A 108,939-nucleotide genomic window follows, 5' to 3' on the forward strand; every position below is an offset into this window, starting at 1 on the left:
CTTGACCTGATAAACAATTTTACCCCATGTCAGATTTGCTCTAAATGCTTTGGTTTCAGAGTTATAAGCCAAAATCTACATTTCACCCCTATGTTCTATTTTTAGCCATGGCGGCCATCTTGCTTGGTTGGCCGGGTCACCGGACACAATTTTTAAACTAGATACCCCAAATGATGATTGTGGCCAAGTTTGGTTTAATTTGGCACAGTAGTTTCAGAGGAAAAAATTTTTGTAAAAGATGACTAAGATTTACGAAAAATGGGTAAAAATTGACTATAAAGGGCAATAACTCCTAAAGGGATCAACAGACCATTTTGGTCTTGTTGACTTATTTGTAGATCTTACTTTGCTGAACATTTTTGCTGTATACAGTTTATCTCTATCTATAATAATATTCAAGATAATAACCAAAAAACAACAAAATTTCCTTAAATTACCAATTCAGGGGCAGCAACCTATCAACGGGTTGTCCAATTCATCTCAAAATTTTAGAGCAGATAGATCTTGACCTGATTAACAATTTTACCCGATGTCAGATTTGCTCTAAATGCTTTGGTTTTTGAGTGATAAGCCAAAAACTGCATTTAACACCTATGTTCTATTTTTAGCCATGGCGGCCATTTTGGTTGGTTGGTCGGGTCACCGGACACAATTTTTAAACTAGATACCCCAATGATGATTGTGGCCAAGTTTGGTTTAATTTGGCCCAGTAGTTTCAGAGGAGAAGATTTTTGTAAAAGATGACTAAGATTTACGAAAAATGGTTAAAAATTGACTATAAAGGGCAATAACTCCTAAAGGGGTCAACAGACCATTTTAGTCCTGTTGACTTATTTGTAGATCTTATTTTACTGAACATTTTTGCTGTTTACAGTTTATCTCTATCTATAATGAACTTGGCCCAGTAGTTTCAGTGGAAAATGTTAGTTAAAATTTACAAATTTTATGAAAATTGTTAAAAATTGACTGTAAAGGACAATAACTCCTTAGGGGTCAATTGACCATTTCCGTCATGTTGACTTATTTGTAAATCTTACTTTGCTTAACATTATTGATTTTACAGTTTATCTCTATCTATAATAATATTCAAGATAATAACCAAAAACAGCAAAATTTCCTTAAAATTACCAATTCAGGGGCAGCAACCTATCAACGGGGTGTCCGATTCATCTCAAAATTTTAGAACAGATAGATCTTGACCTGATTAACAATTTTACCCGATGTCAGATTTGCTCTAAATGCTTTGGTTTTTTGAGTTGTAAGTCAAAAACTGCATTTTACCCCTATGTTCTAGTTTTAGCCATGGCGGCCATCTTGGTTGGTTGGCCGGGTCACCGGACAAAATTTTTAAACTAAATACCCAAATAATGATTTTGACCATGTTTGGTTAGCAGTTTCAGAGGAGAAGATTTTTGTAAAAGTTAACGACGACAGACGACGGACGACGACGGACGACGACGGACGCCGGACGCCAAGTGATGAGAAAAGCTCACTTGGCCCTTCGGACCAGGTGAGCTAAAAAGGGGAGGGTCGAGATCCGAAAATCAACTACTTAATTTTATTTTACTCATATGTGCGTGTCATTTGAAATTTTAGGTCATAACTATCTTAAAGTTTTATGTTATATAGATGATAATTGTTAATCAATGGTAGTTCTTAATTGGTTGGTTTCTGTTTAATTTATCAACAGCTCATTTTTGTCAACAGGCTTGCTCAGTTTGATGGGATGAAATAATGACAAACAAACAAATATTAAGAATTGAAAACTGTCATTTATTATTAAAATGACGAAGAAGCAACACACTAAAACATGTATAATTAAATCAATAAATCATATTTATAAACAACATATAAGGTTATAATAACAAAACCTTATTGACCCATCCCATCAAAGATGGGGTTACATTCGCATATAAACACTGACATATTGTTTAACCAAATAAAACATGAATACTCATTACCCATTATTAAACAAAATTAAAATATTTAAATTTAAATTGGTTAAAAAATAATGAAAAATCGGAATTAGCTATCCAGGGAGGGATGGTGGGTATAATTTTTAGATTTCAAAATTTTCCTGACACTTCTAACTGCAACTGAAGCGCCTTCTGAGATCATATAACATGATCAGGGGAAGGAATAACTTGGTAAAATAAGACATAAGACATAAGACATTTTATTTCACTAAAGCCCCCACATGGGGTATGTTAGTACAACATTTTTTAACAAACTATAAAAGTATGAACATATTTACATTAAAATATGGTTAACAAAGGTGCAATAATAGTATATATAATTAATACAGATATTTGACAGGAAGTACAAAATATAGTAACATTGGTATTTGCGTTTCTCCCGAAAAAGGACAAAGAGTTATGCCGCTTTCCATAGTACCGCCTAGTTTGCCAAAAAATCATTTTTAATATAAAAATTAGTTTGCCAAAAAATCATTTTTAATATAAAAATTAGCATATAGGTAATGGACGATTTAGAGATTGACAAATTATACAGAGATTTTCCTTTTGTTCGGAGACTATTCGTTGTCCTGTGGATGTCCCTTGGTAATTTGTGTCCTTCGATTGCCGTTTTATTCACATATACAATCGTGTATACTCAACCTGGATACTCAACCTATCCTTTTATTCATATGGCAATTTATTCAAGGAGAAAAATGCGAATAGGCTATTTGATAGTTAATACAGATATTTAGTTATCAAAAATATCCCATTTTTTGTTGCTTTTTTTTATCATCTCTCCTTGGTGCAGGGGAGGCAACATATTTGTTTGTTTTTATAGCCTTGATTAAGACTGTAACGCAATGTTGGCTGCTATCATCATACTTTTGACATTTTTACCGATTATGTTGTTTGTTTTGTTCACACATCGTTGTCAATATAATGGAATTCAATGCGACTGTCATACAAGTGAGGTTTTGCTAGCTTTAAAAAATAGGTTTAATCCACCCTTTTCTACAATACTAAATCAAGAATTATAAAATTGAGAATGAAATGCGGAATGTGTCGAAGAGACAACAACCCGACCATAGAGCAGACAACAGCAGAATGTCACCAACAGATCTTCAATGCAGCGAGAAATTCCCGCACCCGGAAGCGTCCTTCAGCTGGCCCCTAAACAAATATTTATACTAGTTCATTAATATTTAACAATGTTTATTTTAAGATGATACCCTTATCAATTCGCATACTGGTTGTTTCGTTTCAATCATAAGAACGTCCGTGTTACAGTATTTACGGCTAACTACCACCACATTGTTAGCTTCTTTGTCAGCTGGTACAAACAGAAACCTCTTTGCGAGAAATAGAAGTGTTCCTTATTCCAGAAATGGGAGTTTATACAGCAGTTTTTTTACAAAGACAAGTATCTGTGCAAAGAATGCAGAATGTAGATAAGTTGGCTCATTAGAATCTACCATCAGCTAAAAGATTTTCAACTGTGTGGTTTGGTAACACTCGCTCATATACTTAATTACTACTTAGTAATACCTTAACTGTGACATATATGTCAAAATGTAAAAGAATTATTGATGAACAAAAAACACTTTAGAATACCAAATTAATCATCGAATTATTCAGAAACACTGTTAAATTACAAAACATGTTTTATAGATTTTCTTCACAATAATTCATCATTGATTCCTGTAAACACGGAATATAACAATCAATTAATAAGTAATATGATATTCACAAAGATATACAAAATGTTTCTTCTTGACAAAAACTAATGCGACAAAACATCAGGCTTAAAATCACGTAACAAAATATGAATTTTTAAAACCAATATCCGAATATATTTAGATGTCAATTATGGTACTAAACGACAGTAGCACAAAAGTTGAGCCAAGGTTAAGTGACTCAGTTTGAGAAATATATCAAAGGTACATTTTTCGCAAGTCCACAGTTGTCATAAAAAAGACCTAACCTAATAAATTGAGGGTGAGTATTATGAAATGGTCACCCACTGAGTGTGATTCATTAGAGCTTCACATATGACCACAACAACAACCACCGGATATGTCATTTCTGACCAATAAAAATATAACAATTCAATTTTGTTTCATATAAAGAACAGTGTGTGATTTCTGACAAGAATAAATATAACAACAACTGTGTGATTGTGTGTAATTCTTGGCAGATACAAATGTAATAACAACTATTGGATGTTTGATCCCTGACAAGTAAACAAATGACAACAAACACCGAAATTGACGATTCCTAACAAGTACAAATATAATAACAACCAATAAGTGATTCTCGACAAATAAAAATCAAATAACAACCACTGAGTGATTCTCGACAAGTACAAATAAAATAACAACCCCTGAGTGATTCCCGACAAGTATAAATAAAATAAAAACCACTGAGTGATTCCCGACAAATACAAATCAAATAACAACCACTGAGTGATTCCTGACAAGTACAAATTTTATAACAACCACTGACGATTCCCGACAAGTATAAATATAATAACGAGTCGCACGTTAGACACGGGCCAGCCACTGTGGGTCTCTTGACCATCGAGGCCAGCAACAGCTTCTGATAAGTCCCGACAAGTACAAATATAATAACAACCACTCAGTGATTTCCGACAAGTACAAATAAAATAACAACCACTGAGTGATTCCCGACAAGTACAAATAAAATAACAACCACTGAGTGATTCTCGACAAGTGCTAATATAATAACAATCACTGAGTGATTCCCGACAATTACAAACAAAATAACAACCACTGAGTGATTCCCGACAAGTGCTAATAAAATAACAACCCCTGAGTGATTCCTGACAAATAAACATATAATAACAACCACTGAGGGATTTCCGACAAGTACAAATTAAATAACAACCACTGAATGATTCCTGACAAGCACACATATAATAACAACCACTGAGTGATTCCTGACAAGTAAACATATAATAACAGCCATTGAGTGATTCCCGACAAGTACAAATAAAATAACAACCACTGAGTGATTCTCGACAAGTACTAATATAATAACAATCACTGAGTGATTCCCGACAATTACAAACAAAATAACGACAAGTGCTAATAAAATAACAACCCCTGAGTGATTCCTGACAAATAAACATATAATAACAACCACTGAGGGATTTCCGACAAGTACAAATTAAATAACAACCACTGAATGATTCCTGACAAGCACACATATAATAACAACCACTGAGTGATTCCTGACAAGTAAACATATAATAACAGCCATTGAGTGATTCCCGACAAGTACAAATAAAATAGCAACCACTGAGTGATTCCCGACAAGTACAAATAAAATAACAACCACTGATTGATTCCTGACAAGTACAAATAAGATAACAGCCACTGAGTGATTTCCGACAAGTACAAATAAAATAACAACCACTGATTGATTCCCGACAAGTACAAATAAAATAACAACCACTAAGTGATTCCTGACAAGTAAACATATAATAACAACCACTGAGTGATTCTCGACAAGTACTTATATAATAACAACCACTGAGTGATTGTCGACAAGTACTTATATAATAACAACCACTGAGTGATTCTCGACAAGTACTTATATAATAACAACCACTGAGTGATTCCTGACAAGTAAACATATAATCATAACCACTGAGTGATTCCCGACAAGTACAAATAAAATTACAACCACTGAGTGATTCCTGACAAGTAAACATAAAATAATAACCACTGAGTGATTCCTGACAAGTAAACATATAATAACAACCACTGAGTGATTCTCGACAAGTACTTATATAATAACAACCACTGAGTGATTCCTGACAAGTAAACATATAATAATAACCACTGAGTAATTCCCGACAAATACAAATAAAATAACAACTGAGTGATTTCTGACAAGTAAACATATAACAACCCCTGAGTGATTCCCGACAAGCACAAATAAAATAACAACCACTGAGTGATTCCTGACAAGTAAACATAAAATAACAACCACTGAGTGATTCTTGACAAGTACTTATATAAAAACAACCACGGAGTAATTCCTGACAAGTTCTAATATAAAAACAGTGATTGCTTGCAATTCCTGAAAAGAACTCTAATAAATAAAAGGTACATTGAACACCCATTGGTGGCTTTCGGTTGTTGTCTGCTCTTTGGTCGGGTTGTTGTCTCTTTGACACATTTACCATTTCCATATTCAATTTTACAAATAAAATAACAGTGACTTTGTGTAACATGAAGAGAGTTTTGTTTCCCTGACCGGTACAAAAATAACAATCGAGACAATTCCAGACTGTCAGGAGTACCCAAGTAACCATTGCATGTGTCCTTCATGAGAGCTACTACAGGTTAACAACTTAGAAATAAAATTTGACACATTTATTGCACCAGGTCTAAGCTAACATCTTTCTCAGTTCTATACACAAAAGCAAGTCAGACTTTCTAGTGGTTTTGCCACAGCCATGTTTCATACTATTGCATGAAATAGGTACCTGTCGGTTTTGCTGTAAGAATATCGAGAAAGAAGTAGACATTAATTCCTGACAATAAACTCATCATAGTTACAATGATTGAAATTTTGTATTTGGGCCAGACGCATGTGTCCTTTACAAAAGACTCAGCAGTGATGCTCAAATCAAAAACAGGTAAAAAGGCAACTAAAGTTTGATGTTGAAGAGCATTGAGGACCAAAAATTCCTGAAAGTTTTGCCAAATACCCTAAGATAATCTATTCCTGAGGTAGAAAAGTATCTCAAAAATGCAGAGTTTTGTAAACAGTTCATTTATAATTATGACAAAATCAATGTTAATCTAAAGATTAAAGTTACTTTTATTGGTCTGATAAAGTAAAGGAATGATTGTTTAGATAATCTGTGTTTAATGATGATCTTGGCTAAATCAGTAGAGGTTTTATTGGTATGCGCAATCACAATATGTTATGGGAATCCTCAGCAGAAAAAGCAGCAATCATTGTCAATTAATATCCAACACACCTCGTCACAAGAAGAGTACTGTTACTGTACAAACTCACAGCCTCAAAGGTGATAGGCTGGTTTTGACTGTACCTGTTAATAAAATCATAGGAATGAGAGAAAAAAAAAATGACCTTTTAAATTAAAAGAAATCCTAAAAGTTTGAAAGAACAATAAAATTGGCTGATTGCAATTACTTACAGAATAATATAAGGTAACACAAGATAACATAAATAAATCTAATAATATTTCTATCATCTTTACACAATTCATGCTTCTTCAACAAATATATTATAACAATCAATAACTTGTAACAAATTATAACAAGAGTGCACACGCTGAAATGTCTCGCCTTCTATACTAATCATTGATATTATGTTGATAGTCCTAAGTATAAAGCTAAGCTTTATTACAACTGTCACATAAACTTAACATTAATCAAGATAACTAAACAGAGACCAATGAACCTTGAAAATGAGGTCAAGGTCAGATGAACCATGCCAGGCAGACATGTACAGCTAACAATGCTTCTATACAACATATATAGTTGACACATTACTTATAGTTTAAGAAAAATAGACCAAAACACAAAAACTTAACACTGTGCAATGAACCGTGAAAATGAGGTCATGGTCAAATAAAACCTGCGCGACTGAAATAAAGATCATAAAATATTTCCATACACCAAATATAGTTGACCTATGGCATATAGTATTAGATAAAAAATCCAAAACTCAAAAACTTAACTTTGACCACTGAACCATGAAAATGAGGTCAAGGTCACATGAAATCTGCCCGCTAGACATGTACACTTTACAATCATTCCATACAACAAATATAGTAGACCTATTGCATATACTGTGGATTCATTATTATTCGTTGGATACCAATTTTCGTGGATTTCGTGGGCACAGTCAAGCCACGAAATTAAATATTCAACGAATGATACTTTTTCTATAGGTTTGTATGCAGACTTCAGCAAAACCACGAAATTAAATATCCATGAATATGCAAGTTTTTCTTAATCCACGAAAATTGGTACCCATGAAAATAAATGAATCCACAGTAGTATGAGAAAAACAGACCAAAACACAAAAAATTAACTATAACCACTGAACCATGAAAATGAGGTCAAGGTCAGATGACACCTGCCAGTTGGACATGTACACCTTACAGTCCTTCCATACACCGAATATACTAGCCCTTTTGCTTATAGTATCCAAGATATGGACTTGACAACCAAAACTTAACCTTGTTCACTGATCCATGAAATGAGGTCGAGGTCAAGTGAAAACTGTCTGACAGACACGAGGACCTTGCAAGGTACGCACATATCAAATATAGTTATCCTATTACTTATAATAAGAGAGAATTCAACATTACAAAAAATTTGAACTTTTTTTTCAAGTGGTCTCTGAACCATGAAAATGAGGTCAAGGACATTGTACATGTGACTGACGGAAACTTTGTAACATGAAGCATCTATATACAAAGTATGATGCATCCAGGTCTTCCACCTTCTAAAATATAAACCTTTTAAGAAGTGAGCTAACGCCGCCGCCGTAGCCGCCGGATCACTATCCCTATGTCGAGCTTTCTGCAACAAAAGTTGCAGGCTCGACAATAAAATCATTGTATTCATTAAGTAATTGGTCCATTTTGTTTTAAACATCAGAATATGTGACCGAGTATTATGTTTATTTTTTTTCCCTCTTTAATACATTATATTCAGAGTAAAACATTTGAATTCAAAGAAGCGTTATTGCCTCTAATTAAATCAATCCTTAACTAAATTACTTCAATAAGTACTGTCCTGATAGAAAATCCTAAATTATCCACAGAAATGAAGTATAATGGCTTGTACCTTTCCTACGATGAAATGTATGAATAATTATATATCCTCACAATAAACTGTCTGCATACTTTTATATGTATAAATAAAAAGAGGAGTGGAATATATGTCAATTAGACAGCAACCCATTGACACAAAAATCCAAAACATCTAGAACTCAACATTGACAAGAAGATGTGGGAACTATCCACCACAGACCATATTGTACAGATGTTTTGGATTTATGTGTCATTTGGTTGCTGTCTCATTACTTATTATACTCAACATTGACAAGAACACATAGTGCTGGGTGCCTAATCTCCCCCAGAGACCATATAAGATAGACATTGGCACAGTACAATTGATTATCAAACATACCAGACACATATAAAAATCACTTACAAAATACATTGTACACACTTAAAGATCAGTTATACAATACACATTCCTGATTACATATTCAACACATGTTTAATGAACACAAATAAAACACACATTCAAAGATGTTCAATCTATGACTCAGAGTATCAAACTATTTTCTTGTCTTTGTTATCTTCTAATTTTAATTCCAAATTTAAGCCATCTTCTATAACAAAACTGAAAAGAAAGAAAATATTTCGTTAATAATTACAAATACTTGTTAACAGAGATTTGAATGAATTCTGTAATTGTACTTTTGTTGTTCATTTGTAAACACTTTTTCACCAATGTGCAGAGTAAATGTAAATAATATAACCTTTTTACTCAAACTTGCTCAAAAACCATATAGCATCAAACATCAAAAGATTTTTTTGGTTAAATTGCATGGTGTAACACTATTTTTGTGATGCTTCTGAAAAATACTCACCTGTACCAGAGGTAACATACAGGTATAGTGCCTGCATGCCACATTGAATGAGCATCAAAAATCCACAATAATGGAGGAAAATCCAGCAGCTCTAATAAAATAAGGAATGTCAGACCAAACATAGCTAGCATACATTTTTGTACATAACGTTTTTTGATTCCTTCTCTGTAAGCATAAAACATCCATCCAATAAAGTTTAGTGCACCTGTATTCAAAGAGAAATATTGAATTAAATGAAGAAAATAAATGTAAATTCTCTGTTCAATCTTTTTAAGTGAGATTTTTGCAGACAAATACCACTTACTGATGGACATCAACAAGTTCCACTTCAGCAATGTGTCAGGGACTTATGTGTTTTAATCTTCTGTGTAATGTGATGTAAGCTGTTTTATTTTTCAACGTCTCTGTGTTCCTCATCATAATTTCATTTCAAACTTTAGCTCTAACAATCAGTCTAGTTTTAGAATTAGAGAAATTTCAAATACCAATGATTTATGAATTAATGAAGTCTAAGAGTTACACAAGAGATGTTAATCACTGTTGTTATATCATTAGACACTAGAACAAATCCATGAAATCACGGACATTTAGAGCTTGGTTGAAAGTATTAAACTGCTGTAGGATGAATTTTTGTAGGGTTTTTCAGGAGCTTTGACCCCCACCCCCCTTTTTTCGAAAAAAAAATGTTTTGCTTAAATAGGGAATCAATGATGCATGACTGGAGTGGGACCCCTCTAAGGCAGTCAGTCACCCTTATGAAAATTTCTGGATCTGTCACTGTTATGTCTGGAGAATTTCCAAAAAGGTATTAAAAGTCATTGGTACTTGGAGACAGGACAATATTTCTAAGCCTCTCTCTTTTTTCCACAGTCAGTTATTTTGTTTTGTTTTCTGTTGAATTCCATTATTTTCGCGTGTCTGTATACTTTGAACATAGGTATATTATAACTAAAGTGTATTTGCTATAAACTATCAATTCCAAGTTTTTTCTCCATGGAGATCACTATTATAATAGTGATCTCCATGGAGAAAAAACTTGGAATCTAATAGTGATCTCCATGGAGAAAAAACTTGGAATCGATAGTTTATAGCAAATACACTTTAGTTATAATATACCTATGTTCATAGCATAAATTCGAGGCTATCTTTGATTACATTAAAGCTTTAATATTGGCCTCAACAGAGAAGTGTAGAACAATTTTCCATAAAGACTATGCAGATTGCACCCTCATAACTGATAAGTTATACAAAGGACAAGAAATTTGGAAGTGGCACAACATAATAAAAATATTCAAACTGATTTATACTTACCAAAAATGATATTTACTTGCATGTTATAACCATAATCAAAATGTACAAAGGCAAGGTAGTAAATATGGTAAGTGTATAAGGCAATAACTAATGCTGCAAAAATGAGAGGACGGCGCACAGGACTGGTTCCATATAATCTGAAATATATCAAAATAAAACTCAAGTAGGCAGGCGCACTTGACTTATAATATATATATTAACTGACAAAAGATCAATCCTCTGATATAAAAAATACAATATCCAAACCTTTGTTGGATGAGTGGATATCTTTCGAACTGAATCAGACAATAAATGTCAAGAAATTCAGTTTAATAATCATTTTTTTCAAATATCCTGAAATGAAAGCTACATTTCAAGTTTCACTTCAGTCAATTGAACTTTTTTTTGAATGTAAGAAAAAAACTTCATTCATAATAGAGCCACAGAGTCCCTTATCAAAGTTACCAAAATGTTTAAAATATTAAAATAGGCAAAAGGGGAATAACTCTGAATAAAATTCAATTGACAGACATCATTCCATCTATAAGAATCTGACATCTTCAAAAAAATAGGAAGAATTATACAGATCTGGATTATAAAATGGTCAGACTAAGCTCAGAGTCAGAATAATGTGTTCAGGTACGTCATATTTCTACTTTTTTTGTGAACTTGCAGGTTAAAAAATCAGAATAAAATTTAAAACTTGATATGACATAACCCTAAAAAAAATCATAAATCTGAAAATACTAATCAAACTTTGACCTGAGATGAATGCAGCCTTATTGTTATTAAATCATAGATGCTATAGTATAATTTCATTATTTATCACCATAAAAAATTAAGTATTTCTTGTGAGATTATATAAAAGGTTGTTTCATGTAGTTATCTTTCTTTATAATTTTCTGCAGATAATGGATGTTATTTTAATGCTAACAGTACTCACCTACATAATACAGCATAACAGTTACTTAGTACCACAGAAAACGCACAGAAATAATCCATTTTCTAAAATAAATAAAAAAGAATTCATTTTATATTAATCTTCACCTCATATGCAATAATACATAATTTAACCTAGTTACTTACTAACTTACATAAAGTCACATCCATAACAATATCCCAAGTGCAGAAAAAAGGAAATTATACTAGCAGTACGTGAAAGTCCTCAAAAAGAGAATTAAAAAAAATTGTGAATGGAAATGGGGAATGTGTCAAAGAGACAACAACCCAATCGAAGAGCAGACAACAGCCAAAGGCCACAAATGGGTCTATAAAAAATACCAGTGTTCTTAGATATTATCCATTTAGATATATCTTTACAGATACATGCTTATAATAAAAAGTATGTTAAATTATCGGATTTGTCTTTGGAGGCAATCAATATAAAAGGAACTAAATTGATTTTGTTTAGAGATAAGATATAAAAATGTGGTCTTCTTCTTCTTCTGATATACAGTTACAGCTTCATTGATTGAAGATTACAAACTGTTGCATGTGCGGAGTATATGATTAAAAATATGAACAAAAATCTATCTTTAAATTTGTATAATACTTGGTGATATTAACATGAAAGAAAACAACAAGTGATTTTAAAAAAATATGTACATTGTTATTTATAGAATTAAATTATGTTGTGGAGAACAGTTGTTGTCAACTGATCTCTATAGGTTTCAATGGTTTGACATGCTACCACAACTTGTGGTAACAAGTTCCATTGGATGATTGTTTGCAGAAAGAATGACCATTTGTAGCTGTCTTTAGAGGTGGATATTTGCCTAAATGTTTGGGTATGTAATTTTCTTGTTCTAGTATCTGATGGTATGAGGACTAGTGATGGGATTGCAATGAGTCCATGGATGACCTTGTAGAACATGATAAGTCTGGTTTTGAGGCGGCGCTCAGTGAGTGAGGGCCATTGTAGTTCATTTAACATGGATGTAACACTACTGGTGTTGTGGTAATTGTTACATACATATCGGGCCGCACGCCTCTGTACCATTTCAAGCTTATTTTTATATTCTGCTGTGTGTGGATCCCACAAACTACAGGCATATTCAAGTTTTGGTCTCACTATTGATTGGTAAGCACGGGATTTGATACTGGTGTTAGAAATTTTTAAGTTTCGCCTCAGAAAGCCAAGAGATTTATTTGCATTTGATATGATGTTGTCGTAGTGATTGTTCCATTTTAAGTTAGACTGTAGGGTTACGCCGAGATATTTTGCAGATGTTACTGGTTCTAAAATATGGTTATGTAGGATGTAATCGTGTTTAAATGGTTTCTTTTTTTGTGTGATGATTAAGATTGTGCATTTTCCTGGATGGAAGGCCATGAGCCAATCAGCCTCCCATTTAGCTGCTGCATTAAGATATTTTTGTAAATTTGTGCAGTCTTGTTGACATGTAATTTCTCGGTATATAATACTATCATCAGCGAAGCATCAGCGAAGAGTCGTAATTTGCTGTGTTCGAGGTATTCTGGAAAATCGTTAATGTAAATTAAAAAGAGTATAGGCCAAGAACGGTTCCTTGGGGGACCCCTGATGTTACTGGTGCTGTATTTGATGTTATTCCGTCTATTACCACTGTTTGCGTACGGTCTGATAAGAAAGCCTGAATCCATTTTAGAGTGTTCCCTTGAATGCCATAGTATTTTAGTTTGTAGAGTAGACGTTTGTTGGGAACCTTATCGAAGGCCTTGGCAAAATCCATAATAATGAGGTTTGTTTGTATATTTTTGCTGTTGTTGTTATGAAGTTCTTGTATAAATTGAATTAGTTGTGATTCACATGATCTCGATTTTCGGAAACCATGTTGGAGGTCGTAGAGTATGTTATTTGCCTCTAAATAGTTCATAATGTTACTTGTCACAATATGTTCCATCAATTTACAACAAATACAAGTGAGTGAAATTGGTCTATAATTTTCAGCCTTGTATCGTTCGCCCTTTTTAAATGCTGGTGCAACAATTGCATGTTTCCAGTCTTTTGGTGTTATTCCCGATTCCAGAGATTTGGTAAATATGGTGGTAAGGATAGGTGCTATTTGTGCTTTTAGTTCTTTTAATACACGTCCGCTGATGTTATCTGGACCACTTGCTTTGTGTGGATTTAGTTTATGTAACAATTTTTCGACACCTGGTGTAGTGATGTTTATTTCTGGCATTTTTGTGTATGGGCTTGGACCCTTATCAGGAATATTAGATGGTGGTTCATTAGTAAATACTGACTGAAATTGTTGGTTAAGAATGGTAAAGCTCATACCTCTGTAAAATCTGTATCTTTTGTATGAAAAACTGTAGACCAAAACCAAGCATTTAATGCTACCTGAAATAGACCAAAAAAACTGTTAATCGAAACCAAGCATTAAATTCTTCCTGAAAAAGACTTTAATCTTATTTATAGTAATCAGCTTAATCATTGATAATGTTAATTCTTATGATCATGATGATAACCCCTTAAATTAATATAAAAATTATTGTTCTCTAAATAAAATTATGTAAGAGCTTTTCCATTTAAATGGACCAAATGTTGAAAGGAAAGAACTTCAATTGCCTTTATAAACAATTACATGTATATGAATAACCCTGTCACATTCTGTATGTTCCAGTTCCAAGTCAGGAGTCCATATTTTCATTGGTTATTGGTAGTTGCTATTAATATTTGTTTATACAATGGCATAAAGTTGCAGCATAGCTACATCCTTTGGTTTCTTGTGAATAAATTCTTTTAAATACAAATTATGAGCTCTTATCCATATGGCCATATGGCTAATAAGACAATTTAACTTAACACACACAAATAATAAAACTACAATTATTACTGATTGTTATTTTACTTACTAAGGCATATAGATGCCAGATATAGTATATAGGTTGATTGTTATTTTATTTACTAAGGCATATAGATGCCAGATATAATATAAAGGATGATTGTTATTTTACTTACTAAGGCATATAGATGCCAGATATAATATAAAGGATGATTGTTATTTTACTTACTAAGGCATATAGATGCCAGATATAATATAAAGGAACTTGTGGAGATACTTGTTTTCTGTAGGATAGGATTCTCAGGTGGGCTAGTCCATTCAGTACAGAGAACAACACCGATGCTGGCTCCTGTATCCCAAACAGTCGGACAAATGGCCACTAAAACAGAATTAGAACAAAAATTATAGCAGTTCATGCATTAGTGTCTATATACCAGACAGTATAAAGAACAGATCATACAAAACTGTGTAGGTTGACCAACAGGCATCAGATATAATAACTCACAATAATATAGGGTTTAATAACCATCATGTACCCTTTTCCCTTCACATTATGTTTTATTTCTTAAAATACTGATCTACTAAAACATATAAGACCCATTGGTGGCTTTTGGCTGTATTTGCTCTTTGGTCGGGTTGTTGTCTCTTTGACACATTCCCCATTTCCATTTTCAATCTTTATGACCATTCTGATAATCATTTTGTTAATTGCTAGTCAATATACAGGAAAATTTTTCCTTCCAGTAAATAGTTCATACATGGTGTTTTTTAAAACTATTAACTTGTAAATAGTCTTTTTCAGACCATTTAAGTGTTTGTCTCAGTCTAAACCATGCAAAATATGAAATATGGTCCAGAAGCAGTATCAGAGAAATTTCATGTTTGATATGTTCCAATAATCTACACATCAAGAGGATATAAAAAAAACAATTTTTTTTTCATTTGTGTTCGTTCTATTTTTAGAAACAACTAATTTGCATAAAATGCACCTCGAGTCAATAAAAGATATCAATTCACCATAAATACATGCCTCTGTATGATAATCTTTTTACACTGAATACAGTGTTTAAACTTAAATAACGAAATATATCATTATAAAGGGGTTTATAATGAATGTTATTGATGCAACAGAAGTCCCCTCATGAAAAGTATTTTTTCCACACTATATATATAATTCCCGTGAAAATCCAGTGTTATTGAAAAGACAAAATTTGCCATTTTTCAATAAAGAGTACTGTGAAGCGAGGATATTTTTTTGGTTGAAATTTTATCACATCTTTGACAGTTCGCCCACTGAAATATAATATAAAAAAATTACCGTTGGCAAATACTTTTTTCATATCAAATGATTCATTTAAAAAAGTGTGATTTTTCAAAAATTCAAATTTTCATGGATATCAAAATTTTTCATAATTACTCTTGTTAGTTTTATTTTTTACTTTCTTTTGCTTTAGTTGTTATTTTTAAATATCATTTACTCAAGAAACAAAATTATTTTATAGTAGGAAACCTTAATTTGCTATTTGTTAAGCATTTTTACCGTTTTTTTGGATGGAGTTATCTGCCCTTTTCCTTTAAATCTCCTGTGTGGAGGTCCATAAATTTAGGAGGGAATTACAGTCTGCCAGAAGACATCTATGGTTACATGGTAAACATCTCATTTTTTCAAATTTAACCTGGTAAATCACTGTTTAATGCCAAATTATTCATGACTGTCACAATGCAAAGAAGATTTAAAACTGATTTTTAAGAATTATGACAGCAATCCAAGCAAGAGTGTGTGATTTTCACAAATTTTCAACTGTAACATGCAACAATTTGGACCCTTATGTACATATTTTTGAGTGTCAAAGAAGTACAGAAAGACATTTGATTGGACTTAAGTCCTCTGAAACAATTCCAGGGAAACCGTTTGAGAAGCTTGAATGTCCCGAATCTTTGTTGATTTTGTTCCGAAGTGGTATTTTTACACTTGACAAATTATCTTTGAACCTCAACATCTGTGAATCACATCGGGCAGAACTAGGTTTAAACTGGAGAAGAGGAAAAGTGCAATGTACATATCCAGATCACAATGATGGTAGTAAAGCCAAAGCAGACCGTGGTGCCAACCCAACTGTCTGTAAAGAGTTGTGGTTGAAGACCAGACAGATATTGCCAATTGGATCAGGTATGACTCTAGATTTCAACCATATAAACTACTAATGTAAATTGAAGAATTCTAATCAATCTTTGTAGCCTTACCCTCAAATATGTCAATAAGATCTCTGTTTAATTTTTGTAGCATAGAAAAGGCTACATTTTTTTTTTATTAATGTGTAAATAAAACACTATTTCAATCCTGCCTCCCCCTTTTTTTATTCATGGAACAAACACTGCAGTCTTCCTGTTTGTCAAAAAGAGTGTAAAAAGATTACATGATTATAGAAAGCTACATTGTTTGGTTATTTAATTTAGAATTTGCCATCAATGTCAAATCACCAAATGCAATTTCAACCACAGATGTACATTTTGTACATTAGAGAAATGTACATTAATATTGTACCAACATACATGTACATGAATATTGTACATGTATTTGTTAACCAGAATGTGTGTCCTGACTAAGTGACTCCATAAGACGTACCCCAATGTGCTATTAAATTTTAATGTTCTGTGAACCATGTCAGAAGTACACGATTTATGTAGGGTCAAATTTATCAGAATAAAAAATGTAAATTGTGTACTACATTTCATTTGTGGAACACTGTGTATTTAGCTTTAAATGGTCCTGCATTTTGTATATGTACAAATGTACCCCAGAAGCAAAGAAACATTGAAAGCAAAAGCTACCTATTATAATCACTGTACAGAATAAAACAACTTCATAATTAGGTCCCTATTATTATTTGCAGTACAGTTTACATAAATTTCTATGTGTAAAATATATCTATTTCTAAATTCAATGCTCTTCAAGTTTGAATGTGATACCCCTATGTTGGAACTACAAAAAACTCAAATAAATAGTTAAAAGATTAACATGATAAATGTGTTCTTATCATTCAAGTTTGAACTCATCACATGCTTTGTTGATCAGGTACATGTAGCAAACTACATACATGTATATCTGATTCTGACATTTTGAAGAGAGAGAAAGCCAATTAAGAATCATAATCATCTCTTTAATAGTTATAGGCTTACTATAGTATTAGGAATGAATATCACCAAATTTAACTTGTCAGCAAATGTAGATACTATACCAAAAACCCACCTCTTTGTAGGTACATTGTACCTACATGTACAACAATTATGTATCAAATGATATTTATATACATACTAAACTTCAAACTACATTGTATCATCTATGTAAAACAATATTATATGTACATGTACTAAAGGAAAAATGTTAAGTTAAAGACCCAATAACATGAATAAGGGAAGGTCTGACACAAAAGCCAATCATAATAATGCCCCTCTTACATTGTAACACAGAGTCACAGACAGACACATTTTTATTAAAATATTAAAAAAAAAATGAATGGTTTTTATTTACATATATATCTGTCTGACTACAGCTATAAAGACTAGTACTTTTTCCAGACTATTTGGAAATAGAAATATATCTTTAAAATTGATATTGATATTCATGCATGTATATGTACATATGTATGTTTAAGGTAGACTCAATAAGTATATATTGTTCTTGCTTATTCTATCTTTTATGTATTCCAAAAAAATTACAGGAAACTGTTTTGTGTAAGTTGTGGGGGAGAAGGTCAGTTGAATCATGGGGACATTTTTTGTACATCATGTACATGTACATGTGTTCTTGTTCATTTATGGTTTCATTTAATCTTTGCAGAAATTTGTAAACAGTGTTCAACAAAACACAAGAAGACTGTGTCTAGCCATTTAGAAGTCAATTTCAAGGATGAATTAGGTAAAACTTATTTCGTCAGTTAATTAGTTATATCTACCCAAAAGACCAGAGCTTTAAATGCAGTAAAAATACACCAAAAAAATTAAGATTGATTTTGTAAAATTATAAATTCATTGAAAAGGGAGATTCATGTGAACTGCAGTTTTTAGATTTCTATTACAAACAATGAACCATTTTTACTTGTATCAATTTGGGAAATTGATCCTTGGTTTTAAGAAAATTTTGACATTTTGTTGAATATGATTGATGTACTTGTATATATACAATTTGTAAGAATAACTTATTGAACTGTATATGACCATTACACTGATTACAGAACTACTAGATACAGGTTTATATATAAAAAAGATGTGGTATGAGTGCCAATGAAACAACTCTTCACAAGAGACCAAATGACACAAATTAACAACTGTAGGTCACTGTGGGGCCTTCAACAATGAGCAAAGCCCATACAGCTTAGTGAGCTATAAAAGGCCCTTAAATGACAATTCTAACGAGTTTACTAAATAGTTAGATTTCTATTTAGGTTTTAAAATTACTGGTAGGAAGACTATCTTATCTATTGCTCCATTAAATCTAGTTTTCTTTGTTTCAGTTCATTTGCAGAAGATCCTGCAGATATTGAATGGTGATGATGGACAGTTTTATGAGCTGAATAGAGAAGACTTAGGTAAAAACATTCTGTCCTATGTTTGTGGGTAAAAAAAAATTTGTTTACTATTTTACCAAAAGAATCAATATTGTACAATGGCACTAAGTCAATACAAAATTAGCAAAATTTGAGGCATCACACAAACTGTATAGTTTTTATCACTTTTAAACATGTTTTAAAAATATTGGTTATACAGATGCCTTATGTTATCCATTTGTAATATGTTTATTGTCCTTTCTTCATGGTTCAGCAATGCAATTACTGAATCAAAACCTATAGTTTTCTTAGGATTGTCATAGACAGGACATTTTATGGTTAACTATGTTTGTTTTTCTATCTCTCAACACTTTGTATGATAAATAAAACTTGATTAAAACCAATTATGATGTAATTTTACCATAAAATTGGATTTGAAAGAAGACATTTTTTTTTATAATTTTCTATTTATCTATTCCAATTCTAGTTATGAGACTTTCATTGTCAGATTTAAGTCCCAAATTTCACATGTTGTATAATATCCTGAATTATAAAAACAAATTTCTGTTGTTTATCCTTGCCAGAGAATAAGAATAAGAGCTTTGACTATGATATACATTGTAAATAAGAGGCATTATTAAATGTCATGCTCATGCAACCTGTATGTACATGTATCATGTGTACACTATGCTGAGATCAAGTTACTACAAACACTATATAATACAAACTTTTGTATAATGGAATTAAATAAATTTGGATACATATTTATTATATATTTGCACAAGAATTGGGATTTAAGTGTTAATCTTTTATTTCTCGATCCTTTTTTTTAGGGAAAGACAGTTGTTCAGATGATGTAATGGATACAGAAAGCAGTTAACCATTTTCATGTTACACTGGAGGTAATAAGTAAATAGAATAAGTAATATAACCTCCATAAATAAACATGATAAATGCAGGCAGTAAATAGTATCAATGACATTTCTAAATGTACTATTTCATCTCATTAGTGTAAATCAAAAAGAATATGTCCATAGTACATGGATGCCTGATTCCCACTATCATTATCTATATTCAATGGATCATAAAATTGGGTTAAAAATCTAATTTTTCAATTTAACTAGAAAGAGCATATCATAGGGCACATGTGTACTAAGTTTCAAGTTGATTGGTCTTCAACTTTATCAAAAACTATCTTGACCAAAAAATTTAACCTGAAACTCATTTGTGTCCAATGACCCTACCCTTGAACCAAGATGTCTACCATGGCTGCAAATAGTATATTGGGTAAGAAAATTTGGCAGCTTTTGGTTATTATCTTGAATTATATATAGAGGTAAACTGTAAACAGCAATAATGTACAGCTAAATAAGATCTAAAAATAAGTCACCATGAACAAAATGGTCATTCAGACTTATTAAGGAGTTATTACCCTTTATAGTCAATTTGTCATACTGAAAAACAAAATGCCACAATCATCTGTTTCAGACATCTTTTATTCGACAAGATCAAGAAATCCTTTTATTTTTCAATCTGAAGTTAGTACAAATGCCAAGGTTGACAACACTAGTTTTCATACATAACACATAAAAAAAAAGACTTATGACTAAGATCTGAGAGTATGTTTGTCTTTTAAGGCCCTTACCATAACAGAGGGGGCATAATATTTAACCCTTGTCTGTATGTCTCAAAATTGCCTTTTGTTCTGTATCATTTGTTTGACTCAATCAAATGGTATGAAATTTATACACAATGTTCATTACCACAAAACAAAAATCAAGTTCAAGGTTGAACTTTTAATACCGATGTAGAGTATGCTTTTTCATACGACCGCAAAATTTGAAAAAAATTTCGTCGTATATTGCTATCACGTTGGCGTCGTCGTCGTCGTAGTCCGAATACTTTTAGTTTTCGCACTCTAACTTAAGTAAAATTGAATAGAAATATATGAAATTTTAACACAAGGTTTATGACCACAAAAGGAAGGCTGGGATTGATTTTGGGAGTTTTGATCCCCACATTTTAGGAATTAGGGGCCAAAAAGGGCCCAAATAAGCATGTCTTGTTTTTCGCACTATAACTTTAGTTTAAGTAAATAGAAATCTATGAAATTTTGACACAAGGTTAATAACCTCAAAAGGAAGGTTGGGATTGATTTTGGGAGTTTTGGTCCTAACAGTTGAGGAATTAGGGGCCAAAAAGGGGTTCAAATAAGCATTTTTCTTGGTTTTCGCACCATAACTTTAGTAAAAGTAAATAGAAATTTATGAAATTTAGACACAAGGTTTATGACCTCAAAAGAAAGGTTGGTATTGATTCTGGGAGGTTTGGTCCCAACAACAGTTTTGGAATAAGGGGCCCAAAGGGTCCAAAATTAAACTTTGTTTGATTTCATAAATAATTGTATAATTGGGGTTCTTTGATATGCCAAGTCTAACTGTGTACTTAGATTCTTAATTTTTGGTCCCGTTTTCAAATTGGTCTACATTAAGGTCCAAAAGGTCCAAAATTAAACTTAGCTTAATTTTGACAAAAATTAAAAATTTGGGGTTCTTTGATATGCTGAATCTAAAACTGTACTTAGATTTTTTATTATTGGCCCAGTTTTGAAGTTGGTCCAATGCTAAATACCACTAAACACAGAATAGTTTTGAATGTTGTTGGCGTCACTTTTACTGTTCTGAGTTACATGAGTTATGCCCCTTTACAAGTGGAAAAGTTGCAAAAATTATTTTTAAAATTAAACTTTGTTGAAGTTGAATTTTTAGGTTCTTTGATATGCTAATTCCAACCAGGTATTTTTTATGAACCTTACTTTCATATTGGTTCAAATAAAGGTTCAAAATGTTCAAAATTCAACAAAAGTGAATTCTTTGGTTTGTTAAATATGCTGAATCGAAAAAATACTGCTAATATGAGATGGTAAAGTAATGATTTTTGCGGGCTTAAATTTACATTGATTTTTCCACTGGTTTTCCCTTTATGATAAATATTTTACTTTCAATGACAGTGAGGAATAAAATATCGGTATTAAGGGCAAACTCGTAAAAACTGTATGAATTAAAGCCCAATGAAGTTTTTCCATTTTAATGGGACAATTTATACAGCCATTCTTTTGGATTGGAACCCTAGGTGAAGGCAAATATTTGCCGTTCCAGTAAATAAACGCACTATTATATTGATGTGAAAGAACAGAGCAAAAAGAACTAGTCCCAAGTCAGGAGCCTGTAATTCAGTGGTTGTCGTTTGTTTATGTGTTACATATTTGTTTTTCGTTCATTTTTTACATAAATGAAGCCGTTGATTTTCTCGTTTGAATTGTTTTACATTGTCTTATTGGGGCCTTTTATAGCTGACTATGCGGTATGGGCTTTGCTCAATGTTGAAGGCCGTACAGTGACCTATAGTTGTTAATGTTTGTGTCATTTTGGTCTTTTGTAGATAGTTGTCTTATTGGCAATCATACCATATCTTCTTTTATATAGTGATATGGTTAAAATATTTATGATAACATACTAACTTTTTTAAATAGATAGGTTTGAATAAATTTAAATGATAATTTTACCTAAATGTCAAAGACCTGATGTAAGAAATGAATAAGGTCTTCACTGAAATTTTATGTTATAGGTACTTCACAAGAAACATGCAGCCAGGATTGGTTAGAGGCACAGAGAACACCCAGGGAAAAACTTAATAAGGCAATGGAGATATTAAGCAGTACATTTCAACCATTACAAAGTCAACTTCAAAAGCCTTGGAACTCGATAAGTAATAGTATGCGGTCCTATTACTCAAAGAAAACCTTTGAATGTGTAGAAATTGTGTTGAGCATCATAGCTCCTAATCAAGAGTGTTTTCTTCTTGAAAGTATGTACAAGAAGTTCTCCAAGACTCAAGAAATGTGTGAAATTGATCAAACCACAAAAACAATTATCAATGCATACAACAATGTTACAGACAGTAGAACTCAAACTCAAATCTTGTCTTTAATTGTTAATAGCTTCACCAAGGCTGAGCTACAGAAACTGATTCCTGGTATATCTCTATTTAAGATAGATAGTGCACGTAAACATGCACTTGTTACGGGTCCTGGACATATTATTAATAAGCCAAAAGTTTATAGAATGAAGCTGACAAAGCCAAAACTCACTCACTTCATTGAATTTATAATGAATCCATTGTATTCAAGTGTTGTTGGATTTGGCCAAACCGTTCTGAAGTTGTCATCAAATGAAAAAATACCTATTCCGAAAGTTATCAGGAACTTGATACATGCAAGAATCATTTCAATATACCAAAGTTTCTGCAAAGAATATGATTTTGAAACCTTTAGCAGAGCATCTTTATACAGGATTCTTAAAGTATGTCATGCTTCGAAACAAAGAGCATTGCAAGGTTTGGACAATATAACAGCAGCTGGTATGAACTCCATTGACATGCTATCAAAACTTGTTCAAAAACTGGAAACTTTTGGAATGAGCCAACCAGAATCTAAGTCTTTGACTGACATTATACAGTTGATTAACCAGTTCCTAAAGTATGAGTATAAAAGTCATTTGAACAGACTTGATGGCTGTACAGATCATTGCACAACAATGTTTTTCTGACACTGTACACAGACAAATACCCCCAAAATGGGTCTTAAATGCAGTTTAATCTTATCAAAATAGATGTAAGGTGTGTTTATTATTAATGTTCTGAATCACAAATCTGACAAGCTTTCATTTAAACCATTACAACTGAAATTTCCATTAGAAATAAAAAAGTTAGCATGGGTGTACTGAAAATTCGACATTTTTTGAAAACGACCCATATATATATATATATATGAAAATAAGGAGATGTGATCATCATGATCATGGTGATATGATTGCCAATGAGACAAACTATCCATTAAAGTTCAAATGCAGAAAATGTAAGGTAAGCAGTTACGAGGCAACTGTACAGTCTTCAACAATGAGAAAAATGTATATCTTATGGTTGGCGATAAGAGGCCCTGACATGATGATATTTGAGAATTTTCTTTAAAAATACAACACTAAGAGAAAAATTGAAACTTGTGTTTGTGTAAAGATACTGATGTCTTTTAATTTAGACATGTTGGATAATATATTTGATGTTTATGATCATGTATCTGTATTTTTGATAGGTATTAGCATGCTGAATAACTTTACATTTGGAGGTGAAGCCATCACAGCAAGAAAAGCATATGAAGTTGGTGAAGGGTTGATGATTAAGACAAGTACAGATCCACATCTATCAATGGAATGTGTTTACAAAATGAAGGTAACTTTTGCGCTTGTCATGCTTGTGAACAGCTATCTAAAAGTTAAAAAAAATGTCTGGGCTTGTATCATATAAACTAACAATCATTTTCACAAAATTGTCTAGATTCAGGCCAAGAAAAAAAATTTTTGTTTCTGGTAACGTGACTGACCCAGTTTTCTAGCCCCGACCATAATTTTTTTATTGGATCTTCAAAAAAAAAATGGATATCAACCGACCCTGTTTTTTGACACAGGCTTCTGTCATGTCTGTTAATCGACATAATAATTTATCTAACTTGCTTCCACTGGCACAGAAAACCAGTAAAACATTTTATCAATGTCATAAGGCCACGGTTTTTTAATTTGATGGTTTACGGATTTTCCCCATGAAAAAGTCGGGTCGGTCGGTCGGGAAAAAAAAAAGAAAAAAAATCATCTTTGAAGACAGAAAAATATGCAAAATCAATATATATTTCACCTTTCTAACAATATGTTTGTTATGCTATTTTATCATCATTTCTAAAATTTTAGTCCGATGAAATATTATTGCTCAAATGTTATAAACATCGCATGACATTGTCTAATAAATTACAGTAAAAAAAGGGGGGTGCACGGACAAAGACGAAATTAAATCGTCATATCAGAAACAAGAAAAATAAATTCGCGTAGCTCTTTATCAATTCCAGAAAACTTGGTGAATAATGATCTTCAAGCACGAAAACTGATGAAGATAAAAATGTAAAAACGTCGTACGAAAATAAGTTTCAACACACGTGTTAAAAACCTAATAGACTCGTCCACTGGAAAACGAGATTATCGGGTTAATCTGTTGTCTCGCATTCCCGTTTTTTATCCAAATGGATGATAATTTTTTTATTATCTATGAAACAAGAAAATTCCAAATGATTTGTTAATATTCAGTACTTCAACTTGATGCCTTTACCCTGTCCACATTTGGACAAGTCTATTTCTATGAGATGATGATCTTACGGACTGATGACAAATAAGGGAAACGAACTTATTGTGTAATTGGTTTTAAAAACAAGTTTCGTTCCGCAATATTATTTGCGCAAACGACATTTCAAGGTCAGTTATAATTGATTTGTCTATTTTTAGAAACGTAAACTGGAAGTTTTATTTTTTCACAACAGAAATGTTATCAATTTTGTTAGTGATTAATGCATTTCATTTCATAAAAAAAAATTATTTAAATATTTTTCAGGGATAATGCATTTGTTAGGGTCGGCGGGAATAAAAAAGCATGAAAAGTCAATTTTATTTTTATTCTGGAAAACGGAAAAATCGGGTCGGCGGATCCGTAAACCAACAAATTAAAAAATCCTGGCCTAAGGTATTCCAAATAGGTGAAAATCCACGAAATTTGCACAGCAGGTGCTTCAAAAACATTGCAAATGGACGACTTCCGGTATTGAAACTTATTACGGATTCAGACTTGGGAAAACCATGACAATTTTCCAAATTTCGTTGACAATGTAAAAAAAAAATCAAAAAAATCTTACCTTCCAACCCTATTTTTCAAAGTGATGTTACTGGAAACACAGATTAATTTTTTTTAGGCCTCATGCATGCAATATTTGTAGTTTTGAAAAATGATAATTTTAAAAATAGCATTAGAAAAAGTAATGATAAATATTTATTTGTATATTGAAAATATGAACAATTTAATCAAATATTTAACAATGAGTTATACATGTGTTCTAGCTGACTATAATACATTTAGGATTATTAAAAAATGACAACTTCACCATGAAGTTTTGAGACAAATAATTTACATTAAATTGAATTCACATGGGTTAATGTGTATTTCATCTCAATAGGTAATTTCTGAAATTTTTGGTTGTTGTCGAACAGTTTTATTTAATATTCAAAATTCATTGCAGGAGTTTTCTATCTATGTTGTGTTATAATCGGTCTTTGTTTAATACAAATAGTAAGAATTCTATTTATTTCTTTTCAGGTGGTTCAGCCATTCCCTGGGCCTAATGAGCAGCCAGCAAAAGGAACTGTAACGATTCCAATAACAAGAAATGATACTGATGGAATTGATAATACTTGTAATAATGAAGAACAAAGACCTATAGAACCAGTTGCTGATGTAAATAGTAATGAGAGTGAATATAACATGCCATATTTTTGTTGTCCTGATGATTCATGTGACAAAGTATTTGCCAAATCCTGCAATCTTGAAATGCATTTAACTATTGGCAACCACAACTACAGAACGAACCCAGTTTCATGTCTTGACACTGCTGTTCAAATATATGCTGGTCAGTGTGAGTCAGTTTTATCATATAATGAAACACTTGTCCATTGTACAAGTGAAGATCAGCACAACATTAATATGGGCGAGATAAACGAGAAAGGAGGCTGGGCATTAAAAGGAAAAAGGCTAACAGCAAGATTCTCAGAAAATGTTAAAAAATATTTGCAAAATATCTGTATTTCGTGTGAAAAAAATGGTACTCGACCAAATTACTATCAATTATCGGAAGAACTTCGTAAAGTAACTGATGAAAATGGGCAAAAGATGTTTGTGAAAAAAGAGTGGTTAACTCCATCGCAAATAAGGGGATATGTTGCTCAATTCATTTCAAAATCAAGAGCAAACATAACTGCATCAAAGGTCCCAAGAGTTGAACTGTGTGAGGTTTCTGTTGATGAGGATGAAAAACTTTCAGCTATTGTTAACATGTTAGATGTAAATGAGTTAAATTCAGATGTTTCGTCTATTGTCACTGACGTTTTTTCTTCTGTAGGCATATAAGATTTTGTATTTCTTAAACTGTTATTTAGGTAATAGTTGTATTGATTTATTTCTTGAAATTTGAAAATTTTGTTCAAGACTAGGGATGTCAACTTGGTTATAAAAAACAGAATGTTTCATAACCAATATTACTAATATTTAGAAAAAGTAATGAATAGAGAAGATTGCAGAAATGTCTACATTTTGTTGATATTATTTATTACCTATTAAACATGTTAAAGTAATTTACCACTTCTAAGTTCTATGACTTTGTGGTTTTAAAATTCATATTTGCTAGTCAATATATATATATATACAGTATGAGCTGTCCTAAAAATATTTTCATAGCAAAGAGGATGAGCAAATAATGCATTTGTGAACATTCTATTTAAGATTTGTAGATGAACATTTCATATCCTTGTGTGTATATGCAACAATATATGTATAGAATGTTCATCATTGTTCATTGAGATATCTTGTTAATCTAATGGCATTTCAGCCTAAAAAATTCCACCCTATTGTTACCTTTGGTTTTTTTTCTCCAAATTATGTGTCTTGAAGGTGGTGGCATATGCTGAATCCAGACTTGCATTATTTTTCTGTTTTGGCCAGTGCTATATAATGATCCAAATCAATAATTTGATCGTGGTGTGAACAAATTTATCAGTAAAAATTTTCTCAGAAACTAGGAGGCAAGGCAAGCTTTAGTGTGCAAGCTTTTTTCAGATTAACAAATGTACCTACTGAATACTAAGGAATATAAACAACACATTTCTTCAATGAAAGACTCTTAGTTTCCAAATAGCTAATGTAAACCATTTTACAAATGTATGGAATGTGTATCGTTCATGTTTTCTTATCTGATCCAGATTGTGTAACATTGCATATTCCATATTCCTTATTGCCTTTAATAAATGTGTTTTCTTTTATACTGTGTCATTTGTCATTTTGTTGCAACATAGTTTGCACATCTACTGTGTGGGTATATGCTGACACCTCTCTGCTTGTTTCCCAATAAAGTTTTTTTCTCATTTTGTTTATGCATGTGTGTACTGAAATTTTGTAAGGTTCAACATTTGAATTTTTACAAAAGGTTTTGGCCTGTGAAATAAATGGCAGGTATATATGGATAGGAAGATGTGGTATGAGTGCCAATGAGACAACTCTCAATCCAAATAAAAAAAAAAGTTATAAAAGTAAATGTATTGTCAGCAGGAATGAACAGATAATCCAGTTTTTACCAGCTTATGGTGACTAAGGTATCTGAATCTAAATGACTTGTCTCAATGCAAGCTAAAAATTCATGTATAATAAAAGAGTGTTGACATTTTGACATTTTTCTCTTTGAAAATTCAATGAAATTAATATATTTTAGCTTTTTATGTAGATTATATAGAGAAAAACATATATTTTGGACAATAAAACTATATAAGCAGATAAATATCTAGTATAGAATGGTGTTTCATAAATAATTCCAGAATATAAAAGGTTTAAAGACCTTATTTTCTTGAAAAATTCAGAAAATAAAAGTTTGTCCAATAAATTCAATATTTTATTATCTCCCCTTTAATTGATTTTTTTTTCTTAAAAACTAAATACATGTACAAAATTCATTAAAAAATATTAAGCTAATAGCTGTTTAATGTTTCTAACAATTTCGTGATCTTACTTGAAAATTTTCTGTTATCAAGTGAAAAATATGCAAAAATTACCAAAATCCATAACTATGACTGAAAGAGGAATAAAATTCAAGCAGACAAATTCATTTGCCGACGACAATTTTTTTATATTTTGTAAATAATGCTATAGCAATAGTAAAGAGACCAAAATAAAATGAAATAATTATCCTCGCTTTTCCTGGGAAGACTTTGAAAACCTGAATTTTTGCAAAATTTTCAAAAATTTGAAATTTGACCTTTTGGTGACCTTGCTGCACTTAAAAGGAAATTTGAGAGGTCAACAAAAGTATAATCATTAGTTTCATATTGGTTCATATTTATGATAAAGCCATACTAAAATGCCTACAAAATATTCATTGAATGTATTTTTAAGGTCCATTTTATCAAAAATTGCATGTTTTTAACCTTTAATCTTGATAGAAATTCTATTTTTAGAAACAGCCCGTTATAAGGTATATCCTTGAAAATTTTTGGAAATTTTTTTTTTCCTAAAATTATTATATGATAAGACCTTCCTTGCAACAGAATATTAAGATGATCTTGTAACCTTGCTTCTGGATCACTTTGCATGGATTTATGTGAGACAGGCACTTTAAATGTGTGAAAAAAGTATATCAAATTGTCTACAATTTATAAAATACAAATATCTTAATTTATATCTGCATTACTAAAAACAAACGTGTTAGCCAACGTTTGGGCTGATGCTTGTAAAAGGTTATGCATTTGTCGTATGTAGCTCCATAAAGGTCTTCCTTTAAACCCCCTCTGTATTTTTCAGTTAAACTAATGAACATTTCGTAGATTGTTTTGAACTGATTATGATACTTACTTTCCCATGAAATTGTGGAACACTCAGTCCATCTTTGTGAAAGGCATCTACAGTTTTCCACATACACTGGTATTTACATTCATCTTTACACGACCACTGTAATACTGTTAGGTACCAGGGCTGAGCAGACAAGAACTTTGATTGGCTGGTACAGTTTTTATTGCCACAGTTACTAACACATTTCATGAATATGTATGATCTGTCGCCATAGGAACCTACAGTTACTTTGACACACAAAAGAATTAGAAAACACAATAAAAGTTGTGATGCACTAATGTAACTTATTGATGAACAGATTTTGTGTGTTAGTCTTTGAATTCCCATATTGTCTTTTAACTGTAATCATTTACACAGAGTTTGCTGTTCTTTCTTTCATTTCTTATTCCTTTTGGTAAATTGAACTTCTTAAATCTGTAAAATAAGTTTAAATATTAAATGTTTCTGATATTGTTACAAGTTGAATATCATTTAAAACAGGCTATTGATTACAAAAACAAAACAATTATTATTCATTTATTAATAGCAAGTAAGAGCACATCATCAAAGAATAAATTACCTTTCAAAACAATTTTACTTTTCATGTGCTTGGTGAACTTTGGCAACTGTGTAGATGATATTTACTCTTAACACTGTTTTTTTTATAGAGATGATGTAATGTGTATTTCAAATACTAAATGTCAGTCAAATAAATATAATAACAATGTCAGTCACACCAATATCAGAATTACAATGTCAGTCAAATCAATATCAGAATTACAGTGTCAGTCAAATCAATATCAGAATTACAGTGTCAGTCAAATCTATATAAAATAACAATGTCAGTCAAATCTATATAAAATAACAATGTCAGTCAAATCAAAATAACAATGTCAGTCAAATCAAAATAACAATGTCAGTAAAATCATTTACTTGGCCACTCGATCATAATATTTTCCCTTCTCTCTGATACTTTTTTTGCAAATAACCTTAAAATTATGCTTTTTAAATATAAAAACTGTACTGGTATTTGGAAACTATATATAGATTATCCACATTGATAACAAAACTGTAATCATATGGTGAATTAGAAATACAGACATACCAGATAATGAAGTTTAATCAGTAACTTGCCATTTGTTAAAATATATGTATTGGAATTATGAATTGGGACAGATAATAATAGATTTAAGATAAAGTATAAATATATAAATACATGATATTTACATTTTGATAAACAGATGAAATTATTTGGCTTGATCTGTTGGTGGTAAAATTGTTTGTTTTATTTATTCACTATTGTTTTTAGGCATGAGAGTTAGAGCTACACATATTAGCATAAATTCTTCTTGTACACACCCATTTATTGCTTAAAAAGACTGCAGTCTGTATGTTTATAGTACATTTATTTAAGCTCCATTGATCGAACCTTTAGCAACCAACCAGTAGACTGTAGGCAGTACTGGATTGTGTATAGTATTGGTCTATATCTTTACCTTACTCGTTCGTTGAATTTATTTATATAACAATACATGACAACTTACTGTTAAGCGTGTCAGCTGTCATGTCGAAAAAATACAACCATTTTCTTGTTTAAGAATTAAGTAAATTGCCGGCTTTCCTCTATTTTTACTGAGTTATCTACAAATAGCGACTGGTTCTTTTTGTAAGTTATTTGTCCTTTGCTCATCGTTAAAACATGGGCTTCAATTATCAGTTCAAAGGGACTTAAAACTATACATTGCTGAGGCACTAAGAGGTTTCTCGTCATGAAACTATCACAGCTACCGGTATTTAAAAAAAAATGTTTATAGTAAATGTTTTTTTTTTAGTTAGAATATTATTTTGACTAAGACTTGATAGATTAACAGTGCATTTTGTTTATGAAATGATATTTTAAATAAACCAAATCTAAATATTGAACATTGAGTTTAGCATTGGATTTGTATAGTGAGATCTTACTTTACAAATCCTTGCTCGAGTATTGAAAAAGCCAAGGATTGTTATAGTAAGCAGGGGCGGATCCAGCCATTTTAAAAGGGTGGGTTCTCAACCCAGGACAAAAAAAAAGAGGGGCCGGGTCCAACTATATGTCCTCAAAGGCGGATTTAGGGGGGGGGGGGCAGGGGCCCGCCCCTCCTTTTTAAATTTTTTTTTTGTTGCTTATATAGGGAATCACTGAAGCGTGACGAAATCGGGCCCCCTCTTAGACAGCCAGTGGGCCCCCACTTATTGAAATTTCTGGATCCGCCACTGGTCCTCATTCAAATGCATTGCCGGATCGTCCAAAAAAGGGGCCGGTTTCCAACCCCCGAAACCCTACCCCTGGATCCACCACTGGTGAGATCTCACAATACAATTCCTTGGACAAGCTAAAAGTTGTTAGTGATAAATTGGCCGTTTCAGAATCTAAAGCATCATGGGTAATTTCATTGTTCGTACCCCAAAGTAAAAATAACGTCACGTCATTGGTTAAATTTCCATTGTTTATAACGTTTTAAACCAATCAAAACGCTTTGGTGTACGCTTTTGAAAATATTACCCAGGATGCATTAGATTCTGAAACGGCGAATTGTAAATAAGCAAAATGTATTCGGAATTAAAACAGATCAACGATTTATTTGGAAACGGTTTGATCCGACTGCGTCTCGGTTATCTCTGCACCGTTCTTTTTTGTATATAACTTCATATAAACTTGTTTTCAATGAAATAGGCCACGTATGCACCTGTTATAAATCAGCTTTATTTAGATTGAAGACTGGAAAACTTAAAGAAAAGGGGGAAAAAGAGAGCAAATCAATTAATTTCTTAAAACCATTAGCTCCAGGTTATATATTTCAAACAAAATAAAGAAATACTTAAGACTGCAAAAAAATATTTTAGATATGATTCTCATATTTTTGCAATATCATAGTTTACTAATGTTGCACAGTATGAGGGTAGTTGTAATGAATCATGCATTCAGAGATTAATGAAACTCACAAAAAGAGCAGCAAGAATAATTTTAGATGCCCCTTTCTTTACACCACCGAGACAACTTTTAGACAGATTAAAATTGGTTAAGTTTCGGAGACAGAATGTCATATGACCATGGAAGTCTAATATTGACCCTGTCAATATAATACTTCCATGATATGACAAACAAATTTTAGAATGTAGAATTTTACACGTTAAATTAATGAAGGAATATTTTGTCTACTGAAAAATAATTTGGTTGTACGACCAAACATAAACACCGGAATGGAAAATAGTTCTGCAATTTTACAGAACCGGTTATCAATGAAGATAATAAACAGTTACTCATCATATTATACTATCTCCGTCAAGACACATGGATACTTCTTACTACACACAATTTGCATGACTGATAATCTTCTGTATATGTCCTTTGATAGATTGGCTATTTAGACCTTGGGAATGACATCTATCTATTTGTATTAAACAACCTGAACATTGATACTTTGATACTGAGACTTAATATCAGTATATATATGTATAATATGTGTGAGTATATGAAGCCCCAAGTTAGATATATACATGTCATAAGCAAAAGATTCATTCGGTATATATGGTATATTACTGACAGGATTAAAATGCACTAGAAAAATGACAGGACAATAATAATAGACAGAACTTATCTGTTTCCTTTAATTTTCGCACATTGACCCTTTGTAACAAGAGACTTGCAATACACATGTGTGGTATGTATACGGAATAAGGTGTGGTATGATTTCCAATGACATAAGTCCAAATGAAAAGGGTCTAAGCAACTATATATATAAGGGCCGGTCACTGTCTCTGTTTCAATTTTAAATTTAATATTAAATCCTATAATAAATTTATAAAATGTTTAACTCAGTGGAAAATACTGTTTTTCTTCATTTATTTTCATTAAATCAACACCTCTATAGTGGATTTTCGACCATACCTAATATTTACTAAACATATGCACGAGTCTTTTTTTACTGGAAAAAACTCCGTTTCACTAGGAACATTTGTCCGATGTAAAGCGCTCATAACTTTAGCTTACTTGGTAGTTAATATCAGAACCTAGATCTATCGATGTTTACCGTCATTTATTTTAACAGTCACGCTGTTCAACCAAACACAGAGTTTTACCAAAATCTACAAAATCCCCTTAAGTGCCTAGTTTTATTACTTCGATTACTCCCTATACAATTATTTCAAACCTAGCCGCAAAAGTATTGTAAAAATGTCTGGGATGATAATTGTAAAATTTTCTATTTTGGAACGTTTCGGTTCTCATATTATATAAAAATAAGAATCTTACTATGGTTTTAATATGGCAAGCACAAATACGATGTGCGAACGTTAAAGAAGTGAAGATAGTGAAATGAGAAACACAAAGGATAGGCCTAAGGGAAATATTTTTGTGTTACATTGGACTTTTTCTAGATATCCATTCACCATGTTCACATCATCTTTAATTGAGGCGGGTCAACGACATACAAATGAAAATAGGTGAACTTAATGTTAATTTTACCCTTAACTGAGAATATGAAGTACACAAAAGATTTACTGTACACAGTGAGATGTCTGAGCAATACACAAATCAATACTAAGATTGTTTGTTGATGGATTAATAACTTAAGTAATATATGTAAGTATATTTCATACCATGTTTATTGCGTATATATGTGTAAACAAAAATTTAGATATATAGCTGAGTTTCAGATTTATTTGAAACATCTTTGTTGACAGATTGACAAAATCTGTGACCGCGGTTGAACATACTTGTCGGTCGTCGTGTGGTGGTGGTGGTGGTGGTGGTGGTGGTGGTTGGGGGGGGGGGGGTGTGTTATTTTATACAAACAAAAGAAAATATAGAATAACAACAGCAGAATTTAAGGTTGAATATTATATACATAATCTATAACAGTTGGATGTCAGTATCATTATCATTGTTTTAACCTCATCTCTTTTTTTGTATTAAAACTTTTCCTCAGTAATTTTTCGAAATCACCAGAAGAGTCGGTACTTACACTATATGCCACTTAAACGTCAGTCTATAAGCAGAATGCCACTTTTTCTAGGTTCCTGAAATGCATGAATTAAGAGGAAATTAGTTGTGCTGAGCATACCGACTATTCGACAGAACTATATACAAATATACAAACTGGTTCACGTTTGTATTCAGTTCTTGATAAAAAAAAAATAATTTACTACAATTTGTCTTTCATCAGTTTCAAATACCTAATTCAATTCTGAGAATATGGCAACGTAGACACCTAGTTCAAATATGCTGCTTATCAGGAAACCCAAACAAATGCGACATCCAAGGAATGTTGACAGAAGACGATATTTTAAAAGTCCCTTTAATGTCAGTTTAATTATATTGATATCGTTCACTATAATGTAAGACACACATTCTATGGTCCAACTGACACTTTGAAGGGTCTGCGATCATTTGGAGAGATCTTATTTTATGTTAAGTATCAATAAAACCATTGTGTGTGTGTGTCAAACTATTCAATAAGATATTATTTCGATTCTTTATTACGATATTCAAAATGACGAAATTTAAATCTGTATATATAAAGGTATTGATATATTATGTATGTGTGTATTATTAATAATACGTATTTTGTTATTAAATAGATTCACCTGGTTGATGAAACCTAAGGCATTACAGTTTAGACTTGTATAAATCTATTTACTGTTATATAACAACAGTAATTAATGGAAGATATAAACTTAGTTTGGTGGTACATATATCTGTCCCTCTAACCCACATGTCTTAATTTATGCCAAAGGACATGACGTCTGAGACTTAATTAATGGTAGTGCAGCTGTTTATTTATAAATATTATAAGAAAAATCTATTGACATTCGAACAGTATGGGCTGCTCTTCTATGTTTAAACTTTATGGTTCCCGCATAATGATATCCCTTTTTGAAGAGTAATTTTTACGATTCCGTCTGTTTGTGTCTGCTACTGCTTCTGAACCGCTAGACAGAATTTTGTAACACTTCGTCTGGCGTCTTAAATTATAATCCTTGTACTTTTGATAACTATTTTTCACAGAACCTTAATCACATGATATACTTTTGAACCTGCCATGGACTTTATATCCGCTGGTCTTAAACCCCTCATTAGAAATTACCGGAACTTTCTAATAATCTGCATCATATAATTTCGTTAAACACCAATCTTGTTTCTTAGTCCGATTTTTTTTTATTAATTTTTCATAACAAATCAAAGAATTGCATCATTGAGTTACCTTGCCAATACTTCTACAATTTTAGGCTGAATTTCAATTTTCAAAATCTATATTTTACTCTGCAATAAAATATGCTACATATGTTTCTTATAACAAATATGACGACACGTTGACTGCTTATATACAAACAAATCGGAAAAACTAGTCTTGTTTGTTTATGTTTTTCGTTCATTTTTTTTATATAAATAAGGCCGTTAGTTTTCTCGTTTGAATTGTTTTACATTGTTGTCTTATCGGGCCTTTTAGAGCTGACTATGCGGTATGGGCTTTGCTCATTGTTGAAGGCCGTACGGTGACCTATAGTTGTTATTGTCTGTGTCATTTTGGTCTCTTGTGGACAGTTGTCTCATTGGCAATCATACCACATCTTCTTTTTTATATGATTATATTATAAAATAGAACCATAGAAATAGTACGAAAATACATGTTCTCAGATACCATCTCCCATAAAAAAAAATCACATCATGATAATTGAACCTTATATGTGTTCCTCTCCTAGCTACAAAATGTATCCAAAATCAAAGATGTGGAACATATCCTATCATAATAATTTGGTAGGCAATACAGTAAGTGTCTCTTCCATGACAGTCTTGAACATAAAAAACTAAAGTATTAAATAAAATTACTCCTTATGCTCAGGTTGGCTGTCATTGTGCAATACAGTAAATAATATGAGACCCTATGGGCATGATGGGAAAACCAAGAGAACTCCTTTTGTCAGAAAACACTGTCAAAGATCCAAACATACTATCCACACTTGTTTTATATTATATTTCGAGATTTCTATATAAATATCATAAACGACTCATATAAAAAAGAAGATGTGGTATGATTGCCAATGAGACAACTATCCACAAAAGACCAAAATGACACAGAAAGTAACAACTATAGGTCACCGTACGGCCTTCAACAATGAGCAAAGCCCATACCGCATAGTGAGCTATAAAGATCTATAAAAGGCCCCGATAAGACAATGTAAAACAATTCAAACGAGAAAACTACCGGTCTTATTTATGTAAAAAAATGAACGAAAAACAAATATGCAACACATAAACAAATGACAACCACTGAATTACAGGCTCCTGATTTGGGACAGGCACATACATAAATAATGTGGCGGGGTTAAACATGTTAGCGGGATCCCAACCCTCCCCCTAACCTGGGACAGTGGTATAACAGTACAACATAAGAACGAACTATAAAAATCAGTTGAAAAAGGCTTAACTCATCATGTATTTTTCAGAAACGAAAATGATGGAAGAAGAAAAGATAGAGCGACTGAGAGAAAGAATTCTCCAGTGTCCAATTTGTATGGACGAATACAACGACCCAAGGATCCTACCATGCCATCATTCTGTTTGTTTTCAATGTCTACAAGATTTTGTTCGGCACTCTTCGTCTTCTGGTCGGCTATTCCGGTGTCCACAATGCCGGTCAGATATATGTGTTCCGAGGGGAGGAATCAAAGACTTCCCGCCTAACTTTTATGTCAACTGTATTCAGGATGAACTTGGTTCTAAACCCTACTTTAGCACGTGTAACGTGTGTGAACGTGATTGGTTGGTCTCTCAGTATAGATGTGTGGATTGTGATATCGATATATGTAAATTCTGTATTCACGAACACAAACTATTCAAACACGATCCCTCCAAAACTCTCAATATCATGCGTATTGAAACTGGAAACATGGGCACGGGCATGTCTTCTCAAAAACAGTGCACTGAACATTCAGAACATATTCTGAGTATGTTTTGTTCCACTTGTAACATTGCTGTCTGTATAGATTGTATCCTACAGTCACACAAGTCACATGATACATGTACACTGGGTAAAAAACTAGAACATGCAAGAGAGTTCCTACAAAAAGAAATGGATTCTTTAAACACGTCTGTTCGATCAGTGAAGAAGACAGTTGAGGAGTTGGACAAGTTGTCAACAGACATAAAAGATAACACCACGCACTGCATTAAGGATGTTCGGAAACAAGCACGTGACTTAACAAACACAATAGACCAAATCGCTGAACAACAAGTCAAAGTTATGACAACGATTGAACTTGAGAATTTAACGCCGATTAATAACTATAAGAAGTCTTTGGTTGACTTTACGGACAAGGCTCATTCTGTTTGTCGGTTTCTAGAGGACCTACAAGAGGATGATATGAGTTTGGAACTTCTCGAGTGTTATGCTCAATACAAGAAAAATGTAGATGCTATACGAGAATCAATTCATAATAAGAATATCTCTGTTAAAAAGTTCACGTTCAAACCTGGTAAATTCTACTCCTGGAAGGATATTAATGTTTTCAGATTCGGAAGAACAAAAACAGAACCAAACGAAAAAATGTTTTTGCATGTGCCATCGAAACCGAAAAGAACAATTCGTGGAACATTGAAGACCATATTTTCTATACAAAACATTATTCTAGTCTTAGTGCCGACATTTATGTTAATAACAATAAGTAGAATATGTGCCTTAATGTCGGACGAAACGGACAAATTTCCAGACGCAATCTGTGGCTTATTTTTATTTCTTTATATATCACTTTCTGCTGCTGTTTCTTATGTAAAGGGGTGATTGACATCATCAAACTGGTGCAAGAAATCTATCGTCTTTGAGGTTCTCTAATAAGGTTTACAATGCCTGTATTTAAACAAAAAATGTGTTCATTTTAAGTGGTGACTCCATATTACATATATTTTTTACATGTCAAATGTTTTTATATTTTTGATGAAAGGACATTTGCTTTCTATCAAGTCTTTATGCAATTAACTTTTGGTAAGCTATAATAACACATTCGTCTTAAATTGTCTTACCACCAAGTGTTTCCCCATGTAAAATTATCTGAAACGGTTTATACTATTCTTATGCTTAATATGTCAGTTTGGGATTGACACATCTTAGAATTATAAAACTTTCGTTCCCGAGCTGGTAAATAACACAAAAGGGTCTCTAGTATAGCTATATTAAACATTGTTGACTCTGATTGATAGAAGCAGTTTTATATTTATTCAAAGCTTAAGGTCCAATGGGGGTGTTCAGTATTACTGTAATCCAATATGCAAGATGGACTGCGCAGATTGTTATATCTAAAATAATAGTTATATGTGTGGGCATTTCTCGTGAGTTGGGCTTTCATGATTAATTCTCATGTTTGAAAGGCATCTAAAGCACAAAATGTAATATATTTAATATCGTGTTCATCATATTTTTTTGTTATCTTTTGTAATTACGATTGTGCAGTCAAATGCCCCAAACATTTTTCAATGAAATAGTTTAAGGTCTTATCCATAAAGAAGACAAATGTCTAAGATATGCCCTGTTGGAGAGCAAACTGAAACTAACGGTAAAACTTCAGAGAGCCTCACTTTTCGTCCAATATTTTCAGTAGCTGCTGATAATTTTCGTTTTTTACATGTATACATGTGCAACTGCGTTTGCTATTTATTTTTTTTTGCGAGAATAAAATTGACTGAACGAATAGAGTTAATGGCTTTCCATCTGAAAGAGAAACAAGTATAAATTGACGATATTTTAGGATATGGCTTTGATCATCACTCAATTTAAACTTAATGACTTAAGACATGTAAGAGGATTACCAATGAGACAACTCTCCACAAGAGACCAAATGACACAGAAATTAACAATTATAGGTCACAGTACGGCCTTCAACAATGAGAAAAGCTCGTACCGCATAGTCAGCTATAAAAGGCCCCGAAATGACAAATGTAAAACAATTCAAACGAGAAAACTAACGGCCTTGTTTAAATGCAAAAAATGAACGAAAAACAAATATGTAATACATCAACAAACGACAACCACTGATTTACAGGCTCCTGACTTGGGACAGGAACATACATACAGAATGTGGCGGGTTAAACATGTTAACAGGATCCCAAACCCCCACTAACCTGGGACAGTCACGTTGTAACAGTACAAGATAAGAACGAAAAAATGAAAATCAGTAGAAAAAGGCTCAAATCATCAGATTGATACACATAGAACCACATCTATTCTATAAAATGTTTGCACGACTGATCGCCAAAACAGTTAGTTGGACTATCTTTATGATTCATAAATTATCTAAATCTAATTAAAAAAAAGTTAAGGAAGAAAAGTGATTGTTTCTCAAGGAAAATTTCTATCTTTTCGAAAATTGTCAGAAGCTGATTAAAGAAATTATTTTCTTTAAAAAAAAAAACAATTAGTTGCTGGCATTTTGAGCTGAGATTATTTGGATATACGCAGCTGATAAGGGGTCATATAGTAAAACATAATTAGCTCTGAAACACGGTAATCTCATTTGAAAACTCAGTGAGTGATCATCTCACCATTTACAAAAGTACGGTGACATTTTGTCGTTTTATTAATTATTTATTGACGAACCTTTAAAATAACTACATGTAAAAATGGTAAGACGTCACGGATTCAATAGTGGAATACGATTTTTTTTTAAATGGTTACTAGTATGGTGAATTCAGTTTTACAGTACCAAACAAAGATACCAGTTCATCTGGGCTATGGGGGCCGGGGCTGGGAATCGTTCGATCAGCGACCAGGCTAAACTAGATTTGGAAATTGTTTTTTCTCCACTAAGCACGCGGTATTGAGCTGGTCAGCTAGGAGTCCTATAGTATTTCCCTCACGGTAGGGTGACATGTCGTCCTTATGTGAACGTTGTCGTTTGTTGTCGTTGACCATATTTGTTTTTCTTATTGTTGTTGGCCATTTATCAGCCGATGGTTTTCTCGTCTGAATTATTTTACATGTCATTTTGGGGCCTGTTTTAACTTATCATGTGTTTTTTGCTAATTGTTGAAGGCCATACGATGACCGTTAGTTGTTCATTTCATTTGGTCTCTGGTTGAGAGTTAGTCTCTTTGGCACTCATACAACATATTCTTATTTTTATATAGCACGCTAAAATCGGATGGGGGTCGGTAGACATATTAACAATTTCTGTTATATTTGTCCCTTGACATAACATACTATCTTCATCTACGATACTACCAGCCTATCTCATGTATAAAACTAAGATGATGAGACTGTGATGCAATATTTCGGACCCTTGTCTATGGGACGTGAGAACTACACCAGAAGTCTGTCAGTTTATTGTATTGTTGAGTTGCTGTCTCATTGAGGTATATCCAACAGAACATTTCCCTTTACTATGAAAGTATATCAGAAATTCTCCGTAATTGTGAGTTCTTTGCTAAATCGTTAACGAGAAACAGTACAGGGTACTAGATGCTTTCAAAATTTATAAATTTGTAATAAACCAATGGGTTATCGTCTCATATCCAACACTCATCCTCATTTTTTTTATAGAAACATATATTTTTTATTCAACAGCTTAAAAAAAACAAACTAGGCCTTTGGCAAATCTGATATGCAAATTATACTTACTGTGAATTACTGTTTATGGTTCAGTACTATAGGGTTATTGCATGAATATTGGGGAATATTGTCCAGAGTAGAATTTTATATTGCACGAGCTTGCGAGTGCAATATATGTTCTACGAGGGACAATATTCCCCGATATTCATGCAATAACCCTTTTATTGTATAGCAATATAATATTTAAAAGTAACTAGAGGCTCTAAAGAGCCTGTGTCGCTCACCTTGGTCTATGTGAATATTAAACAAAGGACGCAGATGGATTCATGACAAAATTGTGTTTTGGTGATGGTGATGTGTTTGTACATCTTACTTTACTGAACATTCTTGCTGCTTACAATTATCTCTATCTATAATGAACTTGGCCCAGTAGTTTCAGAGGAGAAGATTTTTGTAAAAGATAACTAAAATTTACGAAAAATGGTTAAAAATTGACTATAAAGGGCAATAACTCCTAAAGGGGTCAACTGACCATTTCGGTCATGTTGACTTATTTGTAGATCTTACTTTGCCGACATTTATTGCTTTTTACAGTTTATCTCTATCTATAATAATATTCAAGATAATAACAAAAAACAGCAAAATTTCCTTAAAATTACCAATTCAGGGGCAGCAACCCAACAACAGGTTGTCCGATTCAGCTGAAAATTTCAGGGCAGATAGATCTTGACCTGATAAACAATTTTATTTCATGTCAGATTTACTCTTAAATGCTTTGGTTTTTGAGTTATAAGCCAAAAACTGAATTTACCCCTATGTTCTATTTTTAGCCGTGGCGGCCATCTTGCTTGGTTGGCCGGGTCACCCCACACATTTTTTAAACTAGATACCCTAATGATGATTGTGGCCAAGTTTGGTTTAATTTGGCCCAGTAGTTTCAGAGGAGAAGATTTTTGTAAAAGATTACTAAGATTTACGAACTAGAGGCTCTAAAGAGCCTGTGTCGCTCACCTTGGTCTATGTGAATATTAAACAAAGGACGCAGATGGATTCATGACAAAATTGTGTTTTGGTGATGGTGATGTGTTTGTAAATCTTACTTTACTGAACATTCTTGCTGCTTACAATTATCTCTATCTATAATGAACTTGGCCCAGTAGTTTCAGAGGAGAAGATTTTTGTAAAAGATAACTAAGATTTACGAAAAATGGTTCAAAATTGACTATAAAGGGCAATAAATCCTAAAGGGATCAACTGACCATTTCAGTCATGTTGACTTATTTGTAAATCTTACTTAGCCGAACATTATTGCTGTTTACAGTTTATCTCTATCTATAATAATATTCAAGATAATAACCAAAAACAGCAAAATTTCCTTAAAATTACCAATTCAGGGGCAGCAACCCAACAAAGGTCGTCCGATTCATCTGAAAATTTCAGGGCAGATAGATCTTGACCTGATAATCAATTTTACTACATGTTAGATTTGCTCTAAATGCTTTGGTTTTTGAGTTATAAGCCAAAAACTGAATTTTACCCCTATGTTCTATTTTTAGCCGTGGCGGCCATCTTGGTTGGTTGACCAGGTCACGCCACACATTTTTTAAACTAGATACCCCAATGATGATTGTGGCCAAGTTTGGTTTAATTTGGCCCAGTGGTTTCAGAGGAGAAGATTTTTGTAATAGATTACTAAGATTTACAAAAAATGGTTAAAAATTGACTATAAAGGGCAATAACTCCTAAAGGGGTCAACTGACCATTTCAGTCATGTTGACTTATTTGTAAATCTTACTTTGCTGAACATTATTGCTGTTTACAGTTTATCTTTATCTATAATAATATTCAAGATAAATAACCAAAAACAGCAAAATTTCCTTAAAATTACCAATTCAGGGGCAGCAACCCAACAACAGGTTGTCCAATTCATCTGTAAATTTCAGGGCAGATAGATCTTGCCCTGATAATCAATTTTACTACATGTCAGATTTGCTCTAAATGCTTTGGTTTTTGAGTTATAAGCCAAAAACTTAATTTTACCCCTATGTTCTATTTTTAGCTGTAGCGGCCATCTTGGTTGGTTGGCCGGGTCACGCCACACATATTTTAAACTAGATACCCCAATTGTGATTGTGGCCAAGTTTGGTTTAATTTGGCCCAGTAGTTTCAGAGAAGAAGATTTTTGTAAAAGATTACTAAGATTTACGAAAAATGGTTAAAATTGACTATAAAGGGCAATAACTCCTAAAGGGGTCAACTGACCATTTCAGTCATGTTGACTTATTTGTAAATCTTACTTTGCTGAACATTATTGCTGTTTACAGTTTATCTCTATCTATAATAATATTCAAGATAATAACCAAAAACAGCAAAATTTCCTTAAAATTACCAATTCAGGGGCAGCAACCCAACAACGGGTTGTCCGATTCATCTGAAAATTGCAGGGCAGATTGATCTTGACCTGATAAACAATTTTACCCCATGTCAGATTTGCTCTAAATGCTTTGATTTTTGAGTTATAAGCCAAAAACTGCATTTTACCCCTATGTTCTATTTTTAGCCATGGCGGCCATCTTGGTTGGTTGGCCGGGTCACGCCACACATTTTTAAAACTAGATACCCCAATGATGATTGTGGCCAAGTTTGGTTTAATTTGGCCCAGTGGTTTCAGAGGAGAAGATTTTTGTAATAGATTACTAAGATTTACAAAAAATGGTTAAAAATTGACTATAAAGGGCAATAACTCCTAAAGGGGTCAACTGACCATTTCAGTCATGTTGACTTATTTGTAAATCTTACTTTGCTGAACATTATTGCTGTTTACAGTTTATCTTTATCTATAATAATATTCAAGATAAATAACCAAAAACAGCAAAATTTCCTTAAAATTACCAATTCAGGGGCAGCAACCCAACAACAGGTTGTCCAATTCATCTGTAAATTTCAGGGCAGATAGATCTTGCCCTGATAATCAATTTTACTACATGTCAGATTTGCTCTAAATGCTTTGGTTTTTGAGTTATAAGCCAAAAACTTAATTTTACCCCTATGTTCTATTTTTAGCTGTAGCGGCCATCTTGGTTGGTTGGCCGGGTCACGCCACACATATTTTAAACTAGATACCCCAATTGTGATTGTGGCCAAGTTTGGTTTAATTTGGCCCAGTAGTTTCAGAGAAGAAGATTTTTGTAAAAGATTACTAAGATTTACGAAAAATGGTTAAAATTGACTATAAAGGGCAATAACTCCTAAAGGGGTCAACTGACCATTTCAGTCATGTTGACTTATTTGTAAATCTTACTTTGCTGAACATTATTGCTGTTTACAGTTTATCTCTATCTATAATAATATTCAAGATAATAACCAAAAACAGCAAAATTTCCTTAAAATTACCAATTCAGGGGCAGCAACCCAACAACGGGTTGTCCGATTCATCTGAAAATTGCAGGGCAGATTGATCTTGACCTGATAAACAATTTTACCCCATGTCAGATTTGCTCTAAATGCTTTGATTTTTGAGTTATAAGCCAAAAACTGCATTTTACCCCTATGTTCTATTTTTAGCCATGGCGGCCATCTTGGTTGGTTGGCCGGGTCACGCCACACATTTTTAAAACTAGATACCCCAATGATGATTGTGGCCAAGTTTGGTTTAATTTGGCCCAGTGGTTTCAGAGGAGAAGATTTTTGTAATAGATTACTAAGATTTACAAACTAGAGGCTCTAAAGAGCCTGTGTCGCTCACCTTGGTCTATGTGCATATTAAACAAAGGAGTCACAAATGGATTCATGACAAAATTGTATTTTGGTGATGGTGATGTGTTTGAAGTTCTTACTTTACTGAACATTCTTGCTTCTTACAATTATATCTATAATGAACTTTGCCCATTAGTAACAGAGAAAAATATTTGGTAAAAATTTACATAAATTTACCAAATTAATGAAAATTGTTAAAAATTGACTATAAAGGGCAATAACTCCTCAAGGGGTCAATTGACCATTTAGGTCATGTGGACTTATTTGTAGATCTTACTTTGATGAACATTATCGCTGTTTACAGTTTATCGCTATCTATAATAGTATTCAAGATAATAACCAAAAACAGCAAAATTTCTTTAAAAATTACCAATTGGAGGGCAGCAACCCACCAACCGGTTGTCCAATTCATTTGAATATTTCAGGGCAGATATATATTGACTTGATTAACAATTTAACTCCTTGTCAGATTTCCTCTAAATGATTTGGTTTCAGAGTTATAAGCAAAAAACTACATTTTACCCCTGTTCTATTTTTAGCCGTGGTGGCCATCTTGGTTGGATGGCCAGGTCATCGGACACATTTTTCAAACAAGGTACCTCAAAGATAATTGTGGTTAAGTTTGAATTAATTTGGCCTAGTAGTTTCAGAGGAGAAGATTTTTGTAAAAGATAACTAAGATTTACGAAAAATGGTTAAAAATTGACTATAAAGGGCAATAACTCCTAAAGGGGTCAACTGACCATTTCGGTCATGTTGACTTATTTGTAAATCTAACTTTGCTGAACATTATTGCTGTTTACAGTTTATCTCTATCTATAATAATATTCAAGATAATAACCAAAAACGGCAAAATTTCCTCAAAATTACCAATTCAGGGGCAGCAACCCAACAACAGGTTGACCGATTCATCTGAAAATTTCAGGGCAGATAGATCTTGACCTGATAAACATTTTTACCCCACATCAGATTTCCTCTAAATGCTTTGGTTTTTGAGTTATAAGCCAAAAACTGCATTTTACCCCTATGTTCTATTTTTAGCCGTGGCGGCCATCTTGGTTGGTTGACCGGGTCAAGTCACACATTTTTAAACTAGATACCCCAAAGATGATTGTGGCCAAGTTTGGATTAATTTGGCCCAGTAGTTTCAGAGGAGAAGATTTTTGTAAAAGATTACTTAGATTTATGAAAAATGGTTAAAAATTGACTATAAAGGGCAATAACTCCTAAAGGGGTCAATTGACCATTTCGGTCATGTTGACTTATTTGTAAATCTAACTTTGCCGAACATTATTGCTGTTTACAGTTTATCTCTATCTATAATAATATTCAAGATAATAACCAAAAACAGCAAAATTTCCTCAAAATGACCAATTCAGGGGCAGGAACCCAACAACGGGTTGACCGATTCATCTGAAAATTTCAGGGCAGATAGATCTTGACCTGATAAACATATTTACCCCATGTCAGATTTCCTCTAAATGCTTTGGTTTTTGAGTTATAAGCCAAAAACTGCATTTTACCCCTATGTTCTATTTTTAGCCGTGGCGGCCATCTTGGTTGGTTGACCGGGTCACGCCACACATTTTTTAAACTAGATACCCCAATGATGATTGTGGCCAAGTTTGGTTCAATTTGGCCCAGTAGTTTCAGAGGAGAAGATTTTTGTAAAAGTTAACGACGACGGACGACGACGGACGACAGACGACGGACGACGACGACGACGACGGACGCCGGACGCAAAGTGATGGGAAAAGCTCACTTGGCCCTTCGGGCCAGGTGAGCTAAAAATGGTTAAAAATTGACTATAAAGGGCAATAACTCCTAAAGGGGTCAACTGACCATTTCAGTCATGTTGACTTATTTGTAAATCTTACTTTGCTGAACATTATTGCTGTTTACAGTTTATCTTTATCTATAATAATATTCAAGATAAATAACCAAAAACAGCAAAATTTCCTTAAAATTACCAATTCAGGGGCAGCAACCCAACAACAGGTTGTCCAATTTATCTGTAAATTTCAGGGCAGATAGATCTTGCCCTGATAATCAATTTTACTACATGTCAGATTTGCTCTAAATGCTTTGGTTTTTGAGTTATAAGCCAAAAACTTAATTTTACCCCTATGTTCTATTTTTAGCTGTAGCGGCCATCTTGGTTGGTTGGCCGGGTCACGCCACACATATTTTAAACTAGATACCCCAATTGTGATTGTGGCCAAGTTTGGTTTAATTTGGCCCAGTAGTTTCAGAGAAGAAGATTTTTGTAAAAGATTACTAAGATTTACGAAAAATGGTTAAAATTGACTATAAAGGGCAATAACTCCTAAAGGGGTCAACTGACCATTTCAGTCATGTTGACTTATTTGTAAATCTTACTTTGCTGAACATTATTGCTGTTTACAGTTTATCTCTATCTATAATAATATTCAAGATAATAACCAAAAACAGCAAAATTTCCTTAAAATTACCAATTCAGGGGCAGCAACCCAACAACGGGTTGTCCGATTCATCTGAAAATTGCAGGGCAGATTGATCTTGACCTGATAAACAATTTTACCCCATGTCAGATTTGCTCTAAATGCTTTGATTTTTGAGTTATAAGCCAAAAACTGCATTTTACCCCTATGTTCTATTTTTAGCCATGGCGGCCATCTTGGTTGGTTGGCCGGGTCACGCCACACATTTTTAAAACTAGATACCCCAATGATGATTGTGACCAAGTTTGGTTTAATTTGGCCCAGTAGTTTCAGAGGAGAAGATTTTTGTAAAAGTTAACGACGACGGACGCCGGACGCAAAGTGATGGGAAAAGCTCACTTGGCCCTTCGGGCCAGGTGAGCTAAAAATTGGTTTAAAGTAAGATTTTGTCGTTGATGACGTCATGAATTTTGAAGATTTATTGCACTAGTGCAATATTAGAATTTATTGCACGCTAACTTTTGGTTACGTTCTGTGGGAAATATTATATTGCTATACAATAATATCATATACATTAGAGGCTATTTTTATAGGTGACTGACACTGATTTAGTAGAGAAATTGATTGTTGTTGTATGATGTACTTCTAAACAGGAATTGGTTGGTGTTGTTACTTCATAATACTAAATGATAGCTTTATTGGTTGGTGATGTGTGGTGTACTTCTGAACAGTAATGGTAGCTTTATTGGTTGGTGTTGTACGATATACTCTTGAACAGGAATGGTAGCTTTATTGGTTAGTGTTGTACGATATACTCTTGAACAGGAATGATAGCTTTATAGTTTGGTAGTGTATGAAGTTATTCTAAACAGGAATGGTAGCTTTATTGGTTGATGTTGTATGATATACTCTTGAAAAGGAATTGTAGCTTTATTTGTTGGTGGTGTTTGAAGTTCTTCTAAACATTAATGGTAGATTTATTGGCACCAATGGTGGTGTCTGATGTATTTCCAAACAGGAATGGTAGCTTTTGTATGATATACTCTTGAACAGGAATGGTAGCTTTATTGGTTGGTGGTGTATGATGTACTTCTAAACAGTAATGGAGGTTTATTGGTTTGTGGTAAATGGTGTACTTCTATACAGGAAAGGAAGTTTTATTGGTTGGTGGGGTAAATCAGTAAGGGTAGCTTTATTGGTTATTGGATGCACTTCTAACACATAAATGGTAGCATTATTAGTTGGTGGTGTATGATGTTCTTCTGAACAGGCATGGTAGCTTTATTGGTTGGTGGTGTTATTCTAAACAGTAATGGTAGCTTTATTGGTTCGTGGTTTAAAATGAACTTCTAAACAGGAATGGTAGCTTTATTGGTTGGTGTTATATGATGTACTAATAAACAGAAATGGAAGCTTTATTGGTTGGTGGTGTATGGTGTACTTCTATACAGGAATGGTAGCTTTATTGGTTGGTGGGGTATGGTGTACTGCTGTACAGGAATGGAAGCTTTATTGGTTGATGGTGTATGAGGTACTTCTAAATAGGAATGGTAGCTTTATTGGTTTGTGGTGTATGGTGTACTTCTAAACAGGAATGGTAGCTTTATTGGTTGGTGATGTTATTCTAAACAGTAATGGTAACTTTATTGGTTTGTGGTTTAAAATGTTCTTCTAAACATGAATGGTAGCTTTATTGGTTGGTGTTATATGATGTACTAATAAACAGAAATGGAAGCTTTATTGGTTGGTGGTGTATGGTATACTTCTAAACAGGAATGGTAGCTTTATTGGTTGGTGGTGTTATTCTAAACAGTAATGGTAGCTTTATTGGTTTGTCGTTTAAAATGCACTTCTAAACAGGATTGGTAGCTTTATTGGTTGGTGTTGTCTGGGGTACTTCTAAACAGAAATGATAGATTTATGGTTGGTGGTGTATGGTGAACTTCTGAGCAAGAGTGGTAGCTTTATTGGTTGGTGTTTTATGATTTACTTCTATACAGGAATGGTAGCTTTATTGGTTGGTGGTGTATGATTAACTACTGTACAGAAATTGTAGCTTTATTGGTTGGTGGTGTATGGTGTACTTTTATACAGTAATGGTAGCTATATTGGTTGGTTGTATATGATGCACTTCTAAACAGGAATGATGGCTTTATTGGTTGTTGATGTATGGTGAACTTCTGAACAGGAATGTAAGCTTTATTGGTTGGTTTTGTTTGGTGAAATTCTAAATAAAAAGGAATGGTAGCTTTATTGGTTGGTGGGGTATGGTGTACTTCTAAACAGGAATGGTAGCTTTATTGGTTGGTGGTGTTATTCTAAACAGGAATGGTAGCTTTATTGGTTGGTGGTGTATGATGCACTTCTAACACAGAAATGGTAGCTTTATTAGTTGGTGGTGTATGATGTTCTTCTGTACAGGAATGGTAGCTTTATTGGTAAGTGTTGTATGATGTTCTTCTGTACAGGGATGGTAGCTTTATTGGTTGGTGGTACAACAAATGGAAGTTTTACAGCCCTCGCACAGTCAGCTCGGTGCCCGAAGGCGTTTGGTGAACGTTTGAATAATTTTGTGCCATCGGTCAGGAACGAGTGGTGGTCGCCATTTTGGGGGTTGCCATCTTGGTTTTGTGAGTTCTTTTTGGTTTGTTTACTATTTTGGTGTTATTTCTTCTTTCACAACGGCTGCTTTCAGGGCCAGTTTGGTCAGCTTGGCAGCCCGCTAACCTCGATGATGGAGTACTGGTAGATGAGTCGTGGACGTAGTTCTAAAGATGACAGGAAGAGTTATCAGGACCAAAGCTGTGAGGCAGTGAAATGAAGGTCAATCACCCAACACCTAGGATACAGCCCTCGGACGTTAATCGGCATAACACTCCCCATGATACAATGGTTTTGAAGTGCATGTTAACGCGGGTACGCCAACTACTACGTCTACTGTACGGCATGGATTGGTTTCTGTCATCTTAAGTAGTAAGTCGTTGATCATCTAACTGTAAACCCTCATCGAAGATAGCAGGTAAAGGAGAGCTGGCCCAGCACGTCCGTTCAGTTGTAATGACTGAGACATGACTGATTGAATGGGTTGGTGGTATATGATGCACTCTTGAAGACAAATGATAACTTAATTAGTTGATTGTGTATGGTGTACTTTTGTTTAGGAATGGTAGCTTTATTGCTTGGTGTTGTATTCTGTACTTCTGTACAGGGATGGTAGCTTTACTGGTTGGTGGTGTAGGGTGTACTTGTGAACAGGAATGGTAGCTTTATTGGTTGTTGTTGCCTGGTGTACTTCTGAACAGGAATGGTAGCTTTATTAGTTGGTGGTGTATGATGTACTGATAAACAGGAATGGTAGCTTTATTGGTTGTTGGTGTATGATGTACTGATAAACAGGAATGGCAGCTTTATTAGTTGGTGGTGTGTGGTGTACTTCTGTACAGGAATGGTAGCTTTATTAGTTGGTGTTGTCTGATGTACTTCTAAACAGGAATGGTAGCTTTATTGGTTGGTAGTATATGATGCACTCTTGAAGACGAATGATAACTTAATTAGTTGATTGTGTATGGTGTACTTTTGTTTAGGAATGGTAGCTTTATTAGTTGGTGTTGTCTGATGTACTTCTCAACAGGAATGGTAGCTTTATTGATTGGTTGTGTATGGTGTACTTCTGACAGGAATACTAGCTATATTCGTTGGTGTTATCAAAGGTGCTCTTGAGTGGTAATAGTAGCTTTATTGTTTGGTGGTGTGTTGTTTACTTTTGAATAGGAATGGTAGCTTTTTTTGCTGCTTAGGTTTTTAGGGTTGACAAAAAAAAAAAAGGAAATGAAAACAAAAATTTTTTTTTTATTATGGAACACAAACAACAACCATGACACTTTAAATAAAAACGAGAGGATCACCTGAGCCTGCTACCTCAAAAAAAAAATAAACATTTCAGGCAGCAACTCCAGATTATCAGAGTTTTTAGAAAAAAGCTGAGTAGAGAGATCTTTTTAAGCTGATCATTTCTGCAATTAATATTTTTGACATTGTGCCAAAACTATTCAAGATAACTGCTAAAACTGTGAAAATCAGTAAAATAAGATATTTCAGGGGTATAAACTCCCCAGGAATTGTTTATCTCCAACTTCCTGTGTAGATGCATCTAGTCATACTAATCTTTTTTGCTTTAACATTTTAAACCTAAATTTTTAATGATAACTGTCAAAAACTGAAAAGAAAATAAATAACTTTGTATTGATGCATCTCAAGAGATTTTTTAGATTTACCATCATCTCAAAGTTGATTATATATATGAAAATACTTTCATTTCAGATGAAATATTCAATATAGAGTGTTCAGATTTTCTCAAAATTTTAAGGTCAAAAGAACTTTGTCAAATGTCTTCTTCACTAGTGTTATTAGTTCCACATGATTCCAAGTTCTTGCATTTTTTTCATTCGTTGTCGATTATCTTCTCTTTCCTGTAAATATACATCAATTTTATTTTTTCATCAGATAAAAGAAAGAAAAACTGAAATACAAAACATTGATCCAAGCATAATTTGATATAGTTTCTTCTGCCTCTTTACCCAAACTAAAAACAAGTTTTTGAGACACTTTCTAAATAGTGTGCCACTATCATCAATAATTCTGCTTTAGAAGAAGGTCCTTGAAGGAAAAACTTAAACTGGTGTGGCTATGTATCATCACCAGGCACGTTTACTTGTGTGTTTTGGCCTGACCTACTTTTTATTTGTCAAAGTTTTTTCCCACTGGTACACATAACTTATAAGTCAACAAATGAAAACTACATTTGAGCTATTGTGTTTACTCTGTAGTCTGACACAAGGGATGCCTTTTGGACAAGAAAACTCAGGTTATTGGGAATTTGATGGGATGTGTTGAATGGGTCGAAGCAAAAAAGAGAAAATCTTGTAATAGCATACAGGTTGGGAAATGGCCAGGGGGATGAACAGTTCAGTACACTTTATTTTTTGGAAATCACGAGAAATCGTCCAATACTTAGCTACTTTTCACAACTTCAGTATAGTAGGGGTAGAATGATCATATAATGTTTTGTTGTAATAAAATGCTGAAAATAAACAATTACAGGAACTGCTGAAAGTTTGACATTTTTAAATACGAGGGCTGTTTAGCCAGTCAATGGTCGTTAAAAACTACCATCATCATTACAGGAACTGCTACCCATTCTTAAATGGTTTTTTAACCCTTCAAGAAATCAAATTAACAACAACACTTGGGTCCTTTGGTAAATGCATTACAAAAAATTGTGTTCTTGTAACCTGTAGTCCTTAAGCGGAGATGATTGTATTTCTGTACTTCAGGAGAGACAACAATTGTGGTTTTGATAGATAGAGTATTAACTGTGATACATACATGAGTAAGTTCTGCCTGGAGAAGAAGTCGATGCTGTTTCTCCCCTGCAAAGATCTTTCTCTGGTAGCTCAACAATGATCTGAAACAAACAATTTTGGCTCTTATTAAATGGAATTATTAAAACATTGACTATGTCTTATTCCATAAAACAATCGATAATTTTACAATGTACAAAATAGGACTATCGATAAGTCAACTTAAATTAGACTGATCTCTCATTTTCCCTTTACATAGTATAACAAACAGTATTGCATTTAAGTTTCTATTGTGGATTTATTATGATTAAATGGATACCAATTTTCGTGGATTTCCTGGGTATAGGTGAACAATGAAATTAAAAAGTTCAACAGACTAGACAAAACCACAATATTAAATATCCACAACTATGTAAGTTTTTCTTAATCCACCAAAAATTGGTACCCATGAAAATAGATTAAACCACAGTATTCATGCTCACTAAACAGACTGTGTCATTTGGTCTCTTTTGGAGAGTTTTCTCTGATTGGCAATAATACTTTGTTGAAGGCTGTACGGTGAACAATTGTTGTTAATTATTGTGCCATTTGGTCTCTAGTGTCATTGGCAATCATACCACATCTTCTTTTTTATAATAACTAATAATTACATTACATGTATGTTTCAGAAGAATCCTTTATTTTGATTGGATAACAATGCTTGTGCGTCATATTAAAATTCACCTTCATAACCCAATGTAGTTTAAAATTCATTATGACACGTGCTATCACAAAAAAGTGCACAGGTTATTTAAAGAAATATATGATAAAAAAAAATCGATTTTTTATTATCATAGCAAAACAATGTAATTACAGTATTGAATGCTTCTTTTAGTAATTTCATAGTGATCTTGCACACATTTTTAGAATGAAGCTCTTCGGCACTTAATACAAAATGTACTTCAGTCAACACTTTTACATCCCAATGAATTTACTAAAAGAAGCATTCAAATTTTACATAAGGTGTCATGTAAGATTCAAATTAAATAAGGTGTCATTTAAGATTCCTTACATAAGGTGTCATTTAAGATTCCTTACATAAGGTGTCATTTAAGATTCAAATTAAATAAGGTGTCATCTAAGATTCAAATTAACATGACTTATAGACAATCATTGGTTAGCAAAATAAATTATCCTCACTTTATTTATAGCTTGCTGCAAGACTGTAGGTTTTACTTCAATAATGCTTATTCATGTAAAACAAACTGATATTCTGTAATTTGACATCCTTTCGTGATTGTATTATTCAATCATTTTTTTTTTATGTTTTCATTGATTTTTAAATATTTAGAAATGGCACTAGGCAAGTATTTAATACTTTTAAACATTTTCCAATGTTTAGAAGGAAGATTTTCAAAAAGTTTATGGATATATATAGATGATAATATATTTTTGAAAAAGGGCAAGAACCTAAAAAAGTTATGTCTTAACTGTTACCATGGTTACCTAAACTAGATATAGGTGCACTTTTATCAATTCACTAAATGTGGTTAGTATATGTAAAATGAAACTGCTTCAGGATTACTTACACAAGGATAAGAAAGAGAGGAATGAGAACTGAATCAGAAGATAGCCATTGAAGGACCTCCTTTAATATATCCAAGTTTAGTTGTCTTTTAAACTTTCCATAGGCCTCTGTTGGTTTCTTGTCACTGAATGGACCACAATATTTCCCAGGGATTGATGTCTGGCCAAGCTGTATAACACGGTGACTTAAAAGACAATCTTTCAAATAATATTAATTATTACAAAAATATAACCTAAACATTGTCTTGTATGACATTAGAGAAAATTCTTTATAATGTTATTTAGCAAAGGCAACATAAAATATCCTCAGATGGCTGATACCATTTAGATAACCTAGCATTTCACAAAGTTCTATATCAAACTTTATCTTTGGTTTTCAATATAATCTGGCAAGAGTTTTCTACCATGTCATGTTTTGACCTTGACTTATCAACTGAACTTTTATGAACATTTTTGACTTGGAATTTCTACTAGATTAACAATAATCTAGGTTTACTTTGATTTACTGTTTCCAAGGCTGTAAAGCTTGGAAATTTTACACTTTAACTTTTGACTTATTCGAAACCCTAATTATTTCAACAATAATATCCTAATTAACATTTTCTGTAAGAAAACTTCAAATAATGAAAAAGTTCAGACTATATATACAACTTTCCTTGCAAAACCTTCTAAAATGTTACAACAAAATATTTTCTGAGGTTTAGCTAGTTTTTTTTTAAAGCTAATACTTTGGCTTTTTTTTAAAGCTAATACTTTGTTGTGCAGTATGGATAGCAATACTGTTTAATAAAGAAATTATTATTTCACTGGCAATAAAATCAAAAAGGCATTGGAAGAAATGACATTAGACAGAAATCAACTAAGACAACCTTATTACATTTGATTGACGAGAACTCAATCTTTACTATACTATAATTTTGGAGGTCAGGCAATTAACATTAGAAATGTAAGCAAACATGTTTCTGTCTGTTATAAGCTCAAAGAGCTTATATGTTATGTCCTTGTTTTAGTATACTATGCTGAATTCAAATAAAGCTGATTTATTATCTCCCTTACCTTCCAACTATAGATACAGGTGCTATTATTACCACCAGAGTTGTCAGCAGGAATCCCATGATGAATGCTGTGTTACGAGAGTGGTTTATTATCTCCCTTACCTTCCAACAACTACAGATACAGGTGCTATTATTACCACCAGAGTTGTCAGCAGGAATCCCATAATGAATGCTGTGTTACGAGACTGGTTTATTATCTCCCTTACCTTCCAACAACTACAGATACAGGTGCTATTATTACCACCAGAGTTGTCAGCAGGAATCCCATAATGAATGCTGTGTTACGAGACTGGTTTATTATCTCCCTTACCTTCCAACAACTCCAGATACAGATGCTATTATTACCACCAGAGTTGTCAGCAGGAATCCCATAATGAATGCTGTGTTACGAGACTGGTTTATTATCTCCCTTACCTTCCAACAACTCCAGATACAGGTGCTATTATTACCACCAGAGTTGTCAGCAGGAATCCTATAATGAATGCTGTGTTACGAGACTGGTTTATCTCCCTTACCTTCCATTGAAACATTGAAACATTTTATTTCACTAAAGGCCTCACATGAGGCCTGATAGTACAACAATATAACAAATAAGATATAATGCATGAACAAATAATTTACAAATGCATGAATAAATGGGAAGGTAAATATCATTTGTAAACTGACATTACAATTTACAGAACTTGGCTAAGCCAACAAGAACAAATTTATCTTTGCTGTTCATTAAATTAGAGAAACTCATAGTATTTTTAACTTTACAAATATCTGCAGGCAAAAATTTTAGCCTTTCAGCATCAAAGAAAGTACAATCATATATATAATGAAATTCATCTCCTAGCACATTGCTGTGTCATAAATCACATATTCTTTCTGATCTATCAATGCTATAAAATCTACCACATTCAATAGGTAACTTATGACTACTGCACCTATATTTACACAAATTAATTCTTAGATTCCAACAACTACAGATACAGGTGCTATTATTACCACCAGAGTTGTCAGTAGGAATCCTATAATGAATGCTGTGTTACGAGACTGGTTTATTATCTCCCTTACCTTCCAACAACTACAGATACAGGTGCTATTATTACCACAAGCGTTGTCAGCAGGAATCCCATAATGAATGCTGTGTTACGAGACTGGTTCCATCTTTTTATGGGGGGTTTACATGTATATTTAATTATGGCATAATTCAGGAAAAAGAAAACCAGGCTAGACAAGGCACCCAACAGTGGCATCAAAGGGCAGGCTATAGTTCCTACCTGTAATGTAAGATACAGAAGACAAGTTATAATAAGTTTTTCAGACTGAAATATTTACACAAAATAGAATTATCTTAATACTTTAAACAACAGGTGCCTGTATTGCTCATCCGTTACCTTATACTTATTCATTTATATTTCACATTGACACATTATGTGATATAATCCTAAAAGGATTTGATGGAGATGGGTTGACACTTTTTGTTGTTTTGTTTCAAATGATCTATCATAGCATTCAAGAGCATAGGCAAACATTTGATAGTTGTTCTAAATTTGTTTGTTAAGGACAGTAACTCCTAAGAATTATTTTTTGGTGGCAATGGGAAGAAGGTATATTTTGACATAATAAGCATTTTTAACTCATCAGATTTTCAATATCTATTACTGATATCAAAACATCTGACAACTTATGCATTGAAGCCTTCTGTTCTATCTTTAGCCACATGGCCATGTTGGTCGATTGCTCAACAGATCCACTTCCTGTATACAAAGTGATAGGATGTGTCGCTGGAATAGGTAACCTTTTCAGACTGGAAAATATGTGAATAGCTTGGAAAAACTATCAGAAATATTTGATAAGGTCAATAAAGTTCCCATAACTTCTTCGTCTGTTATCTTTCTTGGTGTTCCCAGCAGCTGTTTTCATCAACCAATTTTTCTCTTTTTGGCTCTTTGATATTTCACTCTTTCATTACAGACCATTACACACAAGGTGTAACCCAAACATTATAGGAAAAAATTACATTTGTACCCACACAATATATGAATAGGTATACATTTTTAAAATCTGAGTTATATGAAAAGAGTGGGGTAACAGAACCCAAGCAGCACCCATATCAATTACCCGTCGAGGTAGATAGAAACAAACTGAAACATAACACTAAATACCCCCAGGATGGTTCAGTTAAAGTTTGGTTAAAAATGATCCATTGATTTCAAAAGTTTTTTTTTTTTATCTAAATAACAAAATGAAATTATTATTATACCCAGACTAATCCCTGTCTATAGATCAAAACCAGTACAGCTGCTGATATATTAAACTCTGATTTCTCTTTGGTATATTTATACTTTGCAATACTCATTGCAGTACTAACAACAGCCTGAAAAGTATAAACAGAAACTACAACTACTAACAATTACTATAACAAAAACAAACAACAGCTCCAAAAACTTGAATTGCTCTCCGGGTTCTAAAGGTAGAAGTATACTCATCAGGACGTTTTTATTCCATTTCACTGCATCTGTTTTCACAATAAAATCAAAATATTATTTCCCTGGGTGTTTCAAAAAATATAATTTATTGTGCAAACTTTGTTTTATGTAAGTATTCTGTGTTTATTGAAGTATCTTTGTAGGATTTAAAAGCTATGCTGATCAGACCATTATATCTTGTACTGTTTTGTATCTTGAATCAAAAATGATTTGATTTGATAAATCCTTCTAGATTTAGTCCTATAGTATAAAAATACATTTTACAATGTTTTATTATTTTTGTCTTTTATGAATTAAATCTAAAACAAGTGAAAGTGTGAGCTATTGCTCACTGATGATACCCCGCCCCAATATCTTGGTAGACAGGAAGTTGATGAGTGATGAATCTGAAAACGCATCACACAGTATAGCTGACTTATAAACTCTGAAACCAAATTTCAGAAATCATTGTATTGTAGTTCCTGACAAAAATGCGACCAAAATTATTCATTGGATGGATGGACAAATGGATGGATGGACTGACAGATGGCAGACAGAGGTAAAACAGTATACCCCCACTTTTTAAAGCAGAGATAAAATAAAAAAATCTGATTGCTGTTTATTGAGTCAATTTAACAAGGCACCATAGGACAGCAATATTAAAGTATACAGAAGTTACTTACATGCACAATTGTATCCATAATAACCAGTTTGTAAAACTCCTGGCCAATCACTGTCCCTGTACATCCTCCTGTTAACTGGAAAATAAGTATTTTAATAATGTCATTGTATACCAGTTATGAAATTTATGGCAAAACATCAAAATATGCACTTACAATACATTTCATTGCTTTTTGAACATTTCAATCAATTAAAACTTTTTTTCACTGTTTGAATTTCTGCAACACTATCAAATTTGTACATTCATTTTGCCATACACAGCCAAACTACAGAGCTCCAAAGTTTCCAGCACTTTCATCAACGTTATTCTGTAGGGTAGTGTGGAAATTATTTATGTACCGTAAATACATAATCTTGATTCCTGTACAACTGAGAGAGTATGACCATCTGATTAGATTTTAATTTCCTAAATATTTTGTGCAGAATAAAATCAAACCTTTTCACCTGTTTGCTCAACATGTGTTGGAAATGAGGATGCATACATTTTTGTCACGTGATGATGGAAGTCGCATGACAGATTGGTCTGAAAACCTTTTTCTGGAACTGACCTTATAAGAGCAAACAAGTAATCCATACTAAGGATAAAGATTCTTCGCAGCGTAATACTCAGCTCTCTCCCCACTCACATAATGTTCTATAAGATATGACTTACTTCTGTAGAGTTTTTGTAGAGCGTGACAATTAGAGCAAACAAGTTAGCCATTCTTAGGATAAAGATTCTTGACAGTGTAATACGCAGCTCTTTCTTCCCACTTGAATAGTGTTCTAGATAACCTGGTAACTGAAATAAAAACATATGTAAGAGGCATTATAATAAATGATAATTCCTTCTCTCATGCAATAATAAAAGAGAGTGTCCCTTTTTAGATTCTTGAATAATATAATGAAATAAGAAGAAGTGGTATTATTGCCAATGAGACAACTCTTAACAAGTGACAAACTATATGTCAGAGTACAGCCTTCAGCAATGAGCATAACCTTAACTGTATAGTAAGGTTGGAATGACAAATGTAAAACAATTAAATCAAGATAACTAATGATCTATGTACAAAAAAAAAAAAAAATGGAAAAAACAAATATGATATAGCAGCAAATTACAACCACTAAATTACAGGCCCCTGGCTGCATGGCTAATGGGGGCAGAGCAGTCATCTATGCAGTATGGGCTTTGCTCATTGTTGAAGGCCGTACTCTAACCTTTAGTTGTTAGTTTTTGTGTCATGTGGTCTCTTGTGAAGAGTTGTCTCATTGGCATTCCTACCACATCTTCTTTTTTATCTTACAATGACAAAAAATTCTGAAAGGAAATTGAGGATTTTCATCTGATTTACAGAATATTGAAATAAAATCAATACCATAGAAACAATCAGTGGTATTATGATGTTGATCAAACTGAAGATTATAGATGGTAGGTACACGCTCAGGAAATCTTTACTGTCAGAAAACTTCTCATACAGTACCAGCCAAACAATGGTAGCACATCCTCCACCAATCAAAATACTGAAAAATATAGATAAATATCACATGGGAGATACAGTCAGGAAATCTTTACTGTCAGAAAACTTCTCATAGAGTACAAGCCAAACAATGGTAGCACATCCTCCTCCAATCAAAATACTGAAAAACATATATAAATATCACATGGGAGATACAGTCAGGAAATCTTTACTGCCAGAACACATCTATAAATCTTATTCACCTCAAATGTATGAGACAACAATTTTTTTCTTTTACCGTATAGCTTACCAAATGGTACATACAATGTCAATTGAACATACCTTGAACATTAACCACACAATTTTCTTATATATACATAGAGAATATCATATAGCTTTTTCAATATCGCATCCGTATCAACCCGAGACACCAATATAATCCCAAGAGCTCTGCTCGAGGGATTATATTGGTTGAGGGTTGATATGGTGTGTGATATGGAAAAAGCCATATCATATACACTTTATTATATACATAAATTTCAAGTAGATGTTTTTTATGTGACATGACGTCATACAGATAAGGAGGATTGAAGTGACGTCATACAGATTATAGGTTTGACATGACGTCATACAGATTAGGGTTTTGATAAAGCTTTTGCAACAGTGACTGCAATCGATGACGTGACGTCATACAGATTAAAGGTGTGATAAAGCTTTTGCAACCATGCTGATATCGATATCATCACGGGTGGCTGATACAGTACGCATGCCATTGATTGTATTACACATACAATCTATCTGTATTTACTACTAAGTATATAATAAATGCTTATATAATACAATATCTTTTTCAATATCAGTTAAGAAAACATTTAACTCACAATTACGGTTGAAAATTTCCAAATTAAAACTTTTGACCAAATCATATTTCAAACAAAATGGAAATTTCAATGTTACTTGAGAATTACTTTAATTTATACTAAGGATTAACATTATGGTTTTAAATAGATGCACTGCTGTAAATCTTAAAGTCATAAGAAACCTCAAATTAAAAAAAATTATGCATATGTTTTTTTATAACTCAATGGGTAGTTTTCATTATAAAACTTATGTAGATATAGGAAGATGTGGTGTGAGTGCCAATGAGACGTACACACATTTTTTTCTGAAGAAAATTCTTTAATTTGTTCATATTCAAATCACACTTTATTTTAATTGCTTCCTTCCTTACAGGAAGCAATTCCTGACATATTTTCCGTATGCAGTGACCTCAGTGTGACCCATCTGGTGATCGCCGAACGCATGGATGTCCTCAAAATAAACTATTATCTGATTGTACATGTCAAACACGTGCTCAAATCCATGCTTTTTTGTTGATTGTTGACAAACAGGTGACAATTGTTAAACATAGGCTTCAAAACACGACCTTTAATTACCTGCTATATTTTCACAACAACACTGACGGATTGAAAAAAATTGATGATTATACGAAATTTATGCAAAAAAAATGATAAAATCGTGCACAGAAGACTAAGTTTATGATGTTTGTATGCATTGGTTCAAGAATTGGAATAACATTATTTTTCACCGGTCACTCGTTTCATATGACTTTAAATTACAATGATATATGTAAAAGGAGGCAAAGATACCATACAGATATATACAAACTCATTAAACAAAAACAAACTAACAATGTAAAGGGAAAAACTTAAAAACATTGAAAGACAAAAATCAGTACACACAATACAAAACATAGAACACTGAAACTGAGCAATATGAACTCCACATAAAAAATGGGGTGATCTCATGTGCTTTAAAAAGGTCCCCCTCCACATGAGTCACCCTGAAATACTTTACTCATTATGTAAAATACCTTACTAGAAAGTTTATGTATTGGTTCACCTCTAAAAATTACAAGTTTAAAAATGTATTTAATCATGTTAATAATATGTTTTTTCAGTAAAATAAAATCAGCTTGTGACTGAAATTAAAGGCAATGACCAGTTGAACTTAATTTTCAATTCATATTTGAGAAAATTATAAGTTTTAAGGAGGTAGACCTAGGTTAAGGAAATTCTTAATATCATCAATACGTTTGTGTCAAGTTTCAACCATTTTCATTTTTATATTCGAAGCTTCTAGATTACATAGATTATTTCCAAATACTTAAAATACATTAATGAAAAGTGAATTTAACAAACTGATTCAAAGAGTTATCTCCATGAACCAAGGTCTTATACCTTTAACAATAAGTTTATGAAAACTCTATACCACAATTTTTTGAATGTCAGGATTGATTGATTGGTTTTTAATATAAAAAAGAAGATGTGGTATGATTGCCAATGAGACAATTGTCCACAAGAGACCAAAATGACACAGACATTAACAACTATAGGTCACAGTACGGCCTTCAACAATGAGCAAAGCCCATACCGCTTAGTCATCTTAAAAAGGCCCCCATATGACAATGTAAACCAATTCAAACAAGAAAACTAACAGCCTTATATTTAAATAAAAAAATGAATGAAAAACAAATAAGTAACACATAACAAACAACAATCACTGAATTACAGGCTCCTGACTTGGGACAGGCACATACAGAAATAATGTGGCGGGGTTAAACATGTTAGCAGGATCCCAACCCTCCTCCTAACCTGGGACAGTGGTATAACAGAACAACATAAGAACAAACTATAAAAATCAGTTGAAAAAGGATTAACTCATCAGATGGACAAAAATACAAGTGGACATGGCCGGGTAATTGTACGTCCCGACAACAAAGACACTAGGAACAGATCTGATAGTATTCCCAGTTATCTGACAGTTAGTTCAAAGCCACTAACAACTAATAAAAAAAATCATGCATCTAAGACTAAACACCACTTTCAGCCGGATTGCGCTATTTTGTGGCAGTCTTTTTTTATCTTTGGAGTAAGCCAGAGTGCCAGGAGTAGAATTTAAGAAAATATTTTATAAAGTCTTTAACATCCAGTCACGTAATAACGCAATATTTCAAAATAAAAAACAAACATTTTATATGTAACAAAACAGTAACGAAAAACGAAATTTAGAAGTGTAACAAATAAGACCACAATTATTTTACATGGTTATTCCCCAGGCAAGAATTCTACTAAAAATGATTGTATATGTTTCTCTCCTGTTCCTTCTCTTTGATCTGGCTTTAGCTTTGTCTTCTGATATATTATCCTGATCAGCAAAACAAAAATATCTTTAATGCAGTTATAAATATGTACATAAAAAAATACATAACATAGGAGGCATTTTTTTTTACCTAAAACACCATTTCATAAAATTATTTTATTTTATTTGTAATTTTTACAAAATTTTTTTTTTTTACAAACCATCCATAACTGAATTAATAAGATTGTCTTCCCTCCCATCCAGACCAACCAATATCAATCATGTAGCAGCCCTAAACAATTCAGTTGAAGATGTCGCACGGTTCTTTTTCTTCATGAAAACAAATTGTAAAGTATTTTGCATGAACACTTTGTCTAGCCTGCAATTGATGTCCATAAAATTGGAAAAACTTGAACCTTAGACTGAACCTAAGGGTTGATGATGTCAAATCAAGGATGGCAATGCATCCCTTTCACAACATAAATATGTTGTACGCTTGAAAAAATACAACGTAAAACAATGACATTTTCAAGTGGTATTGAAAATTGTATATATAGTTGTGCATATCAATGTTTTATGAATGTGTTTTATGGACTTGCTTACCTTGAGAACACTAGATATCCCCACACTCAGATTATTTGAGGCATCTGCAGATGTAACACCGTGATCCCAGGATGAAAAAATAATCGATGAAAACTTGAATCTTGATGAAAATGAAGCTGACTTTGGTCTATCAGAACCACCTAAACTAATAAAAAATGATTATAGAATAAAAAAATTATAACACAGAAAAACAATCAACAAGAAACTGAATAACTCATGAACATTCAAAGTGCAAGAGCTTAAAATATCAGTGTTGTTTGGTCACAAGTTAACCAGATGCTCCGCAGGGCGTAGCTTTATACGACCGCAGAGGTTGAACCCTGAACGGTTAGGGCAAGTATGGACACAACATTCAAGCTGGATTCAGCTCTAAATTTGGATTGTGATTAAATAGTTGACACAGCATAGGTTTCTGACACAGAATGAATGTGTTCTAATGAACTTAAAATTTTTGTTTCTCTTAGAGCAATTCACTATGCTGTTGAATATTAATCCTCTCAAAAAAATGTTTGAAGAAATTTTCTTTTTTATTTATGAAATTTCAAATGAGAAAAATTGAACCCAATTTTTTTAATCACATCCCCCTTTCCCTTAGGCAGCAACCATTTGATTTTCTGGGGGGGGCTATGGTTTTTTTTGGAAAAAAAAGTTTGTTTCCAGTTTTTGGAGAAAAAAATAATTTGTTTTTGACCATGAGAAAAAAAAATTGTTTGTTTCACCCTCAGCTGCCACTATATGTAATGCTAAAATAGAAAGAAAAAAATTGTTTTCGACTTGTCGCCAAAAAAATAGATTGTCTTTCGCCGAAGGCTAAAAAAAAAGTTTGTCCAGAAAAAAAAAACCATAGCCCCCCCCAGAAAATCAAATGGTTGCTGCCTTATTCCAAAACTAATCTCAATTAAAATTTCTAATGGAGTTTGCAACAATAACTACTCATTTAAATACATCATAAAATATTAAGATGTAAAAAAACTGCTTGTTATCACTGAATGGTAAAGATTATTTTAATTTATCAGTTGGTAGTAAAAAGTGAATATACATTGTATATTGTATATAACAAAGATTTAAGTTGATTCTGGACAAAGAAAGATAACTCCAATTAAAAAAAAATCTTGCTATTGCACAATATTTTGCAATTAGATATTTCTTGCTTACTATTCTGGACAAAGAAAGATAACTCTAATTAAAAAAAAATTTGATATTTCACAATATTGTGCAATTAGATATTTCTTGCCATTGCGCAATACTGTGCAATTGAAAAGACTTGCTATTGCACAATACTTAATATAATAATTTTAGATCCTGATTTGGACCAACTTGAAAACTGGGCCCATAATAAAAAATCTAAGTACATTTTTGGATTCAGCATATCAAAGAACTTCAAGATTTCAATTTTTGTTAAAATCAGACTAAGTTTAATTTTGGACCCTTTGGACTTTAGTGTAGACCAATTTGAAAACAGGACCAAAAATGAAGAATCTACATACACAGTTAGATTTGGTATATCAAAGAATTTTTGATGAAATCAAACAAAGTTTAATTTTGGACCCCGATTTGGACCAACTTGAAAACTGGGCCAATAATCAAGAATCTAAGTACATTTTTAGATTCAGCATATCAAAGAACCTAACTGATTCATTTTTTGTCAAAATCAAACTAAGTTTAATTTTGGACCCTTTGGACCTTAATGTAGACCAATTTGAAAACGGGACCAAAAGTTAAGAATCTACATACACAGTCATGACAGTTAGATTCAGCATATCAAAGAACCCCAATTATTCAATTTTGATGAAATCAAACAAAAGTTTAATTTTGGACCCTTTGGGCCCCTTATTATGTTGGGACCAAAACTCCCAAAATCAAACCCAACCTTTCTTTTATGGTCATAAACCTTGTGTTTAAATTTCATAGATTTCTATTTACTTATACTAACGTTATGGTGCGAAAACCAAGAAAAATGCTTATTTGGGTCCCTTTTTGGCCCCTAATTCCTAAACTGTTGGGACCTAAACTCCCAAAATCAATACCAACCTTCCTTTTGTAGTCATTAACATTGTGTTTAAATTTCATTGATTTCTATTTACTTAAACTAATGTTATTGTGCGAAAACCAAGAATAATGCTTATTTGGGCCCTTTTTTGGCCCCTAATTCCTAAACTGTTGAGACCAAAACTCCCAAAATCAATCCCAACCATTCTTTTGTGGTCATAAACCTTGTGTCAAAATTTCATAGATTTCTATTAACTTAAACTAAAGTTATAGTGCGAAAACCAAGAAAATGCTTATTTGGGCCCTTTTTGGCCCCTAATTCCTAAAATGTTGGGACCAAAACTCCCAAAATCAATACCAACCTTCCTTTTGTGGTCATAAACCTTGTGTTAAAATTTCATAGATTTCCATTCACTTTTACTAAAGTTAGAGTGCGAAAACTAAAAGTATTCGGACGCCGGACGACGACGACGACGACGACGACGACGACGACGACGACGACGACGACGACGCCGACGCCAACGTGATAGCAATATACGACGAAAATTTTTTCAAAATTTGCGGTCGTATAAAAACATTCATTGGTATGAATTCTTCAATTAGGTATTACAAATGTATTTTATTATGCCCACCTGCCTTTTAAACCTGGGGAGCTTATTGTTTTACCCCTGTATGTCCATCCATCCCTTTGTGGTTATATAGTCATTCAACATAATTTCTCCTACAGTTTGAATCCTAGAAAGTTTTCACTTGGCTGTCTGTATGTACATATATTGGAGGTGTGAATGTGGTCAGGGTTTTGATTTTTATTCATGTTCATATATGCCCTTTTGGGAGATAGTTGAACTTTGTCATTTTTGGGGTGTAAGCAGTTAAATGTTGTAGTTCCTGATAAATCCTCCTACAGTTTAATGCTATGAAGTTTTCACTTTGCTGTCTGTTGTACATATTTTTCATCTGTGGGGGGAATCTATTGTCTCCCAGACACAATAATATCTCAATCTGATGTCAGATCAACATATCTTAGTCAGATCAACCCTAATTATTGAGTAGAAATACCAGATGTATGAAGATGAATAACTTTCAGTTTGGAGGAGTTATCTTACCTTTAAATTTTAGAAAATCTTACTTATTTAGGATAACAAACAGACTACCAAAGTATGTCAACAGTATCATCATTAAATAGGCCAGCGCAATGTGATAAACTCCATCAATGACCTCTGGATAACCTCCATAAAACAGCCAGCTCTCCCTAATGGCTCCCTATAAATATAAAAAAAAATCATGCCATCTATAAGGTCAACTTCATTCTTTTCATAATTCTCTCCAGACAGTTACAATTATCAACAGCAATGGTAAATTGCTTTTTTTACTTTTTTTTGTTTTTTGTTTTTGTTCTTTTATATATATCATGATGATCTTAAGGATTTTTCGCATCTTACAAAGTAAAGTTAGCTAGATCTTTAATTTTTTTCCCCTACATTTTTATGGTACCCTATAGTTACCTCTCCATCAATGAAGTTCATCCATTCTAGTTCTTGTGAGATGTTGTTGTAGTTAAATGTTACAGCTGTTGGTATGACAACCACTGACAACCAGACTAATGACAGGAACAAGTTTAACAGGATAACCCATCTAACAAACACAAATAATGAACCAATACTAGAACCAAAATTACCTACAAAACAAGGGAGATAATCAAACACAAATAAAACATCAATACTTGAACCAAAATTACCTACAAAACAAGGCAGCTAATCAAACACAAATAAAACATCAATACTAGAACCAAAATTACCTACAAAACAATGCAGCTAATCAAACACAATTAAAACATAAATACTTGAACCATAATTATCTACATTACAATAGCAGCTGATCATAAAAAAATAAAGCATCAATGCTTGAACTAAATTTACCTACAAAACAATAGCAGATGATCATACTAGGTAACTATTACAGGAAAATAAACTAGAACATAATGTATTTAGCTACAGTAGCCTACAGTTATATAAATGGGGGGTTTAATGTCCAGTGGCAAATGTACAGTTATATCAATAGGGGGTTTAATGCCCAGTGGCAAATGTACAGTTATATAAATAGGGGTTTAATGTCCAGTGGCAAATGTACAGTTATATCAAGACAAACCATATGTTGATGTAATATAACCTTGCTTTGTACTGGACTAACATGCTGTTTCAGATTGTCAACATGCTAATTCAAAAGGTAACAGTATGCAGGAGGATTAATTAACTGATCACAACACTTTATTCCACCTCTGGCAGACCAGTCTTTACTCTCAGTCCTAAATGTTATGTCATTAATATCCCAGGAGGTAGTTATAATTTTCTTTGGTTTAACCTTTCCAGGGTAAAATCCTCCTCCATTTTTCTAAATAAAATGTTGACAAGGAGATTTATGGTATCATTACTTATGAGACAACTATTCACCAGATTCCAGATGACATGGATTCTAGCATCTATACTATAGGGCATTGTCTGGTCTACAACATTTACCAAGATCCAATAAATCAACTTAAACAGCAACAGACAATGACAGAGAAAATTTCAAAATTCATCTCTAAAATACTTTTATTCATGAAAAATAACCATGAATAATGATTGGATTAAATTTATCAAATAATAAACAGAACTTTTTGTATTATTTATAGTTCCATGCTCATTCACTTACTTTCTATATACTTGATATAAGACTTGAAGATAGGATTTTCTGTACCTTTGATTTTCCACCTTCTATACCATACCTTAAAACAAACATGTAAGTCTGCTTTAACAAACTCTTTTATATACTAATTAGATGTCTGAAATATCATAGATATTATCTCATATTCGAGTGGAATGATCTTTCTTTAAACATTGACAATGTTCCATATTTTAACATCTGTTATTAACTCATATCAGCGATCATGAAATTGTGAGTGACCTTCATTAGAAGTTTAATGTTAATAGAATGTATAACCTAAAGGCAACTCATTGAAACATGAACTATAGTTGTTTATTACTGCATCATTTGGTCTATTGTGGAGAGTTGTCTCATCGGCAATCATACCACATTTTCTTATTTTTATATTCAACTTATTAATATATATCAATGATTATTGCTTTATAAAATGTAGGCTACATAAACTTTGTATATCTATTACCAATCATAAAATAAAGAATAAGTATGAACAAACAGTTCATGTTATTTATGTATTTACCATAGGGCAAAGACAAATTACCTTGATATCATGTTTAAGTAGCTGGTACATAGTCATCTTGGCTCTGATGTTAGTATTCTTTTTTGGTGAGTACCTGTTATAAAAGCCATAATATCTTAAATAGTTCTAATGAGTTATACTGTGAGGTACTACTGATAAAAATTCCCGTCCTCACATCAACAAATATTACATATCAAACATACATCACAACTAAGTACACAACTTGTTAACTTCAAAACGCAAACTTCTTTTAATCTGTATCCACAAACATACATCACATGGTAAAATTTGCCATTCAAATGGACATGGAGGTTATGAAGGCACATTAAAAATTCCCTAACAACCAGCATACTTCTTTCAGTGGAATACCTTCTATTTGCTTATATTTAGCTTTGTATCGCATACATGTATTAATGTAAATCTGTAATCGTCAATACAACATACTAGAAATCACTAAATTGACAATGATAAATAAAACACTGAATACAGAACACTGTATGTGTATGCAGACATTTTAAGGTAATGGGCTATTCTGTGCTTTTTTTTACAGCTACTTTTTTACATAGATCAAGGACTATTAAATCTTTCAAGTTACTTTACTGACTAATGTATTATTTATTTTGACTATTCTTTACTGTATATTACAATAATACTTCTTAGATCGTAAACATGATAAATGTTGAATACCATTGGAATAATTTGAAATTTAACTTAATATTTTTCTAGTGAATACTATTATACAATAATACAGAGATTTACTTACATCTTTTCTCCCGTATGTAAAATATCTTCAATATACATGTCAACCAATCCATCATGATAAGAGAATTCACGGTCATTCTGACGTGAAATACCATGACTTTTCCTTTCCAATGCAGACCCTGATAAAACTGTTTTAGTCAGACTCTGGGACATAGAATGATGTCTGTTCAGTTTAAAAGATGCCTGTAAACAAATGTCACATGCTAATAACAGTAGGTAAATATTAACTGATCATGCTGATAGCAAAATCAAAAGCTCAAACATATCAAAAAAATTAAATGGAAAACAACTGTCATATTCCTGACTTGGTGCAATCATTTCCTTTTGTAGAAAATGGTGGATTAAACCTGATTTTATAGCTAGTTGAACCTCTCACTTGAATGAGTTGCTAACAATTCTATTATCATCATTATATTGACAACAATGTGTGAGCAAAACAAACAGACATAATCAGTAAATTTTGTTTTATTCTGAATTTTTTACCAATCCATTTTCTCTGTCCATAAAGTTCATATCACTGATTTTGAATGAACTTGAAAGACTTATACAGGTGATCTATTTGGTAATATGATTTCTCATAGTTAGCATTAACATACTGGTTTGACATAATTTCATACCACAGAAATCACTGCAAAACTTTTACACATCATTCATGTCATTTAAATTGGGATCTGGTGTATATCAGTTTTATCTGCAGTCATACCACATCTCTCTACATTCATACTGAACTCTAAATGACTTTACAATTCTTGCTAAATAACTCCCAGGTGAATTTGGATTTTTTTATGTTCAGAAGTATCAACTCTGACTTCAAGGAAAATAAAAGGTTTGACTGTCTATGATAATGATGATGCACCACTCTTTGACTTCCATTGGTTGTTTCTGTATTCTGTCATCAGGGGCGTAGCCCCTTTGTTAATGAAGTGAAATCACAAACCGAAGGGCGAGGGGTCTGGGGGCTGCCTTAGGCCCCCAGTGGGTCCAGGGCAGTGAAGCCCCCCTGACGCTCCGCATATATAACGTTTTAAAACAGTAACAACCGTATTAAAATTTGTACATTTTTGTTATGTTTTTATTGTCAATTATTTAACTTCAAAATGTTTGAGTCGAATGAAGACATTAAAAGCATGTGTTATTTTGGTGTTTTTTGTACGCCGTGAGAGCTTTTAAAATTACGGAGATTTGTGCCATTTTTTAGTATTTTTATTGAGAAAAGTAGATATAAAAATAAGGAGATATGGTATAATTGCCAATGAGACAACTATCCACCAAAGTGTAAATGGAAGTGGATGTAAGCAATTTTGTGAAGTTCGAATGGAAGTGGATGTAAGCAATTTTGTGAAGTTCAAATGAAATGGATGTAAGCAATTTTGTGAAGTTCAAATGAAGTGGATGTAAGCAAAGATGTATATAAAAAAAAACATAATCATGAACATAACCACAATACTATATTCTGTTAGCCTAAACATATCAAAACATTGATTCAATCTTTTGAATTTCTAACTTGAAGTCATATTAATTCTGTTCAGAAAAAAAGAATCCCAAACGACGTTTTTTTCTTAACAGCAAGTGCGTCAGTAACTTTTTCAATATCAATTTCCCAATGTTTGTATGTATGAAGGATGGTCACAGACTAGAAAGTCTTTCTGTATGCATTGTAGAGCAGACATAAGTTATCACTCTTCTCATTACGCTAAAAATTCTCTCTGCTGTTGCTGTTGTCACCCCCTTTATCACTAGAATCAGCAGACAAATGTAAATGTTTGAATATAGGTCACTGTTTGTCACTGGCAGAGTTTCTGCAAGAGAGGATGGCTTTGGGGTCCGCTGCCATATCCCACCTTACAATCCATCGTTCAACTTCCTCGCGAAATTGTGCAACATTGTTAACAGTAAGGTCATTTATATACGTCTCAAATAATATGTTGATTGCTTCCTAATTAATCCTATTTGGCTTTGTTGATATGAAATACTGGGCAGAAAACCGCTCTTCGTTAGAAACTAATCTGCATGTAAGTTCTTGTATCAGGTAATCAAGAAAAGATAGAAAGTTTCAAACATTGTACGTTTCCAGTACTGACTGGGTGTTTCAGCTGGTACATTTACGTGATGCCGCTGTCTATCGGCAGCTCTCAGTATTGAAAAGACACAAACAATCTACAAATGTTTAACAAATATCATGTTCATAATAGATAATAGATGCATCACTCTGTCCGATTCCGATTGACCAATTCATCTGTTTCTCTCTCTCTTTTTTTGTTTTTGTTTTTTTGTGTGAAAACGACGTGGATACACGTGCTGTCGTGCCTCCGGGTAGCTACGCCCCTGGTTATACTCACTGTTACAGAATTCTGCAATTGTGACCTCAAAAGACTTACTGGTGAAGTGGCTTCACTTCTTGGCTTCTGTCGATTGTTGCTGTACTCTGCATACATGATGTGACTTCATCTGTCATACCTACGCAAAATGTCAATTATATATATATATCTATTATATGTATTAAAAGGAGAACATGGAGAATGCACAATGTGGGGCAAATTAACTTGGCCCTAAAATTTAAATGTAATTTGAACATATGAAGTCCTACAGAATTAAATGAAGATCATCATGAAGAACCAATGTGCATGAGCTTTTAAAAGATTTTGCTAGTTTATCATGTTTATTGAAAGCATTCATGACCAGAAACAGTATTTTTTTTCAATTTATATTTCACTTATATCAATTTATATCTTGACAAAACAAATGTTTTACTTTCATTTAGTGTAAATGGACACAGTAAATTTTATATAATTTTAAAAAATATGTTTATATGTATATCTGTATATATATTTTGTCCTATAAATGTTCTACAAGTCTCTGATAAATCTTTTTTAAGATTGGTGCATGGAATGCAAATGTTTTAATGTTTCATGTTTATTTCTGTGAATCTCATTTTATGTTTGAATATGTAGTGAGACTATAATAAAACATTGAATCTATAATTAATGACTTTGGAGTATGTGAAATTTCTTAAGCCCAGTACATACATGACATAACTGTTGCAAACATGTATGGGAGCGATCAAAATTTTGGGCAAACAGCATGACAATGTAATAATGCAAAACAGGAAGATTAATAGATAGATAGATGGCCTTTAAGGAGACTCGTGGGTACAAAAATTTCAGCAAAAAATTAAACTTTTGTTTTTTCATTACAAATTTTATTTATTACACTATTAGTTATTTATTACTTTATGATATGGTACAAAATTCAACCAAAAATATTGTTTCCTTTTGTCCCTATAGATGACTTTTAAAATGTTTATAGCATTGAAAAAGCTCCAAATTATTGCCCTTTGTTGCAAAAATGCCATATTTTGGCATTAAAATTGAAATATCTTCTATCCTCATCGGTGACCAGACCAATATATTTTTATTATTGCATAGCAATATAATATTTCCCACAAAAAGTAACAAAAAGTTAGCGTGCAATAAATTCTAATATTGCACTAGTGCAATAAATCTTCAAAAAACATAACGTCATCAACGACAAAATCTTAGTTTAAACCAATTTTTACTTTCAAATATTATATTGCTATACAATAAAAGTTTTTTAAAAGGGTTAGTGCATGAATATTGGGGAATATTATTAAAAAAAAGAAAGATTTATATCTGTGAGCCCCCTCAACTGGCTTCGCCTATAGTCATATAAGGGTGGTATCAATTTAAATGGGGATACCTTCCATGATGAAAAACGGTAAAAATCTTGCCACATGACGTTAACAGTAATTTTTAGTGCATAACGATGGAATGTTCACTCTCTTTTAGACAATAAAAAAATCTACTTACTTTGACAAATTACATTAAATTTTTCCCCAAAATGACAGTAACAATAAATATGAACAACGATAAAATTTTAACCAATTTCACACTAACAGTAGCTGAAAATGACCTTTTGACGCCAGACAGTAAAGGGCATTTTACTACCCTCTTTTATACTATTAGTCCAAATAATCATATAATTATGACGTCTTTAATAATAATATGTAGGAAGGACTCAGGAGTCACAGAGAAAATCCAAATAGCCTTGCAGGACGTCATAAATGGAAGTTTTTAACAACCTTGACTAGCTATACAGCCCTTGCACGATCGGCTAATTATTTGGACTAATATACTATATAGTATACTGTTTTTTTATATTAAAAGAAAGCTATAAGCAGTGGGTCTCATTGGAGTCTAAGCGTTACGCAGGATTGCCGATTTTTAGTAATCGTGACACGTGAAAGTTCAAATTATTGTGCTGTTAAAACGGAAAATGAAGTCTAGCAGGACACTGGAACTTACAAAAAATTCAGAATTGCTTACGTACATAGTGTAAGTGGGATACGGGAATCTGACAAAACAGTAAGCGTGATACGGGATCAGTACGCCCCAATGAAACCCCTAAGCAAAGCCAAAGAGCCTTACTATAGACTGATAGAGGGCAAATAGTTCTAAACAATTTTTATCTCTTTCTCTAAGCATACTTCTAGAGTGTGTACTGCACAGTGTGCTTATGCCTCTATAATATATGTTTTGAATGGATTTTACCTATTTTCTCGAAACAGCAATTTTGCAATATTGAATTTCCCACCACATAGCTGAAATATTCATACAAATATCACTGCACAGTACTTCATCCACAGAACCTTTAAAAAATTCAATTATACATTGTATATCATATAAGTGAATTGAACTTATTAAATCTGTATTTGAGTAAATATTCAAAAATTTATAGCTCTATCTGGGGTATTTTTTTACTAAATACCTTTCAGATAGGGAGAAAATAAGTGATTCTTAGTAGGCACATTCTCAAATGACATACATACTTTTTGATTTTAGAATTTTTCTCTTTTTCTGCTATAAAATATTTAAATTCACTACTAAATATTAATCGTTTAGACCTTAATTACAAACCAAGAATCATAATCATGGGAAAATATATAAATAACACAAATCTCTTTACAACGTAAATCCCGTTTCCACAAGAATGTTTCAATATGGCCGTCCTAAGTAAAGTTTGAAAGTTTAATCGCGAAATTATGGCGAAAGCTGCCAATATGGGGAACGAACATATAGAATGCATGGCATCATCTATAGTTCGAGAATATTTAAGTAGAAAGGTGATGTAAATATACCTACATTATACTTAATAATAGGTGGCCGGTGTTGCCAGTAGGCTTAGAGTTCTACTTTTTAAAATTTTTTTTTTTTATTTTGAAAGAATACAAAATCATATCAGTTACACTAATGATGGAAACATGTTGTGAATAATTAGTTGGATTCTCCTGTTTTCCATTGAATATTTTGTTAACAGGGCTCAATCAGCTTACAAATAAATTTGATAAAAACAAACTGCATAAAGGGAGACAACTTAATTAATTTATCTGTCTTATACACCTGATCACTTTCTAGAAATCCATACATGTGAACCTCCCGGCGGGAGTACAATAATCCTGTTTTCAGGGATCTCCTTCCGTGTATGAAATATTTTATGAATGAAAATTTACGGACACCATATTTGATAATTTGAAATTTCTTACTACCCTACGGGTGTAATTGACACCAGTGTTAAATTTTACCTGTTAATTAAAGAAGATGTCTAATTATATGGCTTCACGTAACAGCTTGGGTGTCAAACATACTGGTAATTAACGATGTTTACCTTTGGGTAACTGACGTTGTGTATTATAAAAACTTATAATAAATTTTTGTAACTTCCCTTTGGTTTATCCTGTTTTCAGTTATTTTGCTTTTAAAAATGTAAATTGTAAAAAGAATATAAACATGATAAATGAATAATATTTTAATCAAAGATTCATATAAGGATGGTTATTTAATGAATTAAAATGTTTTGGGACAAATAAAAAATATATAAATATATAAATTATTTTAGGAATCTAGACTTCTTTTCAAGGATTAAAAATTGAAATTTATATGAAAAGTCTGACTCATCTGTTATACACCGACCGTGCAAGGGCTGTATATAGCCAGTCAATATTGTTAAAAGCTTCCATTTGTTGTCTGTTATACTGACTGTACGAGGGCTGAAAAGCCAGTCAAGGCCGTTAAACACTTCCATCATCTGTTAAAAATTGCCATTTATTCCAATACAGTAATGGATTGTACAATGATGTAGATTTCAAACTGATTAATAATCTTTGTCAGTTTTACTTCTATAATCTCCTTTTCAATTTCAGTCAGTATAGTAGATTTTCAATGACATACATGTAGCCAAATATAGCTAAAACATTTAACAATGTTTGAGTCTTAAGTTTCTAGAAATATGACTTTCATAATGCTTATTAATAGACCATGCAATGATATTGTTATTGTTTTTTTTTTTAATTTATCATGTTACAAACTGAAACATACATGTATATTTCTTTCTTATTTGTCTATACAGTTACCAATGATAAACAATAAACAATAAACAGATTCTTCTCAACAGATTTTTTTTAATAATGTGATATTATTCAAATAGAAAGGCAACAAGGATAGTATAAACATAATACATTTTAATTGAAATTTGATGAAAAAAAACACTGTTAAATGTTTGTTAAAGGCAATTTCTACTTTATACAGTTACATTTATGACAATATTATGTCGATTAAAAACCTCCTGATCTGAGTCCTAATCTCCTGACCAAAATTCAAAATCTCCTGATATGAGTTTCACAGTTCATCACATGTATGGAAATCTGTTCTGCTAGACCCGAGAATTTGTTCTTGAACTGTTGACGTCATACAACAATCACTTTTCCATTGTGGCGTCAGTCATATCGGGTATGACGTATAAAATTTTCTGACGTCAGACACACAAATCAATGAATGTGTTTGTAGATAGATGTTTTTGTGTTCTGTTAAATTGTTCCTTTTAAAATTGTTATACGATGATGACTGATGTACCCATATTTTGACTATTCTATTTATTGTGTCTGTTTAGTTAACGCATCAATGTAAATATAACGGAATTTGATGAGACTGTCATCAAAGTGAGAGGGTAAGCGCTATAAAACCAGGTAAAATCCACCATTTTCTACATTTGAAAATGCCTGTACCAAGTCAGGAATATGACAGTTCTTGTCCATTCGTTTTTGATGCGTTTTGTTATTTGATTTTGCCATGTGATTATGGACTTTCCGAATTGATTTTCCTTTAAGTTCAGTATTTTTGTGATTTTACTTTTTTCTATTATCATGATTATAATAATTTACAGGAACTTTTGTGATGTTAAGTTATGGCGTAGAAATAGCAATAAGGTGTATTTCAACAAATTATTAATTGGTCAGGTCAATATTCTCCTCAGCCTAATTAAAACTGGTAAAATTGCTTTAAAAAAAAACAAACTTTTTTTTATTAATTATTTTGCAGACAAAGCAGTTGAAGGCCGTAAGATGTAATTGTTAATTTCTGTGTCATTTGGTCTATTGTTAAGGGTTGTCTTAATGGCAATCATACTGCATTTTCTTTTTTCATATTTATATTGTTTTCTGTAAAAAAAATAGCCAATTAAGCCATAATTTGTCTTTGTCTGTCCTCACTTTGAATTATGATACAAAAATAAGAATAAGAATGAAAAGAGCTCTAGCCACTCAGAAAATTATTAAAAGTAAGAGGCAGTCAAAATCTTTAAAGAAGTTACTCACCATTGCGAAATATCTCCTTCATCCCAAAAAATATGGATGTTCAAATTGTGGTATTTGTAAAAATATTATGGAAGGAGAATCAAATGAATTAAAATTTGGAGAGATTTTCACTATTAATTAGATATAGGAAGATGTGGTGCGAGTGCCAATGAGACAACTCTCCATCCAGAACTCTTTTACATGCGCATCAGGAAATTTAATTTATGTGATTAAATCTAATGGGTGCTAAAAAGATTATATGAGCCAAACAGGAAACACATTACTGTGGTGAACTGTAAATCTCCTCTGTAAATTACAAAAGAGATTTACAGTTCACCGTCAACAAATCCGAAATCCAGAAACAAGAATGATTAAAGTTAGTGAACACCTGGATTTATGCGCTACCAATAAATTACCAAAATACTATGTTGTCCAAATCTATCAATGTGACGACCAATTCACTGAAGAAATGAGAATTAATAAAGAAAATATGTTCATCTAAAAATACAAACCAAGCCCAAACAGATAAGACTCAACTTTTGTAAGGGTTACATCCCTTTTATGTATTGTTACAGACTTATTATCGTTACGTTACCTTACCCATTAGTTACATTTATTATCATTCATGATTATTACAAATATGTGAAACCGGTTGGAGAAAAGATGTAAAAAATTAAAGGACTTTAAGAGCATTTTGGAATTTAATTTAATTTGTATCTACATGTATATATATTTTCTTTTTCTTTTAGGGACTCAAGAATACTCTACAAATTATGGATGAGGAAATGCCACGTACAGAAGGAGCTATCAGTAATAGACAGTCTCTAATGAAAGAATTGCACATAGAAAGACTAATGAAAAGAAATAAGGTCAGTTTAAATGTGGTTATATAACATACATATATAGATATAAGGTAAATTCCTCCTAAACAAACTAAGACTTCTGTTTTTTGCATGGAATAATAATACTATAGGAAAACATTTCTAACATTTAGTGGACTGTTCATTGACCAAACTTTTATTTACCTCAAGCACTTACAGTCCCATCTAACATTCAAGCAACCAACTCTTTCTTCACCTCATAGACTGTGTATTACTGTAAACCATTACTGATCAAAGTATGGCCTTCAACAGGAAGCCTTGACTCACACAGAACGGCAAGCTATAAAGGGCTCCAAAAATGACTAGTGTAAAACCATTTAAAAAGGAAAACCAATGGTCTAATCTATATAAAAAACAAAGAAATAAGAAACACTTATGAACAACATCAACAAAAAACAACCAACTGAACATCAGGTTCTTGACTTAGGACAGGTGCAGGGGGTTTAATCATTTTAAAAGGTACCAACCTTCACCCTTACCTAAAACAATAGTGTAACATCAGAACATAGAAAGACATATTAACACAAACCAGTGAATATACACTGAACAAAATTAATTTGACATAATATTAAAACAAAAATAAAAAAAATAAGGGATGAGATGTTAAAGAATTTCAGAAAGACAACCATAACCTTGAACAAAGAGCCTGAATATTTTTGTTTTAATTTTACCAGGAGAGGGAAGATCCTTTCAGAGCTATGCTAGAAATAATCATTGCCAGCTTTGTTGAGAATGGAGCCAGTCAGTCAAAGTCTGAAAGTAGACCATCTACAGCCCAGAGAACAAAGCCTCAAGACATCCTAGATATCAGTCCTGCGTCAGACAGGCCTAGTTCTCCTGCTGAACAGAGGCAAAACAGGCTATCATCTCAACCTGTTAAGAAAAGTAGTTATTTAATTCTGATTTTATGAAACGCTTTTCTATCTTAAAAGAAATTGTATACATACAAACTTTCATAGAAGGCAATCCAAAGATTTTCAATATAGCTAAAGCAAAATTTTATATAGTTTGAATCCCCAACTTTTTAATACTAAGTTTGTTGCGGATACAAAAAGGTTTCCGTTTTTATGCAGTTAAGCTGCATTATGCGAGCACCCTAGATTTGTGTTCTACCCAATAAATCCTGAAATACTTGCCATTGTTATTATCTAGCTTGTTACTATGTTATATATAACTAATTGAACACTTTTTTAATACTTTTTATTCTGGATTACAAAAAAAATGACCAGAAAAACCTTAAATGATCGTCGATTTATCCAAAAGTTTTAAAGTTACACATAGGAAGTAGTGCTTATTAAAAATCCTTGTGTAGTTCATTATGACTTGTGCTTTTAGCTAAGATGTCAAAGAACAATTGTATGAAATACTTAATCGCCGAAAATCTCTTAAGACAAGCAGTTTAGATTTCCCAAATGACAAAAGTCGTAGGAATATTGTTTGTCATCAATACGTAGTACAACTATGTCAGTAGTCTATTATATAATTCAACTGTTCATGCTGTTGGCGGCAATTTCAAATTAGAAAAAGAAATTTTCGTAGCTTTTCAATTTGGAGGCAGGTGTGCAAATTAGCGGTGGTCCGAGGTCCATGACCTTCCACTTTTGCAAGCGGAATTTCGACTAGGATAGTTGGTTTCTAGCTACGCCCGACGTAGTCGCCTTACATTTGAAAGAAAATAAGAAATTACTTTGCAAACCTTTTCACCATGTTCACCAAAGTCTCCAATTAAACGAGCTAAAAACTTATTTTTATCCGATTATTATTCATGACGGCGATGTTCATTTTGTTCAACCGCTAACTTTATACAGAAAATCGACAACAAAATATTGTATAAATTCGAGTAAAATCGTATCTGATTGACAAAAACAACATTGTAAACATATAACAATGGCGGCCGTGAAGACAAAATCGGATCCGATTCCGGAAGCGGATAAGGGTAATTCCGGGTTTGACGATCATTTACAAAATAAATCCAAGCAGGTGAAAAAATACATCTATGCATGGTAAATGAATATAAACACTAGTATTGTAAACCAAAAGATATATGTAAAAGAAAGAAAAAGCAGAAAAATATTTTATTCAGAAACTAAAAATTACTTTTTGATAAATTTTAATTTAAAAATCCAATATCTAACAATATACATGTTCATGGTCACAGTCTAAATTTTCTTTATAAATGATAAATGATGATAATGCATGTGAGATACTTTTAAAGTGTAAACATATTACTGCAATTTCGAGGGGTTATTTGTTTTTTCTCAATTTTGAAGGGTCAATTAAAGTAGCTGAAAGTTTCATTCTTTATTTTCACAAATAATGCAACTATATTATATATACCTTAATGTAAGTAAATCATATGATATATAGTTGGCATTCTTTGGGCCACTCTACCCCCCTCCTGTTTGATAACTTGGAAACGGTCGAGCTCCCCACCCCTTAACCATATGAGGGGCAGATCCAGGATTTTAGGTTAGGAGGCGCGCAAACTTAAATTTTCGCTGAGCAGAGCGAGGCTAAAAAAAAATTGAGGTAAAATTATCGGAATTTTCTTTATTAAGCTGAGAACAACCCATGCTTTGCAAATTTAAGGGGGGTGCAAGCCCGCAACCCTCCCCCGTCTGAATCCGCCCCTGCATATATTCAAGAATAGGACAATTATAATAAATAAAAAATGAAATATAGGGGGAGTCCCTGGAGTTACCCCACCCCCTCCTGTTTGAGAACTTGGAAACGGTCGAGATCCACACCCCTTAACCATATATATTCATGTTTGTGACAATATGAAAAATCAAATGAAATATAGGAAGAGTCGCTAGGTGTCACCCCACCCCTCCTGTTTTAGAATTTAAAAATGGTCGAGATCCCCATCCCTTAACCATATATATTCATGTATGGGACAATATAACAAATCAGATGAAAGATAGGGGAGTGCCTGAGGTCACTGTTCACCCTCCTGTTTGAGAACTTGGAAATGGTCAAGATCCTTACCCTAAACCATATATACTCATGTATGGGACAATATAACAAATCAAATGAAATATAAGGGAAGTCCCTGTGGTCATCCCAACCCTCTTGTTTGAGAACTTGGAAACGGTCGAGACCCCCACACCAAAACAATATATATTCATGTATGGATCAATATAACTAATTCAATGAAATATAGGAGGAGTCCCTTGGGTCACCCTACCCTTCCTGTTTGAGAACTTGGAAACCAATGAGATCCCCACCCCTAAACCATATATATTCATGTATGGGACAATATAACAAATAAAATGAAATGTAGGGGAAGTCCCTTGGGTCACCCTACCCCTAGTGGCGGATCCAGAAATTTTCATAAGTAGGGCCCACTGACTGACCTAAGAGGGGCCCGCTCCAGTCACGCTTCAGTGATTTCCTATGTAAGCAACCAATTTTTTTCCCAAAATGGGGGGGGGGGGGGCCTCCTGCCCCCTAAATCCTCTGCCTACCCCTACTTGTTTAAGAACTTGAAAACCGTTGAGATCCCCACCCCTAAATTATATATATTCATATGTAGGGGACAAAATAACAAATCATTTACATTTACTATGGGCAAGTCAGTCAGACCTCATCTTTGATCCCTGTTGTAGTGAACATTTGTCTGATTCGTGTCTCATAACTTTTATACTATAGAACACAAACTCAGTTTTCTTTCCAGGGATACCAGTCCATTCATATTATTACATGTTCATACTACGTCAAATTGAACTCCTAGCAGTCAAATAAAACCAAGGTTAACTACCAAGTAGAACAACTGCAATCATTGGGAACTTGTACTACTGCAGACTCACCATAAAAAATATACATTGATATATGCATTGCTTTTGAATCCTTGATAACATAAATTATTTGCCTTAATAAATAAATCATTAAATAACATGAATGTACTATATATGAATGTTTAATATTGAGGCAACATTGCCACAGTTTTCATAATTACGGTTGCCTTGGTTTTTGGTTAAATGCCTTCAGCGCTTACAGCGCTTTTATTTTTTTAACTTTCCATATTCTGAATTATGATCCACAAGAAGTTCAGGTAAACATTGATTATATAAATGTAGGAACCAGTTTAATATGTTTATATAAATGTAGGAACCAGCTTAATATGTTATTTTGATTTTCATCCTCTGACTTTCTTTAAATTATATGTTACAGATACTACAGTTAGATCTGGTGACTTACTGATTGAAGATGATGTAGAAAGTCACACAGTTCTTGGTGATGGAAAAGCTGGACTAATGGACACGCCTATTGTGGCTGAAATAGACCCCCCACATAGAACACAAACTAGACCAAGAAGTGCCAAAATTAAAAATATGGGTGGTCCAGTTACATCAAATTTAGATGTATGTATGTTATGTGATCAAAGTAAATACAAGTTAAAAAAAACAATTGAATTTTTTATCATTACCTATGATATTTTACTGCTGAAGATTTCCATTGAATACTTACATACACAAGGTGTTATATATATTTGATGAGGGTAGTAATGCCCTTTACCATCAGGCTTCAAATGGTCATTTTTGGCTACTGTTAGTGTCAAATTGATTAAAATTGTACCATGATTCGTCATCATATCCTTATTGTGATTCGTCAGTGGTCTCAAATAATTATCTTTACCGATTTTTTTGGAAAAAATTTAACCTGAATATTAAAAACCAGTTGATTTTTTGAGCGTCTAAAAGTAGCCCCATTATGACTCTCTTAATTAAAATCTGAACATATTATTTGAACACTTTGTCTATTGTCTGTTGACCTCAAGATTTCTTTGTTTTGTTTTTGTTGAATTGCTTTTTTATTGACATTTATTTCACTTATCTTTTTTATTCCCAATGAATTGTATGTGAAAAGGGAGATACATTTGTTTAAATTAATCAAGGGAGACAACTCTGTCAACTATTATTGGTCAAATTCTGTTGAATATTAAACTTCTTGAAGTTATGATGAATAACTATCCATTTTAATATAATATCTGACAACATATAACTACAAAGTGAAATATACAAATCTGCCTATTTTACTGTTTCAAAAATTTTCAACATTTCAAAATCCTCTCATTGAACAAAAAATACTGAATTTCTATAGGTAAAGTATGTATACATGTAAAGCTTAATGAAAATGACTCTGTCAAACTTTGTATTAAATTTGAAGACACAGTAAATACAGCCTAAATATTGATTTTAATATTAAAATGCTGAGAAATGTGAATACTCAACTATTTGACAATATAACTAAATTCTGTTGATGATAAAGAAAGTATCTAAATATAAGACTGACAAAAAGTCCACTTGAAAGACAACAGAATTAACTACTTGATAAAATGATGTGGTATATTACTTTACAAAAATGTCTTAATAATCTATATTGATACAGCTTTGTACAAATGTCAGTATTCACCTCAAAAGCTTACAAAACCTTTAAACAGACTTATTAAGAAGGGATATAGTTATGATACTGTTGTCAGGTCATTAGGCCAAGAAAAAATATATGTCTGTTTCCTGCTGCCAAGGCAAAAAAATCAGGGTCGGTAGGTCGGGATTTTTTAATTTTTTTATTTTTTTATTTTTTAAAGCAATTGCTTTTATGCCGTCGCGTATGGCCATCTTTGTGACCCAGATCAGAGACTCCGCCCAGATCAAGCCATAGTGTTTTGTTAAACAGGCTCCTGGTCAGTCATTCTTTAACACCTATGTATGTTTTCTAATGCAATACATAGCTTGAAACTTTAAAAAAAAGTTAGTGGATTTAAGAAGTTTCAGAATATGTTCTTGTAGATGTATTTTTGTATTTAAAGGGTCAACCGTTTGACTATCAAATAACATAGAAGTCCGAGTGAAAAAAAGTACATTTTTATAAATGCGATTCCGTTTTCCGCCGTTCGTACGATGTTTCAACAAAATATGGATTCATTTCAGTTGTTGATTTAGTATTGAAAATTTAACTGAATTATCTCCTAATAAATACGGTTTTTTATGTTTAATTTGTGTTTCTTTAAGAGGTCAGGTGCTCTTGTTCATTCATAAAATTATCGTTCATTCATACATTTATCGTAAAATCAAAATCACGTCAAATTATTACCTGTAATCTAAAAATAGACAAACTTTATTTGCGCAAATAATTTAGCGGAACGAAACCCTTGTTGAAAACACATAACAATAAGTTCGTTTTCCTTTTCTGTCAAAACTCCGTAATATTTATCGATCACCTTACTAATGAAATGGACCCATCCAAACGTAGTAGATGCCAAGTCGGTCCAGATGAAGAGATATTTACAATTTGGAATTTTCTAGTTTATTAATACATAGATTGAAAAAAAGTACGTCTTTTTAAATATCATGATCAAAACTGGGTTTGCATAACAAATGTCAGATGAAACCATTATCCTCGTCTTTTCAGTGAACAAGTCTACTACTTTTGTTGACACTCGACGGTCCACCGTGTTAGCAATTTTATTTCACATGTTTTCGAAATATTGAAGATCATTTTTCGCAATGTTTCCTGAAAATTGATAAATATCAAAGCAACGTAGAGCTGTTTGTTCTTGTTCGTATAATAAAATTGAGAATGGAAATGGGGAATTTGTCAAAGAGACAACAACCCGACCATAGAAAAACATACAACAGCAGAATTAAGGTCACCAACAGGTTTTCAATGCAGCGAAAAATTCCCGCACCCGGAGGCGTCCTTCAGCTGGCCCCTATACAATATATATACTAGTTCAGTGATAACGATTTAATGTCATGTTTGTCTGTGATGACCCCCCTTTTCGGGATTGCATGAGAATTCCTATGGATAGAAACAAGTGCCTGTGCTCGTACCGCATCAGAAGGACACATATCAACTGAGCAATAATGTTTGGAACTTAGTTTTAAAAATGATGACAAAGTAACGTTATGAAAATATTTTTATTAAGCTGAAATATACATTTATTCTTTACATGTTTATGTCTTGTAAGATATTTTATTTCTTTCCCGTTTTTTAACATTTGCGTCTGGAAAGTTGAAATGTTTTAACTTAATCATTTGTGTTAATGGTTAAATATAAATTAATAATGAAAATTGTTAAAATTAAATCAATAAAGGAAATTATTGCCAAGGAAGTTACAAACACTACCAGGGGATAATCCATGATGATTTCTTTTTGAGTTATATGTTTCAGCACATGTATATTTGACCCCAACTTTAGCCTAGTAAACGTGTTGTCTCCTTGTGAAATATAAAACATATTAAAAATGACTTTCTGCTAAAGTCTTTTATTTATATAAAGTTAAAACCTTCTTACTTTTAACTAGACAACACTCATGTCAGGTTTAATTCTTGTATATATGTGGATGAAAAATAAAATTCCCCAAACATTAACATGGCAGCAATTGCTTTTACAGCCTTTAAGGCTTTGATTTTTTTTTTGCACTCCCTGTCAGATTTGCAGATGGTTAAATGTCATGTTTGGTTAGGGTCCTGTACCCTAAAATTATTTAATCTCTTTAAAGAAGCTTTAATTGAATAATCCTCCCAGTGTCAACATTTTTTATACCTTAATTGTATCACATTTGTGCTGGGAGCAGAAATTTTGATTGTTTGGGTATAGTAAAATACGGATCTGGATCGGAATGGAAACGAATTTTTCCGGACCTGAAACGATTTTTTTCCAGAATTGAATAAAAAAATCTAGGGTCGGGGGCTTTGAGTCGGGGTCGGTTGGGAAACAGGAAACAGACATATATTTTTTTTTGGCCTTAAAGATTGCATATTTTGGTTTTAATATTGATTCACTTGTAGAGTCTTTGCATCGGACTTAACACATTTACATGATTTATTTAAAAAAAACAGCATGACACAGGTTATGTTCTTCTCATATGTTTTATGAAAGTATGATACTAAACCCCTAACGGGTGGGATTGTCCCTGATATTCATATGATGAAGACATAATCTTTCAATCAGTTTAATTGAGGTCTGGAGCTGGTATTTCAGTTAACTGCTAGTTGTTATTTATGTATTATTGTCATTCTATTTATTTTCTTTTGTTACATCTTCTGACATTGGTCTTGGACTTCTCTTGAACTGAATTTTAATGTGCGTATTGTTATGCGTTTACTTTTCTACATTGGCTAGAGGTATAGGTGGAGGGTTAAGATCTCATAAACATGTTTAACCTCGCCGCAATGCGCCTGTCCCAAGTCAGGAGCCTCTGGCCTTTGTTAGTCTTGTATGGTTTTTAATTTTAGTTTCTTGTGTATAATTTGGAGGTTAGTATGACGTCCATTATCACTGTTCTAGTATACATATTTTTTAAGGGGCCAGCTGAAGGGCGCCTACGGATGCGGGAGTTTCTCGCTACATTGAAGACCCATTGGTGGCCTTCGGCTGTTGTCTGCTCAGCTCTATGGTCGGGTTGTTGTCGCTTTGACACATTCCCCATTTCCTTTCTCAATTTTATTGTAATTTTAATTTTGATGTCATTTAAATGAATTTGAATGAAAGCTCAACTTTTGTTTTCTAATCAATATTTGATCTGGCTCTCATAGAATTTTATATTGAATTAAAGCGGTTTACAACTCATTTCAAAACAAGTTTTCTATAAAATTAGTTACTGTTATTTGATGTATATTTCAGACTCTTGGAAAAGGCAGAAACTTTCACAAGCCACGACCGCTGTCATCATCTGGAAGAGGAGGGAAAAAACTAGATCTTTCAGATTTGAATTCAGGACATGATATTATAAAAAATGATAAATTGTCCTCAGATTTTAATAATGACAGTCTAACAGTAAAAAAAGTGGTTCCTGAATTGAAAAGAGAAAATCCTAGAATGATTCATGTGAGCTCTGAACCAATTATTGAAAATATTGACAGTTTAATTAAAAAAGAAAGAAAATCTTCCATAAAGGATATTTTAGAAGTTGATGCTTCAGAATCCCGTCCCAAATCCTCAGTTGGTCGACCCAAATCAAACAGAAGACAACAAGACAAAGAACCAGTAACCTATAGTATAGAAGATTCCAGTATTCTACAGAGACCTCCAACTAGAGGGGGCCTAGAAAGGTGATTAATACACTACAATTTATGCTTCTTATGAAAATATTGCTGCTTTGTTGTTTAGACCTATTCCAGAGTTTTATATCAACAGGTTAGATATTATTGATACCTTTAGGATTACAAATTGACCATAACTTTACATCTTATCCCCTTTTCAAAGCAGCTTTGTTATTTAGTTATCACGATTTAGAGGACAGGTCAATTTTCAGAATAAATTCAGTTCCTCAGAATCATTGCATGATTAGATAGCAATATCATTTTAAAATTAAGATTAAGGGAATTGTTTTTTTTTAAACTGAACTTCTTGTTTAATGTTAATGCCTTTGATACATTGTAAACATTTTACAATAATGTGGTGATTCATTTTGCTGTTTATTTATACAGAGGTATATTTCAGGACATCATCATCTTCATCGTTAAAGAGTGCCAAAAGCTTAACATCTAAAGTTGGCGATGTAGAATTTGGAGATGTTGATGATCTAGATAATGACCTTGCTGATTTACAACTAGGTCCAGCTATGCCATCCTCACGCCCTATACAAAATCTTACAGATGCACGTCCAATCACATTGCAAACTGCCATTAACTTGAAAAGTGTAGTTTTTGGAACAGGCAATCAGAATTTTAATGATGAATGGCGGTATCAAAGTTTTACATTTTGTGATATTCCTAAATTACAGTATGGTCTTGTCCAAAAAAAGGTAAGCTAATAATAGAGCATATATGGTTATTGGTAAAGCATTAAATAAAAAAGATTTCAAGTATGTGCATAAAAAAATTACTTAACATAGCCCTGCAGAATTTTTCAGCAGCATAGTGGTATGTTTACATATTTAACCCCGCCACATTATTTATGTATGTGCCTGTCCCAAGTCAGGAGCCTGTAATTTAGTGGTTGTCGTTTGTTTATGTGTTACATATTTGTTTTTCTTTCATTTTTTTTTTTTTTTACATAAATAAGACCATTAGTTTCTCGTTCTTGTTTTACATTGTTTTATCAGGGCCTATTATAGCTGACTATGCGGTATGGGCTTTGCTCATTGTTGAAGGCCGTACGGTGACCTATAGTTGTTAATGTCTGTGTCATTTTGGTCTTTTGTGGATAGTTGTCTCATTGACCATCATACCACATCTTCTTTTTTATATATTATTTCATGTGACATTTCAAGGGAACATGTAGCCAGCCTTGTTTATACTATTTTGTATTGTATGCCCTACACAATGGATAGATAGGGATAACTATTTATTGTTTTGGGTAGGCTCGACACATGGGGTACAAGTCCAATCGGCACCTGGTCAAATCGGCACCCATAGAAAAAGTTAAATCGACATCTAGTCAAATCGGCACCCATTTAAAGTCAATTCCGCATCCAATGATATTTGATATGATTTACATATGGGTCAACATTTACAATTAATTCTCCATAGGCGGTAATGGTAACGTTTTCCTCCGTTGCTCAGTCCATATCGTTTACTTGAACATGTATGATGGGTCATATCAAAGCTGGTACATTTATACATGTCTGGTTAAATTTTCAGGGTGGCAAGTGAGATTACTTTTTTCGCAAATTGCTGGACCCCGGAAGATGGTGAAAAATGTCACGCTCCTTATGAAATAATCCCAAAATTCTGATCATAAAATTCAATAAAAAAAATGTCCTTTCTAATAATTTATTTCAGGTCAAATCTACATATTTCTTTTCTCATCACATCAGCTCTATAAAACAGTTCTTATTGTTCATTTATGTCCATTTTTAAAATCACAGAATCCACATTGTATGGCGGACTAATATTTTTTTTAATTTCGTCATCTGAGTTCCTCATCTCAAGGTCCATTAGGGATCCTGACCCATATTGAAATCCAAACTTCTGATTTTTCCAAATATTTTTATGTGATCTTCATCGGTATAACATTCTGAATAAATCTGTGTATTTTTGTCCATTTCTGAAAAAAAATAAAGTTGTTTTAGCACTATAAGGCAATGACACTTTCGTCGCTATATTCATTTATTTTGAATACAATGTGTATGTATAATTAATTTCTTCCAGAATACCTTCACTAGTCAAAACAAGTACAAAACTTCTGATTATAACCTTCAATTACAATACACAGACCCTGTTAAAGCATTCTATAAAACTTTCTTGTGCCTTAAAGTGCATTTTGACAGAGAAATTATGCAAAAATGAAGATTTTATTAAAAAAACAACACCAAAATAATTATTCTTACTAGTGGAAATCGGGTATTTAATACTGTGGAAACCACTCTAAACTACTGGGAAAGTCATCCTTATCATATAATTAGAGTGCAATATAGTGCAAATTTTCAAACTTGTCCTTTCACATAATTCTTTTTGAGAAAAAATGTTTTTTACATGTATTTCAGTGAAAACCTTTTATCAGTGAGAAATCCACATGAGGTTTTAAAGGAAACATTGTGACATCACATGTATTATGGTGTCATTAAATAACGACAGATCAAAATAGTGCTAAATATAGTTTGCAGTGTTACGTGAGAAACAGTTGCCGCAAGATTTAGCTCGAAATATTGAGTCGAAACGATCTGTAACTAAGCCTTTTCATTTAATACCAAGACCATAACAACAGTTTTCATATTAGCATATTTTTAACATACCGACTGTAATTTCAATTGCATAAATACCATAAATAAACAATTAAGAGCTTGCCTAATAAAACAAAATGCTTACCAGTTATTCAGGACTTTTTAAAACCTCTAGTTTGCCATCTCAGGTTAAAAAGTAACGATATGTCTGGAACTGAAATAAGACCCAAAAAAATACTCAGGCTGTGTTACCATTTGATTTAAATACATAAGTATCATTGAGAGAGAAAAATCTTATTCTTGAAAGTTTAATCACAAAGAAGACAAATTCTTCTCCCTTGTGGCTTAGCCACCTTCATTTAAACCTTTTATATTAGAAGCAATGGGTAGTAGCTAACTAGCTTAATAGTTGAATAGGTGCAGAAATATTGTTTGCAAAAAGGTTTGACCTCCCCCTTTTTCATTGAGAAATGATAATATTTTTTGTTTTGCAAAATAATAATTCATGATTTTCTTAAAACATGTACATGTTTTTTCTGTTTTTATTTGCATATGATATCTACTGACCAATGTCAAATCATTGGATAAAAGCACATGCGATGATGTATCTCACTTTACTCGTATGAAGTGTGTTATCTCCCTTGATTATCAGGTATTCTTGTAGACCAGAGTGATAATTACATAACAAAGACTATATTGTGTCATGTTTACTTACAATTTAATAATATTTAAAAGTTATTTCTAGCCTTTTTCAATATAGTAAACAAATTCCTTTCGGATCTCTCGGAAGTAAACAAAGTTATGATTGTGCCTAAAAAAAGTGTTCAGCCCCGTGCCAGTAATGCATGTTAAAAGCAAAAATTTCATTGAGTTTTTGCTGATCTTTATCAATAATATTTATCTTAAACCATTTATAATAACTAGGTATAAATAAAAAAAACTACTAACCATCATTTTCGGTGGTGTGCAAGGTGAAATCATCCATAAATCAGTTTGAAAACTTCTGGAATAATGCTTCTAATTTGGGTCATTTACAATTAATATTCCATAGGCAGTAATGGTAATGTTTTCCTCCGCTGCTCAGTCCATATCGTTTACTTGAACATGTATGATGGCTCATATGAAAGCTGGTACATTTATACATGTCTGGTTAAATTTTCGGGGTGGCAAGTGAGATTACTTTTTTCGCAAATTGCTGGACCCCTGAAGATGGTGAAAAATGTCACTCTCCTCATGAAATAATCCCAAAATTCTGATCATAAAATTCAATAAAAAAAATGTCCTTTCTAATAATTTATTTCAGTTCAAATCTACATATTTCTTTTCTCATCACATCAGCTCTATAAAACAGTTCTTATTGTTCATTTATGTCCATTTTTAAAATCACAGCATCCACAATTGTATGGCGGACTAATATTTTTTTAATAACGTCATCTGAGTTCCTCATCTCAAGGTCCATTAGGGATCCTGACCCATATATAAATAATCCTAAAAATGTATTAATGATCTTTTTATTTTTAGTCATTTTGGGGTTGGATAAAATAATTAGATACATTGTTAAAAATGAATTCCTAAATTTATTGTTTTTAAAAAGTTTTATCTTTAATGAGGCAGGAACATATATATTATACATATATATATGTTAGATATACTGTTCCCAGAATGAGGGTAGTGATGCCCTTTACCGTCAGGCATCGAACAGCCATTTCCGGCTACTGTTAGCATCAAATTGGCTAAAATTGTACTATGATTTGTCAAAATATCCTTATCATGATTTGTGATTCATTAGAGGTCTCAAATAATTATTGTTACTGTTATTTTTGGAAAAAAATTATTCAATTTTTTTTTATCGTCTAAAAGAAACTGCATATTTTATCGTCATGCACCAAAAATTACCATTAACATCATTTATCAAGAATTTTTACTGTTATAAACTTATTTGTCATAATGATACCCCCATTACCACCCTCTTTAATTTATCAGTTACATAATTAACTTATTTGTTGTTTAAACTATTTACAGGTAGCTTATATATTGCTGTTTTTTCTTCAAAAACTTAATAAAACAATGAAACCCTTAAATACCCTGTGTTTCTGTTACCCCACCCTTGACCTTATCAAATATTTTTGATAGTCTAAAAGAAAGTGCATATTTATTGTCATGCACCAAAAATTATCATAAATGTCATTTGGCAAGTATTTTTACCATTATTCATCATAAAGATACCCCCATTACCACCCTCTTTAATTTATCAGTGACATAATTAACATTTTTGTTCTTTAAACTATTTACAGGTAGCTTATATATTGCTGTTTTTTTCTTCAAAAACTTAATAAAACAATGAAGCCCTTAAATACCATGTGTTTCTGTTCCCCCACCCTTGACCTTATCAAATATTTCTGATAGTTTTCCTGACCTATTCACATATTTTCAAGCCTGAAAAGGTGACCTATTCAAGGGGCACATATCCTATCACCTTGTATATAGGAAGTGGACCCCTCAAGATAGAAACACCCCACACCCACCTAAAAATATAATAAAATATATAAAACATATCTAACATTGGTGCCAAAATGACTACAACAGGTGCCAATTTAACCAGGTGCAAAATTGACTAGGTGCAGATTTGACTATACCCACTGCCGATTTGACCAGGTGCCAATATAACCATTCAAACAGGAAAACCAACAGTCTAATAAAAAAACGAGAAACGAGAAACAAGTATAAGTTACATAAACAAACGACAACTACTGTACATCAGATTTCTGACTTAGGACAGATGCAAACATTTGCAGCAGGATTAAAAGTTTTAATGGTACCAAACCTTCTCCCTTTTTCTGAAACAATTGTATAACATCACAACATAGAAAAACACACGATAAAATATCAATTGGAAGACCTGTTACAACTTCAAGATTGAATTTGTGATGACATTAGATTTAATACCTGTAACTGTGTATTATTTGAACCATGAAATGTCATTTAATAGTTTCTGTACATCATTGTAGGGTGGATCCTGTGGTGTTATGGCTGCTATTCAAGCTACGGTATTACAATCTTTATTGTTCAAAGACGGTAGAATTCCACTTAATAGATTGTAAGTAGTATTTGTTTCATATGTAGAAATAGCAAATAAACAGGAAAAATAATAGAAACTTATCTTTTCGATACTCACAGCTATTCCTTATCAGCTGAATCAACATGTTTATTTGGGAAATATTTTTTTATAGCAAACAATATTTAAGTAATGAAGTTCTATAATGTGTTCTCTGGACAGAGTGTGACATATAAAAACCACTTTGTGTAATGGAGCAGAAAACACCAGCCTTCATATTAATTAATTAGTTTTTGTATTGAAGAAGGATTTAAAACACTTCTATTATTATAAATCTGACAATTATCAGGTGTACTTAAAAAAAAAACATATAAGGAGAAAATATTTTCCTTTTCCTATATTTATCAGTGGAGAACCTACCAGTATAGAGAGGTCCACTGCCCTTGCCATAGCTTTAGCCAAGATATTCTGGAGATGTGGTGAATACAAAACTGCTGTTGTTGTCATGTAAGTCATTATTAACCAGTATTTTAAGCTTACTGTGGATACATTTTAACTGCAGAATTCTAATATTTGTGGATTGATTTCCTGTATAAAGGTGAAAGATTGAATGTTAAAAATGTTCAGTGTAAAAAAAAATCCACAAAAATGAGTACTGGGGAAAACAAATGAATCCACATTACTTGTATTTATGTAAAGGTAATTTTATGTAGGCTGTTAACCAGACAGATATAATTGGGTATTGTCATTTTTTGTTTTAATAGTGATAATATTAACTTAAACTGCTATACATGAGAGTAGTTTTGTTATTGTGAACCCTAGTATGCAAAAATATTTATGTGTAAAGTATGCATCTTATAGTTGGTTAATTTGGCAAGGAATGTTGACCTTGATGTTTTTCATGTAGCTCATTTATGCTGCAACGACTTCCAATAAACTGCAGATCCATAACTTGAACAATCACATACCTTTTCTGAGTGAAGTAATTATAAGCATTTATAGAAACGATGAACTGAAACACATGGTCAATGTGAGATAATATATATAAATCTGCATAATTGAATAAACAATGAATAAACATTTAATGTTTATTTCTTGTACTACTATGTGTGTTGTAAATTAACAATGAAGTAAGCTCAATAGTCCATGTTGTTAAATTTAATTTTTTAAAGATATATAATTTTATTTGAAGTTTGCATTTGCTGTTTTATTATTAATATATATATAATAAGAAATATAAGATAATACATATTTGTGTTTCAGGCCATCAGGGAAATCTCAGTTCCAAGGAAGTAGCAATAAATATAAATATGATGATTATACTGAAACTGTAAGTATGTGTACAACACTTTATTGTTTGACAAGTTTTTTTTCTTACTGAGATACTTTCTTAAAGTTAATGTATTTTTTGATTTGAATATTGTAAAATTATTTCAGCTTAGTTGAATGTTATTTGACCCATGCTAAATCCTCCAGCTTCTTACATTACTCAAGATGTCCAAAAGATGGCACTCTACACAAGGCATCTGATTTAGCATCACCATTCTGACCCAATTTGACATCCCACAAAGCCAAACATACTCCCCACTTTTGCAAAGGTTTTACTACATGTACTGGTCAAAAGAAAACCAAGAGATACCATATTTCTAGTCCCCAATCACCCTTTGGAGATTAAGAAAATATAAAGATAATTGTTTCATTTTTTTTTTGTATATAGAGCAACCTAGACATTCCAGGAGTTTTTTTTAACTTCTTTTGTAGTTGATGATCAACCATTTTAAAAGCTATGAAGACCTGCAGAGTTTTGTATTACAAAATATTAGACAGGTGAGTATGATATATTTTATGCAGTGATTTTCTCAATATTTACACAAAAATGTTCATAGTAAGTCAGGCTTAGATACTATATTGTCTAAATATTTACACAAAAATGTTCATAGTAAGTCAGGCTTAGATACTATATTGTCTAAATATTTACACAGAAATGTTCATAGTAAGTCAGGCTTAGATACTATATTGTCTAAATATTTACCGAAAAATGTTCATAGTAAGTCGGGCTTAGAAGCTATGTTGTCTAAATATTTACACGGAAATGTTCATAGAAATTCAGGCTTAGATACTAAGTTGTCTAAATATTTACACAGAAATGTTCATAGTAAGTCAGGCTTAGATACTATATTGTCTAAATATTTACACAGAAATGTTCATAGTAAGTCAGGCTCAGATACTATATTGTCTAAATATTTACACAGAAATGTTCATAGTAAGTCAGGCTTAGATACTATATTGTCTAAATATTTACACAGAAATGTTTATAGTAATTCAGGCTTAATTACTATGTTGTCTAAATATTTACACAGAAATGTTCATAGTAAGTCAGGCTTAGATACTATATTGTCTAAATGTTTACACAGAAATTTTCATTCTAATTCAGGCTTAGAAACTACTATATAAAAAAATGTATGAATATTTACACAGAATGTTCATAACAATTCAGCATTTAAATACTATATAGTCTAAATATTTTAAGCAGAGATGTTAAGCATCATTCAACATGCATAATAAATATTCATTTGTCAATAGAAACAATATTGTCACTATACATCAAATCATTTCAATATTCATTCAACATCAGTCAATATATTTTCCAAATATTTATGCCTACGTTGTTTGTGTAATTTAACATGACATAGTACATAATCTCAATATAGTGTATTAAAGTCATCATGCATATGTCTTAATGGTTTCTCCAAAGTGGTAATGGTTTAATAATTATAGGAACAATAATTTTTTCTCTATCTGTTTATTTTGTGTATTTCAGTTTGAATGCGATGGAACGGGAGGTGCTATATTGTGTGTTTATTCTGCTATCTTGTCTCGTTATATTGATCTGTAAGTTTGTATTCAGCTGTCCTGTCTCTTTATATAGCTTTGTAATTATGAAATAGATATTGAAGAACTGGTCATTATTCTGATATATGGATTGTCCACAGGACAGTGGTATTGAATAAGACAGTGATAATGACCGCAGTCAAAGTCAATACTAATGTCATACAGGCAGTCCATTTATCACGATAATGACCAGTTCTTCAATAACTATTATGTTTATTTCATTGAAGAACTATGTTATTAAAAATTCTCATAAATTCAAATTGTTCAAAGCAAACCCAAGATTGAGCTATTGTACATTTTCTATATAATCAGTAATCAGAAAGAGTGAAGACCAGTCATAGTGATAACTATAAGTCACTGCCATTAATTGAAGTACTATTTTCCAGTATATGAATACAAAATAAAGTTTTCTATAATTTTATAATTTACTGGATGACTAATTTTCGTAAATTACTCTAAACAGGGAAACATGCAAAAGTCTGATAACAACTGGTTTTCTGATCTGCTTTTTTTTCTACCAATGGAATTTTTGCCTTAGGAATAAAGAATTTCATGTGGCCCCTTGTTACCCAAAAAGAGAAGCTAATTCTAAATCGATATAAAATAAGTCTTATTTCAGCTTTTGTTTTTTTATATGCCAATACACTTTTTAAAAATCCTTCATATCTGTAAATACAATGATGTATAAAATCAATCAATCTTTAATTTAAAAAATTGACGCCTAAAATTTCAACATTTAAATCTCTATCTTAAACTCATAAGAAACGAGTGACTGGTGAAAAATAATGTTTATCCAATTCTTGAACAAATGCATGTATATATCATAAACTTAGTCCTCTGTGCACGATTTTATCATTTTTTACGTAAATATATCGTATAATCGTCAATTTTTTTTTCTCTGTCTGTTATGATTTAACAAATATGGCTACTCATTAAATGCCGTGTTTTGAAGCCGAAGTTTACCGATTGTCACCTTATAGTAAATAATCAACAAAAATCATGGGTATTTAGCACATGTTTAACATATACAATCAGGTAATTGTTTATTTTAATGACAGATTCATGCGTATTGCTATTACCGGATTTTTACGAGGAGGGTCACGCTGAGTTCACTATGCATACAGAAAATATGTCGGCGAATTGCTTCCTGGCAGCAAGCAATTAAAAATAAGTTAACTTCTTCTAAATGTGGACAAATTAAAGAATTTTCCTCAGAAAAAAGTATATGTACATAAGTTGTATAAGGAAAACTATCCATTTAGTTTTAAAAAAAACATATGCATATATTTTTTTAATTTAAGGTTTCATATGACTTTAATATGTCATGTAATTTCATCATAACTTTCTTGAAGTCAATCAAAACAATACCCTATCAAGGTAAACATTTCAAAATGGGAAAAAAAGACATTTGATATATGTGTATGCTGTTTATACCTAATGTGAAGTGTTTGTGTGTTATTTTATATACGTTGTTTGATTATTGACAGAGTCAAGAGTGATATGGATGAGCCGACAGGGAAATTAATGGGAGCTCATGGTTACTGTACTCAGGTATGAACTCAAGAAATGTAAACACAGCAAAAATACATCATTTTACAGTAATTGACAATGTTATTTTTAGTTGATACTACAAAAGTAAGAAATATAGAGATATGGATTTCTTACTCCTCTTAGATAGATTTAACAGCTCTGGACCTGGAACAGTTCATTTATTCCTATGATAAAGGAAAATTTAACAGCTCTGGACCTGGAACAGTTCATTTATTCCTATGATAAAGGAATACTGTTGTATCCTCTAGCAGATTTTCATTGCTATATGATCGGTTCAGTATACTTGTTCACTGGCATTACAACCAAAATGTGGTGCTCTGTTTCCTTATCGACCTTTCAGGTACTTAGCATGTTTTACTTATGTAATTTATCATATTTATGTTAGACAAACTTTACATATTATATGGCATACTGACATTTCATTTCAGGATTTGGTGAATTTACTGCTGACTGGGAAGGCAGTGTCTAATGTGTTCAATGATGTTATGGAGTTAGAATCGGGAGATGGATCACCCCCAATGGTTCTCAAAGGTATTAGTGGGAGGAGCGATGTAGGACTACTTTCTTTATTTGAACATTACAAATCATGTCAGGTAAAGGTCAATAGAGGTTCTTATAAGACAGACTTATTCCCCTTTGTAGATAAAATCATGTTCTAATGTGACACACTTGTTTTACTTTGTAAATACTGTAAAAGCAGAAATTTTCATGGAGGATTTAACTTCTTATCTACCACAGGCGATCATACAGTTCACTACTACATACAGCTTATTAGTTAGCTACTGCAGCTGATTTGTAGGCTAACTACCAGAGATATTTTGCAGTGTGATAATTTTTACGGCGGTGCAATTAAATATGAAATTATTAAGCAATTACTGTATAGAAATTAAAAATAAAAAATGCATTTAATTCACAATTGTTTGAATTTTTATATATCTGATTTTGATCCAATTATGTACACTAATTAAGTCAATAAATATGTTGAAAAACAAAATTATTTGTCCAAATGTCGTTATTTAACTCCGGTTCCTCGCTTACTATTTCCGATTAACTGATATCACTGCCGATTTAGAAGTAGCCTCCTAACTTCACTTTCGTCTATACTAGTCTGCTTAAAACCCTCAAACTCTTCATCTTCTTCCTCCGATTGGAAGAATGAAGCCCATTTAACGGCCATTGTTTCAATCGCATTTCGCAAACAAAAACACGTGTTAAAAACAATGTATTTTAATGTAAACATATTACCTTTCAATGGAAAGGAATATACGAGTTGAAAGTTTATTCATTTGTAAAACTGAATTTGATTGGTTCATTTCGGGATTCCCCCTAGGTATTGTCCAATCTAAAGAGTTTTAACAGTGGTATATTTTACGGGAATATCCGTCAACATGACTGCGCATGCATTGTTTACAGCGGATAGATCAGTCACTGCGAATACACAGGTGATCTGGCAAGCGGATTTATCAGTCACTACGAACTAAACGGTGTTAATTACCGCGTATATATCCGTCAGTGGTAGATAAAGAGTTAGTTTCATTTATTTCATGGAAAGAATATATCCATGAAATTAAAACCCCAACGAAAATTTAACCTCCATATAATACCACTTCCAATTACTAGAAACCACAAAATTAAATCCCCATGAAATCTTATATAGTGACAAAACAGCAAAATTTTGACCCCACGAATGTTTCTACAGTAGATTCATACTTCAATAAAACATGTATTGCATGGGTATGATGTCACAATTTAAACAGTTTTATTCTAAACAACACCAAAGCAGATGTTCTAGGAAATTAAAAAAAGAGTTATCGTAAAAGTATACGTATCTGTACATGTATTTGGTTTTCTCATTTAGTATCTTCTCTCCCGTCACTGATTGGTTGTAGATGTATTTGGTTTTCTCATTTAGTATCTTCTCTCCCGTCACTGATTGGTTGTAGATGAAATGCATGTATGGGGTACAAACTATATATATATAAGCCTTGAAACTTTTTTAGATAGTTTTTAATTTGCATTATGTTTAGCAAGCAACATGTGCATTCAAGTTTCAATTGAAACAAGCTAACAATTGAGAAGAAGAAAAATAAAAACACTAACTAATGAATGCTGTATACATCTATAGTTTCACAAAATGAAAGTTTTTTAAAAAATGCTTCTAAAAAAGAATCTGTCAACTATAAATGGAGATAAAAAAAAAGAAAAGCCTTTAAGTTCTTGTGTTTTGTTTATTGAAATTTTGACCAGAAGATGTATTTTAATGCCCTTAATGGGTACATGATAAATTGCAGGTTTAGATTTTCTATAATACACTATTATTACCCAACTATAATATGTTCCAGATCTAGATTTTCTGTTATACACTATGTTACCAAACTATAATGTGTATTGCAGGTTGGAACCTTCTATAAGACACCAAAGTTTCCTATCTGGGTTGTATGCAGTGAGAGTCATTTCAGTGTGTTATTCTCTATAAATAAAGACTTAGTTAATGACTGGAAAGCTGAGAAACGATTTGATTTGTATTACTATGATGGATTAGCCAGACAACAAGAGGTCATTAAACTGTCTATATGTAAGTACTCATGGAGTATAGTAAAAGAGAACATTTATCCATACAAGCTCAATAAATCAGATATCATCCATATTGTATTGCATGTTCTAAATCACATTTTCTTAACAAACAGTGAATTAATTCAAATATAAAATAAATCTACTCTTTCACAAAAATATACACATGATATAATACATGTATAAACACTGTTGAGATTTTAGACTTTACAACATCTGGCATAGTTAAACATGTTTGACGAGTAACCAACTCTGTTTATATTGTCTAGATCAGTGGTCAAAGTCAAAACAACTTATGGATTTAGAAAATAAGCCCCAAGCAATTTTCTGTTGATTAGGGATCATGCTCTTTATTTCATGTTATTTTTAGATCTTCATGAGATAGGTAAACTTTTCGTCCCTATGTTTGTTTATTCTTCAGCTGCATGAGTATTTTCTACAAATAAGAGCTTCCTGATATAAGAGCATGTTTAAACCAGGTGATGCATTTCCATACTGATTGCTCATCAACTTACAGAATTGTAATAGCATGGTATCATTAGTGAGCAATATATCACAGTTTTACTTGTTATTTACATAATTTCTTCAGTCCTTTATAAAGAGTAGGAGTGTGGTACATGTTAATGTTATTGCAGGTACCACAGATAGATCATACAAGCCCCCAACTGGTGAGGTAGAACTGGTACCTCCAATTGATCATTGCATTAGGACAAAGTAAGTACCAGTATTTGGAAAGTGTTCAATTGAAAGAGTCTGGCATCCAAAACTTGGAGACAGCAAACATACAATGATAAAATTGATAAAAAAAAAGAGGTTATGGTGTATCAATTCATTAGAAAATCAATATGCTGGCATGACAATTCAAAAGCAAAGGAACAACACTCTTATTGCTGTTCCTCATCTCATAATTAAAGTAAAATTTCTCACCTGATTATAAGTTAAAAGAGAGCTCCTACCACCCCTTAAGCAGTTATAAATTATTTTTTTTTCTTCTATAAATGACTTTTTGTTGAGCCTGTAACTTTTGTTGCAGAAAGCACGACATAGGGATAGTGTTCCGGAGGCGGCAGTGGCATTAGCTAACTTCTTAAAAGCTTTATATTTTAGAAGGTGGAAAGACCTGGATGCTTCATACTTTGTATATAGATGCCTCATGTTACCAAGTTTCCGTCAGTCACATGTCCAATGTCCTTGACCTCATTTTCATGGTTCAGTGATTACTTGAAAAAAAAGTTCAGATTTTTTGTACTTGAAATTCTCTCTTGGTGGTCAAGTCCATATCTCAGATACTATAAGCAATAGGGCTAGTATATTTGGTGTATGGAAGGACTGGAAGGTGTACATGTCCAACTGGCAGGTGTCATCTGACCTTGACCTCATTTTCATGGTTCAGTGGTTATAGTTAAGTTTTTGTGTTTTGGTCTGTTTTTCTCATACTTTATGCAATAGGTCTACTATATTTGTTGTATGGAATGATTGTAAGGTGTACATGTCTAGTGGGCAGATGTCATCTGACCTTGACCTCATTTTCATGGTTCAGTGGTCAAAGTTAAGTTTTTAAGTTTTGATCTTTTATCTAATATTATATGCCAAAGGTCAACTATATTTAATTGGTGTATGGAAATATATTATGATCTATATGTCAGTCCCGCAGGATTTATTTGACCATGACCTCAATTGCACGGTTCATTGGACAGTGTTAAGTTTTTGTGTTTTGGTCTATTTTTCTTAAACTATAAGTAATAGGTCAACTATATTTGTTGTATAGAAGCATTGTTAGCTGTACATGTCTGCCTGGCATGGTTCATCTGACCTTGACCTCATTTTCATGGTTCATTGGTCTTTGTTTAACTATCTTGTTTAATGTTAAGTTTATGTGACAGTTGTAATAATGCTTTATACTTAGGACTATCAACATAATATCAATGATTAGTAAAGAAGGCGAGACATTTCAGTGTGTGCACTCTTGTTTTTATACGACCGCAAAATTTGAAAAATTTTTCGTCGTATATTGCTATCACGTTGGCGTCTGCGTCGTCGTCGTCGTCCTGCGTCCGAATACTTTTAGTTTTCGCACTCTAACTTTAGTAAAAGTGAATGGAAATCTATGAAATTTTAACACAAGGTTTATGACCACAAAAGGAAGATTGGTATTGATTTTGGGAGTTTTGGTCCCAACATTTTAGGAATTAGGGGCCAAAAAGGGCCCAAATAAGCATTTTCTTGGTTTTCGCACTATAACTTTAGTTTAAGTAAATCGAAATCTATGAAATTTTGACACAAGGTTTATGACCACAAAAGAACGTTTGGGATTGATTTTGGGAGTTTTGGTTTCAACAGTTTAGGAATTAGGGGCCAAAAAAGGGCCCAAATTAGCATTATTCTTGGTTTTCGCACAATAACTTTAGTTTAAGTAAATAGAAATCAATGAAATTTAAACACAATGTTAATGACTACAAAAGGAAGGTTGGTATTGATTTTGGGAGTTTAGGTCCCAACAGTTTAGGAATTAGGGGCCAAAAAGGGACCCAAATAAGCATTTTTCTTTGTTTTCGCACCATAACGTTAGTATAAGTAAATAGAAATCTATGAAATTTAAACACAAGGTTTATGACCATAAAAGGAAGGTTGGTATTGATTTTGGGAGTTTTGGTCACAACAGAATAAGGGGCCCAAAGGGTCCAAAATTAAACTTTGTTTGATTTCATCCAAATTGAATAATTGGGGTTCTTTGATATGCCGAATCTAACTGTCATGACTGTGTATGTAGATTCTTAACTTTTGGTCCCGTTTTCAAATTGGTCTACATTAAGGTCCAAAGGGTCCAAAATTAAACTTAGTTTGATTTTGACAAAAAATGAATCAGTTAGGTTCTTTGATATGCTGAATCTAAAAATGTACTTAGATTCTTGATTATTGGCCCAGTTTTCAAGTTGGTCCAAATCGGGGTCCAAAATTAAACTTTGTTTGATTTTATCAAAAATTGAATAAATGGGGTTCTTTGATATACCAAATCTAACTGTGTATGTAGATTCTTAATTTTTGGTCCAGTTTTCAAATTGGTCTACATTAAGGTCCAAAGGGTCCAAAATTAAACTAAGTTTGATTTTAACAAAAATTAAATTCTTGGGCTTATTTGATATATGCTTTATCTAAATATGTACTTTGATTTTTGATTATGGGCCCAGTTTTCAAGTTGGTCCAAATCAGGATTCCATATCAAGTATTGTGCAATAGCAAGAAATTTTCAATTACACAGTATTGCACAATAGCAAGAAATATCTAATTGCACAATATTGTGCAATAGCAATTAATTTTCAATTGGAGTTATCTTTCTTTGTATAGAATAGTAGTTGATAATATATGTTGGAAATTTGCCAGACATGACTATGATGTCATTTTATATTTTCATTTGCCAATAACTTTATGTAAATAACTTCATTGGAAATTTGCCAATATAAAATGTTGCTGATGAAGCTTTTTTTCCTTATCTTATCTAAAATGTTTTTAGATAATGTATGTTGGACATTTGCCAGACATGACTATGATGTCATTTTCTATTTTTATTTGCCAATAACTTTATGTAAATAACTTCATTGGAAATTTGCCAATATAAAATGTTGCTGATGAAGTTTTTTTATTGTTTTATACAATAAACAATGTATATTCACTTTTACTACCAACCAATCTTTACCATTCAGTGATAACAAGCACTTTATTTTACATTTTAATATTTTATGATGTATTTAAAAGAGTAGTTATTGTTGCAAACTCCATTAGAAATTTGAATTGATATCAGTTTTGGAAAAAGGGAAACGGGGATGTGAAAAAAAGGAGGGGGGGTTTAATTTTTGTCATTTCAGATTTCATAAATAAAAAGAAAATTTCTTCAAACATTTTTTTGAGAGGATTAATATTCAACAGCATAGTGAATTGCTCAAAGGCAAAAAAAACTTTTAAGTTCATTAAACCACATTCATTCTGTGTCAGAAACCTATGCTGTGTCCACTATTTAATTTTAGATTTAAAAAGTTTGAAGAAGAAATTTTTAATTGATTTGTAAAATCTTGACATTTGTTTTGTGTAAAAAAAACCCATGTAATGTCAAAAATTTGATCACAATCCAAATTCAGAGCTGTATCACGCTTGAATGTTTTGTCCATACTTGCCCCAACTGTTCAGGGTTCGACCTCTGCGGTCGTATAAAGCTGCGCCCTGCGGAGCACCTGGTTGTAAACTTTAAGCAATAGGTCAACTTTATTTGTTGTATGCAAGAATTGTTAGCTGTACATGTGTGCCTGGCATGGTTCATCTCAGCTTGACTTTATTTTCATGGTTCTATGTTTAAATTGTAATAAAGCTTTATATTTAGGACTATCAACATAATATCAATGATTAGTAAAGAAGGCGAGACATTTCAGCGTGTGCACTCTTTTATCATATACTCAATAGAAAAATAAAATTAAAATATAGGGTCATTGTTCATTTAAGCTCACAATCTGCCTTCAAAGAAAGCATGCACTTTTGTTGAGGTACCTTTTTTTCGGTTGAACTAATCTAGGAGAAATATAGGTAATTATCGAAATAAAAAAAGAACTAAATTACAGAAATTGCTAAAATTTTACAATTGTTTAGTTTCAGTACAGCTTATTTGAAAATAATAATAAAAAATATAGGTCAACAATGAGTTAAAAAAGATATTTCAATTTAAATGAGAAAAAATGGCACCAAAGGGAGATAATTTGGAGCTTTTTCAATGATTCAAACATTTTAAAAGTCATCTTGATTTTTGTCCCATATCATAAAGTAACAATTAATAGCGTAATAAATAAAATTTATAATGAAAAATAAAATGTTTAAAAATTTTCTGTGAAATTTTTGTACCCTCGAGCCTCCTTAAGCAAAATTTATAGTTACCTCTTACATGTCTATATAGAAGAACACATGGTAAAGTATTGTCAACAAATTATAAACAATATCTGGTGAAAAAATCATACTGCAGATAGTTAGTTTTGGTCATGTTTCCATGAAATGGGCTGGAGTCTGTTTAACAAAGAAATGATATCAAAGCAAGCATAGACATACCTCTATCTATACTAAACATGAGTTTTGCTGTTAAAACATGTTAAAATTGTTGCAACAGTTAACATCAACTTAATAGATAAATACATTTTGAGCATTCACACAGTATAAATTTATTCATAGTTCCAAGCTATAATTGTGTTTTCTTAGTAACATAATATGGTAATTTTTTTCAGATGGACAGATGCCCAGGTAGACTGGAATGGAACAGAACCTTTGTTATAATGAATCAGTTTAATACTGATTATGTAGGCTCCAAAAACAAGGAAGTGAACCTTTAGAAGATTTAGGGTTAAAAATCTCTCTTACATTATCTGCTGGTGGTAGTTCTGTTAACATAACGACAACAATGGACTCTTTACTGATGTTTATATATAATGAAAAGCAGTTGTAAATTAAAGGGGCTAACACTATTTCTCTTGAATTTGATATATGTTTAAGTATGTTATAACTCAAATATTCCAATTTGGGTCCCAATGGTAAAACATGAATTTGACAGTTAATGCCCCTTTAAAGAACAGTTATAAGTTTGCTCTATAGAAACTCTGATTTAACATAATAACTTTATTTTCTGGACAGATATTTTTTGTTGGAAATTAAACGAGTAGCCTGTCACCATTGTAAATTGTTTACATATTTTTCAATTGAGCATCTTTTGATTGTTTTGCTTTATAGCAATTTGTATTTTTGTATGCTGAGCTTCAGTAGTTGTCATTGAAAGAAGATATGAAGATGCCACTAGCTTGGCAGTTGAATTAATAATATTCATCTAAATGAACATAACTTTTAAAACATTTTTGTTCATATATTGTTTATGAAATTGATAATTTAAGCCAGTATGCAACCCTAAAAACAAAATCCTTGAGTCATTTGAGTACTTAAAACTTTGAATTGAATCTAGTTAGTTGTAAAGTACATCATTTTTTGTTTGTAAACTTAGCTGTAAGATTTAACTTCTGACAATAGATTGTAAAAGTTTTTTTACTTACTAAGGAATCTCATGTCATTGTATTTTGCCATCATTTATTGAAATTTATTTACATTTTCCTCATAAATTGATCATATTCCAGACTGCATGGTTCATTCTTTGTTTACTTTACAAATGACATATTATTATCAAAATAAAAACATCAATGTAAGCAAGATGTATCACATATAGATATACCCAAAGATCATCAAATCAAAGTATCAATATATATAGGTATAAAACTTTAAAACCATGCAATGTCATTGTTATTGTTACACCCTTAAAATCGTCTGCACATTATATTTTTACTACATTTTTGTCGAGCCTTCGACTTTAGTCGAAAAAGCGAGACTAAGCGATCCTACATTCCGTCGTCGTCGGCGTCGTCGGCGGCGTCAACAAATATTCACTCTGTGGTTAAAGTTTTTGAAATTTTAATAACTTTCTTAAACTATACTGGATTTCTACCAAAGTTTGACAGAAGCTTGTTTATGATCATAAGATAATATCCAGAAGTAAATTTTGTAAAAATAAAATTCCATTTTTTCCATATTTTACTATAATTGGACTTAGTTTTTTCTGCGGGGAAACAAAACATTCACTCTGTGGTTAAAGTTTTTTGAATTTTAATAACTTTCTCAAACTATCCTGGGTTTGTACCAAACTTGGACAGAAGCTTGTTTATGATCATAAGATAATATCCAGAAGTAAATTTTGTAAAAATAAAATTCCATTTTTTCCGTATTTTACTTACAAATGGACTTAGTTTTTTTCTGCGGGGAACCATTACATTCACTCTGTGGTTAAAGTTTTTAGAATTTTAATAACTTTCTTAAACTATCCTGGGTTTGTACCAAACTTGGACAGAAGGTTGTTTATGATCATAAGATAGTATCCAGAAGTAAATTTTGTAAATAAATAAATCCATTTTTTCCATATTTTACTTTTAAATGGACTTAGTTTTTCTGCGGGGAATCATTACATTCACTCTGTGGTTAAAGTTTTTAAAATTTTAATAACTTTCTTAAACTATCCTGGGTTTGTACCAAACTTGGACGAAGCTTATTTATGATCATAAGATTGTATCCAGAAGTAAAGTTTGTAAATAAATAAATCCATTTTTTCCATATTTTACTTTTAAATGGACTTAGTTTTTCTGCGGGGAACCATTACATTCACTCTGTGGTTAAAGTTTTTAAAATTTTAATAACTTTCTTAATTAAACTATACTGGGTTTGTACCAAACTTGGACAGAAGCTTATTTATGATCATATTAGATTGTATCCAGAAGTAAAGTTTGTAAAAAGATTACTCCGTTTTTTCTGTAATTTACTTTTAAATGGACTTAGATTTTCTTACAATCATAAAATAGTAACAAGAGGAATATTTTTATTGATTTTTTTCCTCATTATTGTTGAGCCTGCAATTTACAGCAAAAATAGGCGAGACACTGGGTTCCGCGGAACCCTTACAAATTTTATTAGTTTTAGTCTGTTTTAAATACTGTAAATTCAGAAATAATTGCAATTTTTTTTTGGAAATTTGTATAAAAAAGTGTCAGTAACAGGTTTGCAATATCAGTGGTGATTTTTGTCGAGCCTGCAACTTTTGTTGCAGAAAGCTAGACATAGGGATAGCGATCTGACGGCGGCGGTGTTAGCTAACTTCTTAAAAGCTTTATATTTTAGAAGGTGGAAGACCTGGATGCTTCATACTTTGTATATAGATGCCTCATGTTACGAAGTTTCCGTAAGTCACATGTCCAATGTCCTTGACCTCATTTTCATGGTTCAGTGACCACTTGAAAAAAAAGTTCAGATTTTTTGGAAAGATTGGAACTTGTTCTAAATCTTTCCTTAGGCACCGGCCTCCCTAACCTCACGACAGGTTAGCTACTAAATTTATGTATTTACACTGAAATATAGTTCCCTTTAGTTCTCATGTATGTGCACATAATACACATATACACTGTGAAAAAATGGGTATATTTTTGGAGCAGTTCATTCAAGAATGCATCTCATTAAGATAAGTTGATGTGCAGGCTTTTTTTAATTAGTTTGATTATGTAATTGAGTGCTGATAACTTTCATTATCACAGAACAATCAGATACCAGGTGGACCTTTATTTACAATACCCCACCTCCTAAACTGTAAATCAACAAATGGAAGTGTTTAACGACCTTAACTGGCCATACAGCCAAATTGACCACATTACCTATCAACCTCAGTCTTACATAATTATACAAGACCATTCAAAATACATCTAATTCTTAATACACAAGTATTTGACCTCATAATTGAATACACAAATGTGTATATTAGATGTTTGATATGTAAGGAGGATTTATCCATTGCCTATTACTTTTGATCTATTCTACATAAAGTGATTCTATAAATTATGTTTGAAAGATAAATGATTAATTAAGGATTAACAAGATCTTTGAAAAAATATAAAAATAAATATGAATATTTAAAAGGTTATGTCAAATATCTATTCACAATTTTAGGCATTTGAATATTTTTAAGAAGTGAATATATATTTTTGCAATCAAGAAAGAATCCACATTTCAATAAAAGAAGTACATTTTCAATGCCCTGTGCTGAAAAATACTTTATAAATAGATCAAAAGGCTCTCTACAACTTTTAATCTGCAATGTCATAAAACCTTTGTTTCTACTTAGAAGATGCCCCAAAACAACTTATTTAGATTATTTTTGTTGACACTTTAAAGTACTTAGCTTCAAATTTATCTGTTGGTCTTTAATATGCCCTAAAAGAATAGTTGGTAAATTTTACTAGTTGAATTTTTTATTTTTCCATTTTTTTTAAAAACATGTTCAAAACACGGAACATTATTTGCTTAAGATATAAACTGCAGTTTAAATAAAATCGTTAAAAAAATTAA

The 108,939-nt window shown here is 32.4% G+C and overlaps 6 protein-coding genes and 1 long non-coding RNA gene across 13 annotated transcripts; 4 read left to right on the top strand and 3 right to left on the bottom strand.

Moving 5' to 3' along the window:
* Positions 1 to 7,170: 7,170 nt before the first annotated feature.
* Positions 7,171 to 31,428, bottom strand: LOC143065431 (GPI-specific phospholipase A2-like PGAP3). 3 transcript variants are annotated; one of them, XM_076238993.1, is made up of 8 exons: positions 31,296 to 31,428; positions 29,776 to 30,186; positions 14,919 to 15,068; positions 14,182 to 14,244; positions 11,863 to 11,924; positions 10,941 to 11,077; positions 9,630 to 9,834; positions 7,171 to 9,379 (listed from the first exon to the last, which is right to left on the bottom strand). In XM_076238993.1, the coding sequence occupies exons 2-8, from the start codon at positions 30,097 to 30,099 to the stop codon at positions 9,310 to 9,312; spliced, it is 1,011 nt and encodes a 336-aa protein (XP_076095108.1). In that variant the 5' UTR covers positions 30,100 to 30,186; positions 31,296 to 31,428; the 3' UTR covers positions 7,171 to 9,309. The 3 variants fall into 3 exon arrangements, with proteins under 3 accessions (XP_076095108.1, XP_076095109.1, XP_076095110.1); XM_076238994.1 differs by having other exon boundaries at positions 31,248 to 31,401; XM_076238995.1 differs by lacking the exon at positions 31,296 to 31,428 and adding an exon at positions 31,111 to 31,186.
* LOC143065432 (uncharacterized) lies at positions 15,506 to 23,221 on the top strand. Its single transcript, XM_076238997.1, has 5 exons — positions 15,506 to 16,859; positions 18,531 to 18,608; positions 19,204 to 19,278; positions 20,070 to 20,138; positions 22,864 to 23,221. Exons 1-4 carry the CDS (start codon positions 16,445 to 16,447, stop codon positions 20,114 to 20,116), a joined length of 615 nt encoding a protein of 204 aa, XP_076095112.1. The 5' UTR covers positions 15,506 to 16,444; the 3' UTR covers positions 20,117 to 20,138; positions 22,864 to 23,221.
* LOC143065429 (uncharacterized) lies at positions 24,074 to 27,983 on the top strand. Its single transcript, XM_076238992.1, has 2 exons — positions 24,074 to 24,522; positions 26,482 to 27,983. The coding sequence occupies exons 1-2, from the start codon at positions 24,316 to 24,318 to the stop codon at positions 27,286 to 27,288; spliced, it is 1,014 nt and encodes a 337-aa protein (XP_076095107.1). The 5' UTR covers positions 24,074 to 24,315; the 3' UTR covers positions 27,289 to 27,983.
* Positions 31,429 to 33,939: 2,511 nt separating the features above from the next.
* On the top strand, positions 33,940 to 39,479 carry LOC143065434 (E3 ubiquitin-protein ligase TRIM45-like). 2 transcript variants are annotated; one of them, XM_076239002.1, is made up of 2 exons: positions 33,940 to 34,376; positions 37,237 to 39,479. In XM_076239002.1, exon 2 carries the CDS (start codon positions 37,245 to 37,247, stop codon positions 38,568 to 38,570), a length of 1,326 nt encoding a protein of 441 aa, XP_076095117.1. In that variant the 5' UTR covers positions 33,940 to 34,376; positions 37,237 to 37,244; the 3' UTR covers positions 38,571 to 39,479. The 2 variants fall into 2 exon arrangements, with proteins under 2 accessions (XP_076095117.1, XP_076095116.1); XM_076239001.1 differs by having other exon boundaries at positions 33,940 to 34,372.
* Positions 39,480 to 51,335: 11,856 nt separating this feature from the next.
* Positions 51,336 to 74,494, bottom strand: LOC143065433 (transmembrane channel-like protein 7). Of its 3 annotated transcripts, none has more exons than XM_076238998.1 (17): positions 74,344 to 74,494; positions 72,115 to 72,232; positions 69,777 to 69,958; positions 69,035 to 69,107; positions 68,485 to 68,557; positions 67,299 to 67,471; positions 66,923 to 67,056; positions 63,805 to 63,949; positions 63,164 to 63,267; positions 59,980 to 60,124; positions 59,277 to 59,405; positions 58,627 to 58,701; positions 57,739 to 57,852; positions 56,547 to 56,752; positions 54,435 to 54,617; positions 52,892 to 52,970; positions 51,336 to 51,975 (listed from the first exon to the last, which is right to left on the bottom strand). In XM_076238998.1, the coding sequence occupies exons 2-17, from the start codon at positions 72,208 to 72,210 to the stop codon at positions 51,913 to 51,915; spliced, it is 1,974 nt and encodes a 657-aa protein (XP_076095113.1). In that variant the 5' UTR covers positions 72,211 to 72,232; positions 74,344 to 74,494; the 3' UTR covers positions 51,336 to 51,912. The 3 variants fall into 3 exon arrangements, with proteins under 3 accessions (XP_076095113.1, XP_076095114.1, XP_076095115.1); XM_076238999.1 differs by having other exon boundaries at positions 72,154 to 72,232; positions 74,344 to 74,493; XM_076239000.1 differs by lacking the exons at positions 59,980 to 60,124; positions 63,164 to 63,267.
* A 279-nt stretch (positions 74,495 to 74,773) lies between these two features.
* On the top strand, positions 74,774 to 105,481 carry LOC143065435 (putative ubiquitin carboxyl-terminal hydrolase MINDY-4). The gene is made up of 16 exons (XM_076239003.1): positions 74,774 to 74,915; positions 78,170 to 78,289; positions 78,976 to 79,186; positions 82,475 to 82,665; positions 86,933 to 87,360; positions 87,752 to 88,055; positions 92,924 to 93,012; positions 93,379 to 93,477; positions 94,234 to 94,300; positions 94,732 to 94,797; positions 95,792 to 95,862; positions 97,350 to 97,413; positions 97,842 to 98,006; positions 99,808 to 99,988; positions 100,620 to 100,698; positions 105,243 to 105,481. The coding sequence occupies exons 1-16, from the start codon at positions 74,835 to 74,837 to the stop codon at positions 105,289 to 105,291; spliced, it is 2,265 nt and encodes a 754-aa protein (XP_076095118.1). The 5' UTR covers positions 74,774 to 74,834; the 3' UTR covers positions 105,292 to 105,481.
* On the bottom strand, positions 88,759 to 91,393 carry LOC143065436 (uncharacterized). 2 transcript variants are annotated; one of them, XR_012975470.1, is made up of 3 exons: positions 90,864 to 91,393; positions 90,061 to 90,129; positions 88,759 to 89,299 (listed from the first exon to the last, which is right to left on the bottom strand). It is a non-coding gene; the product is annotated as an uncharacterized LOC143065436 (long non-coding RNA). The 2 variants fall into 2 exon arrangements; XR_012975469.1 differs by having other exon boundaries at positions 90,631 to 91,393.
* Positions 105,482 to 108,939: the final 3,458 nt, after the last annotated feature.

Source organism: Mytilus galloprovincialis, chromosome 2, assembly GCF_965363235.1.
Source record: "Mytilus galloprovincialis chromosome 2, xbMytGall1.hap1.1, whole genome shotgun sequence".
NCBI lineage: Eukaryota > Metazoa > Mollusca > Bivalvia > Mytilida > Mytilidae > Mytilus > Mytilus galloprovincialis.

Bases quoted from the DNA above. Each gene is read 5' to 3' on its own strand.
- LOC143065432 (XM_076238997.1), top strand. From the start codon at position 16,445: ATGACAGCAATCCAAGCAAGAGTGTGTGATTTTCACAAATTTTCAACT. The intron at 16,860-18,530 runs GTATGACTCTAG...TAATCTTTGCAG, and splicing joins GATATTGCCAATTGGATCAG to AAATTTGTAAACAGTGTTCA. The intron at 18,609-19,203 runs GTAAAACTTATT...TCTTTGTTTCAG, and splicing joins CAATTTCAAGGATGAATTAG to TTCATTTGCAGAAGATCCTG.
- LOC143065434 (XM_076239002.1), top strand. From the start codon at position 37,245: ATGATGGAAGAAGAAAAGATAGAGCGACTGAGAGAAAGAATTCTCCAG.
- LOC143065429 (XM_076238992.1), top strand. From the start codon at position 24,316: ATGTCTTTTAATTTAGACATGTTGGATAATATATTTGATGTTTATGAT. The intron at 24,523-26,481 runs GTAACTTTTGCG...ATTTCTTTTCAG, and splicing joins AATGTGTTTACAAAATGAAG to GTGGTTCAGCCATTCCCTGG.
- LOC143065435 (XM_076239003.1), top strand. From the start codon at position 74,835: ATGGCGAAAGCTGCCAATATGGGGAACGAACATATAGAATGCATGGCA. The intron at 87,361-87,751 runs GTGATTAATACA...GGTATATTTCAG, and splicing joins ACTAGAGGGGGCCTAGAAAG to GACATCATCATCTTCATCGT. The intron at 94,798-95,791 runs GTGAGTATGATA...TGTGTATTTCAG, and splicing joins TATTACAAAATATTAGACAG to TTTGAATGCGATGGAACGGG.
- LOC143065433 (XM_076238998.1), bottom strand. From the start codon at position 72,210: ATGTATGCAGAGTACAGCAACAATCGACAGAAGCCAAGAAGTGAAGCC. The intron at 67,472-68,484 runs GTAAGTGAATGA...CTTGTTTTGTAG, and splicing joins TTATATCAAGTATATAGAAA to GTAATTTTGGTTCTAGTATT. The intron at 63,268-63,804 runs GTAAGCAAGTCC...TTTGCTGATCAG, and splicing joins GGATATCTAGTGTTCTCAAG to GATAATATATCAGAAGACAA.
- LOC143065431 (XM_076238993.1), bottom strand. From the start codon at position 30,099: ATGGGAATTCAAAGACTAACACACAAAATCTGTTCATCAATAAGTTAC. The intron at 11,925-14,181 runs GTATGAGCTTTA...TATTTATTTTAG, and splicing joins AAGATACAGATTTTACAGAG to AAAATGGATTATTTCTGTGC. The intron at 9,380-9,629 runs GTGAGTATTTTT...CTTTCTTTTCAG, and splicing joins GTATGTTACCTCTGGTACAG to TTTTGTTATAGAAGATGGCT.